At 40.5% G+C, this 121,535-nt stretch overlaps 1 protein-coding gene across 2 annotated transcripts; it reads right to left on the bottom strand.

The window, feature by feature from the left end:
- Window positions 1-4,592: 4,592 nt before the first annotated feature.
- On the bottom strand, window positions 4,593-92,079 carry LOC136706975 (protein phosphatase 3 catalytic subunit alpha). Of its 2 annotated transcripts, XM_066680764.1 has the most exons (14): window positions 91,788-92,079; window positions 42,098-42,298; window positions 28,071-28,195; window positions 26,711-26,822; window positions 26,159-26,304; window positions 24,220-24,359; window positions 20,838-20,915; window positions 19,995-20,089; window positions 16,263-16,388; window positions 15,774-15,845; window positions 12,379-12,463; window positions 11,707-11,804; window positions 9,186-9,215; window positions 4,593-6,366 (listed from the first exon to the last, which is right to left on the bottom strand). In XM_066680764.1, the coding sequence occupies exons 1-14, from the start codon at window positions 91,846-91,848 to the stop codon at window positions 6,167-6,169; spliced, it is 1,569 nt and encodes a 522-aa protein (XP_066536861.1). In that variant the 5' UTR covers window positions 91,849-92,079; the 3' UTR covers window positions 4,593-6,166. The 2 variants fall into 2 exon arrangements, with proteins under 2 accessions (XP_066536861.1, XP_066536862.1); XM_066680765.1 differs by lacking the exon at window positions 9,186-9,215.
- Window positions 92,080-121,535: the final 29,456 nt, after the last annotated feature.

Below are 121,535 nucleotides of genomic sequence, written 5' to 3' on the forward strand. Positions count from 1 at the left end.
AGTGTTGCTTCCTACGGAGACTAACACATTAAAAGTCAAAACCTCTGCTCATGAACTGACCGCTGACTTTTCAATATGTAACACAGAATGATGAAGAAATGTCAATACTGTGTATTTTACAGTGAAATACATTTGTGTTATTATTCATTTGCTCTTGCTTTTTTGGGTTGATTTTATAAGAATTTAATAAAGAGAGTTAATGTTGGTGAAAGTAACCATGAGAATTAATTCAGGTTGTGGTTTCGATTCCCGCTCCGGGTGTCTGTCTGTGAGGAGTGTGGTGTGTTCTCCCTGTGTCTGCATGGGTTTCCTCCGGGTGACTGTCTGTGAGGAGTGTGGTGTGTTCTCCTTGTGTCTGCGTGGGTTTCCTCCGGGTGACTGTCTGTGAGGAGTGTGGTATTTTCTCCCTGTGTCTGCGTGGGTTTCCTCCGGGTGACTGTCTGTGAGGAGTGTAGTGTGTTCTCCCTGTGGCTGCGTGGGTTTCCTCCGGGTGCTCAGGTTTCCTCCCACAGTACAAAAACACACGTTGGTAGGTGGATTGGCGACTTAAAAGTGTCCGTAGGGGTGTGTGTGTGTTTGTCTGCGTTGCCCTGTGAAGGACTGGCGCTCCCTCCAGGGTGTATTCCCGCCTTGCACCCAATGATTCCAGGCAGGCTCTGGACCCACTGTGACCCTGAACTGGATAAGCGCTTACAGATAATGAATGAATCTCAATGGCTGACCTGTGGATGAAGCTGTTATTCACATCATGAAACAAACACCCAGTGGTATATGACCTAGCTTGATAGCCACCCTGGTTAGGGGCTATTTAGAGTATTTAATAATAATAATAATAATAATAAATGACATTCATAAATATTGTTTACTAATTTTGGGACATAAAATGACTCCCCCTATTGTTCACACAGACCAAAAGGGGTGGAAGTAAGGTGGGCAGACTGCCATAGAGTAAACTGGAATATTAATGTGCTTGCTTTTGATAAATTTGGAATCTAGTTTTGAAAATTCTTTTCCTCATAACATTTTACACGTTAGCCATTCATAATGACTTACTAGACCCTTAATATATTGTTGGTGATGGTGTCTGTACAACATTATGATAAACACCACGTATTTATGAGCTTTTTGTAAACCAAACATTTCCAAAGGAAAAGAACATATTCTTAGTGTTCATCTCCTCTGCAGTTACTCAGTAACTGATTCTCAGATTGATTATAGATTTTTATACTTTTACTCAAGTTGTTTTGAGTCTGCATTTCTCTAAATAAAATAAAATACTTAATGTTTTTAAGTGAAACACGTTAGTTAAGAACATGGTATTGTTTTATTGGAGCTGGGCAGCTGACAGACTAAAGATAGCTGTAATGATTTCTGTAAAAATACTTACTGTATAATACACCGTAAAACCCCAGGAGAAAAGATATACTGTAAATAAAGCAGCTCTCTGTTAGACATGTTCTGAACTGTTCTGTGTGCAGGACATAAGAAGTAGGAGGCCATTGGGTTGCGTCTCAAACCGAGTTCAGAGGAAAAGTGAAGCAAGACACCATTAGCTTGGCATTAAGGGGCAAATATGAAAATAAGCATTTCAGCTCAGTCGTATTTCTAATACAAATCAATCAATCAATCAATCAATTAAAGCAGGAGAAGCCCACCCTGTGTTTGACAGCGGACAGCAAAACAAATACAGAACAGAAGGAAAAATGAACTGACAGACAAAAAGGTTATTTGATGAGGATATGAGCAGGAGGTGGTCAGTGATGCTGTGGGAGAGTAAAAGCAGGTGTAGAGTCCATTTGGGCAAAAGACAGCATCCTTGCATGGTCAAGCACAGTTCTGTAGGTAAGACAGGACCGAGATCTTGTACAGCACGCACAGAGGCAGGGCTGGATCCAGACAACATCAGGGAGAACAGCAGGAACAGGCACCTCAAAGCATGACCAAGACGGGAAGATAAAGGCAGGTTAATAGGTTCAAGGTAAAGCAGGGGAGGAATTGCCGTGCAAGAAGCATCCAGTGGCCAAGTAAAGCAACATATAAGCAACAGACAAGTGGGAGAGGGTTTGTAATTCAAAGTTGTGATAATGTAAAACCAGCTGTACCACCAGAAGAGGAGGAGTAACCTGAAAATGGGCGATTAACAAAAAGCCTGTGTGAAAAGCTAGGTTTTCAGTGTAAATATGAAGATAAAAAAGTGTGTCTGAGCTCTGCAAGTGGAGGAGCTTGTGAGAAAAGGCTCTTCCTCCTGCAGTGGTCCCAGAGGAGCTATATGTGTTAAAGTGTCTAACAGCAACATTCGTCCTGGACCTTACCTGGACTTCATACTTCTGGTGCTCTGGTAAAGACGCCGGGTGAAGTCTAAGTTAGTGAATGTGAGTACGGCACAGGAAATGTTCTGGAGTTTCACTGAGAGAGCATGGACATCTCCGGACCCGGTACTCTGAAGTTTCTCTAGAATATCTCCAGAGTTCATATGTAAAAGTGGCATAAGAGTACACCAGTGTCCTGTGAACAAAGTGTGTACGATGGGTGATAGGGTATGAAAAGTTCTGTAAAATACAGCAGGTCTAAACCATTTAGAGATTTATAAACCAAGAAGATTATTTTATAGGCAATGAAAATTTTAAGGGTAAACAATGCAGGGTTATATCAACAGAACTGGGGTTATATCAGCGCACTGGCTGCTGTATTTTGAAGTAACTGAAGCTTGTGTAGGTGGTGTCGCAGTCACACAGCTCCAGGGAACTGGAGGTTGTGGGTTTGATTCCTGCTCCAGGTGACTGTCTGTGAGGAGTGTGGTGTGTTCTCCCTGTGTCCACGTGGGTTTCCTCCGGGTGACTGTATGTGAGGAGTGTGGTGTGTTCTCCCTGTGTCCACGTGGGTTTCCTCCGGGTGACTGTCTGTGAGGAGTGTGGTGTGTTCTCCCTGTGTCCGCGTGGGTTTCCTCCGGGTGACTGTCTGTGACGAGTGTGGTGTGTTCTCCCTGTGTCCGCGTGGGTTTCCTCCGGGTGACTGTCTGTGAGGAGTGTGGTGTGTTCTCCCTGTGTCCGCAGGGGGTTCCTCCAGGTGCTCCAGTTTTCTCCCACAGTCCAAAAACACACATTGGTAGGTGGATTGGCAACTCAAAAGTGTCCATAGGTGTGAGTGTGTGAGTGAATGTGTGCGTGTTGCCCTGTGAATGACTGGCGCCCCCTCCAGGGTGTATTCCCGCCTTGCGCCCAATGATTCCAGGTAGCCTCTGGACCCACCGCGACCCTGAACTGGATAAGGGTTACAGATAATGAATGAAGCTTGTGTAGCGCTTTGTAGAACACCATGCAAGGAGTGCATAGCAGTAATCTAGCCGTTAAGTTATAAATACATGGACTAGCTTTTCTGCATCTTTTAAATTAAAGATATGCCGATTTTTGGCAATAATATAGAAGTGAAAAAAAGGCGGTTTTGACCGTATTTGAAATGTGGGTGTCAAATGTGACAGTCGAATCTAAAGCTAACCCAAAGAGTTTAATGAAGTTACTGGGCATTACTGTTGAATATCAAAACTATCAGCAGCATTTTAAAGCTAAAGTTTCTGAGTTCAGAATTTAACATGAGAACATTTTTTTAGTTTCTATTAGACAGTGTTATTTTATGTAGAAAAGCAACATCATTAGGTTTGGCTGGTAAAAATAAACATGGCTACAGGATCATATATTATTGTAGAACAAGGTAAAAATGACTGCAATATATACACTAACACAGATTAGCAATAACATTAAAACCACCTGCCAAATATTGTGTAGGTCCCCCTCCTGCCACCACAACTGTTCTGACTGAAGCTATCCTCTGGTATCTGACACATATGCAGCGCTATTCAGCACATAGAAGCAGATTTTTAAAAATCCTCTTAGTTCCAAGGTGAAACCTGAAACAACAAACACACTTTAAACAAACACATTTTGGTACAGCTATCGTTTACGGTGATTAATAAAAATGATATCTCTTGTTATCTGATATATACTGCACTGCTTTGACTCGGGATTGTGGAACAGTTTTCTTCTTCAAGTTCATTATTTTATAAAATTATAGGGAATAAATGCATTAAGATAAAATCTAGGGTAACGTTCTCAAATCTAAGAGTTTTCCACCAATTCAGGAGTGAAGTTTACATTAACAGATTTTAATAGGTCCATTAAATTTCCCTGACCACATTTTATCAGCTACATCATGTTATGAATCATGATGGAAGCCCCAAGGCTGCCAATCCTCATTTCCACTTCATTGTTACATTGCATCCAGTCTTTACTGCATGTAGGTTGTTATCGAAAAATACTGTCTTCAGAGGAACTCAAGCCAAGTGCACTGAGGACTTTACCACATGCTGAAATACATTGGAGAAGCAAATACGTGACTTAAAGTGTGTAACGTGAAATGGTTGGTTACTTTCGGACACTTTTTTTTTTTTTTTTTTGAAAAAAGCAAACACTGAACAATAAATTTACTTGGTTCATTATTACTTTTAAATTAAGAAACGAATCGCTCCTGGAAGTAAAATTTAATACAAAACTGCAACTCTATCCCATATAAACACAAAGTCTCATTTATTTTCATGCACATTTTTATTGAACAGTATTATAAAATACTTTTTAATAGTTGTGAGTGCATGCGTCATCTGCCAACAGTTTGGAAGTTAAATTACAAAAGCAAGGCTTAATGTTGTGTAGTGAATTACTTGGGCACTTAAGCAATTGTTAAAAAAATTGATGGAGTACTTTGTATTTTCTTAAAGTATTGAGCAGTAACAAACTGGTAACTGATATACAAAGCAGAGATCCTAATAATAATAATAATAATAATAATATAATCAAATTACACTTTTTTCTGTGGCACGTTTACAAAACAGAACCAAAGAGATCTAAATGTCTTTTATGACATTAACAGCTATCATGCATCTCGAGTTCCACATGTAACCACAAACTTATGTCACGAGAACAGCTAAACATGCTAAATCGGACTACATGTGTGCTTACAAGCATAAAAACCATGATTCCTCATCCAATATTAAATTGATGCTTTCATTACAAAATAAGTTGAAGGCCTGAAGCTTTATCCCGGTGTTATAGTAAAGGATGGCGGTATACATTTCCAGTATATATCGACTAAGCACACTACAGATCAAAACCGGCCTCGGCAGCCAAGGTAACTCATTCATATTTCCTTTGATAAATCTTATAAAACATGCATAGGCAGATGCTTTTAGTTTTTTGTCTTTTTTGTACAGAATATAGGTGCTTTATATATATATTTTTTGTTTGTTCGCAATACTTAAAAAGAAAATCGAACACTCACAGAAATTCCAGCAAGCCACAATAAATCTATTCCCCATCTCGACTAAAACAAAAAATGTATTTTGCAAATGACAGATGTTAATTCCAGTTTTCAACTCCAAGAAAATGGGTACTTGCTATTAAGCTAATTAGCCATTATACAGAAAACGGGATCAAAGCGCACACACCAAAGAAACCTGAGGTAAGCATAATCTGTACAAAACCATAAAACGTTCCATTTTTGGCATTTCAACAATGTTGCAACATTCTTTTAAGACTGCCTAATTCACTTTAGAGCTAGTTTATAAGAGTAGCAAAAAAAGGTATCAATAAATAGTCCTTATTTAGTTTGTACACCCTTTTTATGTTAAAAACTTTTCATGTTCTGTCCATTTTTAGTGCTGTATTTTTGTAAACGTACAATGAGTAAGAAGTTACACACACACAAAAAAAGGAGAAAAAAAAAATGTTATCCAGTAAATGAGTAAAGGCCTTTTCACATAAGATATCTCAGTTTGCCTGCTGCTGCTTCCCAATCCAGGGACACCCTCCCCGCCCCCACCCCACACTTACTCATTCAGAAAAGAGTGAACCAGCGAGAACTTTTCATGGTTTCTACAAGCAAAATATTTTTAAAGGCATATCCAAAGACCAGAGAGTGTCACTCAGAATCATGTTTGAAAACTTCTCTCTCTCTCTCCCCTTCACCTCCCTCTCTCCTCACACACCTTCCTCTGCTCTCTTCCTCTGTCTGAATCGCCATTCCCACACCCTGCACCCCTTCGGTTGACTGTAGCATGGAGAAAGAGAGGGAGGAGCCTCGTCACCGTGGCGACACTGGGGGGCCTGACGCTACCACGTCACTGGATGTTGCCGCTGCCGCTGCTGGCCTTGGCCTCGGTGCCGTTGGTCTCGGAGGACAGGGCCTTGTTGAGGGAGTTGAGGCTGGCGTCACAGGGCAGAGCATCACGCCGGGGTGGCATGCGCTCATTGATGCGGTCCAGGCCTTTTGCCTCCTCGAAGCTAGTGATCTTATGCTGGGGTGAGAAGCCTTTGATGGCTGGGGTGGGGAGGAGGAGGAGGAGGAGGAGGAGACAGGTTAAAATACAGTATTTATTAAGTTGGGACATGGCACATACCCCCACAAACAAACACATATACACACACACACTCCCTGCTGGTTTGTCCTGTTTGTTTGCAGCTCAGCTAATAAGTCCATGCTCTGCCCACAAATGCAACAGATACTGTGGCTACACTCATTTAACCAGCGCTAATATTACAAAGTAAGATTTTATTCAGCAATGTGAGTGGACTGGTCTGTTTCAGATAAAATATAGTTGTGTTCATGTCAGTTTCATACTCCAAGCAGGATGAAGCCCCTCCGGCCACAAGCTGGATGCAGACAGAAAATTCTCAAGCTGTATATGATTTTATCAAGCTTACTACGCAGGTGGGAGATGAGCTCCAACAGTGTGACGCACACATGCAACATAATATTGTGCGAATTGAATGTAATTATCACATTCCAAATACAGGAGGTCCTCGGGTTACGATGTTTCGTGGTTACGACACATCTCCCATTTACTGTATAAAGCCTTGTTTCGACTGAAGTGGTTTTGCGCCGTAAACGTCGTAACGCGAACTTCGTGTTTGGTGTGCGCGGCGGAAGAATACACGGTTACGCGGCTCAGGACCGAGGAGTACGGCGTCACCCCAGTCGCATTGTAGGATAAGTGCTTACAGTATGTTATTTACGTACAGTACGTACGTATGTTCCGACTTACACCGAAAATCGGTTTACGACGCAACGTAGGAACGGATCAACGTCGTAAGTCTAGGACCCCCTGTAGTATATTTACTACGATTTCTTCTTAGTCCAAACATGATGTTGATCTGTAAAGCGTTTCCAACCTTTTCAACAAGTTTCAACAAAATGATATATTTGTGAGCAGAGCACAGAATTGTAAATTGTGAGTCTCTAATCCAAAGGTCTTTATTATTGAATACTTGTAAAACCTTTGGCAGCCATTTTTAGCACTCATACATACTTATGTGAATAAGGTGAAACATCATTGAGCTTGATACTTCATGAGCTTCTGAAATACAAAGAACTCATAACACTTCAAAGGATGAAATATTGAGGAGGGGGACAATTTTAGAAAAAGGCATATTCTCCCCTACTGTGCAACACAAAACGGGAAAAAAAAATAGTAAAATATCCACACAATTTTTTGGATTTCATATTGCTGCTGGAGCAGTGTTGGGCTGTCTCGGTTCTGGAAGGCCACAAAGTTGACATGGTTTCCACAGGGCTGCTTTCCTTTCAGCCAATCAAAGGCTCGGGGTTCTTTTGTGCTGCCCAGTGGAAAACACAACGCCGAGCCACCAAGAACAGAGCTTCCCAGCACACTCCAAAACAAACACTACAGAGGCTTTGGGGAAATGTAGGGTATAAGTGAAAATAAGGTGAGGAAGATAGTCAAAAACTACCACCAAGATAAAGGAACAAAAACTGAGATAGGTAGTAAATGTATGCATAAAAAGAAAAGTGGTAAAACACAGGGGACTGAGGAAATCAACAACTGAGGAGCTTGCTTGCTAACCACGTTATGCCTGTTTGAAGCATGCAGCAAACTGGAGGGAACTGTCCAAAACTGCTCAACCTATGTGTGGAGTATCTCTTTCTGGCTGGACCTGCTGTTTTAGAAGGGGAAAGGGTTTGGGCCGTTTTGTAGGATGAATATGTTTTAAGTTGCTGCATAGCACAGGGCAGACACAGGTTATTAGCAGCGGAGAAGTCAAAACACAGTGACACAGCACACAGCCACAGACTATCCACATAGAGGAAAACAATTCTAATAATACAAAAACTAACATAAATAAATAAAATATTCATCAAAATCAAAACAAAACTGACACAGTGAGCACCTCTTTATCTAAAGAAAAAGCTTAAGCGCTAACAGTTACAACGTAAATAGCAGCCAAAGCCACTATTTAGAGCGCAGTTGAGGTTGTTCTTGCAGTGATCACTCTGTAATGACTGGGTGTATAACAGAACATTTACGCAAAAACAAAGCACAACTGCATCAGTGCCATTGTTTTAAAGGGGAGATATTTCTTGCACTTTTTTGTAATATTAAAAGTTACCTAATGAAAATTAAAACTACGTTAAATGGTTTCTATGTAACCTGTATCTTTTCAAAAGAAAACAACAAATGAGCTTTCATAACTTATGAAACAACATCAGCATAAATAACATTAGAGAGGTTTGATGTGAAATGCAAAAGAGAAACTTAGCAAGTTCGAATTTTCACAGTGTGGTGATAGGAACCATATCTGAAGTGTTTAATGCTGCTGCACAGCAAGTTACTGTATGAATGTTTAACAAATATGGGCACCTGAGACACTTTCATAGTCTTAAATGTATTTTCAAACGTATCTAAATGGTAGCAACAAACAGGGTGTTGTACGAGGAAAAAGAGTCTACCGCTTTTTCAAATATATCATTTTTTACTCGCAATACCTGTGTAGTGTCAGTGGTCACAATGGATGATTAAAAAATAGATATATTTGAGTTGTAGACGTCAAGTTCCCTGTTTTTCCTCTACCACTACTGTACGGAAATCTGCGTTTCTACAATGCAACATTTCACATCAAATCACAATTTAAATCCCATTCCCCTTTAAAGCAAGTGTGGCCTGTTTGACTGCTTTCTTTTCTTATTTCTACTTTCACTGAACACTAGAGCACAATCTGTTTGCCCAAACACCCAACACACTCTACACAAGCTACAGTGAAATGGATGAACCCACTGGAAGCCCTTTATCTGTTGCAAGGAGGCAACAGAAAGGGGAAGGGGGGGGGCATTGGCCTATTTACCTTCATCTGCCTCTATAGCCTCAATAGTAGCTGAAGAGAAGAAGGGGGAGGGGGTTGCAAAACGAGTGAGAGAGGTGAGCAGAGCAGGTTATATTTGTCCAGGAACAAGTCAACGAGCAGCAAAAAGAGCAAAACGGACACAAGAGCATTAAAAAACAGTGGCCTGGGCCTAAGGCCAGGGCACAGTGACGTGAGACAGAACAAGAGAGAGAGAGAAAAGACTGGACTGCTGGACTGGTTGATACAGAAATATGGAGTGATGTTTGGGTGGGATTCACAAAACAAAAAAAAAGCAGAATTACTGTAAGACACCATACAGAATGGAAGGCTGGGAGGGAGTGAAACTGAGGAAGAGGGATGCTGTTATCATATAGCAGTCAAAGACAGAAGTTTCTGATGACATAAAAATGTCTTTCTAGTTTCTGATACTGCGTTCCATGTTACCAAGTCAGCAACACAAGATTTAACTAGGTCCTAGTTTAAAGTGATCACACTTTGGCCATTACCTCTTCTCTATGAAACCGTAGCTGTAATGTTCAAGTTAAAGAAATAACAGCTTTGGGAGAACACTTTGGGAGCAGCATTTCTCGATGACTGGAGAATAAAGGCTCATTTATACTCTCTTTGCACAAGTACATTAATGTCCTTTTCAATGCATCATTCATGTCAGGGGTGGATATTAAGCAATACGTCCACAAGAGGGCAGTTCAGTGTCTAATGTTTCTGACAACAAACATGGTGAACATGGAGAAGGTGGTGATATTGTAACGTTTCTTAATACAAAAGAGGCAGTGGTGTAAACAAAAGGCTCTGCGTATCTGTATGTAACGCCGAGCATAAATGAGCCTTATGGAACATTTCATAATCAAGGGACCAGACACAGCTGTGACTTCTGGTGCTTTTTCATTGCATGGTGCTCACTCAACTCGACTTAGCTTTACTCTGCTTTTGTGCTTTTCCACAACGCAAATCTGTATCTGGAACTGGGTCCTTTAATCCCTGCTCACTTGGGGATCCAAGTGAACAGAGTAACAAATAGAAATAGGGAGATTAGTCAATCACGACGAATTACAGACATTCAGCTACAGTAATCACATTCATATTTATGCAACTCACAACAGCACCTCGTAAAATTACACCGTTGTCTTTTGAACACTTAAAACACTCTGCTGATTAATCTGTGCTAATGGAAAAGCTACCAGGGACCATATCCCAAAAAGCCTGTAGAGCCGAGCTGAGCAGATACAACGCAATGCTAAAGTGCCATTTGTTTATCAAGAAAGATAACTTTCGACCGTTCTTCTGCAGTTCCCACTGTGTAAAGAGGTTTTGTTATAACAGTGACATTTGTGCACCCCTTAAAAATATTTCCAGGTGGCTCTGGAAATAAACAACAACAACAACAACCTTTCACTAAAGCTGAGGCAGGATTTCACTGTGTCACCGACGTCAATATAATTACTGCTGTTCATCAAAGCCACAAACAAAACCTCATTGACAGGCGAAGAACACTCTAAAGTCCTTCAAAAAATGAAAAATCAAAATGCCATTAAAGCCAAACAGATATAACGATTGGTTAATAATACTGGCTGATTATTATTATGATTATTATTTTTGTTGATCAGAATGAAACGGTGATCACTACTAATAATGACATTTTTCATTTCTGTCATTTAGCTGAGGTAACTGAATAATATTAGTGTTTATTTCAATTAATGATTAATAAAACCCTAATTTAAAACACACATTATGCCTGCAATTTCAGAAAATAAAGAGAATTCAAATGTTTAAGATACAAACAGACTGCGCAGAGAGAGAGAGAGAGAGAGATAGAATTAATAAATAACACGCTTTAGTCCATAAACGTCCAGTAGAGGGCGCATTAGTACACATATTGCCCACATGTCTAAAGATAAAAGGAAACAGTGACGTAAATATATGCCAAACAAAAGAGAACAGCCATTATTCAAATGCAGATATTGTATTTCTGTTATCTGCTTAATGATTAGAATTAGTAAAAGTCCAGAAAGGCAAAACCCAATCTAGTGGGACTGGCTCTGTTCTGGCAACAAATGTATTTGTACTGAGTGTTCTACTCTTTGCAAGAGCAGCAATGCTTGGCAATGTTATTAATTTTACATTTATAATTTAAAGTCTGGACAACCTCAGAGAAGTATTCTCACAGCAAAATACTCAGAACTGAATGGACAGTTGCATTCTGGGTATTGTGCTTTCCGTTTAAATTGATGTAGTGCATAATATCCATGAACCATGAACATACATTAGTTAATTGGTACAAAAGATACATTATACACACCCCCTTTCTTATTTCTGATCGACACAGATACTTCCACAGATACTTTCATTTTTAAAGAACAGCTAAAACACTAGCAAATAAAAATAAGTGTATAAAAAAAGCACAAGGCACTATGTTTTAAGGGTAATAAAGAGGTAGGAAGTCAGACAGGTGGGATTCACCTCCTGTGGGGTGTGTGTGTGCATGTGCGTGTGTGTGTCTTACCATTCTGGAGTTTCTCTCGTCCTCCTGAGAGAACACCGCTTGGGAGCATGCCGGTGGGGGTGAGACCCTTCAGCGTCAGCACACTCTCACTCTCCTCTCTGACATACACACAACATATTTTATTATTTATAGATATACAGTCATAAAAATGTTTCAGCTCCACTATCACATTATGCGGCTAATAATAAAATAATCATAATACATTTGATTTATAAAGTACAACACCTTCCAGGGGAAAATACAATAAAACACAACTATAAGTCACAATTAAGGATAAATAAAATAAATAAAAAAACATTATTTCCTTATTAACAATGTTAGGAAATTAGTTATTAATCTTTTATAACATTAATGTACCATTAACCAAACAGCCCTAATATGGCCCAAGTGTATTATATTAATGTAAACGCCCAATACTTTTTATGTTAGAACACTTTAAGCTTTTACAAGGTTCTTCCCTCTGAGGACAGTTCATTTACAAACACTGCACCTTAGGACAATAAAAAAGCACTATTTATAGAACCATTAGTGGTCTTTAATCTATTTTATTAATGAGTATATAAAGAGATGTAATATATTCCTATGCTTGACATTACATCCAATCTGGTTTTAAATGGAACATTCAAAGTGGCAGTTTTTCCTCTGGTTTTCTCACACAACACCTTCTCCTACCTTAGAACTGAGAATACTCTGGCCATCTTCCCAATGGCACGAATCTTGTTCCGGATCACTTCTTTGCGTGCAGAGGCTGTGGCACCTACACACACACACAAGGTCATAATGAGGTTGAACAAGCCACATAAACCTCCATTTGGCCATAAGCTAGGATTTTTTAAAAATACCATACAACAGAACAACTTCATATATTCCAACAGCAACGATTTCAATTATTTAACATGCTCATTTCCAGCCTAACGTCTGAAAAGACAAACAGCTGCATTAACTGAAAGTTGCCTCCAAGTACAATTACCCAAACCATCAAAAAAAAATAACAGAGGAAGCCTACTTCAAGGGAATGGGGTCTAATTTGCTGTCTCAGCAAAGTAAAGTCAGATCAATAAAGTCATTCCCTACAGCAGCCTACGCCTCCAGACTTGAGAAGTGAAAGGCATGCTAAGCATTCAGTTAGCCTGCCATTGATTCCTGCAGCTAGGGTTACACGGGGGCTAATCACACCACTGCGTTTCGCACAAACTCAAATTAATAACTGTGTTTGCTTTAATCAAGACAACATCTTAAAAGCAGACTATGGTGGTCCGCACTGTTGGCTGTTTTATTAACACTCCAGTGACTCAACTCACACACTTGTTGATTGGGCCACATCCCTTTAAATGCATGGAAGATATCTTAAACTTTCAGCAGATCGTTCATAAAAACGTCACGGAAAAGGGTACAGACAATAACAAGTGGAGTGTGATTAGAGGAGATGGAGTGAAAATGAAAATGTATTTGAATGACACTGTCTTCAACTGGAGAACGGAACTGAAGGAACCTAAGGTACTCAATGGCATAATTACATTAAAGAAACGAAGGACAATGTACTTTACAGTAACGTCCATTTGCTTATATATGGGCAATATTATACGTTTTAAGCCCTGTTACATTATCAGCACCATTTGTCTTATTAATGTGGTATCACATCTATCTAGGCCAGGCAATCCCAAACTGATAATCAGGCACTCCAAACAAAAACATTTATATCTTCAGAGCATTATAAAACTGCAAGTAGACTACTTCAGATGAACAAAAAGGCAGCAAGGTTAGTACGAATAACAATAAGAAAAAGTGCTTGTTCCTGTTGTTACACAAACCGTTAGAAAATGTACAAACAAGTAGCAAGGCTGCACTGTGCACACAGCAGGGCATGTGGGCGGCTGTACCTTTCTTGGGGGGATATATTAGCTGTCCTTCTCAACAACACCCCCAGAAGAGAACAGAAAAAGAACAGAAGAGTGATCAGTGGATGGCTGAGGAAGGAGAGAGGGAGACAGAAAGAGAGCAACAGAAAAATGAGAGAGAGAGAGAGAGAGAGAGAAAGAGAGAGAGAGAGACCCCCTTAAAAGAACCCAAAGAAAGAAAATGCATGACAGAACAACTGTGGAAAAAAGAAAAGAAATTGATTAGAAAAAGCAATGAGAAGTGAAGTAATCTATGAAAAAGAGGTGCGGAGGGGAGCGGGTGAGAGCTAGAGAGAGAAACAAGCACAAAATGATGTAAAAAGGAAGAACAGGGAGGAAAACAACAAAAAAATAAATAAATAAAAAATACACCCAGGACAATGCTATTGAGATCAGCCAGAGAAAGAACAGTCTAGAAGTAAGTACAAGATGAGAAGCTAGTTTAAAAGGAGAGTGGTCCCAACAGGGCTTTGCTGCTACTCTGGACACTGGGAGGTTTCACAAAGCTGAGGAAGGTCTGTGTGCTGAAACGTTCGAGCCAAATAAACACACTGAATATTACACCGGTGCATGTTCTTTTTCTTTTAAGGTTTCTCAGAGACCAACATGCAGCTTGTTTACCAGGCTCTGGAGCCCTGCACATTCCTGCTTTTGTTAAATGTTCCCCTACTGGGTTTCTGCAGATTTTCTTGTTTGAAATGTGATACAAGAGAAAGACTGCTGATAAGATAAAGTAGTAAAAAAAAAAAAAAAAAAAAAAAAAAAAATAAAAATAACAGCTACAAATCGCAAAAGCAGTGCGTCAGTGTCATTCCCTTATTGTACATTTAATGGTTAAAAGCTGGGCTGATGGATGGACAGTGGGGATATAGGTGTATAGAAATTGTCACAGTAAAACATGAGAATTTCCCATTAACATAAGTCAACATATTTCTCTAAATATTTATCTAAATAGCACACAGTAACAGACATTTCTCCACGTATCTATAAACAGCCACAAATGCCTTAATGCTGTTAGCTTTTAAATTTAATCTGTGTTTAAACCAGGAATTTAAAGAGCAACTCAGACTAACCTCATCACGTTTCACGTTTATCGAGCTTTCTGATCTGAACATTTAAAAGCAACACATATATTTCCAGATTTATCTGGACAAGTGCTCATTCAGGGCTTCTTCTGAAAGGTTTTTATGTGAGAGCTTGCCCCCTTGCTGCTGTGGTAGAATCTGGCAAATGGATGGGGCACAGGGACTGAACTGAACTAAAATAAGAGTGTAAACAGTAGCTCATATTACATAATCATGTGAAACATGTATATTTATCAGATTGTTTGCAGAAAATATAAAGTTTTCTAAGCATGTGTCTACAGATTTTAATACGTGAAGAAGGTGACTGCCTGCACTGGAGCGTTACTAAATGCAGATGTGGTTAGACACAAACTAAGGGCTGGTCCTTATTCAGTTTGTTTGTTTTTTTAAACATTCATTTTTTTTCATTCATTATCTGTAACCCTTATCCAGTTCAGGGTCACGGTGGGTCCAGAGCCTACCTGGAATCATTGGGTGCAAGGTGGGAATCCACCCTGGAGGGGGCGCCAGTCCTTCACAGGGCAACACACACACACATTCACTCACACCTAAAGACACTTTTGAGTCGCCAATCAACATACGCCAATCAACATGTGTTTTTGGACTGTGGGAGGAAACCGAAGCACCCGGAGGAAACCCACGCCGACACTGGGAGAACACGTTTTTTTTAAACATTTTTACGTAATTACTAAGCATATTTTAGTTAACACTTTCAGTCGATCAGTGGCCAGTAGTGTAATGGTCATTTATTGTGAAAAGAATTATTTGAATATAGGTACTAATTCTAATAAAGAATGAAACCTTGTAATTGCTAATTAATACAACGTCTAAAGTTTTATTTACACCTAATTTATATATAAATCAAGCTAAATAACAGCTTTTTTCTTGTTCTTGTTAAATGGTCAAATTATCCATTTAAATATTATCCAGGGATTGATGAACTGTTGGAGTTATTAGCTACTGTTAAGCTGAAACACATGTCTAGCCTTAAGTTTGTGTTTGATTCCTCTGTACATTTTTAAATTTGAATGTGAACCACAAAGTCCTACTATGTGTGTAGATAAGAGTCTGTGCATTCTCATACCATCAATCTCCTCATCTGTGGTCAGTTCGTCATTCGAGCAGATGCTGAGCACGTTTACCAACATCTCGGTGACTGAAGACAAAGACAAAGACAGAGCAAATATAATGCATAGCGTATTAAAGAATAAAAAGAGTATGAAGCTGATATCAGCAGAAAATGCTGGATCACATACTGGTGGAAAACAAAATCATCAATCAATCACCAAAACAATCCTGAGATGTGATGTTGTTTAGCTGTGTGTTTATTTGGTAGTGTACTAGTTTGTTTGAATAGTTCAAGAACTTTTAGATGCTCACTGGAAATTACATGCTTCAGCTAAACATATCTAATTATAAAGCTCAGTACTATTTTAAAGGAGAAAGATGATCTCTGTATCAGTGACTACAAGGCGTTTTTGGAACATAAGACCATCTTTAGCCAAACAAATGCAGATCAGTTATAAATCAGTCTGCATCATGGTTTTAAGGCGTCTTTAATTCAGTGACTAACCCTTCTCTCCAACAAAAGGCAAGGACCAGGTGAAAACATCCATGAAGTTGGGTAGCCAGTAGGGGTGAGGAGAGCAGTTAAACTGTCGAATGTTCATGACGTTATTCTCATATTTCAGCACAGCAGCTATGTGAAAGCAAAAGACAGCAAGGGGAAAAAATTGAGAATGAATTTTAAAATCTGCATTAATATTCCATATTATTCCACACTCTACACATTCACTTTCTTGCACTCAGTCACTCCCATGTTTGAAAATGTTGGCCACCTTTGGAGCAGTTGCTTGAAAAATCCTCCTCCTTCTTGCTTTTTAGCATGCTTTCCACTTTTTATACTCACAGACTTCATAACTCATTACAAACTTTGCATTTTTAAATTCATTATAATCCCAAAGAACATATTATTTGCACATTTCGAAATGAACTGACAATCCCCCCCCCCTCATTTAAGGGATTAAGCCTAACCAAATCACTGACATCTTCCTGAAATCTTATCTACATGGTTACTCTCAGTTTGTGGCAATTGAGATTGGAGCAGCAGTGGCGACTCCTCCTTGTGTGCCCCAGATACTGAAAGCTGACACTGTGCTGTCCAGTTTGCTGGGAGGGACTTTCCCTTGTCCCGAAGTCTCATTCTTGAGTGAGAATAGCAGGTTGTCATGTGCTGAGGAGAGCAGGCCAGCTGTAAACTGAGAGCCAGACAGAAAAGACCCAAGGGCATACCTCGATGTAACTTCAAACCTCCCTTGGGTAATGAGAAAAATATGTAAAACAAGTAAGAGCCTATAACTAACAAGACAATATAAAATGTATTAACAGTTCTAACTGCCTTAATACAGCCTCAAGAGACAGTTCTGGGCACCACCACAAGGTGGCTCCTGAGCCTAATCCAAAAAAATGTAGACAATGCCTCAGAAAATACTTAATGTACACATACACATGATATTTACGATTATATACTTACTATTTACGTATGAACAGAGAATGCCACTTAACAGTAACCGTCTTCTACTGATTCCAAAAGCTAAAAAGATTCAATATTAAATGATAATCTAAATAAAATAATCACGCTTGTGTACCTGCCTTTAGATCTTTGTGTGACCGTAATCCCCAACTGTGAACAAAATGTACTAATCTCTCAAAAATGTCTGATGCTGGAATGTGAAAACAAGTTTATTTAGACATTAACCAAACGACGTATTCATGCTCCACCCACAGATGCTTTATCTTGTAGGAATTCTGCACAGGACAAACTGCAAAAATCCCACTCCATTTAATGAGAAACTGTAGCGATTTTTGATTGTGATCGGTCCATAACTTTGAGTTTACATTTTAAAATAGTACTCTATCAAACTGCACTGCATCTGTTGGTATCAAACTGAGACTAGGCAGTTAGAAACTAGTCAAACACTGAGCATTCGTACAAACGCAAAAGAAATATCGTTATAAATTAATAATACGGCCTAATGTTTATGTAGAACTATATTTACGCCAATGCTCCTTAAAGCTTCTCAAACGTAACCACTTTTGATATGAGAGAATACATTTGTGGGGAGAGAGGTCAGCTATAAAATAGCTTGGTGATTCTGCGAAAAGAATCACTCCATTTATTTCTTCAGGACCCAAAAGGATTCTCAGGAGCACAATGACCCGCTGGTCTTTTAATCATCATCTAATATCAGATTTCTGCTGCCAGAGCCCAAAACTGATCCAGGATGAGCACGGTAGTCATCTCTTATCTGGAATCCCCCACTGTTGAGCCATTGACAGATGGAGGAACCCTCCGTGCTTTAATCAATGCTTGGAATGAGCTCAGCGTGCCGGCAGGGACGACGGCCATTACCCCTGCTGAGTCCTGCTACACTCCTCCACTCGGAGACCAAAACACTGGTTAGTCGTTCATTAGTTACAACAAGGCAACCCAGCATAACTGCTTATTTACAAATTCCATTCTCCTTTCACAGTGTCAGAATGGCCCATGCTTTGGCAGGGGTTTGCCTTATTGACTGGCTGCGTGCGGGCAGAACTCTGGCATGCAGGGAGAGAAGCTGATGGACAGCTGGAAGGCTCAATCTGGCCAACCCCAGAGAGCAATGGATAGGGCGGGCGTCCCGACCTCATGGCTGAATTTAAAGCAGTGGTCAATCAGCCATCAATCTTCACACACGCCACCACCCGACTTCATTGAGATCGATCCCACATCAACCCCCACCACCCTGTGTCTGATTCATTCAGCTTTAAACAAATGCATTCAAGTTGTGCTGAGGCAACTGGTGCTAAGGGTGAAGCTGGGGTAAGTCAATTAAATTGCCATCGGAATGCAGACTAAGCACATAGACATAGTCTGGTCATAGAGTTTAATAACAGCTTATATAAACTAAACTAAAAGGTTTCCCAAATTACCTTCCAGTAACAAACTCCAGAAATGAAAAAGCTGAAACTGGTCCCATGGTTAAAACACAATGTTAGTGCTGAAGCTAAATCGCTGTAATGCACCTCACCTCACAGTGGCATTAATTTAGACAGATATAATAGATTGAGATAAGTAACAAATAACATGTGTACACAAAGTACAATGTAAAAATAAAACATGAGACCAACAAAAATACAATTAAAAAAAATACAGTGTTCAATAAGTCACAAATATTATTTTAGGTGACTGTGTACACATGCATAATGCCATCATTTGAATAATCAACAACCAAGTTAATTTGCATATATCCACTCAATTTGGGGGTAGTAACTGCTTTCTTCTCTTGCTGTAACGCAAGTCAAAGCTATTTTAAGCTCATTACCTCCGCCTTAGCTAAGCTTGGATCATATATTAAAGCTGGAGAAAGATTAGTGAGCAGCAAAGGGGAAAAAAATTTAAGAAGCTAAGAATAACTGAGAATGTCAAAACAAAAGACAGAGCTTCTTTGAGAGGTGGCCATCACAAGAGACTTCTGAGCCAATGACTATGGTGTATTTTGTTCACTCCTACTTCGCATTCTAGTTTATACCTCTAGTGTGACATATTTCCACAAAAACAAAGATGTACAGTGTAGTTATCAAACGTCTGAGAACATGTTTGCATTTTTGACTAAAAACGTAATTAAATACATGTTAAAAATGTTCACAAAATTGGACAACAAAGTTATATTGAATGAGAGAGAAAACAGCTGCTAATAAACATGCAAGACCTGGTAGACTATCAAAATTTGATTTAATTTTTGAGAGATGGTAGAAAATCAAATTTGGGGAAGGACAAAAAAAAAACGACATGTTTCTCTCCATCATTCCACTGTGAGCAAACAACTCAACACTACAAGCATGAGAATTTGTGTAGGTGTCAAGAAGCAATTACTGGGGAAAAATAAAAGAAATGAAATGTATTAGTGGTCATAAATCCCTAGCAACCTACAAAACCTAAGCTTGATATCTGACAAATACGTAGTTTTTTTACAAAATTAAGAAAAAATTAACTACTCCAACATCAATATGTTTGCACTGTTGAGCAGTTGGACTGATATAAACACAGAACCCAATCTCCTTAATGAGTTTTCTTGGATGTAATAACGGATCCATCTGCACTTCTTCATTAGTGAGACGAAGATACCAAGTGCAACATGGGTAAAATGACCGCTTATTCACTCAGTCACTCTCCTGCTTGCTCTGAAAATGCCAGAGCATTCAGACTACTGCCCGTGCACACACACAAACACACAGATTTTATTTAAATTATATATGCTATTACCTTTATTATTGTAGACATCTAAGTAGTTGGGGGCTGAGAAGATAGTGATGAGTGAGGGGAAGCCTGTTGTTTGGCTCTTTCTGTACATGCGGTACCTGACAAAGACAAAAAGCCCCATGGTCATTGTCATTATCCAGCTTACTGAAACCAAAATCTTCTGCGTCACAGTCACACCGGTCCATTTATCCTGTCATTGTCTCGGTCCTGCACTATATTCTATATTCCTAACAGGTCCCACTGCCATCTCTGTTGGGCTTTCACTTTGTGCTCCACCTCCTGACTGCTACAATCTATCAGGCTATGAAGAGTACAAGAGAGTCCAAAATGCTCCAACTATGACTCAGCAGTAACAGATGCAACTCTTGCTGTGCACAGAGCCCAAATGAACTGACTAAGCACGAGAAGCGTAATTCCATTTAAATCTGGACTGAGTAAGCAAAAGCTCTCTTCATACATAAATTTAAAAAGATTAGATTCCTGTTATTGGTGCCTCTATTGAGGGGTTTATCATTAAATTAAGAGGTATGTGAACAACTAGCACCGACCAACACATTGTCGATTGGCACACACACACACACACAGGTATTTATTTTTGAAGATTCTTTGATAACAAATACATTACAGAAATGTGCCAATTATCTTGGTCCCTCTGATTTCTGGAGAGAATATGTGAAAACAAACAACTCAATAGATCTACTTGCTATAAATATAGTTCAATTTAGTACATTTTAAAGAAATAAAAACAGAAAAGGACTTGGATTTTACCATTTTTCTGTACTATGCACTCAGTAAACACATCTGTAAACATAGGGTATTTCCCTTTATGATAAATGAAGCACTTACCCAGCGTCCTGTGCTTCGTGGGCTCGGATGATGGATAATAAGTTATTGTGTTGGAGGAAGTCACACACAGCAGGATAACTATGGAAGACATATTTCACTTGTTGAACTGAGTAAGTCATTTGGTACATTACATGCAGATGATCATTAATATACTTTTCAATTTTCAATATGACTTTAATATTGATTTCTGAACAAAGAGATAGGAGATTACAGATAAACCAATAGAGCTCATTTAGAAACAAACACGCTCATCAGCTAAAAAATATTAGTTTTGACACTGAAATTTGGTGGGTCAGTAGCAAATTGTATGATCATTAACATAAAACTACTGAATATCATTAAAACACTGTTCAGTAACAAGCATGAGACTCGTATTAAATACATTTGAATCCAATCTGTGAATGTATGGTGCATCTATGTTACTGCATGTCAGCAACAGCAATATTATTTTATAAACTCCACATGAGACATAACTGTTTCTCATTGTTCAACATCTGTTATGTATAACTACATAAAACATCAGAACAATGATAAAGCATGACTTAGATACAAACTATTCTTTTTTGTTCTTGTTCAAAGTAGAAGTTAAAGACAAAGAGAATATTACATCTCAGAGATTTCACATTCTTTAAACATGAAGCCCACACAATGACAGCATAAAGAGATTAAACTGGCAGAATTACACACATTTGCATCAGTCGTCCTAAGAAGGTTAAATGGTGAACAAATTCAACATATTCAAAGTGTGCACAACATGCTACACATTAAAGGTCCATCAGTAACTTCCATGGAAGGAAATTTCTCTGCGTGTGTTTTGAGAGTCAGGGGGAAACCTCAACACTCATAAGATCAGCCAGGCAGAGTGGAAGCCAATGCAAACGTTGTCAGCCATCCTGAAAGGCTAGAAGTGAGTTTCTGGTCTTTTCCATGCCACAACCCTCTAACTAGAAAGGAGCAAGCTGGAACTTTCCCATGTTTACAACTGGCTTCGGTGACGAGTCTACTCCATGACTGCTTCCAACCACTGAATAAACTGTCAAAACTAAAACAACTTCTTAAACAAGCACCAACAGAGGTATGTGCCTGCACAAATACGCTCAAAAGAAAGACAAAGGAATGACTTACTCCCTTGGCTTGTGCAAGGACAAGCACAAATCCTGGAAGCCAAATAATATTTTCATATTATCTGATGAAGGTCTAGCAAGATTAATCAAAAATACAACAACTGAATGGCACAGTTTTATGACAATGATCTCAGCTGCAGGTCAATTTTCTGTTAAATAATACATTTTAAAAAACACTTTTGGCCATTATATCATTCCGCTCTGCGCAAGTGACTAATTTCAAAGGCTTGCTCATCGGCAGCCATAAAAAAGCATGGTGTTTCCTTACACATGGCTACCCATGTTCTAGTTGGCACACATCTAGTTCTGCTAATTTGAAAAAGTAAAAAAGTAGTACAAATTACCCTAGGCCAAAATTATTTTTCAGCAGATGATAAACTGAAGTTCCATATGGTTTATTGCCCAACAGACTCAACTCAAATATACAGGGGTTAGACAATGAAACTGAAACACCTGTCATTTTAGTGTGGGAGGTTTCATGGCTAAATTGGAGCAGCCTGGTGGCCAACCTTCATTAACTGCACATTGCACCAGTAAGACCATGTGCATCCAATGGTTCAAACATTGTATCCTGAAGGCAGTGCTGTGTATCAGGACGACAATGCACCAATACACACAGCAAGACTGGAGAAAGATTGGTTTGATGAACATGAAAGTGAAGTTGAACATCTCCCATGGCCTGCACAGTCACCAGATCTAAATATTATTGAGCCACTTTGGGGTGTTTTGGAGGAGCGAGTCAGGAAACGTTTTCCTCCACCAGCATCACGTAGAGACCTGGCCACTATCCTGCAAGAAGAATGGCTTAAAATCCCTCTGACCACTGTGCAGGACTTGTATATGTCATTCCCAAGACGAATTGACGCTGTATTGGCCGCAAAAGGAGGCCCTACCCCATACTAATAAATTATTGTGGTCTAAAACCAGGTGTTTCACTTTCATTGTCCAACCCCTGTATTTCAAATAGAGAGTAAAGGTGAAAAAGCTGATTTCTTAAGACGCTACACTTCAAATCCTTTTCCAAGTTGCAAATATTTTTTTTTCCTTTGCTGCCTGTCATATGGCATGACAGCAAATAGTCAAAAGACTGAACACCTAAATGTATGCATCCACTCATCACTGGCCATTTTCAGGTTTGAAAACAGATCGGATGCAAATTTGAATCGTGTGAAATTACATGGCTGGCTCGATGTACAAAAGTGTTACAAGGGCTCTTGGTGAGATGAGACAGGATTTTTTTTTTTCATTTTATTTATTTATTTTTGGCTGGCTGGTGAAGATGCAGGACCCTGCTCTTTGGTGTCTGCTGCTCAGGGGCATGCTTGTAAAGTCCGCTCGGCTGTATGCTTCCAATTACACCCCACTGACAGAGACGGAGACAGCAAGATAGCCTGTTATTGATGCAAAAGAAAGCTACTGCCAATGTTTACTGATTTTAAACGCAGTACTTTCCTGGCATCCCTCACCTCTGTTTTAGCACATTCTGCTATACTGACGTAAAGCGATAATGTATTGTCTTGATTTCTTTTGGATTTTATAAGAATTTATAACATCTTCAAATTGTAATCTGACTTTAATTTCAGCTCTGTGTATAACCTTTAAACCAAATCTCCAAATGGGTATAAAAATGAAAAAAGAAACACAGTATTCTGCCAGGAACAAACCCAAAACTAAACTGTTGCAAACCAAAAATGAGAATCACATCTAAATACCAAACGTAATTAGGTCTACAAACACTCCGTGTAAAAAAGGAATGAAATGAACAAATCTTTAAATTTGTTCAACCTGTGTTTAGGCTGGCAGAACCTAACATGATAAACCATTGGTTATGTTCAGAGCAAATCAGTTTGGTCTCATGTTTCTGAGTTTATACATAGTTCACCTGAAACTCAGTTCTCTGATTTCATGAAGCCATTGTGATTCCATTATTCATAAGACATTTCCTTCTGGTGTCAAAGCCCAAGAGCACAAATTTGCCTCTATTTAATGTCACAGTTGTTGGTAAATCATAGCATTGCACACAATGAAATTTGTTTCTCACATTGCTTTTGCTTTGTAATTTTTATACTAGATATTTTACAAATAACTGTCTACTCTTTCAAATTCCAGTTGAAACAGATGTGTTTGGGTTTAGAGGGGAATTTATCAAAAGTAAACTACCTAAACACCTTGTTAGTAGAGGAACTGGTAAATGAGGAAAGTTAGAAACTCGTGAAAAGTATGACACTGTAAGTGAACTGTACTGTGTTTTTAAGCACCTGTAGAAGTAGGAGCAACCTCGCACTGTGTTGTGTGTGAAGTGTTCTTGGGTCTTCTCATTTCCGAAATCCTCCAGTGGGTCTGACCACAGGAGGTCACACATTGGTCCATACGCAGGGGGCTCCTTGAATCTGTCTAACTGGAAACGGTAAACACACACTCAACTTAGTTGCCTCAGACTTGAAGGCATTATGGTCGACATCCACAGAACCATAATCCTCTAAGTCTGTATATCAGTATATGTGGTTTTCAAACCGATTTCACGGCTACTGTACATTGTACCATCATGATAAACATTAGTTCTACAGCGGTGATTATTCTGCAAACTTTCACAGTGCCGCATACACACACACACCATATCATATCACAACTTGCCACATCGCTGTGATGAACAGACAAAAATGACTGACTTATATTTGAAATGATCTAACCCCACTCCCCACCTTCATACTGCTTTTCTTTATTAATACTCACTCAAGCAGGAAATCACTCAGAAATTGAGACTAGAGCCCAGGGAATGTATACATCACAAAATAACCTTGCTTCAATCAATCACAGTCATTCTGTAGATAATGAATATACTGGTGCTGAAATGAGAATATCATGAAAAAGTAACTCTATTCAAAAAGTGAAACTTCATTACACACAGACCGATATATTTCAAGTGTTTATTTCTTTTAATTTGATGATTATAACTGAAAACTAATGAAAACCCCTAATTCAGTATCTCAGAAAATTAGAATATTACCTAAGAGCAATACAAAATAGGGATTTTTAGAAATGCTGGTCAACTGAAAAGTATGAACATGTACAGCACTCAGTACTTAGTTGGGGCTCCTTTTGCCTGAATTACTGCAGCAATGTGGCGTGGCATGGAGGCGATCAGTCTGTGGCACTGCTCAGGTGTTATATGAGAGCTCATGTTGCTCTGATAGTGGCCTTCAGCTCTTCTGCATTGTTGGGTCTGGCGTTTTGCTTCTTCCTCTTCACAATACCCCATAGATTTTCTATGGGGTTAAGGTCAGGTGAGTTTGCTGTCCAATTAAGAACAGGGACCCCATGGTCCAATTCCTGTTGGAAAATGACATCTGTATCTCCATAAAGTTGGTCAGCAGCAGGAAGCATGAAGTCCTCTAAAACTTCCTGGTAGATGTCTGCATTGACCTTTGACCTCAGAAAACACAGTGGGCCAACACCAGCAGATGACATGGGGCCCCAAACCATCACTGACTGTGGAAACTTTACACTGGACCTCAAGCAACGTGGATTCTGTGCCTCTCCTCTCTTCCTCCAGACTGTGGGACCGTGATTTCCTTTGCATTAAAGGCCTTTGCAGGTATACCAAGTTAATAAGCTGATTAAAGTGTGGCACCAGGTGTCTTCAGTATTGAACAATATTCACAGTATTCACAATATTCTAATTTTCTGAGATACTGAATTAGGGGTTTTCATTAGTTGTCGGTTATAATCATCAAATTAAAAGAAATAAACACTTGAAATATATCAGTCTGTGTGTAATGAATGAGTATAATATACAAGTTTCACTTTTCAAACAGAATTACTGAAATAAAGAAACTTTTGCATGATATTATATGTTTATGACCATCACCTGTATATTAAAGACCTGAGTAAAGATCTCTGAATCTGAAGTATTGTGATTAAAGATTTGATAGTGGCTACAATTTGCCCACAACAGCTCATCTAATTCCACCTCTAAATGAGTTTGCACTTTCTTCAGAGGGAAATGGAGAAGTAAAAACGATTTTACTGTCTCATACCTGGAACAAACCAAGTGAGAAATATGACAATGTTCCTTACAAATGGTCCATTCAATTAGAGGCGAGGAGAGCATGACTGTATGACTGTAGCATCCAGGAGCATTTTATTGAAGAAATTGCTGAGGCCCATTGGATGAGATCGCAGGTGTGGTATACATACTTTTCTGATGTCATCGAGGTTTGTTATTTCTGGGGACAGTCCTCCATGGACACACAAAAACTGCTGGTTCATGAGTGCAGCCAGTGGGAGGCAGTCGAAAGCGTCCATACATGCGTCGTACACCCGCTCCGAGTACTTAATTCTACCTGTCAGGGACGGAAAAGAAGGCTGAGTTGAAACAGCAGGGAGGGAAAATGCCGGCCAGCCAAAGAAAACATAAAAATGTACTGGTCCTGTGTGTTAGCCAAAGGTGGAGATTTTTCATAAGGCCATCCAAACACGTCCAACTGACAGAAAAGAAAACAGGATTCTGGACTTGGCAGGTGAAATTGTTATTACCTCAGCCTAAGAGCAAATTGGTCTGACACGTATAAACATCAAAGTGAGTATGTATAAAAAAAAAAAGCTGACTTCATATGCTAATTAGGATGCAAACTTATAGGAACAAATTGGCAGTTGTGACCAGAATAGACCCTGTTTGTTTTCACTTTTTAAATGTTAGTTTACAGTGGGAAATACAGCTGTTAAGGTAAAGTTGGGAGTGGTACTTACATTCCTGCTTAAAGGTGAAATACTCTGTTAAATGTCTACATTCGTGATTCCCACGCAGCAAAAACAGTGTTTTGGGGTAAAGGATTTTTAAGGCCCACAAGTACAGCACACACTAAAAAAAGGAAACAAGAACACAAACACAGAAGGGTGATGTCATTGTTGACAATTGGTAATTGGTGAAAAAAAATAACCCTAAAGAGGAAAGAGAAGACATTCACACTTTCTATGCTTTACACAAAACCTCAAATATTATTAATAAAAGCAAACATAGTGAATGTGAATATCGCCAACCAAACGTTATTGAGACTGATAATTAAAGCAGATTTAAAGAGAACTGGCATGTGCTATAAGAATTCAAATCTTATGACTGCACAGGAATATACAGATTTATGCACCTTCACAATGCAGTACAGGATTTCATACAGAAGATACACTATTCCCCTTATAACCAGTGAAAATGGATATAGTCTTCCAATAATGCATACAGAGTAGGAGGATATAACATTGTGTACGATAATACCGGTATGATTTTTAATTCGATAAGACTTTTGGCATATAGCGATATGGTGATGTAAGCGTGAGCCTCTGACACACGTGGGGGATATATCAATACATTCCATAGTATTTTAAATGTTTTTTTAACACGATTTTGAAAACGACCATATGCCTTAATATCGAGTATGCAGAAGATACCCAGGTTTCCATTTCCAGTTTTTCCTCTCTCTTGCGTGCACCCACATGTTCGCGCACACAAACACTCATCCCACGCTGTCCTGCCATTGTTTGTGTATGCCACTGGAACAGTTATCAGCACATTTATCGCACACACTCGGGTCTACCTCTCTGATAACCGTGAATAAGTCAACAATGGACAAAAATGGCACTAGTGGCGAAGCTTTAATTCCAAAACAGAGTGCTGTTAAGACCATGACTTGTTCGAGACACGCCGCTGTCCCTCAGTCAGAGGGAGGAGCAGATACTCCACAGCTCCCAAACAGAGAATGCGCTTCTCATTGGACGTCACTTTTATTTAGCCAATCAGCAGCCATCATTTAGTGCTGCAGCCAATGGAGTCACAGTCCCGCCTACAGGGGTTTGTTGGTTTTGTGGTGACGATGAACCATGTCAGTGCTTCAAAAAATACACAAATGAATAAAAACCTTATTTTAAGATCGTCTTAAAGAAACTACATTTAGTTTTACATTTAAACAAAAAATAACGTTTTGTTATGGTTTTCATATTATCGTGTAATCGCCATTTTGTTTTGGTCATATCACCTAGCCCTAATACAGAGCTTGCATTTTCTCCTTAGCACTGTTTTGCTGTTTCAAAAGTGTGACTACATATAATTTAGACTTACTTCAATACTGAAGTATCCTCTGTCCACATAATCACCCAGGAAAAGATAGCGTGTGCTGGCCGGTGACCCTCCAACCTCAAACAGCTTCATCAGGTCAAAGAACTGCCCATGGATGTCTCCACAAACTAGAAAAAGACACAAGATTGTAGAATTTTACTGAAAACGTGTTCTAATTGTTTTTCTAAAAGATGATCATGTAAAGTAGACAATATAGTGCATGTAAATATCAGTGACACCTGTAAGCATTTATTAATCCATCTTTCAACGACGCATTGTTCACCATCCACAATGGGACACATTTCCACACAGAGCTGATGTCAAAGCTTTGAAGTGGCACAGTTATAGAAAGCTTTCCCTCCATCTTGTTGCCAACCAACAGTGCTTAAGGCTTTTCAAATAAAGCGTGTCACCTGGCCTTTTGTTTAATGAATAATAAATGCTTCAGTGCTGTGGGATGAAATGCGCCTTTGTACAATAAACAATGCATACTAGCCCCGAGCAGAGCCTCACTTTCATGAAGCAGAGAGCAGAGTGATACGTTTATTGAGATGACCTTGTATAGTAATAGTGTAAAGGGGTATTCAGTTGTTTTGTCCTGTAATAAACCAATAGAACGTGCTGCCTGAAGGGATCCAGGTTTCGGCTCTTGAGCAGTTTTCATCTCGGTTAAAAACCACGCTATGAGAAAAGCCACACACACACACACAACTGTAATTTTTTGCCTCCTCTGTTTATAACCTGATATATAAAGGTGCTTTGGTCTGAACAAAAAGGAATAGGTATTTTCATCATTTTAAAGCACCTTTGACACAGCAACATGAAAACACTCAAAACGCTGTTGTGCCATCACTGCATTGAAAAGATTTCAAAGGCACATTCTCATGACACTAAGCCGTAGGGACAACTTCTGAACTGTCATGTATTTGCGACTTTATGCCTTAGAAGGTTAAGATCCCCCCTGTGAATGGCCCTATGGTATAGCGAGACCTATTTATAAAGCAGAGATTATACACTATTCTCCTTTAAATGTCTCTAACGGAAAACACGGTTACGGGAGAGGACATGTAATAGGATGACATTTACCAAAAGCAGTGAAGTCAAACAATCACCTTTATCCACAGCTATCAAAGGGTTAGACTTTTAAGGCAAATTCGCTGGACGCTTCGATGACCTTGTGTGTCATATTTCATTAGAACAGTATATCCATATCCATAACTGCATTAATGAACTTCTATGGAATCTAGTAACAAAGAAACTCCCCAGTGAGAACCAAAAAGCACTTGCAAGTCTGCTGCTGAGCTCTGATGATGTGTGAGCCAGGAATAAATTAGCTCATAATTAGGCAAAAAAAAAAAAAGAAATATTACAAAAGATTCTGAGGGATAGCCAAAACATTAGGCATGCCAAATAATTCTTACATAGTGAGTTCAGCAGATTTCCTCTTTCAAGACAAGCAGTGTTTTAAGACTTGAAATGTTCATGGTATGAAAACCTAATACATATATCATAACATCACAGGATTAATCATCTATTTCAAGACACAAAAGCTAGTGACAAATGAAAGGAAAAGGTATTGGGAATATGTACAAAGTCTCTTTCCACACATTGTATGTGTGTGTGCGACAGCTTCATATATATGTCTCTCCATTTGTGTGGATTTTTACATTTCTACATCACTTGAACACAGCATCTGTCCTTTATATTGTGTGAAAAGTTCATGATGAAGGGACCAATAGAAATGCTCGAAAAATAGTGCTGAAGTCTTAGGCACGTAAGATAATTCTATATATTTAAACTAATGCCTTCTCAGTAAGTGTGGTGCTTGTATAAAGTTATATATAATCACAGTAAAATATATATATGGAACTGAGAGTGAGTTTGAAGAGTTTGTAGGAGAGAGTAACGAATCTGTTAAATCAACAGATTATTTAAAATCATTATTTATTAACCACTAAAACTAGATATTGGATGATAACCTCAAATGCAGAGCAAAGGTAGACAAGTAAACTGTTTATTATTTTTTAAAATGTATTAATATTTAGAGATTACTCATTCATTGAATCATTAATATTCTTTAACTGCTTTGTACAGGTAGAGGTGCAGTGGATGGGGAGTAGTCAACAACTTTGCAGGGCCAACTGATCCATCATCATGCTATCATACCTGCTGCACCACCGTGCCTCCTTTGACAGATTACTCCCCTTTTAAAGGATTACCCACATATACCCATTGGGATTAAACATCAAACATACACAATGAGCAACTGAAACACTGACGTTATAACCAGCCTATTCACGATCATCTAGATCACCATTCAACTCACAATCCAAGAATTTTTGAGAATTAACAAAACATCTGGAACACTGAAAACCTGCACGCATCCCAAAAATGATTTAAACCAACAACAATACGACAGCGAAGTCCAACCAGTGCAGAGTAACTGCATAAACTGCTTAGTAACAAACATGTCATGATCAGTGTTAGCTGTATCCTATTGTTTCCACAGCAGCTCTCAGATGCCTTCAACAGGCTTTCTTTCCTCACATTGCTGCGTGTGCCTTTCAATGTTTGCATTTGAAATGTTATAACATGGGGGCGGCACGGCAGCAGGTAGTGTCGCAGTCACACAGCTCCAGGGGCCGGGAGGTTGTGGGTTCAATTCCTGCTCCGGGTGACTGTCTGTGAGAAGTTGGTGTGTTCTCCCCGTGTCCGTGTGGGTTTCCTCCGGGTGCTCCGGGTTCCTCCCACAGTCCAAAAACACACGTTGGCAGATGGATTGGCGACTCAAAAGTGTCCGTAGGTGTGAGTGAATGTGTGTGTGTCTTTGTTGCCCTGTGAAGGACTGGCGCCCCCTCCAGGGTGTGTTCCCGCCTTGCGCCCAATGATTCCAGGTAGGCTCTGGACCCACCGCGACCCTGAATTGGATAAGCGGTTACAGATAATGAATGAATGAATGTTATAACATTATAACTATCCCATGCCATTAAGGTTCCAAAAACCTCTATCTTTAGCTACACACTCCATTTTCAAGATGTTAACCGTATTACTCACCTTTAATGAGATACAAGCAGGGAAAAACAATTATTAAATTATTACAATTATTAAAATTGAAAATGAACTATTTTATTAAGTTAGTGTACAAATATATAAACAAATAATGTATAATAACAAGTCAATAACTGTTTCCATGAGATAATCATAGGGGTGGTTTCCCAGACGGGGATTTGTTGAATTATATGCTCCTTTCATTGGAAAATCACAATTCAAAAAGCTGTAGTCCAGAACTAGGCTTCGTTTCTGTCTGGGAAACCTTCCCATAATGTTATACTGGTCTTATATTATAACGTGGATTACCTTAATCATTATCATAATTAGTTGCAGCTCTGCTGATCACACCTGTGGATGTATAAACTACCTTCCCCAGCTAGGCAGAGGATGTCATTTTCATTTCCGCAGCTAGCATCTAAAGCAATTAACTTTAAAGTTTAACTCCCCGCAACTGATTTCAGTGCATTCTTACATGCTAGATACATTTGCATAAAATTACAAGAGGAAAGCACATTCTCTGAAAGTAAATGTGTTCTACATTAAAAGCGAGTGCACACAATAAGACAGCTGACATAATGCTCTTGTAGGTGCACACTGAGACGCACATTTCCATGGTTACGGTGGATTGCAGGCTCTGTTACAGTATCAATTTGAAATGCAAATGCCATTTGGAAATGGTCTTTCCAATCCCTACTGCCTATCAATATTTTCAGTGTTTCTGTCAAACATGTCTGCAATAAATTACTCAATCTCGAGTCGCTGTTACACAGCTCTAATAACACAGCACCATCTCGCCTGGTGCTGATGTTTAGGCCGCTTTGTCTGTCTGTCAATCTGGCAACCACACTCATATCCTGCTTTATTCCTTATTCATGAAATCAGTATTAATTCTATAAAAGACAGCTTCCTCTATTACAGCTACACTGCTGTATGCTCAAATCATGATTAATCCTCAGAGTTTGCCACATTTTAACTACTTTCATTAACAAAAAAACTTTGCTGATGGCTTATGTTGCTTTCCTGGCAATTCATGATAGTTCTCAGACCAGCATACATAATAGTACAGCACACTTAAGGGGATGCTATATATCTATCTTGACCTCTTTTTTATTTTCCCCAGATCACAACGTCCTGGGAAGTTAACTGAGAAATTAGCCTAAGCTCACAGCCGTCAGAGAAATATTCCCAACAATTTCAGCAAAACCATTAATTAGGAGAAATAATCCTCATAGAATATATCCTCTAAGGTTTACCGTGTAGCAAAAAAAAAACATGCCTTGCCCAGACAATAAAGAAGAAAAGAGGGAAAAAAAGGGGCGACAGGGATATGCTTACATACGCTGCCACTCAAGATGACTGTGCTGCCATTTGGATACAAATTGGTTTCTAGCCAATGATTTACATACTTTGATCTGTAGATGTATTTATCAGTGTGTGTGTGTGTGTGTGTGTGTGTGTGTGTGTGTGTGTGTGTGTGTGTGTGTGAGAGAGAGAGAAAATACAGGGTAGACAAGATGTCTTTTAGAATCATCCAATTAGCAACTGTTAGAGGGACTGCGGTGGGAAGCAATTAAGCTTAGCTCAGAGTCTCTTGAGACAACACACACACACACACACACACCAGTGAATTTGCTTTCTATAGATGTGCACTAGACTTACATTTCAGAGAAAAGCCCTCAAAAACAGAGAATTTGTAAAAGGTTTACCTCTGTTTATACTTGCATCTATGAATTACCTGAAGTTCAGTGCCAAGGGGCATTATCTTACAGCCCCGTTTTCCAATAATACACTCCAATTAAACATAAAGGGGTTTGGGGCATTCTAACAAGTTGCTTACAATATCATGTAAAATCAAGGACTTGTTGAGACCTACATTTCATGATATGTGTGGTCCATAATACATTTATAATACAGAAGAAAAAACTCATTTTGCTTACATCCATGTTTCATTAAGTCCAATTCCCAAAACATGATTGCAGCCACTAATGCAAGCTTAATTACCCCAAACAAGATTTTCTAAGAACTACACAATATGAGCAAACACAATTTCATTTAAGTGTAAATAAAGAAACACTCCACTGTTTTCAATATTCACAAGAATGTCTCAATTCCGAGATATTTACAAAATTAATATGAATACGCACATCATCACACTTTCATATGTGTCACATAACATAATAATAATTTGCAATCCCAATTGACAGACACACCCTTTCTCAAGAAGCAGAATTTAGACATACCTGAACATGTTGAACATCTTTCTCTTGATTCCTGTAAGAGTTAACACTAACTAGCACTCAGCCAGCAAGCTAGCGGCTCAATCCCACAAATGGCGGCAAAGTCAAAGTTTTCAACCATGATTTGAGATAAAGTGAATTCATGGAATGCAATAAAGTGTGTGCATTTTAAAGAACATCAAAAAAGTAACAGAGTTCCCAAGTTAACACAAAAAACCTAGAAATAATCAAGGTTTGACTTCTATTCAGATGTGTTTTCATAAGAGAAAGAGAGAGTGAGGGAGGGGGGAAGAGAGAGAGAGAGAGAGAGAGACTTTTTTAATAGCAATACTGCAGGCAAATTATAATCATATGAGCTTAGTGTTGCCTGCGCCAAAACTACCAATCCCCATAGTTACCTTTGATTCATGCAATTTAAAATTGTAAGAGGATAAACAGGAATAGAGTTACTGAAACAAAACCCCTTGTGGCATGTGGCATTATGAAATTACCCTGAACTTGACCTAGCATGAATGGCAACTGGGAAAAAAGTACTCTGATTATCACACATGCACAAATATCAACAAGCATGCAGAAAATAGAGGGCAGTAGGGAAATGTTTTAAAACAAGCTAATTTTGTTTACAGTGCTTGGGATCCCACAGCATTTCTATATGTTAAGGGATTAGGGCTGTGTCATATCAGATTGTGTGCAATACTATCGCAAAAAATCTTTAAAGCGTGTTTAGCGTGATATTCTACCTTGTTTGTGTAATGAATCATTGCAGTTACATGTAATATGGCGTACATTCTTTACATGAATCATTTAGGCACAGAGACGGGTACAGGGTTCAATGCTCCAAAATCTAAAAGACTTCAGTCATGTGGAGGTGATTTGGATATAAAATATCAATATTCTAAATATTTTTTAATATTATGTCAGAATCTTTGTAAATTATGGTTGTTTACAAAATAAGCAAATGTTTACACATTTATTTGTGTAAACATTTGAAATTGTTAGATTTGTACACAATTAAATATAATTTAAATAAGAAATTAAATATATTATTAAATTAATATAATTACTATTAGGACAACATGTATTTTTTTTTAATTAATAAAATTAACTTTCAGCGCTTTTTCATATCGCCAAAAAAACCTGAGATATCGTGATATTATTTTAGGGCCATAACGCCCACCCCTAATATGGACATGTTTCACAAAGTACTTGATTACTAGTGGACTAATTTGTACTTTAAGAGTCCACAGACAATCCATAGATGAGTCTAGGTGTGGGTGGGTTGATCAATTAAGGCAACTGTAAATAACTTGAATATGAACATGAAAATAATGCAGACTGGTATTCAAATTCACAAGATGATTTAATATTGTTTTATTAAAACATTCTGTAAATGAAATAAGCTCTACAGTCTACAGTAGGGACGCACTGATCCGATTTTAGGATCGGGTATCGGTCCGATATAACGAAATTAGCTGGATTAGGTATCAGATAATTAGGCTTATCCACTGCACCACTGCCTTAAGTAACCAGTTAATAAATTCAACAATAGTATCAGCCAATACACAAGGGCTATGTTTCAGTGTCGGAATTGAAATTTAAGACTGGTGAGAAATTACGTGAATTTTACATTTGCAATACTTTCATTATAAAAATCTTAAATGTGGACAATGCATTCGAACAGAAAACATACACATTTATCAGTGCATTTATATATTCTATTCAATATTTTATAAAGAAAAACACCGAACGTGAGCATGTTATATTGGGGACCCCTGTACTTATGTTTTAAGTTATGCGAAGCACATTACACAACTCCACTCACAAGCCTACACAGGGCCACTGCAGGGGCAAAGACACAAACACACACAAGGCGGGGGGGCGGGGGGGGGGGGGGGGTTGTGAGAGAAAGAAAAAAGAGAAAGAGACACACAACATCAAGTAATGTATTCCACAGACATAAAATAGAAAATAAAAGCCTAGCAACAGACTCAGACACACACAAAGACACACAAATACACATACACACCAAGCAGCAGATACCTATAGAAAATGAATATATGTGTGTGTGTGCAAGGTGGGCAAATATAACAAATAAATAAATAGTACATTTTGAGCATTTCAAAATTAGTGTTTGGACTTCATTAAACTGGGCACAGCCATGTGAGTTTATCACAGTGTGTGCATCAGTTAGCTTGTTTTACAGATCTTAGTAGTTGGAATCCTCCTCCAACAGGAGGGGCTGCCCAGTGGCCTTATGAAACGCCAGCTCTGCTTGCTAACGAACTTGTGCTAATACAGACCCATTCCAAAATATCATGGAAAAGTTGATTAATTTCCATGAAGGCCACGGTCATCTCTTTTGCTGATGCATCTTCTCCTGCCACATTTTGTCCTTCCACTAGAATTTCCATTGATATGCTTGGACACAGCTCTCTGAACAGCCAGCCTCCTTAGCTATGAATTTTTGTGGCATACCCATCCCATGGAGGGTATCATTGATGGTCTTCTGGCCAGTTGTTATGCCTGCAGTCTTCCCCATATTGAACCGAACTGAGACAACTGAACCAAACTGAAGCAATTTAATGACACCTGGGGAAACCTGTGCAGGTGCTTTGAGTTTAGTAGATGATTAGTGTGTCACACTCAGTTTAAAACATTCACACCCTGCAAAATTTGAGATAATTTCTCCACGATATTTCACTTTTTGAAATTCTGTTTTTGTGGGTTTAATGAGCTGGAAGCCCAAATTATGTGAAAACAAACAAATAAATACTTGAAATTGTTTAAATTGTGGGCCCTGAATCTATAATCTATGAAAGTTTAACTTTTTTGAATGGAATTATGGAAATTAATCAGCTTTTCCATGATATTCTTATTTTTTCGGAATGGGTCTGTATGTCTTGGAAGAAGCCTCTCCCTCCCAGGTGTGTCGCAGTGTGTGCAATTGGGGGAAAGCAAGCCAATGGGATGGAACTGGCTACGCCTCATAATTTGGGAGGAAATTTGGCAAAAATTTGAAGATTAAAAAAATGTTACATTTTCTATTTACAAAATTTTGGATATATACAAATAAATACTTATATATGTTAAGTATTTGGTATTTGTTGTAGCACACTATGAAAAGCAATTTGTAGCATACCATGTGAAAGATTTAGTGTTTCTTTGCCAGCATGTGTGGTTATGTCTGAGTATATTAAAGCAATAAACCACAATTTATACTTCTGCGTCAACCCTACGCCACGGGGAACAGGTCAACGCGGATCCTACTCCGTAGCCTAATGTGCACCTCTCCAGAAACGTAAGGTGAAGCTCAAGGGCGTATAGAGCTAGTACTGGGCTGTGTTTTAGCCTTTAGCTCAAGAAACTGGCTGAGTAGGATTAGCGTCATATCATCAATCACATTTGTGAGTAATATTTTCAATAACCATTCCTTCACTAATGTAAACTCTGATAGATAAGCAGAAATTAATTTTACATTAATCTGGACAATCCCTTCACACCATTCATCCACTGTTAACCCACCCAATATATCAAAAGTTAAAAGGTTTTTATAAGCTGCTCACTACCAAGGTTTAAGATAGTGGCGCATTAATATTGAATTCAGATGTTGTGAGGCGGTCATAAGTATCATGTATTTTACAACGCACCAATCAGATTTTAGGTCCAGAACTATCCATTTTATAATGTAATATTTATCAACTTTTTCCCCCCCAAAGACCTTGTTATATGAGATGATATATGTACTATTTTGAAATGACCAACACAATATGTACTCTATCTTTCTCACACACACCCCAACCCACCCACACCCAGCATTGCCTCATCACTTTCTCAACCCTGATCATGCAACAGTGGCCTGAAAGATAGGAAACGCCTTTGGGTTTTCTCTTACAGCCACCATTAGCTCAAACTCCCAATCAAGTCATTTCCAGTGTGGACACATCATTAATTATAACAGACATCATTTAGCAGCATCCCTGCTTCAGACCAGCTGCCTGATGAGGCAGCCTTTTTATTTAATATCATTACAGGAAGGTGGACTTTCCAGATAAAGTGGTTAAGTCAATTGAGTCGTGCTAGCAAGGCCTGCCGCAGCCTCAGAGCTGAACTGGCTATTGGACCAATTAGCAAAGATGGAAGAGGAGCTTGGCAGTGATTACTGCTGAGTCACTCAGTTGGGCCTTCTGTTTAAGCCACAGGACTGCTATACTATACTGCACTGCACTGGATACTGCTTGGACTCAGTCACACTATAGCTGGATGAAAACTGGGAAAGTGTAAAAGTGGCTGTAGGCACAGGGTCTGTAAATTATTGGGCATATGGCATTCAAAAGATGGAGTGGACCCATCTATATACATATAAACAATACATACATCATCCTCATTCAGGGTAATGACTGAAATCAATTACTGCTAATGGACTATGAGTCCTGGCTCTCTCTCTCTGTGTTTGTGTGTGTGTGTGAGCATTTGTGAACTGGTGTGTGGTAAATATGCCTTCCTACTTACTGGCAACATAATCCTTCGAATCCTTTGGCAAGCTGCAAACTGCAAAGGTAAGTTCATAAGGCTTTATTCTCAAGGCATCACCATGCATAGAGAAATAATAGAGAAAATAAAAAAATGAAACTGTGTGTGTCTGTTTAAGTACAGCCCCTAAGGCTTACATGGTAGTGAGCAACCAAGGCTACATTTACACAGCAGGTGTTGCCGAAATCTTCCTATGTGATACAGATGTGTCATTTGTTTTGTTGTGTAAACTGCACAAATCACATTGAATTTGACATTTTTTAAATCAGATTTGGGTCACTTACATCACTATATACTCAGTGGCCACTGAGAATGATCCGTATACTCAGGTCCAAACCATTTTCACTTTAATTTGAGGTGTTTAGGACATGGAAACTGCCTGGTCATTTTTATTGAGTAAAAAATATTTGGTAACCAAAAAAACCTGCTAAACCTCTTAATCCAGGTTCCTGCCTTTCATTTATGAGAAAATTATTTATGAGAAATTTAATGGACATTTTTACTCACAACATAAAAAGCTGTTTAAATGTGGATCATGGTAATATTAACCCTATTATGTCTGCGCATGTATCCCCCTCTTTGAAGACCTTGTGTTTGCAAGAGACTTGGCAAATTTGAGATTACAATGAAATGTTTTAATATTCATCAAACTCTAATTAATACTCTGTTTTTAACATAGAACTCATTCTGAAATAACAAAAGGGTCATTTTGTGAAACAGCCTTGACAGTAAAACCTATTTACACATTAATTATTGAGATTTAATCATAAAAAATGTTATTAGGGATAGAAAAGTCAATATTATAGAGGAATGCTGTTTTCCTGTTATTTATAACTGAATTCAGATCATTTTCAGAAAACCCCACTGCATTCCTAAAAACAAGTTTTCTGATCCACAGGGAATCTGGGAATCACAGGGTTGCCCAGTGACTTTATTCAAACAAGAGCATGTTGTGTATTTAAAGGCTCAGTGCATATGTGCAAGCACAAAAAAGGCACCAAGTTGCAATATCAGTTAAAATGTCAATATTGGACCGATAACAATAACTAAAAAATCCACATATTGGCAAATATTAATATAATCAACCACTGATATATTATGCATCACTGGTTTTAATACATTAACAATTTCAGCATGTGGTATAAAAATGAACATATGAAATGATATTGCTACAAAACTAAACAAACGAATTTCTGTGGTAATTCAAACAGTGAATAATAATTTACAGAGAAGTTAAACTTCAGCCACGTACAAGCAACAGTCTTTACACCGTTCCACTTAAAAAGACGCAGAGTTTCTGAACATAAAAACATAACCAAGGAGAGCTGCATTTCCCCACAGACGTCTCCTTTAAGTTTTTTCAATGCTAAATCCTAAAATTAATTAAAAATGAACAATCAATATTAAAACATGGTAAACTCCTAATTTGTTGCTGAATCAAAATTACAGAATTTTTCACACTTTATTATTTTAGAAATGGCTTTCAACACCAAAAACATTTTCAAAAACATTTTAATTAGTGCTGTCAGTTGAATAAATCATGTAATCGTGTTAATCACAACATTTTGTGACTAATCATTGTAAATTGTAAATCATTTTTAATTAAAAATATTTTCTTGTCTTATTCGGAGACAAAACAAATATGTAAAGTGGTATGCACACACACACAAACTGGATAGAGGACTGTCATTTTACTTTAGTATAGCATAGAACAGGATACGAGAGAGATTTTTATATAAATATAATATACCTACTGAACTCAACAATAGCAATCTTATGTTTACATCACCTAATAAAACTGCTAATTCATCACTTAACTGGAAAATGAGCGAATTATGGGAGGAAGTTGGGATCCAATTTGGAAAATGATTCATGGGTTCAGAGTATGAAATGACTGCAGTGTGTTAGTCTTGTACAATGTCAGCTCAGACAATAACAGCGATATTTTATTTACTTTCATTCATTCATTATCTGTAAGCACTTATCCAATTCAGGGTCATGGTGGGTCATTGGGCTCAAGGTGGGGAATACACCCTGGAGGGGGCGCCTGTCCTTCACAGGGCAACACACACATTCACACACACTTTTGAGTTGCCAATCCACCTACCAGCGTGTTTTTGGACTGTGGGAGGAAACCCACGCAGACACAGGGAGAACACACCAACTCCTCACAGACAGTCACCTGGAGCGGGAATCGAACCCACAACCTCCAGGTCCCTGGAGCTGTGTGACTGCGACACTACCTGCTGCGCCACCGTGCCGCCCATTTTATTTACTTCTTGTATAGAATTTAACTACTGAATAATACATGTAAAATGTAAAAATTATCTAAAATACTTATGATGAAATAAAAAACCCTACTGAACATAAAATAAACAAAAATCTTAATACTTCCCACACCTCCAACACACCATCTCCTCAAAAGAAAACATCATTATGCTTGTTCTTATAGGGAATGACTCTAAATAATCCCCGAAAACCAACTGTATTTCACTTTACGTAAGTTCCACAGCAAAAACTTCAACACAAGCTCCACTTCCAAGTCCATTCGGGGACAAGTAGGTTTGTTTTGAACTGCTGTGTAAGATTTCTTATTCTTCTAACATACTTTTTATGACACATCATAACCCTGAACTACAAAGCTTTGAGGTCAAGCACAGAGATTGCCTTTCCACTTCATAAATATACAACGGCTTTCTTCAACAGAGAGACCAGAGGAGAACCCCTTGGATAAATGTCTTTACTCGAGTCCAAATAACAACAAGCACATCTAAAAGGATATGCCCGAAACACTTAAATAAGCATTTATGTGACAAATCCCAAGAAATACAGACTTTAAACAGGCAATGCAGCTTTCTTTGATGTTGTAAACAACATGAGGCAGAGTTTAATTGGCTTCTGGATGTGAGAAAGCAGTGTGGGAGGACCTATAGGATTAGGTTCGTGGGTTAGTGAATTCAGCAGAGGAAACACCAAGGAAAGGGAGAGTCCCAAGAAAATGTTGATTTTAAGAGGTGACTGAGTCCAAGACTCTGCACAAGTGTGTATCTAATGGCACCTTTATAAAATGCTTGTAAAAAGCTGACGAAATCATAGAGCAGGATAAATAAATATAAAGCTGAGGATTAAAATCCAAACCCAGAGGATAAACCTAACGAGAAGTAGACGAGGTGTTTATGTTTAGGGGTGGCAGATAAAGCATATGCCCCAAAACAATAACAATCCAATCATCTTAATGCACCTGGAAACTGTTGCCGTTGCCAGATGCACAGGTTTATGAATATAATTGCCCCTATTGTTGTTGAGGGGTTGTCCTCGTGCACCATGTTAATGGAGTCATCAAAGAGACTGATCACAAAGTCTAATGAAGTTGCATAACAGTAACACTGAAATAGAGCAGTAGGGTGCCACAGTCTTTGCTAGCTTCTGTTATGAAAAGCCTTCATGTAAAAGAGAGAAAAACAAGTCCAATGCAAAGCCAATTCAATGAAAACATACATTGGCATTGTTATACTTACAAAAAAAACCTACATATTTGGAAAAACCAATGTCTACTTTTAATGTTTTAAGATGTCACAAAACCCACTCATTTAAACATATAAAAAAAACAGTGTTGCCTACCCTTATTCCCATTTAAGCAACACGTGGAATGCATTTGAGCCTGGACTGCTTCAAACTCATATATAACACCATATATAAAACAATAATAACATTTTTAAAAATGCATGAGATATGGGCCCTTAACATTTGACAAGACCCTCAGATTTGGAGTATTGTGAGAATAAAATAGAAAGACTCAGCCCACTCTCTAACATCCTCCTTTTTCCCTCAACCAGTTTTTTGTCTGCTCTAAGCACTCACAGTATTATCCACGAAAGCAGGGGGCAAGCTCAGGGCAACGCTGCGGCTGTCAGATCAATCTGAAAGGTCGAGAAAAAATGGAGAAAACTGCAAAAAGAGGAGCAGCCGTACATAGCCTGCCCTTTCTGTCAACACTTTTCCCCTCCTGTTGATGCCCTTAACTCAGAAGGCTGCTATGGAGCTGTGAAAAGACAAAGCGACCCAGGTGGTACTGCTTAGATCTCACTGCAGAGCCTCATTGACCTCGACCTCCTCCACTCGTCTACTGCTAACACAAGCCCACACACGTGCAGGTGAATCACTGGGCTACGTTTTTGAAGGTGGGGTGTGTGTGTGAGGGGGGGGACTGACCTGTGACTGGTGCCTCAATGTCCAGGAGGTTCTTCTCAGAGCGTAGGATGGCTGCTCCCTCACTGATGAGCCTCAGAGCCACACTCTCCTCCACACGGCCTTCTTTGGTGAGGTGGGCCTTAAGGACATCTACTTTGGGCTTGCCTTCACTGTCGAAAACCTCTTTTACAGTCAGCCTGTGGCTGGGGGGAAATGGGACAGCTGGAAGAAACAGAACCAAGATAGACTTCAATTAGGTGTTCATGATCCTCATTTTTATGGGATGAATGCAGTTTTCAAATCCCGACATTTTCTTGATGTTTTATGAACAGGCTTTTCTGGCCTTTAGAAATAACCCTAACACTTATTTTAACACTTATTTTATAACATTTCAACAGAGAGTTTGTTAAAAGTTTCAGCATTCGTTTATAAGCTACAGGAAACCTTCAAAACAAAATGGCATTGTTTCTGTTACATGACATTCAGGCTAGTGTTCAAACCAATACATTTATCAGGAAGCACAAACTCACATTGTCATTTCAACACTAAATTTCCTCTCAGATATTTAGCCTAACCCTGTCTACTGCAGGAAATCTATTTAAGATGACTTGGAGGAAATTGGTCAGTTTTTCAGTCTTTCAGCACATTCATCGGGGCATCTGGAGCCCACCAGTCAACAAACTGCTAAATAAAACAACTCAATCTGTGTTTAGTGGTTGGTAAACAAGCGATACAAAAACAAAACAAGTGGTTCAGATTTTGTGCTGCACCTTACACAGAGTGCTGACAATTTAAAATGGCATTATCCCCTCATCTGAGTCTCTCCAATCACAACGATGGACCCATATTTATGTGAGAGCACAAAGACAGGGTTAAATGGAGCAAAACAAACAAGTGCAAGGAAAAAAGTGTACTGATTAAACATGATAACAAGAACACTGGGACTTTTGGGTCTTGGGTCAGCTGTGGCTTATTCTCCTTCACAGGAACAGGCACTGAAACCAGTCTGAAAGGAGCCGTTTAGGCATAAGAACAGTGCTGGTCACTTGATCTTTGTTGAAATTTTACTGCTTTAATGTCACAGACGTTAAACTAAGACCCCAGAATACTGTATTAATTTGTGAAAAAGTTATATACGCCCCCTTCAAGGATGGAAAGCAAATCCTAAATAAACAATTACACATTCAAACACAATCTTTTGGACTAAACAGGTGAAGACTGCCATTTCAGTAAAAGCTTATTAAGACTTTGAATTGGAGGAATTAGCAAAGCTAAACAGTAATTGTCTTTTGGTCTCTGCCTCTCTCACACACAACTTCCGTGCTTTAGTTAATGTCTCCATAGTTGCAGGCAAAACTTGCAGCCAATTATTATCCAAAGAAGGACTTGAATGAGAGAAATTGGAGGGGGGGGATGGGGGGGGGCACTAAAAATGTATTAAAATTCAAATATATGTGCACAGTTACACAACATTTAAATGCAGACTTAATCAACTCACAGCACCATGATAGCTGTGTCCAGCCGTGAGATTACTGAATGTACTATGGCCTATCTCCCAGCTGCATAATGAATAGAGCTCAATTTTCAGCAAGCAGCATAACAACAAGAGAGACTTATAAATACTGCTTAGAACAGTAGGCTACTCTCTATTTCGCACATGGACACCACGGTCATGTCTTTTTAACTACCAGCCAAGCATCTGGTGGACATATTGACTATGACTCTCTCTAGAGTTTACTCACTGAGTCATGTCTGAGTCATGTCAGGTTTTGGAGAGTGGACAGTTTTACTACTAAGCATGGTGCGATTTCCCTGATTTCAAATTTATAGCATAGCATTTCCCATGATTTGCCTGATAACAGTATGGTTTTGTTGAAATGTTGTGTAAAGGCACATTCAAATGTACAAATATGGTGTCTTTAAAAGGTTATAGTCACAATTTATTTATTGTTATTTAAAAAATAAAATGCACTGTAGGATGATTTATATCAAAGCAATTAAAAAAAACACAACTGCAATGAGAAAAGGTGCAGTTACTTTGCATAATTAAAGCCAGTGGCATGCTCTTGAGGGTTCCAAACATTTTTGTGGGGACTACACTCCTACTGACTAAAATTTTATTAGTTTTTTCTATTACATTTTTACTTTCTCTTTTAATAAAATATATCATGAAACTGTTTGCAACTAAAGATTTCTTTGTGGAGTAAACGCTAACTGGTGCAGGCACAGTAATTGCTTTTTCAGTTACCTTATTTGGAATCAGCTGTTTGCTGTTCTTTCATACAACCCCACCTTGTTTTAATTTGCACACCATGCTGTCTAAGCCAACAAACGCAGTCCAAGTTTCTACATTTCCTCAGCTGTTTATTTCAAGTTTTTTTGTTCAAGTTTACCCCGCTTGTTGGAAGGATTAAGAGCTAATACATCTCATGTACCTGAGTTTTACAAACACGAAATAACTCTCCCTCAACCCTTAAACTGCAGCTATTTTTTTGGCTGACACTTGCTGCTGTTGATTTGAAAGTATTCATTAAAAAAAGCAATCACAAGTTAACTCAGTTAACTATCAAATGATCTTAGTAATAATACTGTTCTCCTCCTAAGAACGTGGACCTTTTCCACCAACATGGAGCCGGTTCAGTTCCCCTCTGTGAACCGAATTTAGAACCGTTTGGTGTGTTTCCACCACCATTAATTGGTTTGTGAACCACAAAAGTTCGTTCCCAGCTGAAACCAAAGAAGAGCAGGTTTTTGAGCACAAACCACCTAGGTGTCTGTGAGCATGTCCAGCTAAAGAAGCTCCAGAAACAGCACAGAGCCTCAAATAAAGTGTTACTGCTCAGTGGAGCTGGACGGGGTCATTTGCAGCATGTCATATAAATAAATAACAGAAACCGGAGGATGCTCTATTTATGTTGCACATTGGCTACTTTTCTCCACTGTTAACATGCTCATTAGGACAGCTCAGAACTCTGGAACATTTATACACATGCAGGCTGTAATATATCAGTATGATCTGAACCTGCTTGAAAAGGAGGATAAACCATGAATCTTTCTTGACTCCATTTATTTCTGGCTCTGAATTCAGCCAGAGAGAACTGGAACTGGGCCCCCCACAATGCCCCTCAGTGATGACGTATCCTTGCGTCCAAACAAAACCAGTGGAAACGCAGGCCAGATCTCTGATGAGCACGGAATGGAATGGAACCGGTTCAAGAACCAGAGTTCTTTTTGTGGACAAGGGCTAAAAGGGGTCTATACTATAGCCATGTGGTAAAATTATTGACTTCAATTCTGTCATCTTTGAGATTTGAAAAACCTCCCCCAGAGAGTGATAATGAGCCCAATGCCCTACTCACTCTCTGTTGAGTGAAGGAAATGAGAGACAAGGTGAGATCCTGAGGACAGAGAGAGAATGTCTTTGCTCCACTGAAAAATGCTGATGCTCATTAAGACGATGTGTAGCTGATGAATTGTCTCATTAAGAGAATCAACCACAAGTGTTGCACAAATGACTTCCAGCAACTTGTGACAAGTGAGTGGAGGATAATTTGACATTATCAGTGGCCATATGGGGGATCTTCTGAAAATGAACTGATGTGAAGCATTGCTGAGGGCCAGGCAGAGTGAAAGATCTGGGCTGAATCTGAAAGTGAAACACCACACACACACACACACAGACACACACACTTCCTTTACACTCACCCAACGCCAACATAAAATACAAAGTGAGGCTGAAATTATTCAACTTTAAACAAGCCAATCCCAAACTCCCTGGGTGGTCTAATAATGAATGAACACATGCATTAGCCAATGCTGGCTTGGAGAAAAAAAAAACCTCGAGTAAGTGACCCTTCATGCCCTGTTCTCACACTGAACCCACTTCTACCTCTCAGCACTTCCAAAAAGCCATAAGAGGATGTGGAAAAAGTTACCACTTTTTTCTAAGAAGGAATTTCAGAAAGTGGGTTGGTTTCAGTGAAATAAAATAAACTATGAGAGCAAAGTGCATTTCAGAGGGCAGTTCAGCTTTCATTGTATAAAAACCAGTTAAGTGAATAAAATAAATTGGCGCTCCTACTGAATTTCCACAACTACACTGCTGAAAAAAGACTAATTAGAAGAACAACTCAAGCATTAAAGGAGAGCTTCAGCTGCAATATGCCACGTTCAGCACACATTTATAAGCCCCAGACACTTAAGGACCAAGTCAGTTTATAGATACAGTAGGTAACAGGGTCACATATGCATTTGCAAACTCTAGTACATGTCTTAAGAAGGTACTAGGTCGGTGCTTGATGATACTCAACGAAGTCAGCACAGTGACAGTAAAAACCCATTCATCCCTGATTTAACAACTTATTGCTCATTTAATTTCAATAGTTTCACTTCATACACACCTTGTGAAATTAGTGGTCCTACACGTGGACACATTTGAACATTTTAAACACGCTGAGTGAATTGATATCCTGCAATATAATATTTATTGTGCCTTGTTCTTGTAAGAACCAGATGCCACGGTTATCTCCCAGAAACAGATGGCATGCTCCCTTGATTCAAGTTCAAGTATCTCAGGGTCTTGTTAACAAGTGATGGGAAAAGGGATTGTGAGATTGACCATAGGTTAGGTGCAGTGTCTGCAGTAAAGCAGTCGTTTTACAGGACCATCGTGGTGAAGAGAGAGCTCGGCTATAAAGTGAAGCTCTCAATTTACATATACACTCTGACGTACAAGATCAGGTTGCTGGCCGTACAGCTCAGTGATTGGGGGGGAGCTTGGGAGGAGCCCATTAATGTGGGTCGGGCATCTCATAAGCATGTCTCCTTGACGCCTCCCACTGGAGGTATACCAGACACGGCCCAGGGAGGGCCCAGTGTAGACCCAGGACACTTTGGGAAATTATATCCCCCAGCTGGCCTGGGAACGCCTGGGGATCCCCCAGAAGGAGCGGGTTGAAGTTGCGAGGGACAGAGATATATTTAGCTTTTTATATTTATATATTTGGCATATATATGTCAGCACTGTGACCCTGAAATGTATTAAGCTTGCACATCAGGCAAAACAGGCAGTTTCAAAAGACTTCAGGCGATATGGCTTTAGACGAGCTCCATTCTTCACTACTACTTTACTTTTGTGATAAACTTAAAATCACACTGCAACTGCCACATATGCATTATCATGTCCTTTCATTTCACAAAGATTAAGCTTCAACAAACTCTTTCACTGTCTGCTCCTGTGTAAAGGCCCATCTTAGACGTACTTACTAGCCATTAAAAGAGTTTCTTTATTTTCTCAGAGAGATTTTTGAGAAATTTATATTTACAGCTGTTTGCAGCCATTTTGAAACTACAAAACATTTGTTTTCATAAGTGTAGTGAACCTCTTATGATGGTATGTTCATAAATGATAATTGAGTATTTAAACTCTTTCACAATATCACACTTAGTTTTGTAAGAGTTACAGTGGGCCTGAGCGATAATCGGCTACATCATCACTTCCAGGCAGCCTGGGGACTTTTCTACACCACCGTCTGACAGAACATTCTGCTCTTAAATAACCAAAGACGGACACAATTTCATTAATATTCAGAATAAAACATTCAGCGGTTTCGAATGCTTCAGATTAACATTAGTACCTCATACAGATAAAAAGTGAAGTCAGAAGAATTGAGCTATATATACATTAGAGTTTTAAAAACACTTGGAAATGAATATGAGGCTATGGGCCAGTTCCAGAGTATCCCTAATCATAAACGTAGATAGTTGATAGGTCCAGCAAACACATGTACCATGCATGATTAAAAATGCTACAATAAATAATCTTTTTCCTTAAATGTTAGAACATCCAATAGATTTCAAATTCTAGGTTCTTGTTCTATATTTTCCAGCTTATGGAATTTAAAAGAATATTATGTGTAATGAAGTTGTCTAGAACTATTGTGATTTTATTTTTGTTGACATATTGCCTCACCCCTGGCTACATGCCTTATCTTACTGTTCATAAATGCCCAACATTACAGAGCATAGGGTATGGAAGCACACCCATTACTTGTCCGATACAGTTTTGCAATCCCCCTAATGGACTCGTGAAAATGCTTCTGGTTTAAAGATACACTCTGCTATAAAACGTACGAGATGATTCAAAGAGGCAGGTTGGAGCTCTCCATGAAGTATCAGCAATCGCTCTGCAGTACACCTGTTCTAGACGTAAGGAAACCTTAAGAGCCCTAAACTACCCAAATTTTGCTTTTTACCACTTCCAGCTGAGATTTTCTGTTACCAGCGCACTGCACTGTAACAGTAAATAGGATATCACCAGTTGCAATAAAAGCTTGTAGAATAAGTGCTGTCCTAGTTCCATTACAACCAAACAAGCGTAACATTCAAAGTTTGTCTAATAGTTCGCACCGAGCAATTAAGTCCAAGCATTCATTCATTCATTATCTGTAACCGCTTATCCAGTTCAGGGTTGCGATGGGTCCAGAGCCTACCTGGAATCATTGGGCGCAAGGCGGGAACACACCCTGGAGGGGGCGCCACACACACTCACACCTACGGACACTTTTGAGTCGCCAATCCACCTACCAAAGTGTCTTTTTGAACTGTGGGAAGAAACCGGAGCACCCGGAGGAAACCCACGTGGACACGGAGAGAACACACCACACTCCTCAGAGACAGTCACCCGGAGTGGGAAACGAACCCACAACCTCCAGGTCCCTGGAGCTGTGTGACTGCGACACTACCTGCTGCGCCACCGTGCCGCCCTAAGACCAAGCAATTGGTCTATTTATCATAAAGTTTAAAAAGCAGCTGATGTCTACCAATTTAGACTTACAACATTCAACCTACACATTTCATGTCATCATGCTTTTATTCTGGTGAGACCATTACATCTACTTACATCAAATCAAGGGCATTTTAAAAGATAATGATAAAGACATTCATTCATTCATACTTTAATTCACTACATCAGATTTGCTGTTGGTCAAGACTGTAAATGAATGATGTAATGAATTCTAGAAGTTTCTGATAGACCAACATCTAAATTAGGAGGACATTACTGTGAATCAAGACACCTGTGAATGAACTTACAGGCTTAGCTTTAAAATACATTTTTCAACTTAGCCGAGACCTCCGAAAAAATAAAATATAATTCAATTGTGGCTCTAAACAAGTCCAGCTCTTTCTTTGGAATAGGAAGGTCTTATCTTCTGCTACTAATGCCACATCAAAGCACATATTTGCCTATAAAAAATACTGGTGAAAAGTCTACCAAATTGTTATTACTGCAGTGAACAAACAGCCTTTAAGACATCCTCTTTAACACTGGACTTCTACGTGTGAATACTACTGCTACTTAAATAAATGAAAATACAGTCAGGTAGCGTGTTTTATGAGATCACAGCTGGTAATACAATCCCCGCCAAGACAATCATTTGTCATAAGTAATGGAACAAAATGTTCTGATATTTGAAGTAACTTTTCCAATCCCATTTACAAGAAAAGTCAATAATGCAACTCAGACAGAGCCAAAAGGGGCAGAAGCACAGTGAATAATCTGCATAAGCAGAAAGATTTAAAAGGAGAAAATGCTGTCCTGCCTCTCCTCCGTATCAGCCAATTATCATGCATAATGCAAACATCTCATCTTGCTCCTAGAATGGCAGCACAATCAGAGATTCATGCATAATTCCAGGCACCCCTGGGATTGTGACTAATTTCCCTAGCAGATAAGAAACCTGATACATAGCCCTGATTATGCCAAAACAATAATCGGTCGTAGACCAGGTCAGAAGTTTCAACAGGGATTTGAGATAATCATTTTAAAACACTGCTTTGGTCACTGCTACTGAAGTGCAGGAGACTACTACAACTAAAGACAGCGATTAACTTTGCCCAGTTGTACAAATACTATCTATTTTTAATTTCTGAAATTTTCAAACTGTTTAATAATTTGCTCTCTCTCTACAAAAATGCTCTAAAGGGTATTACCCCTCCTGACCACACAACAGCAGCACTAACTCTTGGCAGTAATAGTGGCACAATAATGACCAAGGCTATTATTCAGATCTATTATATGTTATTAAGCCCAGATCTCTGCTGTTGCCTTTAATATATAAATAAATATATAAATCTGTAAGAAGCCCAGGTCATCAGTGATGGGGGTCGCATTCTGAAGCACTTTTTTCAAGCACTTCTTGGAACTCAATTATTAAGTTATTGCCCAGTTACCAAAACCTCCCTTTAATGTTTTGAAGAGACAACGGCCCCCAAGAGACCTCTACCTCATCTGCAAGATCCATTAACTGCACTGTGTGTGCCTCAGAGAGAATATTCCACTGCTTAGAGACCTGCTAGTGTCATTCCCTAAAAACCGCTCATATCAGTCAGGCGTAAATATGAACCTTCCGAAAGCCTGAATTGAGTACGTTGAGTGAATTTCCGTGTAAAGATATTGAGGGGGAGCAAAGCAGGATACTACAAAAACAGCTTTTAGCCAAAAGTTGCTAGAATTGAGGCACGCATTTGTTTTCATTATACAATGGAAGTTGCCTTGAGCTGATTTCTAGATTTTGTGGGGAAAAAAATTAAATAAATAAATCACTTTCTAAAAAATGTTATATACTTTGACAGTTACCAGTTAATAGATTTAACTTGATGCAACACCAGACTGTGCAAAACTGACTGAGAAACTTAATAATACTGGCTTTAGTTTTTTTTTTAAAAAAAGCCCTTTATCACGTCAGGTCAATCCCGTTACTCCCAGTATCGTCTCGTCTTATACTGTCCACAGAGGGCCCATGCTCTCATATCAGTGTCAGGACCTGGAGGCCTGCTGGCCGCCACTACAGAGAGAAGTGGCTCTGCTGTCCTGTACCACTTGTCAGGCCAGCAGATGCCAGGAGACACACTTTCTCTCAGCTCCACAACATTTAGACAGCATCTGCTTACAAACCAGCACAGCTAGTCTCTAGAGGGTAGGTAGAACCTTCAGTTTGCTGGCTTGAATGAGAGCCGAGTGCAGCATCCTTCAGTCGAGTCATTTATCAAAGGCCCTTAGCTTGCTTCTCGGGGAGAGGCTTGCGCATTCTGGGCCCTGCCTTAAGCCAACATTTACTCTGGGATTCAGTAATGTATGCAGGTTGGTTTCCTTCTATATGCTTTACATTTAAAATGTGTATCTGTGATGCTGTAACAGCTAATTATACTAATAATACAGCTAATAACTCTCTCGATATTTCATATGCAATCAGACTTTCTGTGCACTCCGAGCTAACAGAAGCTTCTGGAAGGGGATTTAACCTTTGGGATTCCCTCCAGGGGCCTGACTGACAGTCACAAGCCCACCATTAGTATTCTCTCTCTATCATTACATGTGATGTTTAAAGTCACTTCAACATGAACATGAACAGGAATCACAGCCAGAAAGTCTTCAGAGGAAAATGTGGAATAAGCAGACAGATAGCTTTACAAAAAAAAAAAAAAAGGCTTATGAGTGTGCTGTGTGATTGCCTGTGGTTTGCTGTGTGTGAATATAGCTGTGTGCAGCAGCTCTATTTCATGCTAAAAGTGCTGAGGCTGCAAAAGAGGCTTGGCGAGCCGGGGGCATTAGAGTGGGCGAGGGTATCGAGCTGCCACCAGTTATTTACTCTCCCACACCGCATGCCAATATTCAGCAATTTACCCTCCCACACCACAGCACTCCCTCCAGCAATTTACCCTCCCACACCGCGCCACTCCCTCCAGCACTTTACCCTCCCACACCGCGCCACTCCCTCCAGCACTTTACCCTCCCACACCGCGCCACTCCCTCCAGCACTTTACCCTCCCACACCGCGCCACTCCCTCCAGCACTTTACCCTCCCACACCGCGCCACTCCCTCCAGCACTTTACCCTCCCACACCGCGGCACTCCCTCCAGCACTTTACCCTCCCACACCGCGCCACTCCCTCCAGCACTTTACCCTCCCACACCGCGGCACTCCCTCCAGCACTTTACCCTCCCACACCGCGACACTCCCTCCAGCACTTTACCCTCCCACACCGCGACACTCACTCCAGCACTTTACCCTCCCACACCGCGGCACTCCCTCCGGCACTTTACGCTCCCACACCGCGCCACTCCCTCCGGCACTTTACCCTCCCACACCGCGGCACTCCCTCCGGCACTTTACCCTCCCACACCGCGGCACTCCCTCCGGCACTTTACCCTCCCACACCGGGGCACTCCCTCCGGCACTTTACCCTCCCACACCGGGGCACTCCCTCCGGCACTTTACCCTCCCACACCGCGGCACTCCCTCCAGTACTTTACCCTCCCACACCGGGGCACTCCCTCCAGCACTTTACCCTCCCACACCGCGCCACTCCCTCCGGCACTTTACCCTCCCACACCGGGGCAATCCCTCCGGCACTTTATCCTCCCACACCGGGGCAATCCCTCCGGCACTTTACCCTCCCACACCTGGGCACTCCCTCCGGCACTTTACCCTCCCACACCACGGCACTCCCTCCAGCACTTTACCCTCCCACACCGCGGCACTCCCTCCAGCACTTTACCCTCCCACACCGCAGCACTCCCTCCAGCACTTTACCCTCCCACACCGGGGCACTCCCTCCAGCACTTTACCCTCCCACACCGGGGCACTCCCTCCAGCACTTTACCCTCCCACACCACGGCACTCCCTCCAGCACTTTACCCTCCCACACCGGGGCACTCCCTCCAGCACTTTACCCTCCCACACCACGGCACTCCCTCCAGCACTTTACCCTCCCACACCACGGCACTCCCTCCAGCACTTTACCCTCCCACACTGCAGCACTCCCTCCAGCACTTTACCCTCCCACACCGGGGCACTCCCTCCAGCACTTTACCCTCCCACACCACGGCACTCCCTCCAGCACTTTACCCTCCCACACCGGGGCACTCCCTCCAGCACTTTACCCTCCCACACCACGGCACTCCCTCCAGCACTTTACCCTCCCACACCGCAGCACTCCCTCCAGCACTTTACCCTCCCACACCGGGGCACTCCCTCCAGCACTTTACCCTCCCACACCGGGGCACTCCCTCCAGCACTTTACCCTCCCACACCACGGCACTCCCTCCAGCACTTTACCCTCCCACACCACGGCACTCCCTCCAGCACTTTACCCTCCCACACCGCGCCACTCCCTCCGGCACTTTACCCTCCCACACCGCGCCACTCCCTCCGGCACTTTACCCTCCCACACCGCGCCACTCCCTCCGGCACTTTACCCTCCCACACCGCGCCACTCCCTCCGGCACTTTACCCTCCCACACCGCGACACTCCCTCCGGCACTTTACCCTCCCACACCGGGGCACTCCCTCCAGCACTTTACCCTCCCACACCGGGGCACTCCCTCCAGCACTTTACCCTCCCACACCACGGCACTCCCTCCAGCACTTTACCCTCCCACACCGCAGCACTCCCTCCAGCACTTTACCCTCCCACACCGGGGCACTCCCTCCAGCACTTTACCCTCCCACACCGGGGCACTCCCTCCAGCACTTTACCCTCCCACACCACGGCACTCCCTCCAGCACTTTACCCTCCCACACCACGGCACTCCCTCCAGCACTTTACCCTCCCACACCGCGCCACTCCCTCCGGCACTTTACCCTCCCACACCGCGCCACTCCCTCCGGCACTTTACCCTCCCACACCGCGCCACTCCCTCCGGCACTTTACCCTCCCACACCGCGCCACTCCCTCCGGCACTTTACCCTCCCACACCGCGACACTCCCTCCGGCACTTCACCCTCCCACAGTGCGGCACTCCTTCCAGTACTTTACCCTCCCACACCACGGCACTCCCTCCAGCACTTTACCCTCCCACACCACGGCACTCCCTCCAGCACTTTACCCTCCCACACCGGGGCACTCCCTCCAGCACTTTACCCTCCCACACCGCGGCACTCCCTCCAGCACTTTACCCTCCCACACCGCGACACTCCCTCCGGCACTTTACCCTCCCACACCGCGGCACTCCCTCCGGCACTTTACCCTCCCACACCGCGCCACTCCCTCCGGCACTTTACCCTCCCACACCGCGCCACTCCCTCCGGCACTTTACCCTCCCACACCGCGCCACTCCCTCCGGCACTTTACCCTCCCACACCGCGCCACTCCCTCCGGCACTTTACCCTCCCACACCGCGACACTCCCTCCGGCACTTCACCCTCCCACAGTGCGGCACTCCTTCCAGTACTTATCCTCCCACACCACATGCTCCCTCCAGCACTTTACCCTCCTTCCAATACTTCACCCTCCCACACCGGGGCACTCCTTCCAGTACTTTACCCTCCAGCACCACATGCTCCCTCCAGCACTTTACGGGCCAAAACAGAAGCACCACACCCAGCAATTAAAACATTTAAGAATTTCAATTAAACAATTAAGAAAGAAAGAAAAGAAAAAAAAGAGAGAAAACATTATGGAATCTAGTATGTTGAAACATCAGTGACACCTCATATAAAGAGAGAGAAACAATGTGTGTGAGAAAGACAGAGGGAGAGAGACAGAGAAACAGAGAGATAAACAGGAAGGATGGTGCCACTCTTAAATGGCAGACGGCACTTTCACCCATAAATGCTGAGAGGAGACTCTCCATTGTGGTTAGGAGAGACGCACTGATCACTGATCTAGTCAAGAGGAGAAAGAGCAATGCTGCACTTATACACTGCTGCCCACAAACACTTACCACTCCAGCAATTCCAGCCTAGACTTAAGTGCATTGCACTGATGGAGGCAGGGGGAGAAAGCAAAAGGGCGAGAATCAGAGAGGAAAAGCACCAGCACAACACCACTGCATTAGAAAGGAACTCCAGCGAAACCTGCACTGTGTTATTAGGCCTATGAAATACAACCAAGTGAAAAACAATTCTGTAAAAAATTGGATAGAACTGCTGATTGAAAACAGCTGATTATCACGATCACAAGGACGTGATAAAAACAGGGGTCACTGCACCACAACTTTAGATACAATGACCATTGCATACCCTACGCATCAGGGTAAGTGTACCATTTAAACCCACCAAAATGAGTTTTCAGATATATTTAATATGTATTGACCTGACTAATAATGGATATCTGTTGGGAAAGACCCAAGTTCATAATTAGAGGAACTCCTCTTTAAAACACAGAGGTAGGCTTTAACACGGTGTCCTGTGCTTTAATGGTTCCATGGTGATTAATGGGGACTAAATAAATAAATAAATGAGGACTAACCTTGTACCAATAAATTAGCATTGTACCATTTAAGCCCACATTAAATAAGGCAAATTTTAAAAAAATATTCAGCTGTCCTAAAGAACTTATAATGCATTTATTTGTGGACTAATGTAAAATGAATCAGAAAAACACCAGTGTACACATTTGACCAGCCTAATTATTTAGCAGTGAGGCTAATGTGTTAACCTTCAGATTCGCTTTGAGCTGTACCTCATTAAATATATGAAGAAAAATAGCCTGAACTGACCTAGATTATCTTCTTAATACAAAAAAAATCAAAATAATTCTCATAATGTAAATATATGTACCAAATTAAGCAAAAAATTGACTGAAAATGTGACAATATCTGAGAGGTCCCAAAAAGTTTACGACTTTGTGTGACGTCCCCTTAGACCAGGCTGACTGAAAAAACATCAAGAACGTAACTAATTGCTGGATTGGTTAAAATAATATTAATATTAGAGACGCATGAATACCGGTACTGGTATTGGGTATTTGCCTGATACTAAACGAGGCATGAGCAGACAACTCAAAATGTCGGCCATCTGGAATTATTTCACAATCAGTAATGGTAACCCAAGCAAAGCGGACTGCAGGGAGAACCCGAGAGTGGACTGTCCACGAACCAGGTGGATTTTTCTTCTCTCAAAGCTTATTTTCCTCCCGGGAAACGTTTCCCCCGTTTGCGAGAGCACTCTTTGTTGCCTGATGTGTTTTTTCGTCAAATGTCATTATTTTCTCCGCTCCCAAATTTTGAATTGGATCCGATGCCATAGACCAGGCTGCTGCTGGGTTAAATAAACACAGCCAACTGCGGATCTTCCCAGCCATTATCGTATAACGGAAACTGTCTTACCAATGATGCACAACACTGTGTAAATGCATATCAAGAGCTTGTAGCATCTCATGTTACTAATTTATAGATCGACAGATACTTTATTGATCCCAGAGGGCAATTCAAATTATTGGTGGTGTAATGGAGGAAAATGGTAAATAAAAGACAGTTCCAGAAATTATAAATAAAGTTTTCAATTCAAAGAAATTGTTTAAATAAATAACTACACTATTACACAATACTCCTGATTGCTGAATTCTAAGTAAGTATCATATCGAATCGAATCTGAAAGTGGGCTTAAATGGCACAAATATCCACTACATAATATGATAGCATGTTAGGACGACAAGTCGCAGAACCTCATTTCAGTGAAAAGATTGTTTTAACAAGCTCTAAACTGTTCAAGATTAAGCAAGTACATTATATAACATTATCTTACATCATTGTATTACTCTGGTACTCTTAAATAAAAGACTGAGGAAGAAATGGTCCTGTAGCTATAAGAGTTCTGTAACAGTTCAACTTGGATTCTTCATTCATACATTCATTATCTGTAACCCTTATCCAGTTCAGGGTCGCGGCGGGTCCAGAGTCTACCTGGAATCATTGGGCGCAAGGCGGGAACACACCATGGAGGGGGCGCCAGTCCTTCACAGGGCAACACACACACACACACACACACACACACACACACACACTATCCACTTCAGTATAATCTCGTTAGAAGTTTACTTTAGCCACAACTATGTGTAAATATAATCCAAACAAAAATTTGCATTTAACAAAGACCACTTCAATCCAAGCACTCACTCAATCTATGTTCTCTTCCAGAAAAAGAAGTTTTTAACAACTTCGTTAAGGATATGCACAAACATCTCTCCAAAAAACACAATCTGACTCCTAATTTGATCTGAACAGATTTCACTGAAAAAAAAAAATGGCAACATTTTTAAGAACTGAATTGCTTGGTGTTGAAGAGGGCACAATACAACTCAAAGCCAACTGACCACACTTGGACTGGTTGAATCATTCTGCACAAACAACAGAAACTGCGTTACATAAACAGAGGACACACTCAGTGTAGTAAAACATATTAAAACTGAGGCAGAGTCTTGGCTTCAGGACATGCTAAATTGGTTAAAGCGTTGTGATTCAATATGAGCCAAACACAGCAACAAGAAGTAATGAAATCCTGAGTGAAAACAGAAGAGCACAAGTTTTGGGCCCAAAGTGAAATTTCAATTCAAGGTAATTCTATTGTAAATATGACTGTTTAATCTGTAAATTATGTTTTGTGGAACTGCATGTCTTTTGTTTGGAGCTGAGCAGCCAGTGTATTATTTTGATTGGTTGGCCGAGCTCTTTGCAGTCAGAAGACCAATCAATTTGCCTTCCCCCAAATTCTAAATATGGGCAACTGAAGCAGGTTTCATAAACTCCTACGATAGCCATCGTTTCCTCAGAACCAGCCCTCCTTCCTCTTCAGAGTTCTTTGGAAGAGCATGCAACATGAATAATATACAGAGGATTAGTCAAACATTTAAGGCCATGATTGTAGCTGCTGGTTTTCATTTAGCGGCAGTTCAAAAAGAAGAAAAGCCAGAGCACAAATGAGAAGTAATCCCCCTTCAAATCCCAGTCTGCCCATATACACCATCTGAATGAAACGGCCCCGATAATATTAACTGCAAACTAAATGACTACTATGTTTAATATCTGGCTTTAGTTTACTAAGTGTGACTAAACTAATGTCAAGAGAGTCAAATGAAAGTGAATAATGAAAGAAAAGCTTGAAAAGCAATGCCCACTGTACACACCCACATATCCATCCATCCACCAACGCCCACACACACACAAATCAAAACTGAATGCTATCTCAAACATTCAGTGACACAATGACTCAGTAATAAAACACATGGATGGCATGCTAGCCTGCAGATATGCGTGGTTGAGCCTTTTTACACAGCATTCGGCTGTGTAAAAACTTCCCAACAGTCCTAGCATCTAACTGGCAACAAGCTTCAAGATGCACAGTGGAGGGTCATTTAAACGTTAGGTCAGGTCTCTTTAGCATGCGTTGGTGGGTGGAAACAGAGGAAAGCTCCTAAACACAGCGAAAGGAAGGCTTTGAAGCCAGGTTTGCAAATGAGGGGTGCAAATAAACAGGGAGAGAGTAGGAGAAAAGGAGAGTGTGGAGATGGTGCTGTATTATTGTGTGCTGGCAGGTTTAAAGGCTGCTGGGAACGGAAGCTGATCCAGAGCCAGGTGACGCCCACACGGATCGCGGTTGGTGCCCCTGGCACACTCAGGTTAGAAGGAAGCAGAGAATTGAACGGAAGGAAGGAGAAAGCAAGGGAATGGAGAGTGTCCAACTGGTCAGTGCTGGTCAAAACCTTGCAATATGTATAATAATCTGCTTATGTTGAACACAGCAGAATATTCTGAGGTTTCAGAATAAAATAACTTTGCTACAACATTACTATACATCATCTGTCACTGTAACAATTGGTAAAAAAAATGTATTCACCAAGCCACATGCCCTGAAAAATCTTGAGACAAAGATCTATTTGAAATCTACCCTTTCTACATATCTCTGTATTAATTACTGATGTCTTTAAAGAGATAAAAATACTGGCATTCTGGCACTGTTGTGCTGTGGTCATATATCAGTACACCAGTGCCAATATCTCATGCTATAGGACGAGCCTCGAGTGTGTTACTGCAATTACACCACAGTTTGTTATCACTGTTTATAGTTAGGTTTTAAGAAGAAGCTGGTTCCTTTAAGGATGATCCTTGGTTCTCTCCAGCAAGCTGGTCCCAGATGTCCCCCTTCCCTTCCTGGAACCTCAATATTGGGAGAACAATATAGTCCTAGTCCTCAGAACAGTTCGGTTATATTTATTTAAAACTAAATTCAGTTAATACATTGGTGTTTCTTTTTTGTGTGTATGTTTAATTGTGACAAATTCCAAGGCTTCCTTCAAGGAAAAAGCATCTTTAATCACATTCCAGTTGCTGCTTTAGTTGCTCATCAGTCCATCATTAAATTAAATGAGTTGTGTCACACACCCATAAACAAGTGCTGTTTCCTTCACAGTCTGAAAACCTGTCTGTGTTGCATTCCATGTGCGACATTCCAAATGCATAACATGCTACTAGTGCACTATAACTTTTAATTTGCATTCATTTCCAAATCCATATAACAACAGGCTTTTTTTATTGAAAGTTGCACTAAAGCAAATAACACATGATTTGATTGTGAATGCCACAGTAACCACAGACGTGATGTGAATGAGTGGAAGAGGGAAAAAAAAGCAACAAGTTGCCTTACTCCACCCTATGACATCTTGCTAATAAATGGGGTAAACAAACAAATAAAAGCCAACTGTTTGAAATATTGACCCATCTGCTGAATCATGGCATAGAGAGGATGGGACTGAGTCAGTTAGGTTGCCAAGGAAACTGAACGGCCCAAAACCCACACTGATACAAATCACCCACCCATCAGTTTAAAACAATTACTGTGTTATAAGGGATAGCAACATTGCATCAGCTGTTTTTCTAACAAAATACAGTATTTAGCATCTCTTTACATTTTGCTATTTGCAACATCTGTAAACTTATTTGAGTTATCAACAGACAAATACACTCTGAACAGCCACAAGATTAAAACCACTGAGAGGGGAATGGATACGGTTGATTATCTTACTGCATCTGTCAAGGGGTGGTTTTCATCAGGCAGCAAGCAAAGGATCAGCTATTGTAGCTAATGTGTTTGAATGAGGGGAAATGGTCATGCATATGAATCTGAGCCCATTTGAGAAGGTCCAAATTGTGAACGTTAGATGACTGGGTATTCCCAGTATAAACTTGGTATTCCCTTTTTGCAGTAGTTAGTACTTGGGCCGGACAGTATGACCAAAATTTATATCACAACATTATTTCTTAATTTAAGAACAGTATAAATAAAAAGAACGGACAAAAAAAACCAGTGAGCCAGAAAGGTGTAACAACATCATCACAGCTTGCAATGTTTCAGGACTGCGGAGCTCTATGATTCAGCATGTGCCCATGCTGCTTGTGTCCACCACAAGTGCCTGGGCACATGAACATCAAAACTAGACCATGGAGCAATGGAAGAAGGTGCTGTGGTCTGATGAATCACATCTTCTACATTGTGTGTATCACTTTGAACCTGAAATTACAAGTTTTGCCCATTCTTGCATGATACACAATTCCAGCTGCTCAAAAGATGGTGGGCACCATTATAAGATTCTCCTCTTGATGATGTGCCAGAAGACATATTTGCACAAGCATTGGTATATGCTTTTTTTCTTGCATTAACAGTGTTTTGGGTTGCATTTCTTAATGCAGTGGTGGGCTGTTAGTTGAGAATGGTTTGACATGACCGTCTCTCATGCACTGTAGTAGGATATGAAGGTAATACCCATTCAACATTTTCTGTCTGAGCATTCCCTGGATTCCCTGAATACTTTCACACTATTATGTACGGTAGATAACTTTTTGGCAAGTCTCTAACAAGGACACATGACACCTCCAGAGATGTTGGCGAGTCCATGCCTTGACTATGCAATATTAGGCAGGTAGTTTTAATGTTATGGTCGATGGGCATGTATATTAAAAAAATGAAACTAAAATACTACATACTCAGTTTTACAGCATGGTTCCTGGGTATATAATAAAACACACAGAGATGGCAGTGTAAATTGTTCTCAATAATGACTGCTAGATCTCCCTGACAACACACTCCACTCTGTCTCCCAGAGAGTGCAGACTAAAGGGTCACACAAGACACTAACAAGCACTGCCATGTCTCCTGTTGTGTGTGAGCGTGTGTGTGTGTGTGTGTGTGTGTGTGTGTGTGTGCGGTATGCAGTCAAGCCATGCACATTTGCCTGAAACATTAAGTGAAAGGTGTGTGTGTTCACAATGGAGTAACCATGGAGAAATAAGATGAAGGTGTAACCTTTACAGCACGTGCCAATAATTTTTTTTAATAGGTGTGAAGAGTGTGAAGAGAACCCCCACAGACAGTGAGTCTGTGGGTGTGTGTGTTCGGCAGTGGTGATGAAAACTACTCCCATATACACGTATGTGGAAAGAAGTCACAGACGTTTCCAGCTCTCCCTGCTGCTGCCTCTCCACAATGCCGTAACACAGGATTAGGAGACATTAGCGGAGAAAGCTCTAATCTGCTTTACAGCGGAACCAGCCTAAACAATGAGTAAGAGTCAGAGAAGGGGAGAGAGAGAGAGAGAGAGAGAGAGAGAGAGACGAGCGAGCGCCTAGGGCTCTGTATTGGAAAGAACCTGGTGCGATGATGCACATCACGATACAGGGGTTACGATTTGATATTTTGTGATATATTGCCATTTAGGAAGCAAGGCAATATCTTGCGATTTCTATGAAATCTTTTAATCAGTTGTTTAACCAGTTTGTGTGATTTTTACCAATATACACTACAGTAAATATGTTTAGACTGCATTGTGATAAAGGCATATTATGATTCCACTGGTTTGGTTAAAATAAAAGCAAGCTGAGGAAAGAAATTACAACTTAAAATGTAATCAGAAATGTTTTCTCTCAAAAATGTACTGTAGCATTCTTTAAAAGAATGAACGTGTGTAATTTTTTTCTGCCTTTTTTGATGTAAAATCCAAAATAAGCCCACACTTCAGCTCTGTACACTGCAGGAGCTGGTTTAAGTCTTTTGGACTCAGCCAATTGGAATCACTAGGGCAATGCCGTTGGATAGGTTTGCTAATGCTACCAGAACATCAGCTATTGCAGAACATCAATTTGCAATCCTCAAGTATATCGATATTTGCTTACACCCCTAAGTGAGACAGAATGAAAGTAAAAAAGACATTTTGGGGGAAGGGCATCAGTGGTTGGAAAAGGAGCCACAGGTAATTAAAGGGGAATTTTTATAAGAGCTGAAGTAGAAAAGTACAACTGCTGTTAGTCTGAATAGTTTAATCGGCTGGGTATCGGTGTGTAATAGCCAAATTACACTGACTAACTGCACACAGTGGGCAAAATGAGAGCCTATATTTTTCATAAGCACTGCATTATTCTGAAGTCAGCTAAATTAGCCTTCGTTTGTTACAGCAGCAGGCTGTACTGAGCAAAATGTATAAATACATACTTTTAAGAAATGTCTTGGCTTGGATATACACTAAGATTAAAGCCTTGACTGTTACACAATTTGGACAAAATGTCTCTCCTCCAAAATGTCCTCTGAAATCAAGGACATCTACAGGAGATGGGGTCTCTTCTTTTGTATCTAAAGGCATTAGTGAGGTCAAACACTGATGTTGGATTAATTTTGGAACACAAATGCCACACCAACTCATCACAAAAGGTTTCAGATTGTGCTCCATTGCTCCAGAGAACACAGCTCACCTGCTCCACAGACCAATGCTGAGGAATTAGCCCCCGCAATTATCCCACCCTTGACACAAAGTTTGGTGAAATAAAGCTGGTCCTGAGTATCTCATTTTAGCTGATGCTTTACTAAGGAGATTATAGGAGCCAAGCCTGAACAACTGAATTTGTGTCAACAAATTGTTCACTTCAAGGCAGCTGAATTCATTAATGATGCGTTCTTTTGTCTGCCTACCGCAAATATATTTTGTGTACATATCTGCAGATGCTGATGCCAATGAACAAAGGATCGAATGTGTCAGGGTTTCCCGCAGTGCTTGACAGTTAGGGCGGCTGCCTTGACAATGTCGTCCAACCCCCTCCCCAAACAATTCGTTTTGTGCAATTTGTTCAGTTTCTTATCAAGGCTTACGATGTTTTTGCGCGTGGCTTTCTGCTATGTCTAGTGAACTGTGATTAATCAATCTATTGTAGAAAACACTCAATAATAAGAGATACTTCCAAGTTCCAAAGTACTTTCTGTGACTTGTTTAATGGGTTTTTCCTCAGTTTTCAGTCACTAACACGCGTTCGGAAGTATAATCCAGCGTTTAAAGCGAGCTGTGTGTCATGTCTGAGTTTCCCGGGGGCTGTGTGTACACGAGGTCAGAGCATGTGCAGCCCATGCTTGTTCACAATGTTTTGAATCACTGATTTTAATTTGCACTCAATTCAGAAACCGATTCACTCAATGAGTCGACTCTACACTCAACCCATCGTGTAAGTTCCTCAAAGCGTCCAAACACCACACGGAGCACACAAGATATCAGTGGATGTTTATAACACAGAACGATGACCGGTGGAAATATTGTAGACTTCTAAGCAATTCATTTACAGATATTTTAGCACAGCTGTCATCTAAATATTCTGCTTTTCTATGTACAATCACTCAGAAATTCATTCATTCGTTATCTGTAACCGCTTATCCAGTTCAGGGTCGCGGTGGGTCCAGAGCCTACCTGGAATCATTGGGCGCAAGGCGGGAATACACCCTGGAGGGGGCGCCAGTCTTTCACAGGGCAACACAGACACACACATACATTCACTCACACCTACGGACACTTTTGAGTCACCAATCCACCTACCAACGTGTGTTTTTGGACTGTGGGAGAAAACCGGAGCACCCGGAGGAAACCCACGCAGACACAGGGAGAACACACCAACTCCTCACAGACAGTCAACCAGAGCAGGAATCGAACCCACAACCTCCAGGTCCCTGGAGCTGTGTGACTGCGACACTACCTGCTGCACCACCGTGCCGCCCTCACTCAGAAATATTAGACTCTAATGTTAGAAATATTGACTCCAGTGTTACTCTGCATCTTTAAAGAAGAAATTATATTGCAGACCCAAAAGGGGTTCTTGAAAAGCTTTGGTTCTGTAGTGTTTGACGGTAGCATCTCTCATCTGCTATCAGATCAGGATTCAGCACGAATGTGACTGGAGTTCCAGAGTGCAGCTGGGTCTGACCTCAATCGACCCACTAAATTAATGGACAGCGCTTGCTTGATAATGTGAATGACAATAGCTACAAGAGGTTCTTGAAATCTTAACGCTGCCAAATAATGCTGGACTGAGGAGTATATTAAAACTTAAGTAGGTTTTTTTCTTTCCGTTTCAGAAATACCATTTATTAGACAGGTGTTTTTAATAAATATATATGTTAGTACATCCAGCGTGAGGGCACCCTCTGTTACTCTTTCTACATGGAAACCCACCAATGGCTCTGTGTGCTGCTGCATTTTCTTTTGACAACACCAGTGCTGTTACATAAGGAGGTAAGCACACCTATCTATATTATTTTTGGTCCAAATCTTTTCTTCCCCGCAGATATCCATTCATGAACTTACACAGATCTTTAAAAATCAAATTTAAGCACAGTGCACATACATAGTGTACATATAAATAAACACAATATGGCTGTTAATGCTACAATACAAGATTCTTCAACTGAAGCATCACAGGAAAATGTCTAAGAGTTTGTGGGCATTTGTCTGTCTCTCCCTTTTATCTCAATCCAGACAGTCCTCTAGACTTCCAGCAAGGTCACCAAAGAAGGAACCTGGGGAGAATGTATGGGTGTATGGGGGAGCTGCATTTGGCAGAGACACACACAGACTCAAAGACAAAGAGAGACAGGTAGTGAGCAACACAAAGACACATGGGTTCATGCATAGAGAAAGATGTAGAGACACACGAACATAGAGAAACGAAGTGAGAGACAGAAGACGACACAGAGACAGAGATGGACAGATTCGCAGAAAGAGACAAAGACAGAAAGACACACAGACATAGTGAAGGACAGATCAGTCCTCCTGATCTGTCAGCTAGCCCCCTAGGGGAAACGCGTCCACGGAAGTACAGCAGATACACACACAAAGACGCTTCTGTATATTAATTAGACCAGAGTTTAGGAATCTGACTACAATTTTAAAAATGCGCTGATGCAAAACTGAGCAGTTCATCACATAGACCTCTCGCGATTATTACATAATCGCAGGATCATGATTATTTGAGCTAACCGCGATGATTTGCGCTGACCGCGATCATATTTTATTTAAATCCCAACAAACAGAATATCAATTATGTGTGTTTCTAAACAAATGGTGCTATTAAACGGTGGCTGTAAAATGTGCCAATAAAACAAACCTGAGAAAACTTGGGAAGTCAGCGGCATCAACAGATTCTTCCCGGCAGTTGGCCATTTCTAAGGCTCTCGGCCGAGTATCTTAGGCATTGTTCACACAACAGGTAAAAGTATACCAAAACTGATTTCGTGACCAAATCAGATTTTTTAAACTGAGCCGCATTCACGAAGAATGACGCTTCAGGCGCTGACCAGAAGGAAATGTCCGTCTGTTTCATACAAATGAAGGAATAGGACCGGACTGGTGTTTTACTGCAGCGCTGTGTCACAAAACCTCCATTTTCTTTATTCCCAATGTGTTCTATGTTAAAAACAGAGCATTAATTAAAGATTCTATAAAATATTAAAATGTGAACTGATTTTTCTTTCACTCCAAGCTCAAATTTCCCGGGTCTCTCACGAAAACGAGTCTCAAAAGAGAAGATACAAATTTCAACGTTTCTCATAAATGAGAGGAACCTGGTTTCAGGAGTTTCACAGGTTTTTCGTTTCCCAGTATTTTTTACAAAACGGAAATCCTTTGACCTGGTCATTTCCACCTCAAAACACCTCAAATTAAAATGAAGAAAAAAAAACAACCTTTGGGCCGTAGTCTGGAGATTATTCTCAGCAGCCGGTGTGATGTAAACGTCACATGAATTCCGACCTGGTATTTCAGAGAGAGTTGAATTTCCACAGATGGACATGAATCATATGAAAGTGGCCCAAATCTGATATGAAAAAGTCAGATTCAATGCGATTTGTGCTGTTCACACAGCCACATGAACGACACACCTGTGTCACGTATGACTAGGCCTCTTTACCTGGTGTGTGAACATAGCCTTAGTATTCCTTGCCCAGAATACGCCAAGCCAGTAAATAACAGATGTTTAATCCATAGTACATTTGATTTATTTTGCATATTTTGAGAATTTGCAAATATTGTTTTCAAACATACAATTATAATTAAAAACAGCACAAGGGGCAAATATCTGTACATATCTTTATGAATAAACTGTTCAATAAACTGCCGTTCTTTACCATAATAGTGTGTGCACATTATTTTAATAGGCCTTTATGCTTAATGATAATATAATAATGGGGCTGTAAAAAAACAGACAAATCGTTAATCACAATTACTTTTATGACAAATAATCGTCAGTTAAAATTTCATGATTGTGACAGCCCTATCATCACATTCATCTCTACAGTACTGCAGTGTACTGGAGCAATCTAAATGGATTGAACATTCTTAAGTTAACAACAAATATATTAAGTATGGGTGTAATGATAACACACATCAGATTTGATTTTTTTGTTTGTTTGTTTGTGTCCATTCTCAGGTCAAGTTTCAATGTTATTTTAAAGATGAGTCTGGCCTAGAGTCTGAATGCAAATGTACGTAATGTGTATCCCGGACGCTACCCAGACTTTAATCTACTAGCGCCCAGGTTTAGGTAATGTCAGAACAAGCATATGTGTGAATAGAGCTGGTAATGTTCCAGAGCACTCATGGGGACTGATGTGACAGATCTTAGCAGTTTGCCTTCTCATCGGTCATGTTAAGCAGTTCAGTAGTGACAGGTAACCAACACTGTTATGCTGTACAGCGGTATTAAGTCAATCTGATATGTCTAGTATAAACTTGATGGCCTCCCTTGTGTGAACATCTGTGGATATCTGTGACACACAGGCTAAAGTAGGAAAGGTCTTAAGGATTATATTGGATAACTAGTTCAATTCGGGAATCTAGATAACTGCAAACCTCCAGGGAAATTACAGCACGTTAGTTTAACAAGCTCAGGTCTGTCAGCTCAGATATAGTAACAGGCTTAAGGAACATCAGCATCTAGGACCCAATCAATATGACATGGATAAAACATAAAAAATATATATATTTAATATGAGGGCTCATATTTAATTATTAATTATTTACACCAGATTAGATTGTTTGATACTTTAGTAGTTAACTTCAAAACAGGACCTGATAATAATGTAAACTCAATCAGCTGAAACACAGAGTTACAAATATACACTGTGTTTTAGTTAAACCTCTAATGATTTTAACTGTCAAAAGGTTTGATCACAAAAAAGTGGTTCATGTTATTCTCATCCAAATATTGAATGCATTTACATTTTATTAAAAAGCCTGGTGACTTTGCACCCTATAGACCATCAACAAAGCTAATTATCACATAAAATACAAATAAAATGAATATAGGCAAATATTGTTGGTCACTTGATATATCAGTCAACTTCACACATAACAGAGCACTAAAGTGAGTCAGGAATCAGTCTCAGGTGCATGTTAATTAAAAAGTCTAGCATGCTGCTGTGGTCAATTTTGAGATCCCAGGAGAAGTTTACCCAATTACTCCTGACTGATAGCACTTCATAAATCTTTGTAGCCTGTGGAGAAAATGTTGTGCTTGAACATCCATCTCTTCAAACAACATAGTGCAGTTTAAATGCACACCAGTCCATCAGCAAACAAACTGTTGGGAGTCCTCACAATCTAAACACATTTACAACACGTTTAACCGATAAAACACAAGAGTGAACAAACACTCTCACTATTTTTTCTGCTGGTCACTGCCTGATGCTGAGTAGATTCTCCTGAAGGGGTGTTAGAGGGGGAGAAGGGCAGAAGAAGAGAGATGCAGAGTGGGAAAAAGAAAAGGACAACGCTCCCAAAGAGTAGAGGCCGGCCTTTCTTACCAGGCCCCTCCTGTGGTATGTGTGAAATGCAATGACTCTGCAGATAGTGCGGGGATGAGCGCACTCTATTTTAGCCTCGCACACTTAGCACCCGCGGCAGGGACCAGTGAGCACCTGACCCACATTAAGCCCAGTCTGCAGTGCCGTGCAACCGTGTTAGCTAAAGTAATTACAGCTCCCGCTCCCAAAGCGGTTTCCCAGAGGAGTGGAGTCGTTTACCGCTGTGAAAAGCGTTCCTGACTAGGTCACCCAGGTGCGAGGTGTGTGTAACTGCATGGGTGAGAGTGCTATGATGTGTGTGTGTGTCTCACGAGACATTTCTGTTGGAATAACTGCAAACACTGGTGTGAAGTATTGTTCATTCACAGTATTGGGACACTTCCAATACTATATAGGAGATGACCATTCTAAATAAGAAGTTCCAAAAGATAACAGCCCAAAATACATCAGACCACTGCAGTATGTAGGGATGGGCAGTATCCACATTTTTCCTACTCTCATACCATCTCAAAATATTAACACGGTATATGCTATTACCAAGGGGTGGGGATGCACTCTCGGACTGTGTGAGACTCATCTGTGAGTAGGGTTTTCCCAAGCTGTGCAGTTCAGCTCAGTATAGCCCAATAGCGCACACCAAAAAACGTGCTGACGGTAAAAGAGCCGTTTCTGAGACAGCAGATTTCAGTGACTGGTGCTGGAGGAAGGGGAAAGTTTGAAAATAGGCAAATACGACAGGCTCTATACTGTTTAGAAGCATAAGAGGCACTTGTGGTTTAGCACACTACAGCAGATGACTTTCCAGCGAACGGAGGCTTAAATCACACATAGTTAGAGCAGCGGTTCTCAAACCTCTTTAATACTGAGCCCCCTTTGTGGATAGTAAGTGACACAGTGCCCCTTCTCTATGGCTCTATTAAATGCACATAAATTAACTTTATGGCTCTGTAAAAGACAGAGAGCAGAAATTTTGAGATAGCGTCTAAATTTTTTAAATACCACGGTATGCAGTTTTACCATTATATCCCAAACCTCTAACGGTATGGCTAAGGCAATAACAACACTAAACAATAGCTACAAAGTCCATATAAAAACATTGTTGATCATAAAATGACAAACTGAAGCAAAATATTTTAGCTTTATTTTATTTTATTTACTCAATTTACTCTGTAAATGCAGTTGTTACCAAGGCCATCTATTAGCTAAGACTGCCTCAATCACACAATGGCAGCATATGCATTCAGGTCATAGGTCAGCTGCCACCAACATATCACTGGATCTCAAAATGCTTGAGAGCACTCACTGCACATACACATGCATGGAGTACTGTGCAGAAGTCTTAGGCACCCAAGACAATTATATATATTTAAACTAATGCCTTCTCATTACGTGTGGTGCTTGTGTAAAAAGTTATATGTAATCACAGTAAAAACAAAAAATAATAATATAAAACAAGTAAAAAAAAAAAGATATTTTATCTATAAAGTAGTAGGTGTGAGTGAGTTTGAAGAACAATGTTTTATTCAGATTCTCCTTGATTTGCATGAATTTGTTAAATCAACTGCACACATTATTTAAAATCATTATTTATTAACTAGGTGTTGGATGATAACCTCAAATAATACAGACTTCCACAAGGAGAGATTTGGAGAAGGTTAAACCAACACATTCACACAGACTATCACTCTTACAGGATTAATGTTAATTGGTTTTATTTGAATGTTGGGCGTTATTTGTTGTTTGTTTGTTTTATAGCAAATAAACACTTACTGCTCTGATAAACAGCTTTTTAAATCTCAATCTCTGGTGCCTAAAACCTTTGCACAGTACTGTGTTTATATGCATGATGTCGATACAGTTGAATAAATTATATTTTAAAAATGATCACAATACTTCATTTATTTAGTTGTATCAAAATCACTTAGAGGTACACAGCTCCACTAGTCAACGAAGGCATGAATGATATGAGGAACAAAGGTGTTAAGTGAAACACAAAAACAGAGGGGGCCAGATTGAGAGCAAAGAATCTCACTGAGCTGGGCCTGGGGTCTGGCGCAGCAGATAGCATCAGCCAGAGGGTACTGAAATGTTTCTGACAAGCCTCAGGAGGCAGATGCCATTATGCAACCATTCAGCTAAAACAGAGCAGGTACATCTGTTACATTTATGAAAACTCAGAGCCATGACCCATATTAACAGACATCACTCAAGCAGGAAAATGTACTCTATCAATAGGCATGAGAATACAATAGACAGACATACAAAGAAAAAAGCGAAAGAGAGAGAGAGAGAGAGAGAGAGAAACTATGGCGACAGAGAAAGAACATAATTATTATTGACAGAGAAGTAAGCCAGAAAAAAAAAGAAAGGCAGGCAGGCATATAAGGAGGATACAAGGTAGGTTTATTAATTTGGGTCACATGACACTTCAGTAAGTAAAAGTGCAAGTAATCGTACAAGATAGAGCAATAATACGAACAAGTAAAACATTAGCAAATTCATCAGTTCAGGATCAGCTTTCTCGCTAGGTTCATGGCACTCAAACTAAGCATAGTGTCCCATATGGATTCTCCATGAATTGAACATTGTTTTAGGAAAATATGAACTCTAATCGTCGATGACTGGAGTGGTGTAACACTTTACACTGGAGCATCATATCCCAACATAAAATTTACTCTGTAAAGAGGGCAGTGATCTGGGATTCATAAAGAGTGGTGACATGGCTGACTAGGGCTGGAAGAACTGGTAAAACTGAAGAAGCGAGCTGACGGAGCATGTATTCGGCCAAACACTCTCCCATGTGTAACTATACACTTTCCCCTTCATACTCGCTTTCTACCAAGTTTCTTTGGCCAGCTCCCTCAAGTGCTGCTGAGGTGGAAGAGGGTCTGAGACCAAAGAAGCTGACGCAACACTCCAGTCGGACATTTCCCAGTCCCTCTGTATTGTCCACTATAAATACACAACCTGGGGTGGGGGTCCTCAGACTGTTACTGTGTTTGTGTGTGGGGGGTTGCATTTATGTGTCTGTGTTGGCTAAGTGCAGTCTTACACGTAGGCGAGCTCATTTGCAGTGTTGGACATCCAATCCTACGACACAGCGGCCAATGTGGAGCTGGATTTGGCTGTCCGGTCAGTCTGACACATTCCAACTATAGCTCGGGTTACCGGCTATACCGGGCACTAATAGAACTGCCTGCTATACCAGGCAGCAGGGTTACCATCAATACACAGCTTAAAGGAGGTTACCAGCTGCGTCCAAATCCAGAACGCTTCCCATCAGTATCTGACAAATAACACCCCCCTCTGGTCTCCCACATTAATCTGAAAAATTAAATACATTACAAAGCCAAAGGTATAATTCTAATGAGCTAACAAAGCTACTTTTAGGTGCAACCACTGCACACACAGCAATGCCAACAGAACCAATCCGTTAGCCCTGAGTTAGGGTTGACTATTCTTTTTGGGAGAGAGGGTTAGGGCCATGTGTCAGGGCAATATGGCCCCAGAAACAGTAAAACTGTTGTATTCTGTCCCGAATATTTCCAAACATACCAATGCTGCTATGGGGAGCACACAGTTGCAGTTTGTGTCATTCAACTTAACATTTCCAATGTTTAAAAACAGCATACCCTGATTGTTCCAAAAACCTTTCACTCTTGTTTTTCCTCTGTCCCAACTTGTGAATGACTTGCGTTTATTACAAAATACTATCATGTTGCTAAGGCAAAATAGCGGAATTATTTTCTTTGCACGTTGGACAGAACTTTAAGAGAGTTAAAATACAGATTCTTGTTCACTGCCTTTTAATGTTTCTATATTGGGCGAACTTTTTCAGAAACAGGATTTGTAATAATAATGAAGGGCTGGAGGTGTCTGTGTAATAAATGCACTCTCCCACGCGCGCTGTGGTGGCCGCACATTTCACTACTCCTGGCCATACGGCCCAACAATCCAATATCAGGACCCTGGCTGTCTCACTGACTAACAGCAAGAGCCTCACAACACGTGACAGCTGTATTAATTACACTCAGCAGAGCTGATGTCCAAACTGAGGTAATGGTAAACAACAGTAGTCAGAGCATGTCGAGGATCGCTGTGAGCGAGGCAGGGGGTTAGAAGGACAGATGTTGGCAACATCCGAACAGAACCACTGGCATATGTCAAAGAATGTAAGTGTGTCCATACATGATCATGAACGTGAGGTAAAAGCACAATAATGATTCTATTAAAAAAGATAGGCCTATATCAGTATTGGCTTGGAGGCCCATTTTCTTTTTAATGTATGTTTTACATCCTGTGCTATGATCATCCTGATGAATAGCCTTTCAAGATGAGGGTTTCTGTGCATAGAAATGTTAGAAAAAGTAGTCCTATCATTTTATCTGAGGATATTTGAATTGTCGATATAAAAGACACTAAGCATTTCACATCCCTAGACAGGCCGACTATAAACAAAGCATATCTCTGAAAACCCAGTTCTTTCTCAAGTGCATTAATGTTTAACATAGTTCCAAGCCATAAATTTATATACACACACTTCTACCTGACCTCATCTATCAGTAGTATGCTCCAAAGTCTGACTAAATCATCTTTATTAATGATAAACTGGTGGATTAATGAAGAATTTTACAGTGGCTTTGACTAAAGCTTAGCCATTCATAATTTAGAACCATATTTTAAGTTTTATCAATTATTTTTTGATATGTGGAGCCCCTGATCTGTCAGATGTCACAGACAGCACTGATGTAAAGTAAAATGAAAAAACAATGTATTTATATTCTTAAAACAGATCAAGAGGCAGCTCATCTAAAAATGATTTAAATTAAAGCACCTACTTAACTGATACACACAATCACCATTTCTTATGAACTTTGCACTATCATTTCACACAGCTCTATTCCTGTTTTCCCTCTCCCTCTGAGGGCAGCGTCGACACCAAGACCAAATGCCTTAACACCCCTTGTATCTCTCCAAAATGATTCTCCAGAGCCTGGGTGAGCCCAGGCAAACTGGTCACTCAATATGTGTGGCACACAGGTAGAAGGATTCAGTCATGTTTACTGGACAAGCTAGACCTAATTTGCAAGTTGCAAACACTGCTCTTATTGTGGTTCCATCCAACTCTATAACTCATTTGCATATACTCAAATTGGAGAAGCTATGTAAACGGCTGGCACAACTACTTGATCCAATTCTATTACACCATTGAGCTGAAATGGCACAAAACACTGAGTCCAGCCTAAATCTCATGATGCTGGAGGTTGAGAGTCCATTTGGGACTAGGCTTTTTGTTCTGGCTCTCAAAAGAATTTTTTCTTAGACGGCGACGGTAAAGCAGCCCACATACATATACCAATTCAAGAACACTACACTTCCAAAAGTATGTAGACTGTCATCCTAATTATTCAGTAAATATTTCGGCCAACAGCTAACAGATGAATAAAATCAAGAGCACAGTCATGTAATCTCCATAGCCAAATGTTGGTAATACAATGGATCATACTGAAGTGATGAGCCTGGCGGATTTATCTGGGTTTGAAACATGCCAAGAAAACACATTTGGCTACATAGTGCATTTAAAGATGAGGAGGGGAGTTAAATGGTTTAAAAACAATAGTGACCAACAGTAGGCAGTGTGTGTGCATATATATATATATATATATATATATATATATATATATATATATATGGAACACTATCTCCTGCATCCCATCTGTCAGGAATTCTGGCAAATCATTCCTTCATCCTTCCTTTCTCCTCAAACAGAACAGCTTCAAATGTGCCCTTCCATAGCTTTAAAATCTCAAATCACCTCAGTCAAAAGTTTGAAGATCAGAAATCAGTTCAAAGCGAGAAATCAACTTCTGCAATGACGAAGCATACAGCACATTTAGAGAAGACAGTTTGTGTTCCTTGGAGAAATGTTTCTGGGTTGCTTTTTTGTTTATTTTGTTTTACACTGCCTATTCCAAGAAGCCGTGTTTCACAGAAAACATGGCTATTCTCAGAAAATGACTACTTCACACATCTTTGTAATACACTAAACATTAAGACAAGGTGCTCCAGGGGTGAGGCAACATGTTATCACAATTTCTCACCCCAGGAGGCTCCCACTGCCCTGTTTCTGGATAAATCAAGCCTGAGCTATTTAAGAAGTGCAACAAAAAGATATTTTCGTGTCTGTCTTACACATGCCTTTATGAGTTTCTCAAAGCTTTCACCACTAATACTGCTGCCAACATCTGATACAGCTAGTAACAAGAAAAACAAAGCTGGGAGAGTAGCATTCACTCAGTTGAAAGGATTTCACTCCCTGTCAATGTCCTTTTAATGACATTTTATTTACCCATGTGAACTCGGGCACTACAGTATTAAAAGGTACACAAAAACACCCCCATCGAATCCACAGGCTTCACGCTCAAAGTAAGCACCTGGCTGCTTTGACAGGCTTGCTACCGGACTTGGGAAAGAGACTATTCTGTGTCCTGAAAAAAATCAATCACTTGATTATTATAAAGAGAAATCCAATTTTTAAAAAAAATCTGAATTATTATAGATTATACCACACGTTATATTGTGAAAAATATGTTGACGCTTGTTAATGTTATGATGCTATATAGCCCACCCCTATAACCACCCTTACATTATTTGCTAAACATTCACTTGAACACTGGCTGAACAGAAATTTGCATAATGTCTGACCAGACTGAACTGACTGACATTATAAAAAAAAAAGAAAAAAGAAAAAACAGAGTTCTCCATTAAAATTAGATGCTTATCAAATAAAACATTCAAAAGAAACCAATAAAGTCAGTTCCAGTCAGTTGAGTCCAGTCAGTTGAGTCCAGTCAGTTGAGTAGGCAACACTGGGCCTGCCAGATGAATTTTAAGAAGAACACATGGATTTCAGAGCAATGACAGGCTGTTTGAAAGGATATATACAAGACCAATTAATTTACATTGCTGTGCCTGCTTCAAGCTGGCAAAGCATCTTTTTTACTTTCCACTGTCAGCCAAACTCAAGCACAGTTTAAAGCCCTTTGGAGCCATTTTACTGAACACTGCAAATACAAATGAGGCTTCAGCACTGAGGTATGAACCGAAAATTATACAAGCAGTGAAAAAGCTCTTCAGTCATGGAACTATGCAGGCCGCATACTTTCTTTGATATTTATCATTTGGGGCAGTCAGTTGTTGTTGTTTTGTGTTGTAATAGGTGGAGGGGCGCTGTGAAGAAGGCACGTTTAAGATGGACATGGATTGCAAAATAATAGGGACACAACAGCAGTGAGCTCATTTCCACTATTTAAAATGGATTAACAGTGAAGAAGAAAAGATGAATATCTGCCACTGCTCTTTATTCAAATTTCTAGTCTCCCTTATTTCTTTATTTTTTGGATGAAGTTTCCTTGGAAAGGCCAGATGCCATTGGCAAAAAAAGGCTAAGAAAGTGGCATCTAGTCAGCTGAAATTACTTCACTGCATGCTGCAGGCTTATGATTATGTTTTCAATTCAATTTCATTTGAAAGCAGATAATACCAGCACACACACACACACACACAAAGGTATTTAAGGACCGAGTTTATTTTGTGACAGGCTTGCTAATGGACTGGTAAGCTAATAGCAAAAAAAAAAGTTAGTAAAAGTTCACTAACAAAGTAAAATTTAATGAAAAATAAACAAATGCAAATGATCCAGCATCAATTCACGTCACAAAATGTATAAATAAATGATATTAAAGTTCAGAATATTAGTTCATTCTCTATTATTTTCCATTTTAGGGCAGAGAAAGGTTTCGTTACAAAAGCAAAAATAAACAAACCCATGAGTCATGCCATGTGTGACGACCTTGCTGAGGAAGCCTCCGAGTGATGGGATAGTACTTGGCATGGCGTTCACAGTTCATTTCAGTGGCCCAATTTAATGAGGTCATCATGAGAATTAGGAGGCTGCCATGATGTGCAGATAAAACATGTGGGAATAATAGGAGTAAACATGGTCCCCATTAGGGAGAACATCTGTATTACACAAAAAAATTCATAAAACACAAACAAACCGACACTGAACCGATATTCAAAAGCAAGCGCACGCAGTCATTAGGACATGACACTGCTTTATAAACCTTAATGAACGATGTCGCTTAGTTACAACGTCAGTCTGTTTTAATGACCATAATGGACCAGAGTCCCAAAAGGGATTTGAAACTGTGTGCTCAGAAACGAATCTGTGGTCAGCAATGAACCCATCCCAGGTCCTGTGTGCTTTGGTCCCAGCTTAGCAATATTGCACAATCCAACTGGTCCTAGTATTAGGTCTTGCTGCGCCCACAGTACAACATTCAGTGTGTGGTAACTGTACCACTTACACTCCGCTAACCCCCCTTTCCTTGCTGCATTCCAAACACATACCGTCATGGCAGTACACCACATCATCCCCCCAGTATATCTACACCCCCTCCTTTCAGGGCTTTCCCTCTGCCCACTAATCCACTGTTTACAGAGGCTCGCACAGCTGGCTTTTCACATCTCACTCTCATCTGAATACAGAGTCGTCTGTCATACTGTGGTAAGAGCCAAGGCAACAGGGGGCATGTCCATGCTCGCCTGCCATCACATTCAGCACTGCCAGAGTGGCAAGCAACCACCACCGGCCTCCACAGCACATTTACAAAAAAAAATTTAAATAGGGAGAAAATATCACAGGAACAACCAGGAGGTGAAAATTCAGCACTCCTCGAATACAACTGCAAGCTTCCTTTACAGATAAGGCACATAACCAGCTTACAGCAAGAAAAATGCTTTTCAATGCAAGCCTCAGAAAAAGAAATGATACAGCAGTTCTACTGCTATGCCTTTAGTATGGAGGGAGCAGTACTGCATCATGTACTTTAGCAAGGGTTTAGCTCTGAGGACTGGGCAAGCCTTAGAGCTGACACATCTGCATGTTGATACACAAATTTCACCAGAACAGAGTGCCAGTAGGGATGAGAGGAAGGCCAATTCAGGGAATACAGGCTCCAAAGGTGTATGCAAAAATGGAAGGGTGTACAGTGTGCACACTAGCAAAGTGAGAAAAAGCAAAGGACTACCTGTAGTGCTGACTCCAGGTTTTTAGCGTCCAAAATTTAGCTTCATTCCCACTCCACTTTAGACATAATTCTTATTTTCTGTCCCTCTCCCCCCGACAACGGGCAGGAGTGTTTATAGCAGACTGGCCATTGATTGATCTGCAGCGGTTTGTAGAGGAGGCTGTAATGACATGCTATCTCTGTAGCCGTCTCATCTGCACAGCAGGAGGTGAGTTAAATGCTTAGCAAGGAGCCTTAGATGCTGTTTTCTATGCAGTTCCCACATGGGGCACAAATCATGAAAACACATTTAATTACAAAGGTAATCACAACATATATTTAAAAAAAAATTCTATGATTAAATGATCAGTGATCTGAGTGCACACCTGTCCTCCAAATATTCTCACTGGTATAAACAGGCCAAGCTGCATTGCTGAGACAGTGTTGGTGCCTCTGCCTGCATGTGCCATTATTTAGTAAAAACATCTTTAGACTTCAAGAAATGTAACCTCCCTATAGGCAGACTTTACACAGGCGCAGTGAATCTATTTCTATTACAAGAGGCATATATTGGTTTTAAGCAATTAAGTTAAACATTAATTCCAGCCAGTCAAGTATGTGCATGCTGCATTTGAATAAGTGAAGCATTGTAAGCCTACACAAGTTGATGTGTAATGTCAGTGAGTTCATCAGGGTGGTAAGCTTCAACTAAACCACAATGATTTGCCTGGGTTGCGGGGGAACGAGTACATTTTCTTGTGGGGAAACGAGTACATTTTTATTCACTGTTTGAACAGCCACAGAAAGTCATTAGCAACAAGTAGTTTAGCTTTGTACCACTTTGGTAATGCAGTTAGCCATCTCCTGAATTTTGAGACATTTCACATTAAGAAATATGAGGCAATAGAGCAATATCCTCGTCTGAGTTCATGCTTTTCAAAGTTTGGAGTTCTCGCCGTTGTTTAAAAAAAAGAGTTACATTTTCTCTGCCATGAGCAGGTCATTTAGCCATTTACTGGCACCGGGGATTGGATTCGTAAACACATTAGACCGGTTTTGTGCATGAAAACAGACTGGAGAGAAGCCAATAAAAATCGTGAATGTCTCCTTTAATGCTGTCACATGTAGAAAATGTGAAATCTGGACTCGATCTACTAGAGATCTCATAACTGAGAAATATTGTGTATACATTTTTGAAATCAAATGCAGATACTTTAGCACTGGAGCACAGTATTCTCTAAAGATCTGTTCAACACTTATTTTTAATTTAACATCTGTAAACAGTGATATTATTTCAACATCACTGTGCATTTCTAATTACCACTACACCTGTTTTAAATGTTTTCAGAGTACTTGAGGAATTCCCCCGATGAAGCCTACTCATCATTGAGTCATAATCCTCAATAGCCTGTGGATCATTTTTAAGTTGCCAATTTCTAATTTGCGGTGGAAAAGTTAAGCTGCTGTGAGGTATCTGATAGTTATTAACAACTGAATTAAGGTTTGCAAATAAAAGGTTTGCATGCAAACGTGGAAACACACCAAAAACACATCATTAGTAGTGGAGTGGCAAGTCTGGCTTGCTTTGTTGTTTGTTGATGGCTGGTTTGCAACCTGAGCTGAAGCGAGAGGGGGAAAATCAATGCAGGCTGTTTGAGTACATGGGGATTCCCTGCGCTCCTTCTGATTAATAGGAACGATCTAAAAGGGCATGGGCCTAATAAATACTGCCAACACAAGGCAAAAGAACAGATAGTTGTTTCAGCTTTTTTTTTTTCCTCCAGGGATTTTCTGACAAATGAGTGCTAGAAGGGTCAACTACAAGTTCTATTTTTTCCTCCATGCTTTTTCCCAGTGGTGAACACATGAGACATGTTGGGCATCAGCATCTCATGCAGGAGGACTGTTGTGGGATGTTTTGAGATCATTCCTCCTAGAACTCCTCAAGATCAGTGTGGCAAGATCTACACCTACAGGCAAAAAACACAAACAGGGCCCTAGAGTGAGACCAATTTGGTCGCATATGTGACCTAATTTCACAACGGTGAGGAAAAAAATAAATAAATAAATAAATAAAAATCGGTTTGCACCAGTGAGACAAGCCATCCAAGGGGGGAAAAAAAAGTCTCCGCGACTCCCTGTGGTTCAACAAAACATTAGACCCATATCGTGGTCTAACCCAATCAGAGATAGTGAAGGGCGGTGATTGGCAGTGGTCCAGATATTCATGTACCTGACAGACAGGTACAGAAGAGGTGTCAGACAGAACAGTGAGGTGAGAGCCAGAGCCAGACCGCCCCATACGCTCACAACACACATTGCGTAGGGCCCTGCAAATTAACGAAGATCCCCTCGTCTCAAGTTAGGGACAGATTAAGTATCATCAGAAGATGAAGAGAAACTATACTTCAGAATATAAAAAAGGGAAAAGAAGACGCCACGAGTTGCGGAAACAGCAGAGAGGTAAACCTGTTCTTCTCGAGGTTGGATTGTTGATAAATAATTGTCTATGAACATAGCCACGGGGATATATTCAGAGGTGGCGCGCACGGCCCAGCTGCTCTCCACGACCTTAAAAGCCTCGCAGCGTTAATTGCAGTAGTGACACAGAGCCAAACTTTGAAGCATAAAATAAAAAATTAACATAAGGTGATGTTTTTATACCGTTTAGTACACTTTTAAACTTTCCCAAACACACAAGTACAGTCTAAAAGTTGTTTACTATTTTAATCCACCTTAAAAAAAAACAACATTTTCAAGTGCTACATTAAATTCTTCAAGCCTTCAGTTCCACATTAAATGCTGTTGCGAAATTCACACAGTCACACTTACACCATCATATTAGAGGTTTTCGTTACACCTTAAACAGTGAAAGAGTTACAGGTGCCTGGATAAAAGTACTGCATAATTTAAGGTGACACAAAGCTGCAAGCTGGAGTATAAACAGCTGTGTTTGCCTTTTTTTTCCTCTTCTATTCCACCTTAAGGACCGGAGCTGTTACAGAATCCGACAAATGCTGACTTGGATGCTGGAGGCCCGATCACAATATATTGTGTGATGAATAAATATTGTTTGTTTACACCTTATTTTGTTCAGCATATAGCCGGCTATTTAGCCAAAAAAGGAGGGAGAGTACTAGTGGATAGTCAGGTGCAACTGTCAAAAACTGGTCACATTTTTAGCTCACAGTTCAGGTAGGAGGACACCTTGTAAAAGAACTTGAAAACTGATGTGCTAAATGCAATGCAGATGAAAATGTGGGTGCAACTAACTTTTGTGCTGGTGCACCCAAGGAAAAAAAAAAAAATTAGGTGCACCAGTGCAACCAGTGCAAAAAGTTACTCTAGAGCCCTGATTTACCCATAGGCTGAAATAGATTCAGTGAAAAATAACCCATAACTACTCAACAAAGATCTATGGAAAAAGGCATTTCAAATCAATGTAGAATGCTGTATGAGCTCACGGCATTGAAGCTATGATTAACTCACACAAGGGAATGTCTAAAGGGAATTAACACACAAAGCTCTCGTAAAATTAAATATTAAACCATGACACTCGTTATACCCAGCAATAAACAGGCCCCTGCTTATGAAGGATTCTGCCAACTTACTAAATTAATACCCCTGTAAGTACAATTCATGGATATGAACGTTAAATCAATTTTCAGAAATACTTAAATACACGTTAGAAGCCAACAGGCAGCTCCTACAGTTCCTTCTCACGGAGTCCCAAATGTCGGGGGATAACTGACAATATGTTACGGATGCAGCAGAAAGAGCTACAATGAAACAAGGATCCCAATAAGAGCTTTAAACAAATGATGAATAGAACAAATGCTTTTAAATCATAAAACACTGTGACTTCAAGACAAACTCATCTGAGGTTCAAGTAAGCACAGGCATTACATCAATTATCAAAAGGTAACGGGAAAGCAGACTCTCAGACCTCAGTGCCTTGTTTTCCACCAACGACATCTTGCAAAAGCAAAAGGTGCAAAGTGCAACTGCAATTTGCAGCCAAGGTAATGGCTTGTTAAAGCTGGACTTAAAAGTCACAAACAGTTTTAATGCAGTCCGCTTTCAGCATGGCGACTATTGAAAAGGTCCTAAGATCAGGGGGAATAAAAAACACTGCTGATAGAGGTCAGACCTGCACAATGGCAAGAGCCCATTTACAAAGTCACATCTCACTCAGCTTGTATGAAGCCTAACTTCCTTTGAAATCATTTGCATGACGTTAAGCCCTTGTATAGAACAGTGCAGGCTGTAAACAGGGACTAGCCCAATGACACTACTAGTATCAAAGCCAGCTTCCTTAGGGGTCATTTGCATGGTGCAGGAGTCCTGTTCCCCCAGAATTAGCATCCAGTGCCGCAGACTAGCATGCTAGCTAGCACAGTGCAGCAGATTCCATTACATTCCCTGAAGTCAAGCTCCTCTGATCCACTTATATGGGCCATAAGCTGAGCAGGTTAGCCGCTTTTCTCTGTCCCAAATCTGCAACCTGCCCTAAGCTAATGCGGTAGTAATCTAATAAGAGCTCGTAGAGGGCTGTGGCTTCACTCACTAATGTAGTATTAGCGAGTGTGAAAGTGCATGTGTACACGCGTGAGTCTGTGTGTGTGTTTCACTCAACAGGGTCATGAGCCTCAAAATACTACAACACAAACCCTCACAGAAAGCCTAAATTTAAAACATAAACTGACACTCGTTCCACACACAACAAAAACAGCAGGAGTTAAACACATGTCTAGTTGCTAGCGTTATATGATACAGATCTATGAAAACTTTATATTACATATAAAATCTGAAAATTTGAATAAATCAACAACTATGTTGTGCTTTAGTTTTATACTGATCATCTGCACTACCTGACTATTTGTTTAGTGAGCAGCTGTCCTTGTAGAATCCAAGCCATTGTTTATGTACTGCTGTCCCTCTCTGCAGACCTCTCTCCATGATAATGGTGGACAGAAATGGTTCTGCCTGAAACATTAACCCTTCTTATACAACTCTGCATTCTGACAGTTTTTCTGGTGGTATGCGCATTAATTAGAGGCCACTTCAGAAAAAGCAGGGCTGTTTTCATACACTGATACGAACTGTAAAGGATGTATTGTACAAATTGCATTAAAATTCTATATTGGTAAGCTGTATTGGTGATATTAAAACAATCGAGACTCATCAGATATTCATTCATTTGTTCATTCATTGTTTTTCTGTAAATGCTTCATCCTGTTTAAAGACATGGTGGGTCCGGAGCCTACCCGGAATGCTGGAAAACTCACTGGATGGGGCTTCACAGGGTATTAAACACACTTACAAATTCACTCCTTGTTTTTGGACTATGGGAGAAGACTCGAGCACCTGGAGGAAACCCACTCAGACACAGGGAAAACACAAACTTCCTTTCAGTCTTTGACCCATGGACAAACCCCAAGACCCTGGAGCTGTGTAAGCGTGACACAACCTGTGGTTCCACAGTGCCAGCTTGGACATATATTTTTCTTTGGATCAAAAGTAATGCATTATGCATATTTTGAATAGTAAAATGCTATTATCCTCATCTCTCATCAGCTGTAAAGTGAAACATTTGAAAAGTTAATCAGCCAAAAAATAAAAACAGGCACATTCCTGTCATTGTCAACACACACACACACATTTGTTTAAGGTCTAACAAACTATAACGCCACTATTTACAATTAAAATGTGATGTGCTGACCATGTGGGCAGCCTTGGCCTAACGATTAGAGGACCGGTACCTGAAGGAACATCTGTGGCTGAAGTGCCCTCGAGCGAGGCACTGAACCCCCAAACACTCCCCGGGCGCTAGGGATGGCTGCCCGCCGCTCTGGGTATGCATTCAAAGCCCCTGATGCACTAGTGTGTGTGTTCACTGCCATAGATGGCTTAAATGCGGAAGACACACTTCGTTGTACAATGACAAGTAATTGAACATTTCCTTTCATTTCATTTCTTTTCAAAAGCATCAAAAACCAGTTTTTGTTCCTGTTCCTGCATTGTGAGTACATTCTCCTCACATAAACATGCACACAGCGCTCATGAATTAGAAATCTCTTGTCGGCAAGCTTGATAACAACAGGCAAAAAATAAATAAATTTGGTGAAGAACCAGAAGCAGCACAAGCTCCTACGAGTAGGTTCTTTGTGTTTTTGACAGGATATTTTTTCACTAGCTGCGCTCGGCTTGCATGTGTGCATACATGTGTGTGTCACACTCCAGCTCTCCCAATGCAGAGCCAGGCTGAACAGATGGACACTACCTTCTCTCTCTGAAGCGCCCCTGGGCTGGTCATGCAGCGCCTTTGGGAAAGTCCTCACAAATTCCGTGTGAGGTCAAGAACAGGATGAAAGATGGCTCTCTTTCTGCCATTCCCCTGGAGTGCTAGCAAATGAAAAGTTGGTTTGAGTGGGAGAGAAGGGGGGGAGGGGAGAAGAGGAAACATACTGCATGTGTTTGTTCAGCATGGTGTTTTGCCACCACTGGTCCGTGGTTGAGCCGAGAAAATGCTGGTGTGTTCTGTTTTGGTCAAACTCTGGGGTTGACTGTAAGGGTGAAGGATATGAAAAAAACATACAGGATAATACAGGATACATGATGTAAATCAGCGGCATGCATGTCTGAATTTAAAAAAAATTAAGGTTCAAATTCCAAGAGTTGCAGATATCTTACATATGTAACAATGTTGTCTAAAGTTGTCGAAATGGAACCCAATAAACAAAGCTCATGAACTGCATGTAGATGACTAATCAAAAACCAAGAAGCACCCATATGCTGGGTATGTAACAAAACAGAAACCAAAAGAAAGTCTGAAGTTATGCTGCTGTTCTTGGCCAAAACAACAGACGTGGCCTACAATATAATGAAACTTACTGCATTAAAGGTCAGAAGATTACAGTTTGATATATTCTCCATATGTGACCAAAAAAACTCATATCTTGATATGTCTAAAAGATATTATGACAAAATATAATGTCAAAGTATTAGAGTTTATTTTTAACACCAAAAAGAACATGCTGCATCATCTAACCGTAATTAACAAACTGTATTTCTAAGAATTAGTGATGTCCCAATCGAATTTTTTTTTTTGCCGTGATCCTGATTCGAGTCTTTTAATATTGAATATCTGTCGATAACGAATCTCGATCTGATACTTAGATTTCCTAGATAGTGCTGTTACACAGTGCACACTTCAAGTAAACTCAGCCCAGTGTTATCTGCTTGACACGGAATATCTCACATTAAGAAACACACTGCCTGCATCCAAGCTGCTGCTTAATTGTTTTTTCATTTTTGTCCATTGTTGACTTACTCACAGCTATCACTGAAGTAGCACTGAGTGCACACGATAAATGTGCTGAGAACTGCTCGAGCAGCATAAACGAACAATGGCAGGACAGCGATTTTTTTGTGTGTGTCTCTTTTTGTGTATGCAAGTGTGCGAGATTTGAACAGGACATTTGTGCACTGTTTTAAAGGCTAAGCACCACTTAATGGACCTCCATGAATATTTCACATTATTTTAGTTACTATACATATATAGCGATAAGTATGAATTAAAATGAAATTATCATGCTTAATTTACTTTAAAACTGACAATATTATTAAATTGACGGAAAAACCCGAGCTCGCTACAAAAATTCTTGAACGCAACCGTGACGTCACTGGTGGACAACAGCTGAACAACACCGCGGTAAAACACCGTTATGACTGACTGTTATGACAGTATCTAGCTAGCTAAATAAGCAACATTATTCATGACAATAGACTAGCAATAAGCTAAACTCAAATTTAGAGGTACCGTTATTCTTGTAAATGTGATTGAAGTCAAACTCGAATTCATCCGACACTATAAACCTCCGTAATGCAGCTACGTAGCCGAGTATAATCTGAGCCACCGAGTTTAGCAAGTCAAGCTAACGCTAACTAACACCAACTAAAACAGGCGAAGTGAGTGTCCTTACCCTGTTTACCTCCATGTTACAGAGGCTCTTGAACACCTTTCGTTGGTGTCCTTACATGCCCATATTGTTGGAAAAGCGCCAGTGAAATGAGCTACAGATAACGAAGTGAGCGGATGGTCCTTTCCAAAGTGCCCGTTTAAAGTTGACAAATTTAGTCTGTTTTCTGGATATTTTGGGATCTTTGGGCCATTTGTGCACAGATGTCCCACTGTACATTGAATGATTGCAGCCAGAAACAACACACCTTTTCGTCATTTTGCATTAAATTAAGTGCAGCTTCTAGAGTTGTTTTCCACCATCTACGTCACAGGCAAGACGCCTATTAGAGTTTCCGAACACCGTTGGGGGGGGGGGGGGACCAATGGTCTTTTAAACCTTATTCCTTCAATTAGTAAGAAATAACATGTTTTCTGACTATCAATAAACACAAGTTAGGAACTCAAACTCCACTGTGTTTATTTGTTTGACACTTTCATAGAGCTGGTGCTTAGACTTTAAATGTACTCAGTTGGAAACCTGCGTATCCTCTGCATACTCAATATAACAAATACGTCAATTTTCAAAATCATGCAAAAAATACAACGGAATGTATGGCTACTGCAATATATAACCCAGCGCTAGCTTGAGCTTAAGCCACGTTCACGCACCTGCATTTAAAATCTCGCGCTTAAGTCACAATATCGCAATATGGCAACAAAAAAAAAATGTAAAAAACATACTGGTATTGTGAACGATATTAGATCCCCCACCTCTAGCACAAACCCCATTGCAAGAAAAACTGGGATATTCTGTAAGATGTAATAAAATTTCCACAGCACATGTTTCTACTGCCATTCGGATCCCGTGGAGCAAGCAGTGTTTCTGGGTGCATTTCCTGACGTAGTGGCTGACTCTTAACTAACAATTTTTAAGCACCCCCAAGCCCACATAACTATATTTAGCCCTGTACCATGACAGTTTATTTTGCAGTGCCATCTGAGGCCTCTGAGGTCACGCTCAGTCAGCATTGGTGTCCAGCCTACCCCTACATGGACTGGTATCTCTGTAGATTTCCTGAATCATTTCACTTCACATTACTAAGTATGGGACATGCGTTCCTGCATTGAAATGTTCTGTTGAACTTTTTGACAATTCTCTCATGAAGTTCATAAATTGATGTACAACTTGGTTTTTCTTGTAAAGACAGAGCCTTAGGTGAATGCTCCTATTATAGTTTTACATTCACCTGCTTATAGTGCAATGATTTAAAACAGTGGCGTACATTTTCTGTAAACCTTTCATTCTTATTCTGCCCCTGTGACAACTTGTTTTCAGTGTGTTGCAGGCACCAAATTCTAAATTGATTTATATTCAACAAACACAATCAAGTTGGTCTGTGAAAACTTGGGAAATCTTTTCTTTGTACATTTGTCAGTTAAATAAAATATCAAGAGAATTAACAAATCAGATACTGTTTTTTTAACAGCATTTTACATAATGTTCCATCTTTTCCGTAAAAGGGGGATTATGTCATCATGTCCATAAAATGTCCATCCATAATACCCATTCAGTATGAATGCGGTTAGAACGCATAGGTGTCAGAGTAATGTTTCTGCCTTTCATTTCTGCCTAATGCTCCTTTCCTTACTGCATTCTTTCTCTGGTCTTTCATAACTTCACTCTGTCCTCCGAGTCTCTGACAACTCCCTCACTCTTCTTGCTTTCTCCCTCTGCTCTTGACAGAAGTGCCATTGTTACAAACATCTCACCAGCTCTGCTCTTACCACTCTCCGCACCCAAACATGCTGTGACACGCCATGCTGAGAGGCTGTCCCTCTCACCAAACATAAAGCCGGCCGAGCAGCTGCCCACCTGAATGCACTGACTGAGCATGCATACGTCAACTCTACTGTTCATAAACTAATAACACAATGATGAAGACATTCTGGTTTGGGAGCCATGAAAAATACAGAACCGCATTTGGGAAAAAATAAGAAAAAAAAAAGCAAAAAGAGCTCCAGGCTACAATCAATATGTTTAGCTAATTGCAGGCTGCAATAAAGACAAATTCATTCAATAGATAAAAATATGTTTAAACAAAAGAAAAAGGCTTGTTTATGCAGAGAAAATTTGAACAGGTTCATGCCTGAATGAGTGGACCGAGAAACCAAATAAAAATATATTCCTGACAGTAGTTTTAAAGAATAATTGTGTCAGACTCGCATTAAAACAGGTTCAGGTTTAAAAGCCTTAATAAACTCACTTGAGCGTGTTCATTAAAGTCCAGAAGAAAATTTGGGCTGACAAGTAATTTCCACATAAATAATTGTGAATAACAACTGAATTTTCTTTTGCCCTGATACTCCGAAAGCACACGGCTAAAATGGTGCCAGTGGCTGATTACCTATCTGAAGTGTTCTTATTCATTCATTCATTCATTCATTATCTGTAAGCGCTTATCCAGTTCAGGGTCGCGGTGGGTCCAGAGCCTACCTGGAATCATTGGGTGCAAGGCGGAATACACCCTGGAGGGGGCGCCAGTCCTTCACAGGGCAACACAGACACACACATTCACTCACACACTCACACTCACGGACACTTTTGAGTCGCCAATCCACCTACCAACGTGTGTTTTTGGACTGTGGGAGGAAACCGGAGCACCCGGAGGAATGAAGAGTTCTTAGTGTTTTCTAATTTCTTTTATTTAGATGCATTTGCCTCAACCCCTGGAATAAAGTGCACCCAATTCTAAATCTGTCTGCGGTGACATCTACTGTGAAGTGCAGAAGATAACCGCAATCACATCAAATAACTGTGATCAGACATTTTATATCATTAACATGTATATTAGAGATGGGAAGGACACATGCCTGGGTGTGAGAGTGGTGCAATATACTCACATACACCACAAGGGAAAACAGTAAACAAAAGGGGCTTCTCTCTCCATGTGCTTGAGGAAAGCTCGAGGCTGAAATATGGGGTGTTACCTAAAAGTTTCTAAAAATGACTCAGCAGGGATCAGGCCCCATCATGGCCACCACCTCCTCCCTCAGCACTGTGCCGGGCCTCTCTTCAAAAGTCAAATGTCACATGCTATCAGTCTACAGTCGTGGTGTGAAACACACAGACAATGGCTCCCTGGTGTCTTTCAGCAAAACCTCACACTGCGTGAAAGAAAAAAGCAGATCATCTGATTCAGCTGAGGACAGCTACAGAGTAAGTAGCAGCGTAATCAGATTTGATTAGTTAGGCTGGATTGATAGGATCATAAACTGATCCACTCTTACACACAGCTTGGCTATGGAGAGAGGCAATTAAGATGTTTGTGTCTCTTATTAAGTCATTCAATTAATTAATTCATCCACATTTCTCTCTTTATTCAGCTGAAAACCATTCCCAAGAGCGAGCCTCTCCATTATGAAATGCCAGGTCCAAGGCTACATACATTCCTGCCAGTGCATCCTGATCACAGATGGCACATGGCACAACTGGGATTTGGATCTCTATACCTCAAACGCAGCAATTACTGCACCATTTGTGTCCCTGAGCGCTTTACTGCACCCTCAAAACACCTCTAAAGTCCATACCCAAGTATGAAACCTAATATAACTTTCTGTTGGAGCAATTAAACAAATGAACAGACACTTAAAGAAATGCCAGATAAGGCTACATACCATTTCTCTCAGAAGCAGAAACAAAAGCAGCCTCCATTTTCAGTTAATCTATGACTTTATTTAGTAATGAAAACAGAAAGCACTCTGTTATTCTGTTGAGGTTTGTGTAGTAGAAATCTTATCCCATCTATGTCCTGGTACATCTGAAACAGAATCCTGATCTGTTTGAACTGAAGCTCAATACTGAATCAAATCCACTGTCCTTAGTGGGACATGGCTGCCCTGCAGTAATATCTCCTCTTCCACGGATTGCGAACACATTATATCTGAGTGAACAACAGGCATAATGACCGTAATACAGCTGTTAGTTGGCCACACCTGAGGACTAAGCTGTAGCAGTCATTTTACTGTCTGTTGGTCCACCTGGTCATCCATCCATCCGTCTATTTGTTGGCCCCCAACCCCGCCGGCCCTCTTCTATCTCGCTGGCCACATAAAGAGACCATTAGCATACCGAGAGGATCTTTTCTTCGAAAGGGAGACAGGAAAAACTCAAAGAATACAGCATTACATAACAGCCTTGCTTAACTAGAATCATTTAAAAACGAAGGACACTCAACTGAACACTCCAGCTCTCCACAGCACAGCTAGATTGACTGATAATAGAGTAGTGTAATTCAGCTGTGTGTGCTGAGAGAAGCTACTAAAGAAACCTCTCTCACATCAATGCTGAACTTCAGGGACAAATCAAGCTCCTCTGAAAAAACACTGACACTAAAACCATTCCTGCAGTCTTGCTGGGGATCAAACAGTTCTACACATATGCAAAAGAAAGATGAAAACAAACAACCTGGTACATTTTGAGTGCACATAGTAGAAGCAGGGGTCTGTAAACAGTGAGGATATTGTAAAGCCAGAGAGCAGCCAGCATTAGAGGAGGAGACCGTCAGTGTTGTAGATACAGAAGAGAAGATGAGTAAACAAGTGAGAGGCTTCTCTGGCAGCTGAATAAACAGTGTATCGTAATTCACCAGCAGTGATGCAGCATTTTATAAAATGAACCTGTGTTTCCCAAACTAAATTCCACTAAAGCTAAACTTGATTTGACTGTATTTAAAAAAAGTGAGAGAAGTAAAAGACATCATAAAATGGGGGGGAAAGTGAAAACAACTGCAATATGCTAAACTGATGGTGGTGACTGAGGAGACGGCATACCACTAACACATATTACTCAAGGCCTTTTTCACCAAGCAGTAATTCTTCTAATAAGACAAGCAAAATGGCTTCCATTTTGCCATATACTTCACAGCAGCAGATTACACAAACCCCAGTTAATGAGGTGAGAAAGAAAACACACACTTTTCTTTTCCTCTCTTCTTTCCCTCCACTTTAATACTTCAACCAGAGCTAAGCACTCTGGGCTACTGGAGCCCTGCACCCATTACGCAGATTTCCCCCATCAAGTTGATACATTGTGCCATGATCTCGTAAAATATTTAAGCCCGGACTCTTTCTGAAGGCACTCCGAGCCCCTCTCCTCCACATCCCCCGGCCAGTGAGAGGAAATTGCTCTTCACAGCGCTGTACTAAGAGATGTAGCTGATGGAATGAATGAGGGTGAGTGACTTATCAGAGCTCCGAGGGCTTCTTTATGAGAGCAATCAATCCATATCAGAAGGGCACACACTTATACAACACAGCCTGTTGAAAGAACAGACCACAATGCTATCTGAGGAGCATGTCTGTAAGGAAGAGAGAGGACATTGTTATTTAGTTCGGGCTCAGAGGCAAGTTGTTAATAACTCTTACAGAAATGGACACCGCATGTTATGGAGACTTTGTAAACCTCTGTCCTGTGCTGGAGGAGTCACTGAATATGTACAGAGCCCATGACGACAAATAGTTCAGCATGGCCACGGCCCTGATGGTCAACAACAGATTGTTCTTGTGGAAAAAGTTTGCTGAGAAGACATGAACAGGTAATAAAAAAAGAGTAGGTCACAACAGTCCTAATATATACATAAAACCATAAAACCAAATATATTACTACTGCTTTTACCAATGCAATATCATTTATACAGAGTGCCACTAAAATACTTAGTTTGATGTGCGTGTATTTACAAACACTTTAGCGCAATGCCTTAATAATGCCATAGATGACCATAATTAAAAAGTGAAGGCCAACTAGCTCAATTTATGGTATGGGGTCAAACGTAAACAATCAATGAAGAGCAGACAAGTGTGGGAAATGATCCCAGGACAGGTTTGTGCGTCTGTATTTTTGTTATAACCGAATATTTCGGTCTCAAATAGAGTTCAAGAACGTTACTGACAGCAATACAATAAACTGATATCCGATAGCTCGTCGATGTATGTGTTTCTAGTCTTCCACGGCTCCCAAAATGACCTGGTGTTATTATTAAAGTGAGTTTGTCATGTCTCAGATTTTCCCTCTGAATCTGCAGCAGTGCTAGGCCACAGTTTCCAATGCTAAACACAGAATAGACGTCCAACCAGACAGCAGGAGCGGGAAGGGGGTCTTTTCGGGAAAGGGACTGTTTCCAAACAGCACGGAGCGCAGAGTACAACCTGTCATAACCTGCAGGATGGCTAAAGTGGACGAATGTAGTAGTTTATAGCGAATGCAGAACGCGAACTAGGGGTAAAACGGAGGGGATTCGAGTTTTGTTTACTCCTAGCCTCGTAAAGCAAGTCAGACTGTGCAGTAACACCTCTATTGTGCAAGAACTGAACGCACTGACTTCAGTTTTTCTTCGCTTCGCTGCGCTCTTCGTCGAATAACGTCTACAGCGACGTGTGGCGGCAATTAAACAACTTGGACCTAAAATTCAGTCCCGACCCTCTTTCATTCGGCTCCAAATTCTGTAGCTGCAGCAGGGGATATGCACAAAAATATGCGGCGTACATTTGGACGCTGCTAAGTCTGTAATAACTACCTTTACTTCCTACTTTTTACCAGCCGGCTAACACCCTTTTCCTCAGCAGACCATTAACGTTACCAACCACACCAACGACTCGCTGACTTTCTACTGCACCCCACCACCTCCTCACAAACACGCCAGCGTTTACTAAAGGGTTTTGTTCTGTTTACATGCGTTTAAGAGCACACCGAGCCAGGCTGCATTTCACGGGTCGTGTGCGTACGTTATACTTACATTTAATAACTCTATCCGTCGTAGATAACTTCGCTTCATCATTCGGTTTGTTTTCAGACATTTCCAGTCAAATGTGTTGGCTTCTCTCTCTCCCTCTGTTTGGCTTTTCTCTCTTTATTTTAAACTGTCCGAAGATACGAGCCGGCGTATTCCTCGCTCCACGACTCGACTCTTCCCCAAAACGGGAGACGGTCTCTCAGTCTAAAAAATACTTGGCGGAGGCTGAACAGAATTTGAGCGCTGTTACTGTAGCTGTGTCTGATTTACAGCTCTCTCTCTCTCTCTCTCTCTCTCTCTCTAGCACTCTCTCTCTCTCTCTAGCACTCTCTCACTCACTCACTCACCCCCCGCCACCACAGCCAGCTCAACCAAACTGCTCTCTGCACAGGCCCGCCCCCTCAGCCCAGATCCCTCCTCCTATTGGACGATCACCCCTCCTTAACTGCTTGTCGAAGACGGCTATTGGTCAGAGCTCCTGTCACTACTGCGCCTGTAGACGGTGTAGGCTTTTTAGGCTCAGGCAGTCGGCGAGGAGTGATTATAGTTCAGAATTTGTCCGCTCCGTTAAACATAAGCTGGTTTACACCAAAGACATCCCACTTTTCACCAATACACAGAGAAGCCCTGTATTTTAGACAACATATCACTATAATCCTTCTCCATACTTGTCGAAATATTGTATAAAACCATATTGCAAATTAACCTAAGGTCACTGCACCCAATGCCAAGCGTCAGCTAGAGGTATTAACCCAACAACCCAACCCTACATCATCCTGCACCACTCCCAGAAATCTGTTCCTTTAGCAAATTTGGAGATAAAATTCCTATCAATATCACAAATGTTTGACGATACAGCAAAATGTAGTCCAAAAACAGACAATCTCACAGCAATTCTTTCTACAACCAAGCAATTTTTAGGTCTAAACCTTACGAATTTCAAATGTCAACAGCTGCCATTTTAAATATATCCTGCATGCAGCTACATATTATACAATTTTAAGAAGGTAGAGCTAAGTATTAGGGCGGCACTGTGGTGCAGTTACACAACTCCAAGGACCTGTAGGTTGTGGGTTCAAGTCCCGCTCTGAGTGGCTGTCGATGAGGAGTTTGGTGTGTTCTCCCTGTGTCTGAGTGGGTTTCCTGGTGCTCTGGTTTCCTCCCACGGTCCAAAAACACATGTTGGTAGGTTGATTGGCGACTCAGAAGTGTCTATATGTGTGAGTGAATGTGTGTCGCCCTGTAAAGGACTGGCACTCCCTCCAGATTGTGTTCCCGCTTTGCACCCAATGATTCCAGGTAGATTCCGGACCCACGGCGACCCTGAAGTGGATAAGTGGTTACAGATAATGAATGAATGAAATCAGAGTATTCATCCTCAGTTTGCTTGGGATTACTAGAAACAGATGATGCCACCAGCTTCTAAGTCTGAACTTTGAATATATGGGAATAAAAATGATATAGAATCTCTAATGTGTACCACTACACTCCAACTATTCATCCTGAATAACTCAGTTACACTGATTGTGCTCATCCATGAATAAGTTGCAGAAATAAATTTGAGTGTCTTCTATATGAATAAACAAGCTTCATTTTAACATTCAGTGTCCATAAAGAAATTCGACAGCACATTTATAAGCTGTATTCTTCACCAAGGCTGTACATCTGTCACAGTGATGTATCTGTGAGAAGGATGTGCTTCTTAGCAGAAAGAGAAATACAGTAAGTTCACTCTTACACTCAGTGTGTACTCAGTGGAGGAGCACACTTCCGATTTGATGGATACTACTGAGATAAATCTTTTTATTTCATGAGAGTACCACACTTAGTTCACCAGGCTGTCATGAGAGTAGTGGGCCTAGGGAAGCAGAAAAATCAATAAGCAATGCATATGATGCTGTTTGATATGTCAGATTCTTTAAGATTTCTTTATGGAATATAGCACTATGATGCCCACGTATAACACAAAGCCCAGACAGGCCTGCAGTTTGGGAAAAGAGGAGTGTGGAAAATTACAAGCCATTGATTTCTTTAGCAGGCGGCACAGCGTCACAGTCAGACAGCTCCAGGAACCTGGGGTTATGGGTTCAAGTCCCTCTCCGGGTGACTGTCTGTGAGAAATTTGGTGTGTTTTCCCATGTCCATGTGGGTTTCCTCCGGGTGCTCCAGTTTCCTCCCACAGTCCAAAAAACACACGTTGGTAGGTAGATTGGTGAAAGTGTCCATATGTGTGAGTGTATATCGCCCTGTGAAGGACTGCCGCACACTCCAGGGTATGTTCCTGCCTTGCGCCCAGTGATTCTGGGTAGACTCCTGACCCATCGTGACCCTGAACTGGAAAAGTGGTTTCAGACAATGAATTAATTCATTAATAATTTTTTTAGCCTGTTTTTTGAGATATTGCAAAGTGGCATTTGCTGCTTTTTTCTGTATTGTGCTGTGTACGCAGCTGCCAGCATTCTACTACTGTTTTTGTCAATAGAAATGCACTGAATCCAGATGTTACTGTGGAAATATTTTGCACCACTGAAATTGTATACACATTGGTTATGACCAAAATGGATCCATATTCTTTTGAATATGAGACAACTGTACTATGTGCACAAATTTAACCAGTTCATACTCCTTCTGAAATCTAAGATGTTTATAGGTAGCTTCTCCCATCTGTGCTACCTACAGTAACTGTCTCTGTCCTGGGAAAGGTTTACACTTATAAACCTTTTAATAACAGTCAGGTGTATAGCGTTACTTGATTAGTCCTGAATCATAAACCTTACTGCAATACATCCCAGAGGGAATGGATAGTGCATCGTCACTCCAAAGTCATGGCGGGTACTCTTCAAGCCAACATATGGCATTGAGCATCATGACTTAGGCTTATGTGCAGCTGCTTCAGAGTATCCCACACCTAATACAAAATAATTTAACAATTATACCAATATCTACCAACCTCTGGACATAAGGCAAACCTATACCTCATCTACTGTGTTTAAAATTAGAAGTACATAGTAAGGTTTTACAGTGCCAGACCCTAAAAAATACTGCAGTCTTTTTAAAAGTGCAGAAAATACAGGGAACCATTATGGTTCAAGCTACAGAAGGCCTAAAGCACCAAAACTTAAGTTCTTATATTTTACATAAACTTTTTAAACTACATGTTTGTTGTCACCAGTGTGAAAATTCAAACAAGGCCCTTTTTTTCTTTTCATTTCTTTTTTTTTAAGCATTTCCCTTGGCTTTGTAGAGTAGTGCGAACATTTGTCATCCATTAAAGTGAATTTCTCCATTTGACCACATCCTATCTTAACTCGCTGGAAATTTAGATGTGTATTCTACATATTTTATTGGGCATAAACTGATAATCAACAGATTAGTGAGATCCAAAATATGCCATTGGCTATGTGCTTGTGAGAATGAACAGCTAAACCAATGTTGGCAGTGAGGACAAGGTTATTCAGAGTACAAAGACGGGAGGGTGGGATTGGGGTAGTAACACACATGCAGGTCTAGCCCTGCCCACTGACAGATATGCAAATAGACAGCTAGCAGCCTGAGTGTTACCATGACAGTGATAAGGTCTGATAAGGTTGCTAAGCTCAGATATGCTAAGAGTGGTACTCATGTCTGAATTTACCGATTGGTTAGTTTGATGTTCTTAATTCAATTTGTATGATCGTTTGTAAATGATAGATTTTTTGGACAAATGCTCCATTATACTATCTGTTCCGCTTTAAAATTGGTGATGGATAAATTGATAACTGACTCTTTAGCTTGAGTATGTTTTTTTTAAGACCCAAAGGATCCAAAACTCACTCACTCACTAATACAGTCGAACACTCACGTAAACACTTACTTACTCACACACACTGTTGCATTTACAAAATGCTCCACAAGGGGTGCTGTTCAGTGCTTTGAATCAGTGACACTGTGTATAATTATTACTTTTTAATTTTTACAGTGTAATAGACAAATTAACTGGTTGAATTATCAAAAAAGCAATCCACACTCAAGTGTCTTTAATCCCATCAGACCTGTTTTCAAACATTTCCTAGTCTGGTTTTTGTAATCAGAATAGATCAATCAGATTACACTTGACATATTGCTAGTACACAGCAATGAGTTTACAACATGTAGGTTAGCAGTAAACTGGAAAGACAAGCTGCTCTGTTCGAGAATCTTGCAAATAGTTTTAATTCATTCATTCATTATCTGTAAGCGCTTATCCAGTTCAGGGTCGCGGTGGGTCCAGAGCCTACCTGGAATCATTGGGCGCAAGGCGAGAATACACCCTGGAGGGGACGCCAGTCCTTCACAGGGCAACACACACACTCACACATTCACTCACACCTACGGACACTTTGGAGTCGCCAATCCACCTACCAACGTGTGTTTTTTTTTTGGACCGTGGGAGGAAACCGGAGCACCCGGAGGAAACCCACGCGGACACAGGGAGAACACATCACACTCCTCACAGACAGTCACCCAGAGCAGGAATCGAACCCACAACCTCCAGGTCCCTGGAGCTGTGTGACTGCGACACTACCTGCTGCACCACCATGCCACCCTCAAATAGTTCTAATGTAGCCTTTAAACATAGTTATATGCTGGACCTTTGGGTATCATAAATGTCCATCTGCTTATCTCAGGATCATTCTATGGAAGCAGGCTGTGGGCCTATATAATCCACCTATAGCTTCGCTATTTTCTTGCTATTAGTAACCTCTATTTTATTACAGTAAATACTGTATCTTAGCTAAGGGCTGTTTTTGATAATACCACCAGAGCACTGGTTCTCTATTTTCCTACCAGTGTTCAAATGTTTCTATAAAGTCCAGTCTTAGAAGTTGGTTTCATTTTCTGCACGTCACAATTGAGAAAAGCTTTGGAGACATTTTCTAATATGGACCCACCATAAATTTGCAGCAGCATTACAGTCGTAGCCAGAGACTGATTTGCAGAGTGCAGTAGAATGAATAGAATGGAGACCAGGCTCTAATACTCTAATACTCTGAGCTCATTCACTGTGGCTCTGATCAATAGAGCCGCAATGACACAGATTCACATGATGAGAGCAAAATGAAGAGGGAGCTGTTTGGCCAAAGACCAGCATGAGCGTTCCACAACAAATACCCATAGGCCACTGCAGAAAAGCCTGATAGGCCCGTGACCAGCATATGCCACCAATTACAGAGAGAGAGAGAGCCAAAAAGAGAGAGGGAGCCAGGGAGAGAGAGAGAGAGGGAGAGAGCAAGAGGGATAAAGAAAAAGGAGAGAAAGTGAGAGAAAATGATGCTGAGTCGTATAATGAGTTATTTGTCCAATGGAACACCCAAAACTCCTCCTCCTATACATTCCACAGCCTATAAATCTTTCTCTCTCACTTTAGTTTAGTGTGACAAAAACCTCGACGGCCACCTTTCCCACTTCATCTCCCACTCATCTACGACTGCTTTCTCCTGCTGAGTGACACAAGGTTTACAGGTTCTGTGCCAACAGCAAAGCCACTTAGACCTATTCCCCACCCTTCTCAGGGTTCAACTACCCTGACTCAAGCTCAGTGTTGGGTGTGGTCTGTAGGCAAGCTTTAATTTCCAAATAAACAGTGACATTTAGTTTTTGATTCAAAACATCCACAAAGTACAAGTCATTGATTTTATTTTTTTATTCATTCATTGTCTGTAACCACTTATCCGGGTCATGATGGGTCCAGAGCCTATCCCGAAATCACTGGGCACAAGGCGGGAGCACACCCTGGAGGGGGCGCCTGTCCCTCACACGTTCACTCACACCTATGGACAACCAGGAAACCAGAGCACCCGGAGGAAACCCATGCAGCCACAGAGAGAACACACCACAGACAATCACCTGGAGCCTGGAGCTGTGTGACTGCAACTTTTTCTTGCTGCGCCACTGCCCTGATATGTATTCAGCAAATGAATAAAAGAAAACAAACTTAACAGAAAGTTAATTTAGCTTGCTTTTATTCTTTTTGTCTATTTACTTTATTTAAGTAAAAGTTTTCTAACAGTTGCTCATCCTTTCAGACCGATAGCACCAAGCTGTTTGTTGATAATTTATTGCAGAACATGCTGCATGTCACCAAACATTTGGCAGGGGGAATTGATCCTTTTAAATGTGTGCAGAAAAAAAAAGACATATATCCTTCAATGTAAATAATACATGCTCGATGGCCCAAGCCCCATTCACAACTGATTTTCAAATCCTTTTCTTCACCATGCTATCATTCTTTTTCTCTCCCATCACATCACAGGAGCATAAATGTCTGGGCTGTGTTTAAGCAGCCCTCGGATTAATCTCCTGTTGAGTCAGCGCTCCACAGCAACAGTAAATATCTCAGCCGGCCATATTGAGCAGTGCAGCTGGAGTCGAGCTCATGCTCACAGTGCTGCACCTGCTGACGGAGGACCAGATGAGATTCTGAAGAGGACAGGAGGAAACGTTGGAGGTTCAGGCTTCACTATCAATCAAGTGCTTTTTGGAAACAACAGAGCATCAGCCACAACACTGGGGCAACATGGCAACATCGCAATATTAAATACTCCAAAAGATTGCCATATAATGTAAACTGTATTGATATATTTAGCAATTGGACTTGACAGAAAATGTGATGACAAAGAAACAAACACAGTTTCAGCGATGAGTAACAGTGCTCCCTGTGTAGCATTTTGATAAATGTGAGTGAGTTTGAGAATTTATGAGCGAGTGAGTGAGTAAGACTGAATAAACTTGTCCTAGGGGGCCTAGAGTGCCCCTCCAGTCACCATTGCTGCACTCCCAGCCACAACCTCCATCTGTAGTGATGTCCCTGTTTTGAGAAGAATTAATTAAAACTAACTGGCTGAATGCATTAATATGGAATTCAGATGTTGCGAGGTGGTCATAGGTGCGTATATTGTGTATTTTTCAATGCCTTCAAAAGTGGCTCAGCTAATCAGTTTTTAGGACCGAAAATATCTGTATAAAAGACATTAAGGAGTTCAGGCCAACAGCTCAAATCCAGTTTTTTCAGCATGTCTGGATCGAGCGGACAGATTCTCCACAGTCTGGATGGGAAAAAGCAGCATTCCCCTTGGTTTCAAGCCACATTTGTAGCTGGTTTCAGAGCTTATTCCAACTGGATCTCTTTGGCATGTAAGATTGGATTTCATGAGTTTTATCTTCATTGTTTTGTCTCCCTTCTTTCCTTGTTACTATGACAACCAATGTGGTTACCCAAGCAAATGCAACTACAGGCAGCTACAGACTGACCGTTCAAATCAGATTGGTCACTTGTAGCTTGCACCACTCTGTATAAAAACTGGATTTCAGAAACAAATCATAATTTGCTTGTGGTATGAACACAGCCTAATAAAATTAGATGATGTTGACAATGAGGCTGGGGCGGCACGGTTGTGCAACAGGCTGTGTTGCTGTTACACACTTCCAGTGTTCTGGGGTTGTGGGTTCTGTGGGGTCTTTGTGTCTGTATGTGTTTGCATGGGTGCCTCAGTTTCTAGCCACAGCTCAAAAACACATGTTGGTAGGTGGATTGGCTGTTCAAAAGTGTCCATATGTGTGAGCAGTCTTGGCGGTTAAGGAATAGGGCTTGTAACCGGAAGGTTGCTGGTTCAATACCAAGAGCTGGTAGGTCATGACTGAAGTGCCCTTGACCTAACCCTAACTCCAGTGCCCTAACCCCTAACTGCTCCCCGTGCACCTTTGGCTAGGGCTGGGCATGAGTTCACGAGTGTTTGTGCAAATGTGTGTTTCACTGCACGGATTGGGTTAAATGCGAAGAACAAATTCCTCTGTTGTTAAAGTTATTCTAATTTTAACTCTAAGTCTAATGTGTTCCTGCCCTATGCCAGTGTTCTGTTGAGTCGTGCTACCTTGTTGAAATATGCCACTGTAGTGTACTTATATAACTACAGCCACTTAAATAAAACAGTAGGATATTTTGACAGGCTAAAATTAGCATATCAGAAAAAGGCCACCCACAGAAATATAAGAAGGAGACATGCATAGTCCAAATCCCAGTTTCAAGGTAAATAAGTTAAATACAGTGATAAGAAATTGTTTTATAAGCTTTTTACATGTTACTTGTGGGTCTGAACATGCACAGAGCTGCTAAGTAAGACTTATAGGTAGCACAACCTGTCAGAACACCTGTTCCACTATGACCCTGAATAGAATAAAGCTGTTACAGAATATGAATAATGAGGCTGACCTCCAAAGATACTACTGATTAGTTCCAACCACACTGCCTGACTGGGTGAGATGATTTCTACCCTTGCTGTCGATTGTGATAACAAAATGGATTTGCCACTCCACTGAGCTCCATTTGCTTATTTACAATTGTAGTTTACACCAAAACCTAGCATTATCGTGTTTTTGGACCATGTCATTACACAAAACTGACACATTAAATCATTTCTATCTTTTGATCTTTGACAGTGAAGTGAACGATGAAACAAAATGGAAATGACCACAACTGATAAAAGACTTGCTGTGAAGAGCTTTGCAGACTCTGGACCCAACAGAATTCAGGACAAAAACGCAGAGTGGAACCTGATATCAGAACAGTTTAAGTCTCCACGTGTATCACAGAATAGTAGTTGTCTTTGGCCTGACTGAAGCAATGTTAGGTAGCGTGGTAGGACTGCTGCCACACAGCTACACGGCCCTGGGGTACTGGGTTCCCTCCTGGCCTCTGGTCTCTGTCTGTGAAGACTTTGGTGTGTTCTCCCTGTGTCTGCGAGGGCTCGTTCTGGGTGTTCGGGTTCCCTCCCACAGTCCAGAAACACATGTTGGAGGATTGGCTTTGTGAATTTGAAGAGTGACTGAATGAATATGTTATTTGTGATTACACAATCCTTATTTTGGTTGTTTACAGGATCCCTACAATGGGTCTGAGTCCCACAATGCAGTTGTTGAGTCTTCTGGACCTGAAGCCATCCAAACGACTGATGTAATTGACCACAATAATGCTGAGGTGTCATACAGCCCAGCCCTATCAGCTTCATATGAGAGTACATTCAGGTTCAAATCTCTTTTCTATTAGCATGCATTCCTCCTTCCTCCACCCTGCTCTGATTAAATCCATTGCACCAAGCCACAAAGTGAATTCCAGCTTCTCCCTAACCTCCATTTCCTTTAACTTTTGGCTATGGCTAAAGGATTTCAAATTGACTTGGACATGCTCGCTCTCAATGTGTGAGACTCATTTAAAAGCAAAGTGCACAATTACTCAGCAGATTTGGAGAGTGTAATGGAGATTCTGGCCAGTGTGCAGGGCAGTAAACCACGGAGAGTGTCTCCCGCACCACTGGGCAGGCACTTCCAAATAAAGGTGCCAAAAAAAAAGAAAGAAAGAAAAAAAGCTCCATGCCACATTAGAAACACTTTTGGTTTCCCAAAGAACTTTTCAGTAATGAATGTAACCAGCTTCTCAGAGTGAAGGACTGAGACATTTTCAGAGTACATAAACCCCATTAGTACATTAACCTGGAGGCTACCAGCCCACAAACCATAATAACACTACCCAGTCAATATTTTGTAGTCTAAGTCAGAAAACACTAGATCCATCAAGCCATTCTGCTTTTGTGCTGCTTTTGTGTGCTGTCCCACCTCCTCATCTGAGTCTCTGCAATCACAGACAAGGTTTAACAGACCAAAACAAACACGAGTGCAGAGAAATGTTTGTGCTGATTAAATAGAGAGACAACAAAAACAAAGAAAAAGATAAATGAGCAAAGATGTCTAAAATCCAGAGGTTCTGCTCCTGAGCTCACTCTAAACCAAGCTGTGGCTCTTTCTCATTTATGGGAGCAGTTGTCTAAACTAGCCATTGCGAACAGGGCTGTTTAGACTTGGGAGAACAGTGCTGTGTTGTTTGATCCTTCTGGTATTTTGTCCAAAGCATGCCACATACTTTATTAAGACTCCTGGGAACTGTAACTTGAGAAAAAGGGATGTAATATGTCCCCATTAAAGCTTTTTAAAACCCTTTAAAGCACCTCCAAATGCATAAACACACCATAAAGTTCCTGTTCCAAAGAAAGTGTTTTTTCTAGCCCTGCTCACCAAAGCTAAGAATCATTTAGGAACATTAATTGTTAGTGTACAGCTTGGCACCACAAAGAAAGAAGTCTGGATTTTACATATAAGCCAGAGCTATTCTCTCATCTCCTGATAAGGTTCGCAGCAGGGAGTTGGTAGAATGCAGACTTATATGCATAATCCATTGTATAAACAGATGCTTTGCCTGGATTTATCCCATTGCATCCTCCACACTTTGCTGCTCTAGCATCTCAGGAGAACACAAAGTGCTGCCATGTTGAAGAAGCAAAAATGACACAGTCATCTTTGTGACACAAAATTCTTCATGCCCCAAGAGGGTGGTGATATGGAGATATAATTTAATCACGATCCATTATAGTGGCACAATGTCAAAGGAGGCAAGAAGATGGAGCTTCTAAAAAGTCCTTTATTGAATGGGCAATTTATCAACAGCTCAGAAAAGCCCCCAGCCAAGCACTTACAAATCATCAGAACACATAGAGGGGGTGACACCAAGGGTCAGAAGGTCAGCGCATAAGACACTAACAAAATACACACAACAATACAAACAAAACGATGACAAAACAGTGACAATAACAAAACTCAAAAGCTGAGCTGCATACCCCACGCAGGGTCAGTGGTACACATCACATTATGTTTTCTTAACAATGTTTAATGTTAAGACAGACACTTCTAACAGACACAATAAGTTCATATCACACTTGCGTAATAAACCCATAAGGGTACCACTTTAAAATACGACTACACTTTATAAAGGTTTATAAACGATTTCCAAATCTGTTCATTACATGTTTATTAATTAAGTTGTAAACACCTTAAAGGACATTAAAGTGGACATTCATTCATTATCTGTAACCACTTATCCAATTCAGGGTCACTGTGGGTCCAGAGTCTACCTGGAATCATTGGGCGCAAGGCAGGAATACACCCTGGAGGGGGCGCCAGTCCTTCACAGGGCAACACACACACACATTCACTCACACTTACGGACACTTTTGAGTCAACAATCCACCTACCAACATGTGTTTTTGGACTGTGGGAGGAAACCGGAGCACCCGGAGGAAACCCACACGGACACGGGGAGGACACACCAACTCCTCACAGACAGTCACCCGGAGCGGGAATCGAACCCACAACCTCCAGGCCCCTGGAGCTGTGTGACTGTGACACACAGGTCTATGGGCTATACAAGACATGTTCATGAAGTTCACTGAATCACTCTCACATAAAGAGATCTCACCAGCTCTATTCTTGCCAGTTTCAGTCCCTTTCAGAACGAGTTATTTAAGGGCTCTGTCACTTTTATGCAAATAAGCTGTTGAAGGGCCCGCCCCACGCATCTCCTGTTTACACAGGTGAGGGGTGGTGCCAGTGTAGTTCTATGCAAATTTCTTTACTGTGACGACACAATAATGGAGCCATCTAAGTAGAAGCATAAGATTCCTGACACCAAAATCTTTCATCTGACTCACAGAAAACAGATGGATGTTTTTGTCCTATAAACACTTGGTGTGTTTATAGGAGCAATAGAGGCTCAAGTGGAAATTCAAAGCATGCAAAAAGAGTTTTGCATAATATGTCGGCTTTAATAATCTTTTTAACACAGAGGTAGAAAGGGTAACAGTGAACTCGTTTTTGTCTGATAGTGAAAGTGTCAGTTAACTTAATTAAAATAGTAAAGTAAGCTAAGAAAATGTGAATTTAGTCATTACGCGGTCATTACATACTGTATGTAAAAGGCGTAGTTCACGATTGCAATCAAAAACACTTTTTCTAAAATTCAGAAGAGGTTTCCTCACCATCCGCTAGCTCTCCGGTCTGTTTGTGTGCTCAATACCAGTCTAATGTGTTTATGAAACCCCAGTGTTTGTAAATGAATGACCAAACAAACAGGTCAGTCCGTTATGATAGTTTTCCTCTCTCTCTCTCTCTCTCTCTCTCTCTCTCTCTCTCTGTCTCTCTCTCTGTCTCTCTCTCTCTGTTCATGGCAGAGGCATCTGGAGTTGTTTTAGACCATGGAGAGGTCTCCAAACATTGAAAAGCACAAACAGAAATGAGGATATTGCTATATTCCTGCTCCATATGTGGGTAACTTCTGGATCACTTAAGGTGGAAATGTCTCCAAACTCGGGAGATGGCTAACTGCATTAGCAACAGTGCTACAAAGCTAAACAACTCGAGTTACAGATGAGTTTTTGTGGTAGTTCAAACATTGAATAAAACCTTACAGACAAGGCAAACTTCAGCCGCCTACAAACAACAGTCTTTATTCTCCCTAAAACATACGGTTCCACCTTAAATGATGCAGAACTTAGATGCACCTTTAAGTTGCATCACCTTCATCATCAATGTCTAAAAAGACATTCTGCCATTGGTTAATTGATTAAAATTGGTTGTTAAATGGTAAAACCTTTTAACAAAGTTGTGCTGATACGGCTTAATGTTGACTCATGGAGAAAACAAAGTAGGGCCATTATGTGGCAAGATCTGAGGCTTAATAGTGTAGATGGATGTGGGTTCACTATTTGGCAAACAACAGGTCACTGTGACTCTTTCTATCCTAGTTTGTAATTCATTTAAAAACCTTTATAAGTGTAGTTTTGTTCTGAGTTGTACTCAAATAGGAACATTTACACATAAAAAGCAGTCACAGCCTAATACATTTTAGACATATAGTTCAAGGAAAATATATCAAGACAATCTTCAGAATATAATAATTGGATATTTAAATAAAATGTGAAAACAGACCCTTAAATGACTCATATTTTTAAAATATTTATTTATTTACATTTTTAATTCTGTTTTTGCAACATATTTTTTATTTCAGAGCAAGCTGTGCTGGAAACACCCTTAGAGTCTTGCTATCTTTGGTGAACAGGCCAAATAGTTTTGAAACAAAAACTTTTGGTGATGCCTGGCTTAGAAGCTAGTGCAGGACCACGTAGGATCCCTTGCATTTTATCATTAAAGTTAGGTTCAGAAGAGGATTCTAAGTGATGTATTTGTGTTAGTAAGATGGAGTAAAAAAATAAATAAATAAATAAAAAACATTCAGAGAAGTCCGAATTCTGAGAAAATTCTCGGAATAATTCTGAGAAAAAATCTTGGAATAATTCACTGTGTATAATGGTGCAGACACACAATGTAACTGTGGAATGCAGTGTGTTGCTTAAGTCATACTATGGTGTAGATTTCAGGAATAAACACTCAGTTCTCTTCCACATCAGGACCACAGTGTGATTAGTGTTTAAACCCTGAATCAGTGCACGAACCCATGGCATGTAGTTTCACATGATACAATTAATGATCACAAAAATGATGGATCCAGAGGGAGAGGAACTTCCACGTGTCCACGAGGCTCCATCGCGTTACGGCTCGGACTCGTACAATAAACTAAAGCCTTATGCATCGCAGTCAGGGGCTGCACTGATGGGGTCGTCATGTCGTGTGGATGCTTTTAATAAATAATTCTGTTCACTTCACTGACTGCTTCTTTCACAACTCACTCATGGCACACAGACTGTGAATCTGTCTACATTTTATAATCAATAATAACCCAAACAGTGTTTCTCTAAATACTCTGATTATATTCTTGAAATTATACAGACCTTTTTTACTCAATTATTCTGAGATTTTCTCTTAGAATTGTTCCGAGAATATTCTCAGAATTCTGACTGTATTCTCGGAATATTGTTTTTTTATTTATTTATTTACTTAATTTTGGCCCTAAAACTCTGTCGTATGTTAGACTGTGGCCAGTTGTGAAAAAACTGGAAAGCCTAAAGATGGAAGGCTTGTTTGGAAAGCGATCAACATCCGTGAGGTTTTGGATTCTATGTTGCTCCTTTGTTGCCCCATCACAACTGAGATTCCTTTCATACAGATTTTAGACTAGGTTCCCTTTCAGCGCCAAACACAAGAGATTCACAGAAAGCTGGAACTGAATTGAGTTATTATGCAGACAATGCTCTTTCTTTCTCTAAGAGAGACATTCTGCTCCATTGCTGTGGCGCTGCTGTTAACACATAGCTTGAGGCAAAGCTTTTAGAGCATAGCAGCAGAGTCTGAGGAGTGGTGAACACTTTAGGATATTCAAACCTCATCTGAAGATGGAGTCTTTTAGGGTCTCCAGAAGTTGCTGAGAGATTCACACTCCACAGTACATTGTGGAATTCCAAACCAGGGCATTGTGACACCTTTAGAGTTGCTTAAGAAGAAACACATCCACTCACACTGCTCACACAGCTGCACCAGGCTCTTCTATATTAGGTGCTGCCAAGCGCCACAGACCACAAGTGTTTTGGTTGGTGTGTCAGCCGCGGAGATGGAACGACAGTAGCCGCGCGAAAATGGCCTTAGGCCAGAACGTGAGAATAAAGGCAGTGTGATTTATTTTTGTGCTGACTTCTCTAGGTGTCAAGAAGCACACACTTTGTCTGTTGTCAAGGTTTCTTGTCTGCTGCGTTTCCCAAAGATGTTTTCATTTCCATTCCATTTCTTCATGGAAAGAACAGGAAACATCAGAGATACAAACATTAATACCCTTCTAAATGTACTTTGGCTGAGTAAGCAATGAACAAAAACAAAGTAATACAATGCATTAAATAATATGAGGTCATAATGAGCTTACATCCAATCAGCTACCTGTTACTGTTTGGTTTATGCAGTTACCAGTTTCTTTATGATACAATGGTTTTATGTACTCTGAGTACTGATGAGACCCATCAAATACACAGAAAATAATATAAAATATGCAAAGGGTTATTAAATAACCGTAAAAACCTTTCTGTGCTATTCAGAATGACATATTGAGAAGTTATTTAAGAAACAAACTGCAGCTACAATAGCTTCCCCTCTTTCTCTGTGAGTAGTGTGTGTCTGAGGGAATTATTGCCCATTCATCCTGAAAAGATGAGAGGAATTTGTGTTCAGTGTACCTGAGGTTAGGGCTCTGTGTGTCAGACACAGTTTTCCACACCAAACTCACCCAACCAGACCTTTATGAGCCTTGCTTTGTGCACTGGGGCACAGTAATGCTGGAACAGAAAAGGGTCTTCCTCAAGGTCTCCCCACAATGTTGGAGTCATGTAATTCAGTGGAACTAATGGGTCTAGGCCAACCCACGGAAAAACAACCTCATAGCATTATACCTCCTTCTCCAAACTTTACAGTTGGCAGAATGCAGTCAGACAGGTAACATTCACCAAACCCGGACTCGCCCATCACACTGCTAGATAGAAAAGCATGATCCACCACCCATTTCAAATGCTTTATACCACTTCATCTGACGCTTGGCGTTCTGCTTGATATAAGGCTTGAATGCAGCTGCTCAGCCATGAAAATCTATGACATGAAGCTCACTTTGGACACTTTTTTGGAACTTTTTGAACTGAATGCTTCAGCACTCTGTGACTCTGCGCTATAGCTTACCACTCATGGTTGATTATAGAATATCTAGAAGGAATGACATTTCACAAACTGAATTCTTGCAAAGGTGGAACCCTATTAGAATACCATGCTCAAATTCCATGAGCTCTTTAGAACGGCCCATTATTTCACATATGTTTGTACAGGCATGTACAGAATGCATGGCTAGGTGTTAGATTTTAAACACCCATGGCAATGGGACTGAGTTAAACAACTGAATTCAGTGATTAGGAGTCCCAATATTTTGTCCAGTATAGTGCATGTTAACAAGGTAAACAACTCACTATATACAGTACATACATAATGTATACAAAATACACTATATATTAATCCAAATTAGTTTCCATATGTGCATCAGTTTTAGCTTAAATCACCAGCCACATGGTTTAACTGATGTATATTGCAATACCTAATAAATCCTTCCAATGAAAACAAACACCATTGTTTCCAATTTTATTAGCACTGCTTGCTTATCCAGTCTGAACAGTTTTTCAGTGTGCTATATATAAATGGTTTTGTGAATGCGTTTTTAAAGCAGTTAGTGTCATTTTCACCTTAAGAGGTCTTTATAAATATAAATAAAAAAAATCAATAAAAAAAACAAAAAAAAAAACAGGGCGGCACGGTGGTGCAGCAGGTAGTGTCGCAGTCACACAGCTCCAGGGACCTGGAGGTTGTTGGTTCTATTCCCGCTCCGGGTGACTGTCTGTGAGGAGTTGGTGTGTTCTCCCCGTGTCCGCGTGGGTTTCCTCCGGGTGCTCCGGTTTCCTCCCACAGTCCAAACACACGTTGGTAGGTGGATTGGCGACTCAAAAGTGTCCGTAGGTGTGAGTGAATGTGTGTGTGTGTGTGTGTTGCCCTGTGAAGGACTAGCGCCCCCTCCAGGGTGTATTCCCGCCTTGCGCCCAATGATTCCAGGTAGGCTCTGGACCCACTGCGACCCTGAATTGGATAAGCGGTTACAGATAATGAATGAATGAATGAATAAAAGGGCTCAAATGCACACACTTTATCTGCATTAAATATCATTCAACATCTACAAAACTGACCTGATCTTCATTGGGTTTGGTTTGCTTTGTTTTGTTGGAAATAATAAGGTGAGAAAAAAAAGAATATTGCATAAATCAAGGCTTCATAAGCCTCATATTATAGAATAATGTCTCTTCACGTAAACATACATAAAAAATGTATAGTTAGTGTCTCATAAATGTTTTTGAATCTAAGCCAACGTTTTTACTGAGCACAATGCACAATCGACTTATATGAAATTCCCTGGTTCAGGAAAAGGACATCATTGATTTTAACACCTGTTTTCTGCTTTGGGAGAACTTAATTCATGAAAAATATCATCCCACCATCTACTAGTTTGAAACACTGGCTGTGAAGTGCTAAAAGTCCCCTTCTCCACACTGCAGCTCCACTGTGTGATGTTGGAGGGCTTTTTGCATATACAGCCTGTTTCAACTTCCCCACCCCCACATTTTGCACAGATTTTCGAGTGGATTGTGGAGTTCATGGTTGACTCAGTGATAGGAAGCTGCCCAAAGCTGTAAAACAGCCTGAAACCACACACATCTGCAATAGCCCAGTACTCCACAAGCCTGGTTCTTCACCAAGAACAACTCTTTTTAACCTCGCTGGCTGCTTACTGATCTTTTCTTTCAACAGGATCTGTATTTCTAGCAGCACTTAGACACTAGCAGCACTTAACCTGACAGCGTCTGTATGCTCGGTGGGATAACAATGACTGTAGACTGTCACTGACTGAATATGTACAAATAAAAATAAAAATAAATAATAAAAATATAAATAAAAATTGAAGGAGCTACTGCAACCATTTCAAACTAGTGAAAATGCCTTTGTAATACACGTATTGTCATCAACAATCTCTGTAGTGAGGGCTGCTGAGAGATGGATCCATAATATTCATGACTAGGTAACCAAACTGGACTCATGGACACATCAAATTTGCTTTTGAGCTATAACAAATTGTTGATATATATACTGTATATATATAAGTACTGAAATCTGCACAATTAGATAAACATTAAAATAGTGGTGGCATTTAGAAGACTAAACGGGCCAGCTGTTAGCTTGTAATGGGTGGGGGTAGAGGAGGTTATATCTTTAATGTTTCTTTAAAAGCGTTCCTTTAAAGGTGCTATAGAATGGAAAAAAAAGATGGTGGAAAAATGGACCTCTTGCAAAATCCTTAACTGTTTTGTAACAGTCTTGACTCATGAACATTTACACGCCCACAAAACACTCATTCATTTCCAATCTCTGAGCAACTGGATGTTCTTCAGGGTCTTCCTCTGATGCAGGCTCCATATACAGTAGGATACCTAAACACACCATGGTCTGCCTCTCAAAATTTCACTGATTAATATTGATATGTTGATTCTGTGTGAGCCTCTGAGATTATCGTGCCTTGATCTAAACCAGCCAACCAGAGAGGAGTTTATCAAATTATTCATTAGCCCATCATATGCTCCTCATCATAAGCAGCCAGTTTAGAACAGGGGTTCTTATAGGGGTCACAACCATTATCATGTCCCAGAGTGGTCTCAGAGGGTTTGTGAATGTGGTTCAAGCTTCAAATCCAGATCTTGGATCCAGGTCCCAGTCCAGGATTTTTAAAATAGCCGGCCAGTATGACACTATAGCTGCTACTGCAAATGTACAGGACTGGCCAGGTCTGGAGCCTGCATCCAAGGTCCAGGTCTGAAGACCTCTGTGGGGATCCTGGCCTTTTTTCTTTAAAAGTCACCAACCAAAATACTTTCATGGCTCTGTTCCTTTCTGAGAACTGCTCAAAAGATCTGTGCATCTTAGGATGTGCAATAGGATAGTGACAGGTTGGAATTCATTGTCTATAACTGCTTATCCATTTCAGGGTCGTGGTGAATCCAGAGCCTACCCGGAATCACTAGGCTCAAGGTAGGAACACACCATGCAGGGGGAGCCAGTCCTTCACAAGGCGAGACACACACACACATCTATGGATACTTGAGTCGCCAATCCACCTACCATGGGGAGAACACACCAAACTCTTCACAGACAGTCACCCGGAGCGGGACTTGAACCCACAACCTCCAGGTCGCTGGAGCTATGTGACTGCGACACTACCTGCAAAGCGCACAAACAGTATAGTGAAGTTGACAGCAGCCACACTGACCAGGTCACTAGCTGCTCTCTATACACAGCTCACAGCTCTGTGCCTATGAGAGGAGACAGGGGGTAATTTCCACCATCTTTAAATCACCCTATAAATGGCAGGACTAAATGGAACAAAACCTAACACTGACCTGACTGTGATACCGAGAGACGGGACTGTACAAAAACCTAACACTGATTGGACAGGCAGGGCTTGGCTGATACACATCTGTGGGTGAATACTGTGGCAGAACGAAAGGAAAAAAATGTCCTCCGTATTATGCAACAAAAGAGCTTTGATTTGAACAGAGACAGCACAGAACGCATCAGAGATCACACAGCCAGAGCAGCGTGGGGTTTTGGTTGGGGATCGCGAACTTGCCTGTCATACTTCCCCCAAAGTTGAACTTGATACGAAACTTTGCTAAATGTATTCCCCTGGAATCTGCATACTTGAAATGTGCCTGTGCTGGCGAATCTCATTGAAATCCCAGTGTGACTGTGACATTAGATCTGAAACACATCCTGTATCTGGCTTGTAGCTTATTCTCTTGCTTTCTCATATACTCACTCAGAGTTAGGAACTGCACCACAAGGGTGTGCTATCCAGTGTCAAAGACCTGTTTTAAGCTAATCTCAAAAAAAGATCGCACTATGAAAAAGGTTAAAACCCCCTGGTTTAGGACATTAATTCAGCATACCAAATACCATATTACATTTAAAGGGCTGCATATATGAACTCATAATACAGCACAGATGCCAGGGTGAATATAGTGCACAATTTATATACAATTTGTTGTTCGCGTCCCCTGAATTCCAGGAACTCGTTATGGATTTACACAGTAATGAATAAAATCTTGCCTCGTACCATGGTCTGTGTTGCTGTGGTTGTGGATGTGAAAGCTGTTCTACATTTCAGGCTATAAGTAGATTTCAGAAGTGAGGCTATTAGCCCATTACAGTCAACAGAAAGTGGAGCCATTTCCATGACAACCCCACGATGAAGTCACTCCAGAGGAACTTAATGACTTTACTTTAGAGCCGTACTGTACATTGATATGAATTACATGAAGCTGTAGTGTCCATTTTTTGTTGGATGTCTCAGTATGGTATGGTATAATACAGAAAGGGATTTAGATATTTAGGGCTTTGATGTTGTGCTCGCTATAAAATTAGTACATACATGTTCATATCAATGCTGTGTATGTTCAAAACCTTGTATCTCCAAAATGGCTCATTTTGTTAACGTATAATTTTCACATTTTATTAAACAGAGACACATACACAATTACCGCGACCCTGAACTGGATTAGCGCTTACAGATAATGAATGAATGAGCATACACAATTTTAGTTCACAAAGCCGTAATTATACCAACATAACTGCCCACAATCCATGAGATAACTTAGTTTGTATGAAACAGAGGATAAATAAGTAACACTCTCAGAAAAAAATAAGGTACAGTAGAGGTGCATTACTGTCACTAACAGTGAAGTACAGGAAGTCCTCGGGTTACGTCAGTTCCGAGTTACGATGTTTCGTGGTTACGACACATCTCCCATTTACCGTATAAAGCCTTGTTTCGATTTTAGTGGTTTTGTGTCGTAAACGTCGTAACGCGAACTTCGTGTTTGGTGTGCGCGGTGCGGCGGAAGAATACACGGTTACGCGGCTCGGGACCGAGGAGGATAGGTGTTAGGATAGGATAAGTGCTTACAGTATGTTATTTACGTACCCCCTGTATTAATGTATCTTTAAAGGTGCTATTGTGGTTTTATAGTCCAGTTTTACCCTAAAACTACATTACATTCTCTTCTCCAAAAAGAGTGGTGAATATTTGTAAAATAAAAGAACATAATTGAAGTCCTGGAGATGGAATGGAGCATATGAAATTAACACAGTATTAAAATCTACAATAATAATAGCATAAGGCACAATTCATTCATTCATTCATTCATTCATTATCTATAACCGCTTATCCAATTCAGGGTCGCGGTGGGTCCAGAGCCTACCTGGAACCATTGGGCACAAGGCGGGAATACACCCTGAAGGGGGCGCCAGTCCTTCACAGGGCAACACACACACACACATTCACACACACACTCACACCTATGGACACTTTTGAGTCGCCAATCCACCTGCAACGTGTGTTTTTGGACTGTGGGAGGAAACCGGAGCACCCGGAGGAAACCCACGCAGACACAGGGAGAACACACCAACTCCTCACAGACAGTCACCCAGAGCGGGAAATGACCCCACAACCTCCAGGTCCCTGGAACTGTGTGACTGCGACACTACCTGCTGCACCACCGTGCCACCTATAAGGCACAATTATGTTCCCTAAATAAAGGTACTAATATAGACCCTTGTGGGTGCCACCAGAGTGACAGCAAAAGGTACCACTACAGTGAGAGTAGAGAATGTACTTCTAGGGAACACAACTGGGCTTTAAACCACTATTGTACCTTTAAAGATACGTTTAGTGATGATAATGCACCCTACCTTTTCTTCTGAGAGTGTAGATTCTTGTTACAGATGGCTATGTCCATTGCACTGATATAGATCAGACAAGGAACAGACAACTACCTTGTTCCACTGATGGAAAACACCATTTTTAAAGACAAGGGGAAAGGTCAAGTCTTGGCCAGTTCATAATTAAAGGAATTAAAGCCAGTGACAATTTGTCCCTTTGAAGGATTTTGCTCATTTACCACTAGTCTTTTAAAGGGGACACATTATGAAAAAAAAAACATTTTATGCAAATTAATCTGTGGATTTGGAGCTCTGACCACTCCACAACTGTAAAATAAAACATCCCAGTCTCCTGTGGGCTGCCTACGTGAGATTCCTTCTGCTTGGTTCTCACTGCTGCACTCGCACTACGTTTAACAGTGGCTCATTATTATTTAAAGACACAGGATCTCAAAGCAGTCTTTCTGAACAGGGCTAAAGAAAGATACATGCTAATCTAGTTTCATTAAGGGCCCAGCCTAGATAGCAATGAATGTCCGTCCCAAATCTGGTCTACATCTGCAGTTCTCTAATGGCCAAAACTTGGCCTTGATAATGCTGCTGACTCAGCTTAAGTCTGACTGCCTCAAGTCAGCCATAGGTCCACTTTACATATACATATATATATATATATATATATATATATATATATATAAAGTTTAAACCCCTTTGCTGCAGTTGCTTGTATTTTTCTTTGAATACTGTAGATGTCAAATTTCTGTGAGGATTCGAAAGCATTCGACCACTAGAACATTAGTGACCACAGGGATCACAAATGCCTTTCCAATTCATCCCAAAGGCATTGGATAGTGCTCCATCATGTCAGAGAGCACAGCTCCTCTGCTCATTAAATCAGTGCTGGAGGCTTCATACCCATCTAGTTAACACTTAGTATTGAGCATGGTGACCTTAGACTCATTTAATTTCATGCTTTTCTACAGAGTGGAATATTAACAACTGAACATCTGTGTCCACTGATTCCTGAACCTGAATCCACTAATTATAAAGAGAGTCTACAAAACCTGGCCAGTGTATGTATGTAACACTAGACTTTTTGCATCAGACTTTGGTACAGATTAAGACACGCACTATTCCCTTATATGTAAAAAAGTTAAACATCATTATAATAGTTTAATAATTTAACAATATTTTCTACTGAAAAATATTCCTGCAACAGTCTAGAAGAAAATATATATCTCACAACGAACATGTCATAAATATGTAAATTAAAACAAGATGTGGACAATGCTAATATTGTACATGTTTTTTACTGCTCAAAACCACCATTAATCTAACACGTCTGTGTAATATACTCAATGATAATGATAGTAAAACAGGGTTAAATAGGGGTTTGCACTAAGCTCCTTTGTACAGTCTACCAGGCTGTTGTTGCTAGTGCTATATTATATTCTGTTGTGTGCTGAGGCAAACAACTGCTCTTAAAAAAACAAACTGGACAAACTGATCAGGCTGGTTCTGTGGTAGGAGTCAAACTGGACACAGTGGAGGTCATGGCAAAAACACTGCCTTTAAATAAGCTGTTCACCATTACAGACCATGCATCATGGGACAGTGGTGTGGTAATTGTTGCCCTACCACATCCCAAAGCTGAGATATAGGGGTCTCATGCAACACAGTGGAAAAACAGAGTAACACATCAGTGTCGGACTGATACAGCTGCGCTGTGTTAAAGAGAATAGTTTGAGATCTTTTCTCTCCATTGCAATAAGACTCAACACGTTTCCTTACTGTAGGAGCAATGCCGATCTACTGCTGCCTACAACATACAGCTCCATCAATTCAATTATTATTTACTCATTTGCTGCTACTGTTCTGACACTTTCACTTTAACGCTGCTCTCTAGATTGACCACTGTGTTCACTGCAGCTCTTAGTTTTCATTTATTTATTGACCTTTTTTTCCCACGTCAATGTAATAAAACACATACCGATGTTGCTCTGTAAATGCCATGAACATTGGTCAAATATGTAAAGACATACTTCACTTAGGTTGTTTCATGTTCAGTAGTATTCCTGTAACTTGTGCCCTTTCGCTCTGATTAATTTATGACTCCTTGTGTAATATATATTCACCTGATTTCCTTTACAGCCTGTCTGTGTTTACTTTTTGCCTTGAGACATCAGATATATTGCAATGAGAGTGATAATAAACACAAAAACATACACACTTTTCCTGGACTTTAAGGGGCGGTTTCCCAAAGAAGGATTAAGCACCTGGACTATATCCTTATTTTAATGGAAAATCACAGTACAATATGCGGTGTAGTCCAAAACGAGGCTTTTCTGACCGACTGAGTCCTGGAAACGCAGTGAGCCACTGACCACTCAGAGCTCCACACTGACTTCCCTCCCACACAAAAACCAGCACGGTGCTCGGGGTAAAGTCAGTCAGTCACAGCAGTGAAATAAACACCCTGCTTTCTGCGCTTCTAGTGATAAATGTGCAACTAGACAAGACTGTACCTGACCAATTACCAACGCAAAACCAAAAAAAACTGTTGAAAAGGGGTGTGGCAGAAATAAGTAAATAGTGCTGTGAAGTTGCTATTTCAATAAAGTGTATTTTTTTATTTTCCGTCTTAAATCTGAAAATCTGTCATAAGGTGTGTGTTTGAGTGTCTAGATGAGTGTGTGATGCCCTGTAGTATACTGGTGCCCCACATAAGGACACTCTGAAATGCATTCATTCATTCATTCATTATTTGTAAGTGCTTATCCAGTTCAGGGTCACGCTGGGTCCAGAGCCTACCTGGAATCATTGGGCACAAGGCAGGAATACACCCTGGAGGGGGCGCCAGTCCTTCACGGGGCAACACAAACTCACACATTCACACCTACGGACACTTTTGAGTCGCCAAGCCACCTACCAACGTGTGTTTTTGGACTGTGGGAGGAAACCGGAGCACCCGGAGGAAACCCACGCAGACACAGGGAGAACACACCACACTCCTCACAGACAGTCATCCGGAGCGGGAACCGAACCCACAACCTCCAGGTCCCTGAAAATGTGTATGTATTTGTTTTCCACATAATAGTTAACAATAAACAAAAACAACCCACATATAAACAAAGAAATATGTATAGCTTCCCATGTGTCAAGGATGAGAACTATTCTGACTGAGATGTACCGTTCTCTGGCTCAGGTCCTGTAAAAATCTCCCAGCTCCTGGCTCACTCAGTCTCTGCTACTGTGGTAAATCCGACCTGGTTTTGTGGCCAGAGCACTCTCTAGACTATTTTCCAGTCATGGACAAAAGAACAAACCAAAATCACAAACACACCACCTACATATAACACAAATAAGAATATTATATAAACCGCAGCAAAAAAAAAAAAAAAGGACAGAAGAATAGCCTTAGACATAAACCCATGATACAGAAGAAAATAAGGACAGACAAGATCACATAAGCTGCACAGAAGAGCATGAATTATGAATTAAAATGTGACATTCTGGAGCAGCTGCACATGCACCTGAGAACACTGGGCTCAATACCAAGTGAACAGTAAGACGTGTACTGAGCAGCATTGAGTAGCAGAACTGTGTTTTCTGGAAAGAGAGAACCATCAAAATGTTTTCTTGGCTGATTACCATTAAATCCTCACAACAATGTTCCCACAATTAGTTCAAAACTTTCCTAGAAAATTAGAGGCTGTTACTGCAGCAAAGGCTGGCGTTCACAATTTTAATGAAAAAAAAAACACTTATTATAAAATTCAGATGTTTCCTCACTATTTGCTAGAATTTCAAAGTCAGTAAACAAGTAAAAAACAAACTGTCTCAGTTCATTATACTAGGTTCTCTCTCTCTTTCTCTCTCTCTCTCTCTGCTCATGGCATTAAAAAGGCATCTGTTGTTCTTTTAGACAATGGAGAGAACCCCAAATATTCAAAAGCATGAAGCGATATGAAGATTTTACTCTATTCCTGCTCCATAGTTGCGTAATATTGACTTATTTATGCTGTTTTGCATTAATTAAGCTGGAAATATCTCCAAATTTGGGAGACGGCTAACTGCATTACAGAACGGGCTACAAAACTAAATTAAATAAATTCTTACAGACAAATTAACTTCAGTCCCAGTCAAACAACCGTAGTTTTTCTTCTTAGAAGAAAGAAAAGTAAATGTCCACATAGTCATCAGACAGAGTGCTTCATTCAGGAGGAAATCATCTACACATTTGAAGCACAAAGTCTAATGTTATTCAGTTTTGAGTAATTAAATTTTTCTGATTGAACTCAGCTTTTTTAAGAGCAAGAATTTGACCCATTTGGCAAAGAACACTGGAACCTTCCTCGCCTTTTGTTCTTGACTGAGTGGCAGCGTTCCTGCTTGAAGACTCGGCTTCCCACACAACCGCTCAGAGAGAGAGAAAGATTTAAAGGCAGAAAAACAGACTATACAGACCACTACCACAATATATCACAGCATTGAAGCTGTATAGATCTGCTCTATCTTCAGTGCTCCCCAAACTGCTTCGTAAGCTTTTCGACGTCCAGTGGATCAGATCATTTGTGACAGTGTGACACAGATTTATGAGTGGAGGGAGCATCTGATAGTCTTCCCTAGTGTTGTGTGTGGAGAGTAATATTGCAGCCTGTGTTCCCTGTTCATTTAAGAGCAGTTACATTTATGGCATTTGGCAAACACTCATCTAACGCCACTAAAATGTAATTAATCTTACAGACTAATAGGCTAATTCAGCATTAAGAGTCTTGCCTTAAGAGTCTAGTGTTCTTATTGAAGCTGGAAACTGAACCCTAGTCTGTGAAGTGAAGGGCTGATGTGTTATCCTAATCTGCAACATATGCGTTTTTAACACATCAAGCTCCTAATTAGACTCATGCACCAACAAGTTTTGCAACACTTACTATACCAACACAGAAGTGCTATATTGGTCCACTAATAGGACCTCCTGAGAGCTACTTTATTGAAATTGGGCTATCAATGCTCCACCCACAAATGCTCTCTTTCATAGCTGCTGCTGCCATGTTGATCAAAATTACAGTGCGTTTGGAAAAACCCATTTCACACTGATGTGAATTGTTGCAGACTTTTCCCCAAATATGTTTTTATGTGCATTTTAAATGTATGTGATATTTACTGGCAGAAGGTGTCCAGTTCAGTGGTCTCAGGATTCTATATCTGCTTTTTGCGGATGATGTGGTCTTGTTGCTTTCATCGAGCCGGGACCTCCAGCTCTCGCTGGACCAGTTTGCAGCCAAGTGTGACGCGGCAGGGATGAGAATCAGCACCTCCAAGTCCGAGTTCATGGTACTCAGCCAGAAAAGGGTGGAGTTCTCTCTCCAGGTTGGAAGTGAGATCCTGCCTCAAGTGGAGGAGTTCAAGTATCTCAGGGTCTTGTTCACGAGTGAGGGAAAGATGGAACGGGAGATTGACAGGTGGATTGGTGTGGCGTCAGCAGTAATGTGGGCTCTGTACTGGTCCGTTGTGGTGAAAAGGGTACTGAGCAGAAAAACAAAGCTCTCGATTTACCGTTCGATCTACGTCCCAACCTTCACCTATGATCATGAGCTTTGGGTAGTGATCGAAAGAACGAGATCCCGGGTACAAGTGGCTGAAATGAGTTTTCTCCGCAGGGTGTCTGGACTCTCCCTTAGAGACAGGGTTAGGAGCTCGGACATCCGGGAGAGACTCAGAGTGGAGCTGCTGCTCCTCCACGTCCAGAGGAGCCAGTTGAGGTGGTTCGGGCGTCTGGTCTGGGTGCCTCCTGGACGCCTTCCTGGTGAGGTATTTTGGGTAAATCCAATGGGGAGGAGGCCCCGGGGAAGACCCAGAACACTCGGAAGGGCTGAAAGATGTGGCTAGGGAGAGGGAGGTCTGGGTTTCTTTACTCGGACTGCTTTCCCTGCGTCCCGTACCTGGATAAGTGGTGGACAATGGATGGATAGTGATATTTATTTTGTATTTTGTCAGCGGTCACCCTGTTAAAACTGATTATACATAAAGTAAATTAAGTTTTTGCTTGACTACAAGGTGCACTCAATATATAGCTTTTAACACAGCTTGTATAATCTCCACAGAAAAGCATGAAATGCAATAAGTTGAATGGAGCAGCTGCACATGAGCCTAAGGTCACCCTGCTGAAAGCCAAACATAAATTGGGAGGGTATAATGCCCCTGATCTTTGGGCTGTTGAGCAGTGTAATTGCATTTTCTCAAGGGATGGAGCACCATCTAATAAATTTTTGATGAGTAGGATTTGTAATGCAGACATCTAACCTCACTTATGTGTAGCTGGATGCAATCAGACCTTACCAAAAACACCCCAACATCGTATATAATGTCTTCCCCGAAGAGTAGACGTTAAGACAAATGGTGACTAACTATGAGTACATTTCATTTCAGTGAATTCATGAATTCGGTTCAAAGGAAATATTCAATAAGCAGGTGTCCAATAACTTTTGACCATGTGGTGTATTTAGTCTTAAGAATCTTCCCAAACAACCTCATGCGGCACACCCTGAAACACCTCTTCCTCCGCTTGCTGATTGGTGGATAATGCAAGCTGGGGACCAGAAGGACTCATTGTTGAAGGCTGTGACACTCCTCAGTGGCAGCACATGATTGACAGCTTGACATAATGAGCCTGCCCTTGGGCTGGTGTCTGACTCATCCATATGACATCACTGACAGGACAGCCTTGTTACCACAGCAATCTCATCTCATCTCCTATCCTGCCCTGACTCCCTCATTCCTCCAACATCCGCCCTATGACCCACCGAGAATGTTTTTTTTCAGTGAGGACCTTCACCATTCAACAACTAAAAAATCTAGAAAAAATATGAAGTAGGTTGCTGGCAGCTTATTTACAAATAAAATAATGTCTAAAACTACTTTGTGAACTCAAATGTTTCTGATTCTGTTGGTTTTCAATGCTGTATTATGCAGCATTTTACAGTAATGTTACTGCAATTCTACAGCATTAAAATCACAGTAAGTGCCACCCAAATGTATGTCATTTCAAGAATTCATAGCAAAATACAACAACATGCTGTATAAACATAGGATATAGTTGTTTTAGTAACTCACTGTAAATCTACAGGAAATGTTGACAGTGCTTATTTCTATGCTGGGAGACAGACCCTGATATTTTCTTTAGGATTTGTTTTGGACAGGCATATTTCAGGCTGCAGAAATGTCAGAACACTAACTGATGGAAATCAATGAGCCAAAAATAAATAAAGAAATGGAATAAAGTGCTGTATTGATGCCTTAATTCAGACTGACACGGAACATTGGATAATATTTCATTATTCATAATTGGGCCCGGTGGATTGCAGTGACTAATTTTTGTCTGACGCCACACAGCTTTAGTAAAACAGTCATTATGTATTAGGACATAAATCAAACAATGAAGCAGGCAGCAATGCATTAGCATTGACGCTACCTAGTCCAACTGCATGTGGTCATTAGAAGTTGTTGTGAGTGTTGTTGTCTGACAAGGAAAGTACTCAGTACGCTACATATGTAGCTCTGACAGTAAAGGAAACAGCTGTACTCACTGAAGACAGCAGAAGGGTACATAGCTAATTAGTTTTGCTAGGCTAACAAGCACACATTTTTAATAGTGATGCACAAGGCTGGTTTCTTGCCCAGATATTCCTTGGTGGTGTTCAGACACTGGTAAAAGCCAGAATGCTAATTGGCCAAATGGGTTGCAGTTAACACCATTCATGATGTTTCCACCAAGTCATCCAAAAAATAATAATAATAATTAAAAATAAATAAATAAATAATAATCAATGAGACAATAATGTAAAATACAACATTTTTCCACAGGCAAAGAAGCTTTAAAGTCAATCTAAATAGTTATATGAGATTCTTATTTATCTCCTTCTGGAAGTTGCTGTGATTCTCTGAAGTGAAAAATGAATGTTCCGGTCTGACACAAGCTCTCTGTATGACTTTGTCAAAGCAGATTTTTCCACATCACACATTGCTGTCTTTTTTTTTAATGCCATATGATTCTTAGGAGACACTAGTTTTGTAGGATGCCAGTTCCCATAGTCTAGGTCTGCAAAAGGCAAAATAAATTAATTAATAAATATCCCTGTGTCTGAAGTCAAGGTCCTCGGCTGTGTGCTAACCCCTGTTGACACCAGCAATGTGTTCATATGGAAATGACATCAATGCACTGTTGAATGGTCCACATAAAGGTAACCTATATCTTCATCACTTTACTGAAATACAAGAGCTTTGTAAATATTTAAACACTGTTAAAATTTCAAAGCATTCTGCTTACTCCCCAGATTGGCAAAAACAGCCATTAACACAACACAAACCTGCACAAATGTTATTACAGAATCATATTAGCTGTAGACCCTACTTTTATTGGTGAATATGCAACAGTGTTTTATTGGTGTTATGCAACAGAATTTCTGTTATGTACACATAACTTTAATAATAATTAATCTGAAGCAGCTGCACATGAACCTAAGCTCACCATGCTGCAGACCAAGTGTTGGACAGAGGGGGAACAGCCCCCGTAGCAATTGGGTGAGGGGGAGTGGATATAGTGTTTGGTGTTTGTGATCT

Source organism: Hoplias malabaricus, chromosome 9, assembly GCF_029633855.1.
Source record: "Hoplias malabaricus isolate fHopMal1 chromosome 9, fHopMal1.hap1, whole genome shotgun sequence".
Classification (NCBI taxonomy): domain Eukaryota; kingdom Metazoa; phylum Chordata; class Actinopteri; order Characiformes; family Erythrinidae; genus Hoplias; species Hoplias malabaricus.

Excerpts from the sequence above, each read along its gene's own strand:
- LOC136706975 (XM_066680764.1), bottom strand. The coding sequence starts at position 91,848 with ATGTCTGAAAACAAACCGAATGATGAAGCGAAGTTATCTACGACGGAT. Across the intron at positions 20,916-24,219 it reads GGTTGCTCCTACTTCTACAG|TTATCCTGCTGTGTGTGACT; the intron begins GTGCTTAAAAAC and ends TGTCTTCCATAG. Across the intron at positions 11,805-12,378 it reads AGAGTATTCTCAGTTCTAAG|AGAGGAGAGTGAGAGTGTGC; the intron begins GTAGGAGAAGGT and ends TGTGTATGTCAG.